The sequence below is a fragment of the Hesperophylax consimilis genome, chromosome 7 (genome assembly GCF_061612785.1).
Source record: "Hesperophylax consimilis isolate HC1 chromosome 7, BYU_Hcon_1.0, whole genome shotgun sequence".
Lineage (NCBI taxonomy): Eukaryota > Metazoa > Arthropoda > Insecta > Trichoptera > Limnephilidae > Hesperophylax > Hesperophylax consimilis.
Genome location: NC_142842.1, coordinates 9,146,011 through 9,264,598, shown reverse-complemented (window position 1 = coordinate 9,264,598; position 118,588 = coordinate 9,146,011). Strand labels below are relative to the sequence as shown.

Below are 118,588 nucleotides of genomic sequence, written 5' to 3'. Positions count from 1 at the left end.
GTTTTAAGTCAGTAATTATAAGCCTTAGACGTAAGTCACTAGATGAAAGTCCCATATGTAAGTCACTAGTTTTAAATAGTTCATTGGAGAAAAAGATAATACTAATAAAAACTAACTAACTAAAACGAAACATGAAACAGATGTTAATTCTGAATTTTAAATGTGTTATCTACTAATATGATGTTTTATAATTAGGTCTTCTTAACTATGGTCGATTGGTTTAAGACACCTGTCCCGGGAAGACAAGAGATCCTGGGGTCAATTCCTAGTTGTGACCGTTTTCTTTTTATTTTTCTGTTTAATGTTTCGTTTAGATTTATTACTATCATCTTCTTCTTCAATGATATATTACATTGATTATTAAATAAGTCAAAAATAAAAAGTTGTTCCCGAACATAAACAGTTGTTTCTTGTAGAAATCAAATGTAATTTAATTTTTTTAAGCTGAGCGTGCAGCGACAATAAACCGTTTTTACCGTTACAATAAAATCGTTTTGTCTTAATGCCGCAGCCATGCCGCAGCTGAATAAATTTATTTATAATATATAGTCTATGGTAAATAGTATGTTTATAGATTTTCATCTGTCAAGTAGCGACAAGCATAAGCACGATCAGTGTTGCCAGGTGCATGGTTTTTACCTTACGTGCATGTTTTTTTGGTAATTTATACCTCCATAGTTCCAAGACATGGTTTTTCATCGCCCACCAAAATGCAAACGTATAAAAATACAAAGAAGGTACGATTTTTAACATGGATCACAGGGGAAATCCAGAATTCATGAATGTAGTTCTTAAAACTTCAGTACAGTACACAATGTCTCTATAACCGGCTCAGAACAGGATTTGTTTAGTGAGTCGGGTAAAAAAAACTATGTAATAAAAAAAAATCACAATAAAATTTACGCCCCGGTTACCACCACTGAAAATTAAACTAAAAAGAAATCAATCTAAAATTATCTTTTTCCCTATATTATGTGTACAAAATTAAATTAACAGTGGCGGTTCTTTTCGAAAGTTAGAGGTAAAAATACGGCATTATCGATGTTGTTGTAGATGAATTTTTTTTGAAGATTTTTCAGTTTTGGGAGAAACCGCCACAGAAATTATTATATCGTGTTACATCAATTACGTACCTTCACTAACTAATGTAAAATGTAGAAAAAAACTAACTAAGTAATAGGAGAATTTTTTGTCCTCATCTTAAGAACCCGAAAAACCTTAAAATTATTTTTTTTTTTTAAATATTTAATAACATTACTATTTAATTTAAATTGGATTTCTTGAAATTTTAATTGACAACAATAAAAACAATTTTAATGTTTTTTAAAATTTTTTTGTTGTTTGTTTTTGGGGTGTTATGCCGTGTTGCGCTAACTCCTTCTTTTTTTGAATGGTTCGTTTTTTCACATTTTTTTCTCATTTTTGAAAGGAAAATTATTCTTTTTAATGTAGTTAAATACAGGTAGGTACCGTTGTTTCCTTTTTCAAATTCTATTCTTAAAGCTTACATAAAACACGATTTTTGCATTGTTTTTTATCCTTCTAAGTGGAGTTTTATTTAAATTAAAAATTATTTTTTTTTACCCCTGAAACATGGTTTTTCATTTTTGTGATATTATGGCATCACTGAGCGAGCACCAAGTGGTGAGCGCCGTGTTTCTCTCTGGCAGGGGCATTTAACTAAGCTTTGGCCTCGAAACTCATTTGAAACCGCCACGCCCACCTCAAAATTCTTATAGAAAACGAATAATATGGCTAAAAGCTCAGATCTCATTGGTGAGAACAGAAGGATTGGTTTGATCTCTCGCTCTCTACCATAATGACTCGTGTAACAGAAAGAGATGACGGAATTTTGACAGTTTCAAATCATTCAAACAAAATGACAGTGGTTTATTTATACACGCGGGTTGTCATTTTCTGCCGAAATACTATCATTTCCGTCGAAAATATTGCGTGTTAATGTTGTTCGTGATAAAAATACAATATAAGCCAGTATAGTGTTAGCGAGTTACAAACATATTATATTCAACCTACCTACGTAAGTTCAAGTTTAAAGTGAATTAACAGTTTTAGGTTATTCGTTCGGTTTTTTGAACAATGCTTCATACTTGACATTATGTCTTCCTCCACAACGTATAAATGTTATTTATTATATCGATAAACTTATTCATGTTATTGATTAGTGTTATCCTGTATTATCTTATTGTTTTGGTGAAATTAAAGATTTTTTAACATATGTAACCATGAGTTCATGAGGCTGAAAAATGTCGGAATTCTTCGTCATACTGTCGGACAATCATGTTTTGGAAATTTTCTTCAGTGTTTTTGCAAATTTCTTGTCATTTTGGGTTTCTTCTTCTCAGATTTACAAGTTTCATCTCAAGGAAATGCACTGTAAAAGTTTATTTTCTTAGTCAGGCCCTTGTAAAACATTTCGACATTTTTCTGCTTCAAGGACATTTTTATTTTTAAAATATTTTTTTTGGGCTAGTGAATGAATGGAGTAGGCCGAGAGCAATTATATTGTCTATGGTTGCATCTTACTTTTAGATGACCTTGAGTTTTTTCTATCTTGTCTACTGCTCTTTTCCGCACGGTAGGTACTGCTTGTATATCTGTGGTTAAGTACTGTATAATTCTGTTGTATACAAAAAGCCCGAAGATATCGATCTAGAGAGTGGTATATTTATGCTCTCTGGGTTCTGCGTTCTACTGTCCGCTACTGTCAGTTTTGAGTTTGAGTTTTGAGTAGTTGGTGCGGCCGTCAATACGCGCCTCAGTGGTCGTCATGAGTAAAAGTAATGGTATTTTTCACATGAATCCTAATGAAAGTGGTGATACGAAACCTGAAGTTTATTTAGAAGAAACGTTTTATATATTATCTAAAAAAAATACGGTTTTTCGAGTTAGGCTTTCGGAAAAAGGTTTAAGTTTGCGGAAAGAATGCAATGGTTCTACCAAGGAACAAACTATTGCCATAAACGATATTGTGGGTTGCAGATGTATGAGAAGTAAACGGAGACACGCCGGAGCCTCTTCATGTGTGTGCAGTTCCCTTCCAGGCCCTCCGACGTTAAAGGTCGTCGACGAAAACAGCGGGGAACAAGATGAGAACGATGTCAGTGCATATTTGTATATTTACGCTTATATTCTCAAGCGAAATAGACGCGGAGGCAAGCGGGAGAGAACAACGATTACCCTCAGATTTAGATCATTTGATAAATACGACGATAACAATAAAGAAGCTCAAAAATGGAGAATCGCAATAAAATGTCTGATAAGTAATCTCCCAATAAATGCCTTAGCACCGCCTGCCAACGAGCGGAAGCTGTTAGTCTTGTTGAATCCCAAGTCTGGTGCAGGAAAGGCCCGGGAGTGCTTCCAGCAAAGAGTGGCTCCTATCTTGGTGGAAGCGGAGTTGCCGTATGATCTCCAGGTCACAAAGCATGCCAACTACGCCAAGGATTTTATCAGGCAGCGCAATGTTTACAACTGGCGAGGAATCATCGCCGTGGGAGGGGATGGGATATTCTTCGAGGTGATCAATGGGATCTTCGAGCGCCCCGACTGGCAGCAGGTGCTGGACGAAGTGCCCCTGGGCATCATGCCGTGCGGCTCAGGGAATGGTTTAGCTCGGACCGTCTGCCACCTTTACGAGTAAGTTGCTCCTGTAAATCTTTCTTAGGTTCCAACACCAACATTGAGCTTTACTTATTTATAATTACATGGCCGATCCAGTAGCTCTTAACTAATCAGTCATTTTCCTCGGTACTAATTAATATACAGGGTGTCCGGGGTAAAGTGTACTAACTTCGGGAGGTGATTCTACATGATGGTAGAAGTAAAAAAAATAACTAGCTTATTTCGAAATTCCAACGTTTTTTCCCATACTAAAATATTTAATTTCCCATACATACAAACAATTCATCTTTTTTTTTTAAAAACGTTGGAATTTCGATAAAAGTTATTTTATCTTTTCTACTTCTAAAATCATTAGAATCACCCCCCGAAGTTAGTGCACTTTATCATTTCTTGTATAGGTTAGTAAGGTGTAACATTATAATTGTTTATGAATATAGAATATAGATTAATGCTTAATAAAATATATTATCTTAAAATTACAGAACAAACAATTTTTTGTAAAAAATACAAAATAATAATAATACCATCTATCGCTAAATGAAATTGTCAACGTTATTCCTATAATGGCTACTATTTATTTTCTTGTATACTGCATAACATGTCCTATTAACAAAAGTATGAATACAGCAGCATAAAGAAAGTAACATGTATAAATGTAAATGTAAAAATAACTAAAAAACGTATAAAAAGTACATACAAAAAGTATTAAATATAATATGTAAGTAATGCTCTATGGACGGGTTGTTTCACGGAATTTGAACAATTCATTAAGTTAATATTTAAGATCAGTTATTTACTATCCATTACTGTGAAACAACTGGCCCATGATGAAATAATATCAGAATGGAGAATAATAGTGTGGATTATGACACTGCGATATCCGGTATCCGGTTAGGTATCCGGTTAGGTATCCGCACTAATACATAGAACAGATTTCTGTGCGTACACGTCCCGATACCGTTCAAAGTACCCTAATTAGGTAGCACTCCGCCTACGGTCCGGCGGCCAACATAGCATATCTCGTTCTTCTAATATCTTTGGTTATATGGCTAAGGGGGCCGACAGACGTAGCTATAAAAGATCAAAAGTTATTTGGCTTGGCGTATTTCGGCATATCGCTCGCCATACATTTCAATTGGAAATGTACGGCGAGCGATATGCCGAAATACGCCAAGCCAAATATCTTTTGATCTTTTATAGCTACGTCTGTCGGCACCATAACTGAAGAAAAGTATATTATAGTATATACGTACTAGTGGATCCCCCGCAATGCTTCGCTATTGCTAATGTTTTTCTCGGGCGCCTCCGACTTCTTCCACCATTCACTACTGTATACTGTTACATTACACTACTGTCAAAAAACTACATTATATCGACTTTATTCGACTCCGTATCTCATTACAATGCAGAGATATTGCGTTAAGTATTCCTCGGACGTCCCCGACTTCTTCTCAAATTTAAAAGTCTCTAAACACTCCTGGCACTAATAACAACAAACTTTGAATTTTTTGCGATATCGCTCGACTACTTTTCGAGTTGTGCTAGCACAAACATACGCAGGCTGAATTTTATATATTTAGATTAGAAACCAGTTAGTTTAATGCATTTTATAATAATTCGTTGTCCTGCCACAGACCGCCTTTTATGTAAACTTTGTGGTTGTATGTATTTTTGCATGGGAAAATATTAAAAAAGTTATTTTTTTTTAGATCTCTACAATATCGCCAACTTTCGGGTCCAAAACTATCCTATATTTCAAGCTGAAACCAACCATACACATTTACAAAATTTCGTTGAAATCGGTTTGGCGGTTTCGGAGATTAGCGTGTACGAACACAGTGACACGTGATTTTTATATATTAAGATTATATTATAAATTTCTCGTCTCGTATACCTTCATATTATTTAAGTATGTTTATTTTCAGAGGTTTCACAGATTTTTTATCAAAGAATTTGAAATGTATTTTATTTTCATATTAAAAAGTGTAAATGATTATATAATATATTCAGTGGTGGTCCGTGGCTTTTCAGTAAGCTAAAGTGATAAGATTGCAAAAATACGACATTACTCGTACGCGTAAGTTGAAAAAAAAATAGTTTCAAAAATTGAAATATTGAAAAAAAATGTTTTCAGCTACAACATTAATAATGTAGTATTTTTCACATTTATTTTTTATTGTTATCACGTTAATTTTTGTTATTCATTCATTAGTATCATCATTGAATTTATTTAAAAAAAAGATTATTATTTTTTTACAAACAAGTTCTGCTGTGTAATTATCATTACGCGAGGCATTATCAAACTGCAATCGTATTTTTAATCCCACCACTAATATATCGACTGTGTTTTGCTAAAACCCTTCAATACACAAAATGAAAACATTACAGGAGGCGATAAAAACGAATATTTACGTATTCTTAAATATTGCAATTCTATTTATGATAATGAAAAAATTGATGGTTGAGTAATTTCATATACGGTTGCTTGAAATAACCTAAAAAAATAATTTACGCAAACCTATTTAGTTTTTAGATTTAAAAATGCCCATCAAAAATTACTGCCATATTATACTTTGAAGACTATTTTGTATAAAACCGATGGAAAGTAACTTTAAAAAAAGTCGATATATATATATCGACTGTGAAGACCGATAAAGGTTAATGTCAATGTTAATCTGACAAAATCTTTACCTTTTACACGTGTTTAATATTGAAATAATGTTGAGTTGATATAATGATTAGTCGATATTTAGCGAGTTCGAAAATGTCACCAACTGAAACGCTCACTCAAGTAAGCGATTTAGTGAACAATATAATCTAAAGTGTCAGCTACACTACTCGCTTCGACGCTTCGACGAAGTCCTCGACGAAGTTAGCCGAAGTTCGAAGTGCGTGCCCACACACTCGTGCAACTTCGCGAGTAACTCAGTCCAACTCAGTCTCTCGGACTCGAGTCCTTTGACTCGGGCGCATTTACCGACAACAATCGGAAGTCGGGCGAAGCGAAGCGAAGTTGCCCGAAGCGAAGTGAAGTTCGTGCCCACACTAACGTATTCGGTCAACTTCGATCAACTTCGCGAGTAGTGTAGCTGGGCTTTAATATATAAAGTTGACTAGCTGTTCCCCGTTTCGCGTTGCCGTGGCTCAGTCTGTTTGTGCAGATAGATAAACAATAAAACAAGTCCAACAAATGGCGCTGGTTTGTTGTTTACGAAGTATTTTTCTAACAAACATGCTCAGAAAATTACTAAACACACGTTTTTTTCTTTTATTATAGGTATGAAAAAATTCACAGTGTATCTATAAATGCAACAAGCATTTTTCGAGAGATTTTTACTCTATTTCAAACGAGTCGTGTTTTATTAAATATTTTCACCATTTTCGCTGAATTATTATCGTTTTTTAATATTAGCGTGCTCCCTCTAACATTCCTATTTACATATCTCCCTTTCAAACCATGTTTGAAAGACAAAGATAAACGAGGGCCAACAGTGTCCACGGAACGAAAAAATCCAGTCGTATGATGATTCTAAAAGCATTAAATAGGAATTTAATATGATCTTAGTATCCCAGAAGATACTAAATCCTCAATCTAAACTTAAATTTTTCTTCAAATTTCCATTTCATTGTCTGGCATTTTATTTATTTTTATTCGTTCATACACTTCTACGTACGACCGCTTCTTAGGCAGACTGAGTAAAGTTGATTCAATGCATCGGTTCAACCGCGCTACAGACGATTCAACTTGGGGTTGGATAGTTGTTGGATTCTCTGGTGGTACAACCATTCAACTTGATAGTCACGCCCAACATCATTTCCATGCAATTCAACTTTATATTCAAACTCAACCAGACTCAACGCTCTAACTAATTGAGTCGTCTGTAGGGCCCATTATACTTACATATTCCTTAATTTACTTTATACATAGGTATAACTTACTGTAATCATCACTTAAGTCATAATCGTTCACAAACGTTGCTTAAATAGAAATAAATTTTGAAAAATGTAAGCAATATGGAGAAAAATATATATTATGTAAGCAAGATTTTTATTTTCTGATATAATTTTTACATCGACCAATAACTTATGTAATTAATAACTTAAGTCATAATCGTGTACAAACATTGCTTAAATAAAAAAAATAATTTTATAAAATGTAAGCATAATGGAGTAAAATATATTTGTAAGCAAGATTTTTATTATCTGATATAATTTGTACATTGACCAATAACTTATGTAATTATCACCTTAAGTAATAATCGTGTACAAACATTGCTTAAATTGAAATTAATTAAAACAAAATGTAAGCAATATGGAGTAAAATATATGTGTAAGCAAGATTTTTATTTTCTAATATAATTTGTACATCGATCAACCGATTCCAATTGAGAAATTATATTAAAGGTATCGTTTACGATTGCACAGCGCGTATACCGACTCGCCTTGAATAATTTGTAACATGGCAATTAGAAACTTAAATTGAAGTACATAATTACATGCCTCTAATTTACCAATCAACGTCGATCAAGTACTCAAAAAGATGTTGGTAATTACTAATTATCTAAAAATGATGTCGATTTATCAACAATACGAACTCCGTTGTTGAAAAACATCAGAAAACCTTTTTTTTTTTAAAACGTTATGAAGGCATTTATTTTATTTTTCCAAAACGAACTCCTTGGTCCAATAATATTACGATATTCGTTTTGACCGCTTGCGCGCTCTATCACAAGCACATCGGTAAAGGTTTTTTGACGGTTAGTTCGCAATAGTTCCCGAGCATGACTGCAGATCACCAACGCACAAACAATATTTCACATCGCCTAAATTAAGGAAATTAGTATATAGGTTCTTTTGTGTGCAATTTTTGATATTCTTATTAATTTCTATTATCGGCTCAATATTCCTGAGAGAAATCATTTTCTAACATGATTCCTGCCTTCTGAGCAGTTTGATAATGGCTTCAAATGCCGAAACATCAATCACACAAAAATCGATGGTATAAGCAATGCAGCTGCATAGATTGTGCATGCTGACGTTTTCCAAAGAAATATCATCCTTTCATAGACATCTCAATTGACTTGCCCTAACATGAAATCATTTCGTTGAGCTGTAGGCAAACTACATGACCATATTTTTGACACTAGGAGGTTTTGAGAAAGCTTTGAATAAACTACGACATCAGTCGTACACTGACCGCTGAACAGCGCACATGGATATAACCAGACCCCGCGAAGAAAATTAAAATTTGCTAAAGTAATTGTAGGACTTTTCTATGCAGGATCTGAATGTTCGTTTTTAAACGAACCGCCTGGCATAGCGACGCTAAAATGACTGCGGTGGGCAAATTATAACACAGATGTAAAAGTGTGTAATTAAATAGTGTAACAAAATATTTAATTTTAGAAACAATCTTGAACTTTTCTTTTTACCCGATTGGGTCGACCCGACGCAGCCAGCAATTTGCGCGCCATTGTAAAAATGACCAGTAGTTCGTGAGCAAATTTTATTTTCGAGGACTGATTAATGGTATTATAATGCGAGTTGCCTGTATACTGTCAGATTCATTTATTGGCATATCACAGAAAGGAAGACGGTCACGCCGCCTCCCGAGCTAAAAGCACTTGGTTTGTTCCTCTTTCCCTGATTGGCTGATCTATCAATTTGAATGTCTATGCATCCTTATGTTGTACTTATTAAATTGTTTAGTTAAATGTGATATTATTTACATTTTAGTTGTTATTCTTTCATCTCTCCACCATCTATGTTAGCAGATTTGAATCCCGTTATGTTTTATACAGATACTATAAAATACATAATTTATATATATTTTTAAAGTACTTATGTAGGTACTTACTTTCTTTTAATTTATGAAAATCTTTTTCAATAATAGGAAGCCATTCTTTAAACTCGATTAAATTTTCATATCGATTCCATAAAAATTAACTTAGCCAATGCTACTGAAAACCTTTCAAGCCATTGTATTTCTACCTACAGTTTTGAATCTTTTGTCTTAAAGTTTTGCGACGTCTAGACTAGAGTACATAATTACAAGGTCCATATTTTATTCTATTATTTCAATTTGATTCCCAATATGCTTTTATCTAGCAACCGTATGATCTTAACTAATTGGAAAATATTAAAACAAAGCAGGAACACCTGTTCGTGTCGCGACCGGTAAACTCTGGCTTCATGAACTTTACACATCTCTTTTCTAGCTCTAAAATTTCATAAACATGATGATTTGTCTTATTATGTTCATTGCATTTAGAAATCTGTGTCCCCTTTCACTATTTGGTGAGCAGTGAGAGCAGTGATGGGATACCCATTTTTTTCCCTACATTTCAGATTGACAGACAAGCATAATTCCTGTAATGAACGTATGTCTAAATATAGAAAGAGACATTCGTGTATGAAAGAGATAGCCATGATTATGCCGACTGGTATAAATGGGTTTGTCTATAGTATTTTTACCAGTAGCTTACTTCTAAGTAACATGTATGATGTTCGACAGTAAAATTGGAAGGGGGGGGGAGAATTTCGGACCAAAAATTCCCCAGAATATTTCAAAATTTTCCCTATTATTACCCAGAATTTGACCTCATTTTCTTAAAATTTCAGAATTTACTTGATTGTTGTGTTCTTTTACTTTACCCTAAAAAGTATTTTTCTCTTCCCTAGATCTAGGGAAATTTCCCTAGACATCTAATCACTGAGTGAGAGTGAGCGTGTCTTGTCTTGAGTTATCTCCACACAGAGTAACGATAATTAGGATTATTCTTTATGTAGGTGCTCATTGATCATTTAGATTGATGTGATTATTTTACTATTGAATTATATCCGCATGCAATCCGCAACGTCCATTAATTAAAATTACTGTTATACATTATATTACTCCAGTTTCTTGTTTGTTTTTGTTTTTGTTCTTGGCAAAAGTACCAAATTAATGATTAGTGAATGATGCCCTTTCGGCGATACGTGAAGTTCCCAAAATAAAAGCTTTTTATTTTTATAAGCAATAATTATTAGCCTGAAACACATCCACATTGAAAAATCTCCTGATAAAAGATACATGACGCCAACGGGACTTGAACCCGTGTCCTTTCGATTTCCGGTCGACAGCTCTGACCACTGAGCTATGGCGGCTTATCTCTTATCCGCGAAATAATTCAATATATACTAGTGTTTCATTCAACAATTACTGCTTGTTACATTTTTTCACCTGAAACAACCAACTTTATTTTGTATGAGAAAGGCATTGTAAGTGCTAACTCTCTCACTAGATGGCGTCGAGACAAATTGTCCACATTTTTTGGTGAAGATACTAGAACTTGTCAAATATTAATTATTATTTTTTTGGTAAACTAAACCAAAAAAATAATAATTAAAAGCTTTTTTTTCGATTGTGAATAGTTCATATTTATCCCTAGAGAAAATATAAAAATAATTTATCTTAGTCATAGTCGAATAAATTACCACCCTAAACCCTGTGACGGACCACGCCATATTCTCGTGGCTTGGCCTATTTCAGCATATCTCTCGCCATACATTCCCATCGGTAGTGTATGGCGAGCGATATGCTAAAACAGGCCAAGGCATGATTTGTACAGCGTAATGTGTCTCCACCCTTATCTTAAACACCATTTAGATCATATTTATCACCACGTCAGTAAGGGAGACACAACGAGACCACATGAGATGTTCCCAAAAGTGAACAAATTAGTCTGAGTGGTTAACCCTTTGAATGCCATTCTCCCGCGACCTAGTACTCTTTAGTGTGCCTGGTTTAGTTGCCTTAAAATGGCAATCTTCCACCGTACACCGGCTGACAGTCTTTTTGCAAAATAATATTTTTATAAATTGTACCGTCTCGCGAGATAATGTGTTTATATTTATGAAAAATGGAATTATGACATTTGACATGGGATTTTGCGACGCACATTTTCACAGATAAAATAATCATATTTGCAAGTGGCGAAAAGGCAAACTATAATAATATTAACATTACATTATTTCCTTACCAAGCGAATACAATATATTTTGGTATCCTAGGAGCACAAGATTCAAACAACCTTATAATCGAGGCAAGTGCGGTGCGGTGAATTATAGCAAATCCACGGTGGATTCGCCGGCACACGAGTACAAGCGTCAGGAAAACACGGTGGATTTCTTGGCACACTAGAGGTTAAGTGAAAATTACATTAAGTTGTATGAATATAGCATATTAAAAAATATGTAAGTATAAAACATAAACAGAATCCAAATCTAAATTCGAGGATTGTGGACATTTGCCCAACATAAAATATTATGCCGTCTTAACCGGCTCTGTGTGCCTTGTTGGAACGTCGCCTTTTCCTTGACCAAATATGGTATTTTTACCTTGGGTTCGTCGCTCCAACTTTGCAAAAAACCTGCACAATAACTTGATGTCATTTTTCAAGGTAGTCCACAAAAAGGATTATCCGGGAGTTGCAGAAAATGATTGCAATAATATATAATAAAAAATGAAGGTACAAATAAATAAGACGCATTTACTCCATCTGATCTTAATTTCAAAATTACCTTATAAATAATTTATACTCAGATCCAACTTCCGTCGAAATTTACAAAAAAGATTATTAAGACACGGAAGATCCAAATCTGAAAAGCAGTGTAAACATCTAATTATGGATATGGCTTTCTGAAGATAACTTACGAGTTCCTCTCTTTTGTCAGTGTTCCAAGCTTGAAAGACAGTGATATTTACTGTAAGACAGTAAAAACATTTTTTGTCGAGAACCATATTTTTTTAATATCCAGGGACTGGTCAACAACGCTAACAACTAAGCCAAATTCTAATATGATAATACCGACATTTATTTGGTACATTAACAGCTGTAAATTTTTGTTTACTAAACATAATAACATAACCTTCCGATTACCCAACGGATCGATTATTCGAAGAATTTCAAGTGCCTTCATTTAAAGATCTTTATATTAAAAATGCACTAATTCAAATCATAAAAGAAAAAGACAAGTATCAATTTCTAACTGAAAACCGTACTAGACTTACCTAAATATATTTTTCCATGCCCAAAATTAAACACTTCCTTTGCACAAAATTATTACACTTACCGGGCAAGAATTTTTTTCAATCGACTACCTGAAGAAATTAGAAACATTAATGATAACATCAAAATAATAAACACTGTAAAAAAATATTTTAAAGACAAACTCACAAAAAATAAAAATGTTTCCAATTGAATTAATCTTTAGAATAACTCACTTCATGAAAAATAACTCACTTCATTTAAATAAGTTTAAAATCATTTAATTTTTAATTACTTACTTATTGCAATAAAACAATGTACACTCCTCTTCCAGCCACAAGCTAATGCTTCTATGGAAGAGGGGTCCTGAAATATTTTATCTTATATTGTAACAAACAAACAAAAATGTACTTATATAATAAATGTAATAAAAAATAATAAAAAAAAATAATAAAAAAAAAAAAAAAAAAAAAAAAATATAAATAAAAAAAAAATAATATCATCCAAATTTTAAAACATGCGATTCTTTGCGCGCGCGCGTGTGTGTATGAGTGCCACCAATAGTTGATTAATTGACATCGACAACGAGTGTGGGTACATTTTTACATCATTCAACCAAGAAAAAAAAATCTAAATTTAAATTGATGTATTTAATTTTATTTTCTGTAACCGAAACAATGTACGTGGGTTCAAGTATAATAATATGTAGGTAAATAAGTGATGTTAGTTTTAAGCAGTAAATACATGGTTTGCTAAGCTGATTGCTGAGGATGAAGTTAATTCTACATAATTTGTCTATAATGGTGTGCGCATGCGTCATAACTCATAACAAAACGGTAGTTGTTAATAATACACTCAATGATGCTCGTAACGCTGATGATGACCTACCACTGGAAATAAATATACATCTACAGGGTTTTCCTCAAAGATATTAGAAGAACGAGATATGCTATGTTGGCCGCCGGACCGTAGGCGGAGTACTACCTAATTAGGGTACTTTGAATACTATTGGGACGTGTACGCACAGAAATCTGTTCTATGTATTAGTGCGGATACCTTAGCGTAAGCGAAAGTGTGCAGTAGTATTGGTGAACAAAACCGGCGACACTGGGCAAACCAATTCCACACAGTATGAACTGCTCATAGCACATCTCGTTCTTCTAATATCTTTGGTTTTCCTATAAGAGGTGTTATTTTGAATAGCCCGCTATTTCGGTAGATGTTACTTTTGAAGCTGTCATTTTTTTAAATTTGACAAGTAGAAACTACGCCATTAATAAAAATGGAACGATACACGCTTCAACAACGCATTGAAATTATTATAATTCACTTGAGTGAATCAAATGCAAATCATCTTGAGTGATGAGGCCCATTTCCACCTCGGTGGCTTCGTCAACAAGCAAAATTGTCGCATCTGGGGCTAGGAAAACCCAAGAGTTATGGTTGAAAAGCCTCTCTATCTTCAACGTGTGACTGTTTGGTGCGGTTTATTGTCCGGCGGAGTCATTGGACCTTACTTTTTCGAAAATGAGGCTATAGCAACAGTTACGGTGAATGGATTGCGCTATCGAGAGATGATTAATGATTTTTTATGGCCGGAATTGGATGGTATTGATCTGGACAACGTGTACTTTCAACAAGACGGCGCTACGTGCCACACAAGCAACGAAACCATTGATCTTTTACGATTGAATATCAAAATAACACCTCTTATTGGAAAACCCTTTATAATAAATTGCTGGTGTAAAATCGATAATTTTGTAATATTGCTAACGAGGAGTATATCTACAATAAAGCACTTTGGTAATAGAGGATGGGTTTTATGTTCCAGGTCGATGTTTTTTTTAATGAATTTTATATTTTATTGATTGATTATAATGGTCTTTAACATTATGTATGGAATATGGTGACGGTCAAGTGGCCGCCTCTGGTCGTGGCGCAAAGGCGAGCTCTTTTAAGGCGATGCACTACGCCGTGTAATATTTTAAATTGAGCCGCTATCAATAACAGCCCTTACGTAGATGGCGATAAGGTTTAAATTCCCGCTTAACACCATCCGCCTGTTTTGATTTATGCAAGAAAAAAACATGGCCAAAAAGTGCCTTTTATTTTATTTTGTGTATGTTCAGGCATAAATATTTAATTTTTTTCCGATCATTTTTTAAATAACTTAATTTGCCACATTATACAATAAAATCATAACCGAAAATGGGTTCGTAAGTAGGAGATTTTGAACTTTAAAGCAGTTTTCATAGGCCTATACATTATTTTTTTCTGGGCTTATAAAAAGACTTATATAAAAAATACTCGATTATTTCAAAGGTCAAGATGTATTCTACTCTTAGTATTTAATTAAAGCATCTGAAACATTTCTAGGCGACCAAATTTTCAAACCAAAAACACATGATTTTGCATTACTACGTATGGCATCGCCTTAAGCACATTTTTCATAACATTTTCGCAGACTTCTGGCGTTATTTTAGCAACTTCTATTTTTAATTTATTGGTGTACACCTTTTCCTTCAAATACCCCATAGAAAGAAATCGGGAGGGATCAAATCAGGGGTCGTGGGGGCTAGTTGATATCACCACTTTTAGACATTATTCGATTGGTCACGTAATTTTCTCCGCATTCGCAATTGATCAATTATTTAATTAAAATGTTTGATAATGCTCAATAATAAATTTTTATCGACTACTCTCTACAACTTTCAAATTTCAACTGACAATTGTCATCTAAACCAAAATGGCGGCTAAACAAAATCGTTATGGAGCATAAAACGCACCCTGTATTATCTTAGTTACCCCTATGTTAGTTGATATAATGATTAAAATATCCGATCTATAAAAAATGTACCGTAATAATAATTATGGTCTATTTTGTTCCTTTAAAAATAAAAATCCAAAACTATAGATTGAAAATTTATGTAAAAATGTTTTAGATCGGCACACTGTGCAACACACGGGCAACACAGTGCTTGGACTTGCAAAGCCCTGGACAGAGCATTACTGCGATTTTGTATGAGCGGCATTGAAGCCAAATCTAGGGTGAGGGAAAATTGCCTGGCAGCCATCTTGTATGACAAACTTTTGTTAAAAAATTCATTAGTGTTGTTTTTTAAACAAACATGCAAATTTTTGTAGGTGCTTTAAAAATATTTTTTCTTTTCTATTAATTATTTATTTATAAATTAACGTCCTTTTTCAGAGCTTTTACATATGAATATTAAGAAATATACATTATTTATTGTACATAACTGAATAGCTTCATTAACAACATTTTATATTTGTTTTAAAGATAAATTCAGGATGTCCACTGACTTGGTATAATTGTTTCCCTCCATTAGTATTCTGGGAAAAGAGGAATACATGTGGTAGTTAGTGCCAGAATTTCTGCACTGAAATAAATCCTGATTTCTAGTATTACGTTGTGAAATCCGGAAGCTTATGAAATAATTAAGTTACAATGTTTTACTTAACGACGTAAGAGGTGACAAAACTTATTCCAGACGTAGATTATAAAACATAAACATCAAAATCATCGCTCAAACAACCAAAAAATGTAGTTACCAACTTCTGGCAGTAACAGTTGGAGGAAAATATATTGTATTCCTACATCAATAGTTTTTTCACTTATTATTCAACTACAAATTAATTTAGGTAGGTACAACCCCAAGAGTCAACAAATAAAATAATGTAGCAATATAGGAATAATCGACGTTTCGTTTTTCGTTGATGCTTATTATTCTAATGATTACCACAGCGCTTTAATTATTCTCTGTCGAAACCACTGAATATATGCACTAGAATTGCACACATAAAAATGTTCAATACACACTAGAAATGCCTTCCATGTAGATTTGGATGGAAACCAATATCGCCATTGACGTTTGGTTCTTTCCCATTTATCAAGCGATCTGTCTCTCCTACACTTACCGGACATCGTATATCGCTATCCTATTTGATCGAAATAAAAATTTCACAATGATGATGACACACAGAATATTAAAAATAATTTTTAATTTAAGCAAATAATGTCAGGCTTTTGGATTACGAAACACGCCCACATCTCATTTCTTGTTTTCTTCTTTATTCTATGGTCGAAACAATCTATCATCGCGGTAGCAATATTATTATCAGATCCATTTACTAAGGCCATGGGTCAATGAATGAACTTTTGAAGAGAAAATTGTGGGGGAAGTTTAGTATGTATTTAATTACACCTATAAATAGTTTTATGTTAAGAGTAATAAATAACCGTTCATTTGTACTTGTTTTTTATACATATAATTCTGATATTTAACTGTTAACTTATCGTCGTCATTATTAAACATACGAGTATATACCGTTTTCAAATGTACCATGTTATTACTTAAAATGTTGTCAATATGTACCTGCTAACAAACTACAAAATTAGTTCAGCAAGTTTAAATGCTAATAAAGAAAAAAAATTCAACACACTATCTATCGGCGTTTTCTTATGGTACTTTTTTTTTTTTTTTTTATATAAACTCCACACAGGAGGCCCTGAAGAATCTAATTTCCCTCAGGGCCTATGTCATCGGTACTGGCAGATTTTTACGTATTTTCAATTAACTGAACACTATTTTATAAATAAGACTGTATCCAAGACAATAAAACAAGTACAAAAGAAAATAGGTACACTAAAATATGCAATTATTAATGACAAAAAAATCACATTTATCACAACAAGACGAGATATGATCTGATTGATTGGAATTATTTTAGAGCCAAATGATTTATTGTAATATACATACTTATTTTTCTTATATTTATCTAATTAAACTACGCAAAAGTATTACATTCTTATCCAACCTTTGGCGTTGTGCCAGATTATCTTATTAAAAGATTACCTAGGGGTCAACAACACACCAACATAATATTTACTAAGGACGGGTTGCTTTGGAGAATTTGAACAATTCATCAAATTTCAACGTTCATTTTCAAGTTCTGTGAAAGATTTTTTCAAATTCTGTTATTATTTCAGTTCTGTCAAGCAACTAGCCTATAATAATATAACAAAAAAAACTTGAATAGGACTTTCACAGAACCCGAAAAATAACGTTGAAATTTGATGAATTGTTCAAATTCTCCGAAACAACCCATCCTAAGTATCATTAGTTATCTCTTCAACGTCGGGTACTAATTTGCATACTTTTTACAACATCTGAATAAATTAATTATTTTCTTTCAAACAAAAAACATAATTGTATGAAACCCGTTATTAATCTTTATTTTATCAGGGTCAACCAACAGCTTTGAACGTCATATTATCACTTTTTAATAATCGCAAATTCATTTTGTGGCGTCATTTTAATGTAATGAAAATAAATAGTGGTGTACACGTTATTTATTTTCATTAAATATAGTGCAAAGTAAAAAGTTGCAGAACGCGGGAAAGAATTTCGATATTATCTCAAAACAAAATCGACAAAAATATTCAATTGAGAGGCATCCATTGCTTGAAGAACAAGATTGTAATATGTTATACTGTAAAATTAAAATAATTTTACGGAATTGTATGAACAAAATAAAATCGTTGTGTATTTTATATCCAAAAGGCCTCGCGTAATGAAATCCTGGATAACTCCTGATATCTTAGAAAACATAAAAAATATTAACTATACAGAAGGTGGAAGAATTCACCAACCAATCAATCATTTGAATTAGAATATAAAACGTTCAAAAAAAATGTTACAAAAAATATTCAATAGAAGTCCATCTTTTTTAACAATAAATTCAAAAATTATTTCATGGATGCAAATAACCTGGGATGAAATAAATAAATTATTGAGACGCAAGTCAGTTGTGACGAAAAAAAAATTAAACACGCATACTAAAGAAATCGTGGCAAATAACTTTGTCGACTATTTCACAAACAGTGTCAGTTCTATGGTACATAAATGCAATTTAGCATCGACCAATAGAAGTGCAACATAGAATGTACCTACTTAGAGCTACCTGCGAAGAAATCAATATTATTGTTAGCAAACTAAACACTTAAAAGTTATCAGAGATCGACAACGTTGGAATGTTTGAATTAAAAAAATAATTGATAATTAAGGTTAAACGCAACGCTCGTTGTATTCTACGTGTTCACAGATGGCGTTAATTAATTAATTTTGTTTAAATACGCTTTTGCAAGGTATTGCTTTACAATATTAAGACAAATCATTTGTTTGCGCCCGTATATACGCAATATGAATATGAATCAATAGTTTTGTTCGTTTAAAGACTTAATTCTTTCGAGAAAGGCACACAAATACAATATTTTACCGATGATTCAATCCAATATTGTATTTGTATGCCTTTCTCGATAGAATTGAGTTTATATATGGACAAAACTATTTATTCATATTCATATTGCGTATATGAGGGCGCAAACAAATAATTTGTCTTAATACTGTAAAGCAATACCTTGCAAAAGCGTATTTAAACAAAATTAATTAATTAACGCCATCTGTGAACACGTAGAATACAACGAGCGTTGCGTTTAACCTTAAGGACCTCTTGTAACTCATCTGATCAATTTAATTTTAGCACAAGCAGTTACATACCAGATGAACTTAAAGTTAGCATCATTAGACGAATTTACAAAGGTGGCAAACATATAGATGTGCATAATTATAGACCAATAAGAATATTGCCAGCCCTGCAAAAAATACATTTCCATTAAACTTAAAAAAATATTTACAATATTTCTCTCTATTAGATCCCAACTAACATGGATTTCGATAGAAAAAAGTACGGAAATAAATTACGAATTATTTTTTTTAAAACGTGTTGGTTTTTTTAAGTGAAATAATGGAGGCAATAGAAATCGGAAGAAAGCCGATAATTTTATTTAAAAATTTACCAATTGATCGACAAATATTTAGCAAAAAAAAACTCAACATGTGTCGCACAGGGGTCATTTTTAGGAACAACCTTTTACTAGTATATTATATAAGTTTCAATTATAAGTTAATGGTTTTCATTCATTGGACGCACTGTGTATGCAGACGATACGGCACTCGTAATATCACAAGAAGACCTGATGCTTGCCTGACCTGCCATGCTGAAACGATGTCATGACGCAGGCCTCGCAATAAACTAAAACTATGCATATAAGATCTCCACACGCCAGATATAATGTAATGCCTTCGCCAAAACTATATTCAGACTATAACTACTACATTATTTTTACAAGATTATTTTTTTATTTTTGCAGATTGGATCATTTTTTTGTAAATTTATGAAGCCGACAATGGTATTAATCAGTAGTCCATTCATCGTAAAAAATAATGTTGATATTATAACAAAAAAATAATTCTGTTAGTTGAAAAGTTAATAAAAAATATAAAATCAACAATTATAATAATAGAATTTTTATATTTATTTTTATTGCAATTGAAGATACAGTCTTTTAAGGCAACCATTTTGCTTTGAATTACTTTTACATTGTTTTTCACTAAAAAGATGTACGAGCGTACGTGGCGTGTAGGTACTTTCAAATCAATTCCGTTTAATAAATCCGGACAGTCAGTAATGTTGCTTACGATTTTTTATAGCAACATCGCGTTTGAATATTGTCCACGTACACTCAATGCATCAATTTCGAAAAATAAAGTTGCATCCACATAATTATTAAATCGATTGTGCGATTTATAAGAAATGTATTTTATGATTTTTTCTGATTCGATTCAATTTTGTCTATTTGTAATTCATAAAATATCATTAGATAATAAAACATTTAGTAATATTATATTAACTACAAATAATATAAATTTACTTCACCTGGATCTATGATAAGCTTGGTCGATACCAGAAAGAGAAACCTAATTTAGTATGTATCTGTTTAAGTAACCTACTGGTTTGAAGCAGGAAGTACAGTATGCACATAGCTCACCAACAAAGCAGCATTCTCTATATCGTTGTAGGTTTATTTACAATAATACTGTTAAGGCGACAAAAGACTCTAATAACGGGGGTTTGCTCGAAGCTCACATTTTAATTATTTCTGATGAACGTATTATTAACATCTCAAATGTTTCTAGAGCCCTACAGATGTAAGTGATTTTTTGTTTAGTGTTTTTGGTTTGAAAATTTGGTCGCCTAGAAATGTTTCAGATGCTTTAATTAAATACTGCCAGTAAAATACATCTTGGCCTTTGAAATAATCGAGTCTTTTTATAAGCCCAGAAAAAAAAATATAAAGGTCTATGAAAACTGCTTTAAAGTTCAAAATATCCTACTTACGAACCCATTTTCGGTTACTATTTTATTGTATAATGTGGCAAATTAAGTTATTTATAAAATGATCGAAAAAAATAATCTATTAAAAAAAAGGCATTTTTTGGCCATGTATTTTTCTTGCATAAATCAAAACAGGCGGATGGTGTTTAATCGGGAATTTAAACCTTATCGCCATCTACGTAAGGGTTGTTATTGATAGCGGCTCAATTTAAAATATTACACGAAGTAGTGCATCGCTTTAAGAATAATAAACTAATAAAACGATTTTTTAAATTTTATAAAACGTTTTTCAATTATAAAATTAGCGGTAAGCACCAGATTTTATTTTTCTAGGTGATGAATTAGTAACTTCTCAAGGGATGCCTCTAGAAACATTTAAGAATTTAGTAATACGTTCATCGGAAATAATTAAAAGAAACCCTACGGAAATACGATTTTCTAGGCCTTCTAGGGAAAAGTCGACTGTAAGTCCGTCCATTGCGCCGGGCCGCTCGCCGAATATTGTGTTTACACGACTTCATCACTTATGTCGTTAAGATTCCCACTTTATTTTAGAGATTTGATAGGGCGAATTCAACCACAGGTCTATCCAATACACTAAAGCCGCTCGTTGAGATGCTGGCTTTATTTTAGGGTATTGTCTCGTCTTAATATTAAAAGCGAGCGCGGAAAACGTAATGCAGTCTGATTTTATAGCAATAGTACCTAAGCAAATGCATTCTAGACTCACCACTTAAATAATTATACTATATGTATGTAAATATTGTTTACGTTTATATAGACGAATCCAAAATGCATAGCGTACCACGATTTGAACACTCAAATGACATTATATTCTTACTAGCTGAAGTCCCCGGCATTACCCGGGCTTTACGTTTTTAAAAATCAGATGTAGACAGTAATTTTCCTCTTAATTTGAACTTCAAGTTTGCAAAATTTCATCAAGAAGTATCGAAATACTGCTTTAAGGGGGAATAGGCGATGGGATTGGTTTTTCGAAATCTCACGACAGGGAACTTACTATTGTTTTGAAGATCTAGTGTGCAAATTTCATCAATCTCGGTATAAAACTGTAGATTTGTATAAAATTCAAACAAACTCCTACCTACACTCGCCTGCCACAGACAATTTTCTTTATATAAATAGATTGTTATTACGTTTTACATGAAACCAACATCCTAAATTAATATTTGAATATGAATAGGTTTCCACGGTCCTAGATACTTCCTGCACGGAGAAAAATTACTTATATAAATTTTGCTAATTTATTAAGAATCTTTTCAAATTATTCTTATACTTCAAATACTGAATTGCAGGCCCTTAAAGAATGATTTGATAGATTTTCTGATAATTTTTTTAGTAAAATACCAATGTGTTTTCACGATTTCGGAACACGTGTTCATAAAAAATCCTTACTATGTCGCTTTTCGTCATCATATATTATCAAAACAAACGCAGGTACATGAACACGTGTTCCGATAGTATTACGAATTTACTAAAAAAATATCAGTAAATGGCCTTCAATCCCGTTTTTACCAATTTTTTTATAAATTTGAAGAGATTTTTAATAAATTAGCAATACAAATTTTTTCCGTGTGGTGAAATACCACCATTTAAGAATCGAAGTGTTGTTTGAAAGGATTTTAGCTGTGGTTAATTATAAGATCTAAATAACCAGGTACTGGGTCTTTTAGTTGGGACTCTTGACGTTGATAACATAAAAAAATAAATGCTTCATAATCGCATATCTTCATATTGAGTTTGCAAAATATCGAAGGCGTGAGTGAGTACTGAGCACCGCCATCAATAACATCGTTGGGATTTGAGTAGGTACGTCATACTCTTATCGTCTTTTATCGCTTTATATTACATTGTTATTATTCAAAGTAGAAATAACGTGATTGTGATTAAATTATTATCATGTTCCACACCATAATAGTAATGATAAAAATAACGAATAAATTTACCTAGAAATTTAGGAGGTAGAGGTATAGTCAAAATAACTTCTTTGAAACATAATCAGGTAGAATTTTATTTTTTATTAATAATTTTCTTTTGTTACATGCATAAAAAATATAATTAAAAAATCAAGTATTACAAAAACAAGTATTACATTATTAAAATTATTATAGTATTACAAAAATGCTAAGAACTTTTTTCCATAGGAAAGCTCATAGCTCAGAAATGCACAAAATAATTTGCAAGGCAGATAGAGATATTACACCTTTAAATTTATACGATGAGAATGCCAACATGTTTATAAATCCCAACCAGGAATTATTAGATTCCTGGTCAAATAAAATTTTACACGCAAAACACTTCAATTATCTCAACCAAACGTATGTTGAAAAATTTTCGTCAAACAAATGGTTGAGTATTGGAGAGTTGAGCGCAGAAATAGAAGGATTTATGCTTGCCATTCAGGATAGAGTCATTAATACTAAAAATTATAGGAAGCATATAATCAAAGATACAAATCAAATTAACGATTTGTGTAGAAAATGTTTGGCTTTTCCGGAAACTATAGAACATATTATATCGGGATGTTCTATATTAGCACCGTCCGAGTATACATTTAGGCACAATCAAGTTTTAAAAATAATTCATTAATTAGTTTGGTAATTAAACATAACTTGATTGACTGCCGTAATATAATACCATATTATGAATACGAACCAAATTCATTTTTAGAAAACGATTTTTTTTAAATATATTATGATAAAACTATACTAACAGATCGAACGATTAGTCATAATAGACCCGATATAGTTTTACATGACAAAATTAAAAAAAAAAACTTATATCATTGATGTCGCTATTCCAAATTCCTGTAATATTCAAAAATCTGTTAATGAAAAAATAAGAAAATACACAGATTTAGGAAAATAAATAAAAAGAATTTGGCATTCTCAGACTATAAAAATATTACCATTCGTTATTTCGGCTACTGGCATTATACCTAGCTCACTCATTAAAATTTAGGCGTATTAGATCTATCAAAAAATTTATATATAAAAATGCGAAAATCAATCATTTTAAATACAGTAGGATTTATAGGCCCTGTTAGGAGTTCTACCGAGCCGAACCCTCTGACATGAAAATATCTGGAGTCGGTGAATTATTTTCCCATTTGATCTCTGGTGAGTTGACGTGTTGTTCTTGTATTGTTTTGTATTTATTTTGCTTATATAATGCACTTGCATAATGTGAATTGACTAGATGATCATTTGTGGAAAAGTGTGTGGAAGGGTTTAGTTTTTTCTATGGGAAGATTTAACCCGGTTATAAAGTAGGAAAATATTAATAATTTATTCCTTAACAATAAAGTATCAGGCCTATAAAACAACTTTAAGTTCAAAATCCTCTACTTACGAACACCTTTTCGGTTAAGGTTTCATCGTGTAATGCGGCAAATTAAGTTCTTTAGAAATCATTTGATCGTAAAACATTTAAATATGTATCCCTGAACTTAAAACTTACACAATAAAATACAATTAAATACACTAAAACACACTCATTGGCGAGGTTTTCTTCTTGCATAAATCAAGACAGGCAATTATACAATTTCAGAGGCGGGTATGCGTACCGCCACCCCGGGAACCATTTATTGGATAACCAACACCTCTGTCATAGGTTACCCGGAATGTTCGCTACGTTTGGTGACTTAGCAGGGGTGCCCGGGTTCATAGGGTGAGGTTTGTCTAGGTCTGGGCGGCGGATGCGTCTGCCCACCTGCTGCATGGCGGGCCGGACTGGTTGAGGGAGGCCTTTTGACCTCATCGGTCGGACTCTCGTCCCATCGCCTTGCACCGCAATTGAAGGGATAGATTCATACGTCCGTCATTCCTGGACACACTGACCCCAAGTTTCCTACCCACCCATCGGTTCCATGCTAACTCAACACAGTGACTATTCAACACACCTTTAAAAAGTGATATAAAGTCATTAAAAACGATGAAAAAAAAATGAACCTAACCTTACCTAGTCTACTTAACCCAGTTAATAAAGTTTTTTCTTCATCACTTTCCATCACTTTATATAACTTTTTAAAGATGTGATGAATTATCATTTTGATGATTTATCCGGTCACCCCACCCATCATAACTTTTTCCTTCTCAGAACTTTCTCTCCTTCTTTTCCCTAAAAAACCCTCCACACAGCATCCTTTAAGATGATATAGGCCCTGAGGGAAATTATTTTCCTGCTAATATAAAAAAAGCGATTAGTGTTAAGCGGGAATTTAAACCTTATCCCCATTTACATAAGGAGTGTTATTGTTAGCGGCCCGATTCCAAATGTTACAAAACAGACATTCACAGCATTCCTGCTCTACCGGGTATATATGCTCGTCTTTGTCTTGCGGCATCCTCGATGTCTTTCAGGTCTTCTGTGCTAATATGTCACAAGTATTTTACGCTGCGACTAATATTAATTTTCCTTCCGTCTTGCCATAGGTACTGTGGGTGTTTACATGAATTCATTTTTACATTTAAAAACCAACCCTTTGCAACCGGCAAAAGAAATCTGAATTGTGATGGGCCACACTAGTAAAACTCTTAGTTATGGTTTCCTAGGGCTGGGCGTACTGGTTGAAGGTAACGGTTGCGCGTTAAGGTACCGCACGTTCGTTCGACACCCGTCCACTAAAAGCCGGTGTCCCTCAAGACGGATCACTGTCTCCTAACCTGTTTAACCAATATTCTAGCGATATTCCCACACCAATGAATGACAACGTAAAAATTTCTCATTTCGCAGACGATACAAATGTAATTTCAAATTCAACTGTCGCAACCACTGCTACATGCCGCGTACAGCTCCAAGCTACTCTAATCGAAGATTATTGAAAAAAGAATTACAATAAATCCCACTAAAAGTGCTGCTGTGCTTTTTCACGAAGACTTCCCAAACAGCCCCCGAACATAATACTGTTTAAGGAAAAGGTTCCATGGGAAAAATCAATTGAATACCTCGGAGTAACATTAGATTCTAAATTAACTTAGGCCAAGCACATGAATGAAAAAGTAAAATCAGCAAATAAGTCAATATCAGCACTCTACCCCATGCTAGGTAGAAATAGTCGACTATCAGCAGACAATACATTACTCGTATACAAGACGACTATACGGTCGGTCTTTAAATACGCTGCACCCATTTGGGGACGCGCAGCTCACACACAATCAAATAAATTACAAACCCTACAAAACAAAGTCATTCGATTAGGTTGATAGCGCCGAAGTGGATCAATATTAACCTCTCCATAAAGACACAAACATTCCTCTGATAAAGGAGTTGATTGTTTCACACTCGGAAAAATTCTACGCCGACCTAGCAGGACATTAAAATCTAACCATTAGCGTTCTCGCTCAATACAGCGAGAATAAAATGACCAAATATAAAATACCTAAAGTAATCCTCCGCAAGGAGTAGGCAATTAAGTACATAAAAATAAATAAATCCTGTTCCATGCCGCAGTATAGTTTTAAGTTTCATTTCACATCACAATAAAAACATTTTAAGTTCCATGTAAAGTTTCAATAGAAAATCCAAATTTGCAAATATGCTAGTCAGTAAACTCATTGTTTAGGAATTCTGTCAATAAATAATATCCGTGTCCAAGTCGTTCGTCACCGGTTCCCATAGACATATGAATATTAGTAGACCTGCCCTAAGTGATTAAAAGCGTATTATCCCCACTCCCCATACCGGTTCCATTGAGCCGGCTGGGCTCGCATATGGCCTCAAGTGAAATTTGAAAACGTGACGTCATCATTCTTGTGCGAACTATGGTCGAGGCATCATCGGTTCATTTTACGAAATAACACGGCAAAATGTTGACTTGTACTATGAAAACTTGTAAAAATAGATTTGAAAAAGAGAATAAACCCAATTGTCGTATTACATTCCATATATAAGCATTATTTTACTTTATTTTAAGCATATTCACATCGTATAATATAGATCAGTTTTAGAAACATATACTATCACATCGAGAAACGTCTGGACGCGAAACACAAAGCTGGTTGGTTGCTGGGAAGTAAATTATGAACATTTATAAAAGTGTCTTAACTAAATACTTAAACGAAATATTCGACTCTGAAAATGCAACCGAATTTTTTTGCCGAATTTGGACTTCGCAAATTTGTTCATAACGTGGCGAGTAATTTGCGCTCCCATGTAAAAATGTCTATTCATTCTAAAGCAGATTTTACTTTTAAGAAGTAAATGGTGATATTATAATGCGAGATGCCTATTTACTGTCAGATTGATTTATTGACGAATCACAGTCAGCCTTACTCCCTTCGTTCTTCAACAGTTGATTTTACCCCTCGCCATTATATTCTCGTCTATTAATTCCTATGTCTGTGCCGGTTCCCCAAAAACAGATTTATTTTCTGTCAGGATTTTTTTCAAAGACTAATTCACGCTCGTATGAAGCCGGTTGCAAAGGGTTAGCGATTGATTCCGACGTATTATAATAAGGTTACGACTTTTTTCAAAATACCTACCATGGGCCGGTGTATCACTTTATTCTCACATGCTAGTTATGACGAGCCTAACGATACCGCTAAGGGTTAGCACTTACATCACCTTAATCCGTACACTGGGTCGTAAGCATAGTACCTATTATCACCAATAATACACGTTTCGTCTATGTTTTTAATAGAGGAACCTGTATCCTTGCTAAACCATATACTGTTTTAGATTTCATATCAACCTTTATAAATAAATTAATATCATCGACATTCTTCAATGCTCGATGAATCATCGAAGTTCATACTGATAAATATGGTCAATTTACGTAAATTTCGGCGAGACAAAGTTTGAAATTATTTGCGTAAATGTCAAATTTGATAGGATGTGTTTCTGGAATTCCTCGTGTGCGGCTAGCAAAATTAGCATGCTTACATATCAGCATTAGCATTCACGTACTTAGCGAGCATAATATGTACCGGTCCTATCAAGGTCCTATGATCATCCGTTGTATAAATTTTGTTACTGTATTTATACCTACATATATTATATTTTACTTGAGGTAGGTACTTGCCAGATTTAAAACTTTTTCACCTTCGCAAGTTCATCTTTCATTTATATTTATTTATTTTCATACTCTCCTTAAAACAGTTGTACACCAATATATTACTACAAATATTACAAAAGATTAAGAACCCATCGTAGATTAAATGTAATTTGCTTAAAATATATAAACAAGTAGTAGTAATAACAAATAGTAGAAGTAAGTACCTTGAATTTTGTACATTGAAGATTTGACACAACACTATAGACAACAAAACCAAATAAACATACAAGAGGTGACATTATTGTTTTATGCTACGTTGGTACTACTAGAAAATGTTGATAGAAAATAGAGCAAAGCAGAAGTATAAAAAATATAATTTGATATTTAGATGTACATACTTTTCTATTCGCAGTAGTTTTCTTCGTGTAAACGGGTCCTTATTTTTCTGGAAAATTTCAACTGGAATCTCTGCCAAGTCAACATTTCCATTGCTTTTTTCCACCCTTCCCTTTGTTTCTTCTTCTTACTCGAAGAAAACTCGCCTTATTACTTGTGTTTTCCAATGAACATTTACAACAGCTGCTCTGCCCTGTATTCCAGTTTTTTTAGTCTCTGTTTTCTTTTCTTCAACCTCACACATATACTTATATATATGGGATCTATCACCATTCCTTCCATAGCTTATTCATATGATAACATGTATTAATTAATTCGGAAAATCTCCGAAAATTCTTCACCGATTTCTTTGAAATTTTGACACAACGTTACATTCAAATGTGTGTGTGTTTTTATATACCTATATTATATAGATATATCCTGTAACAGCGAAAAACATGATTTAAAAAAAACAGCGCCATCTGTGGGACACACATGTTTTTTCATGTTTGTCAAACATTATTAATTTATTGTTTTTGTGTTTAATTCGTAGAACTCCATTTAATTTTTTTTTTTAATTTAATTAAAATCAAATTTAATAATATAATTATTAAGTTCTGCAAGTATTATTATTATTTTTTATGGTTTTTGTTATTGTTACAGCTGTTTCGGCTTTCAAGGTCATTTTCAAACTAATAATAATAATAAAGTATTATTCTGCAAGTATTATATAAATAATACTTGCAGAACTTAATAATTATATATTAAATTTGATTTTAATTAAATTAAAAAATTTTTTTTCAAACATGTTCAAACAGCTCCATTTGGTGGACGTAAAGGCAACACGCACTATTGTTTCTCTATCACAGACAGACTGAACCGCAGCAACGCGTGGAGGGGTACAGCCATTGATGTGTTGTATTTAGTCTATGGGTACAGCTAGTTCCACAGACATAGGAATTAATAGACGAGAAGATAATGGCGAGGGGTAAAATCAACTGTTGAAGAACGAAGGGAGTGAAGCTGACTGTGATTCGTCAATAAATCAATCTGACAGTAAATAGGCATCTCGCATTATAATATCACCATTTACTTCTTAAAAGTAAAATCTGCTTTTGAATGAATAGACATTTTTATATGGGAGCGCAAATTACTCGCCACGTTATGAACAAATTTGCGAAGTCCAAATTCGGCAAAAAAATTCGGTTCTATTTTCAGAGTCGAATATTTTGTTTAAGTATTTAGTTAAGACACTTTTATAAATGTTCATAATTTACTTCCCAGCAACCAACCAGCTTTGTGTTTCGCGTCCAGACGTTTCTCGATGTGATAGTAACAACTGATTCATATTATACGATGTGAATATGCTTAAAATAAAGTAAAATAATGCTTATATATGGAATGTAATACGACAATTGGGTTTATTCTCTTTTTCACATCTATTTTTACAAGTTTTCATAGTACAAGTCAACATTTTGCCGTGTTATTTCGTAAAATGAACCGATGATGCCTCGACCATAGTTCTCACAAGAATGATGACGTCACGTTTTCAAATTTCACTTGAGGCCATACGCGAGCACAGCCGGCTCCAATGGAACCGGTATGGGGAGTGGGGATAATACGCTTTTAATCACTTAGGGCAGGTCTACTAATATTCATATGTCTATGGCTAGTTCATAATAAATGTAGGTACATAGCAGTGGTAGTCCGTGAATTTTCAGGGAGCTAGAGTGAAAATGCGACATTAATGATGTTGTTGTAGTTGAAAATATATATATTTTTTTGTTTGCCCAACAGCTTTTTTTCTAAAAAGTCATGTTTTTACCTGTCGCAGGTGACATCTATATAATAATAATAATAATAATATAATATCTTTATTGTGACAAATTTTCAAACTATAACTATAAAAATACATGAAAGACTGTTTTGTGTACATTTTTTTAATTTTTTTTTTTTTATTTAAAAATATATTTTTTTTTATAAAAAACATAAATATGTTAAACTAAAAATAAAACTAATTACAATAAAAATGTTTTCTTTTTAATGTAACTACCCAATTCAATAGAGAAAAACGTTTCTCGTGTTTGATTTGGCGAGTAGTGCCATTACAATATATTATATTGGGTAAAGAATAGAAAGAAAGTTTTTATTTACAAAGTAAGAAATAAACAAAATGTATAAAGCATGATAACAAAAGTATAGATAATGAAAATAGACTACAATAGCTGTTACTAAATTAGATACATTGATTTATAAATTAGATGAGTATATACATTACATTGGTTTATAAATTAGATGACTATACATATAATTTTATCAACGGAAATAATAATAATAACATAGTATTTATATAGCGCAGTTTTGTGTTGTTTCACTTACTTCACTTGGAAAGTAATATATAAACAGTAGGTAAAATAAATGTAAATAATAGAAATGTTAATGTAGTTATGTGTTAAGGTTTATCATAGCCCGCCTCACTAGGCTTAGCCTGTGTTGAGACAGCTATATAATATAGGTATATAAAAACCAACGCGTATTCGAATGAAACGCTGTCAAAATTTCAAAGTAATCGGTGAAGAACGTTTGGAGATTTAAGTTTTTGAACTAACGAACATTTACACTTTTATTTATGTAGATTTAAGATAGCTCAGTATTTTATTTATTGTTTTAGCTTTGTACAGCGTTCTTAAGCTGACTTTTTAAAAAAGTTTGCTAACTATTTGTACTGTTTTAGCCGTTTTTGTTAATATTATGGAATTCTGAATTGACCTGCACTTATTCAATGAATCAACTGAAAACATGTTTATTATTCATACGGTTGGGAGTCTCGTGCTCTCGTGATGGTAACCTTGGGACGCTGAGGTAATTGAAATATAACAATACGTTCTGCGGCTTGTACTTGTCCAAAGTCACCCAAAGTTATAAATCCTCGTGGCTTCGTTTTTGCACCATTTACGCATAGAAGTGTCCTTACCTTTTTTTACATTTAATAATTTAAAAACTTGGTTTGGCTCTGTATAATCCTTTGCACCTTGATGAATAATACAATCTTGTAAAGTCTTTTTATGTATAAATAATATTATGTAAAGACATTTTTTTACAGATAACTTATTACTATACTCAAAGAAAATGACATTTTCTTTAGTTAATATTATTCGGTTTTAAAATAAAAAAGTTATATTCTTTATGTCAAGAATTTTCCTTCACAGATTGTTATATAAACGCAGTTCTTTTTTAACAAAGAAAATAAGGCTATAAAATTATTCCATTACTATACGACATAGAGCTTAGTAACCGGAAAACCTAGATACCTAATGCGTTCCTTATAATTGATAAAAATTATTTTTGTAATTTAAATGAAAATTTAACGTTATCAACAGTCTATGCTTTTCAATCGTAGGTAAGGCAATGCGCAAACACATTTGTTCCCCATCACGAGTTTAATAAACTTTTCAAATACAACACAATAATAATGTCTTCTATATTTAAATATATATTCTGGGTACGTTTTGAGATGTTCATAACCAAAAGTACTATCACGAATTATTTTTGGGGTATTATGCCGTGTTGCTTTTCCTCTTTCTTTAACAACGTTTCGGACAGCGTTACAATGTGTATGTATGTATATTATGACCTTCTCTACCTAAACACAAGTTATTCTCAATTAGGGAGGTGTTAATTAAATTAATAGCTTAGAATTTGTTATTTTTTGCATTGCTTTAATGTCTTGCATTTTCATTAAATATTATTTTCTTTCTTTTTACATAACCTAATCGTTGAGTTTTTGTCTAAAAACGTACCGCTTTTCATCTTCTTTTAGACACTACATATTTTATTAATTCTTCTTCATCAATATTTATCTAAATTTAGCATTTCCTAATTTTCTCTCAACATGGCAATGAAATGTGTTTACTTTACATTTATGTCACCTACCTTAGAACAGGTCACACCAAATGAGGTAGGCAATGTAAAATATACAATTAAATTATATAGATAATTACTTATGGTAACTTCTAATAAACTTAATCTCTTTTTTGTATGAAAATGTGAGAATTGTATTTCATAAAAAAAAACTAAAAAAATAATAATATGACATCAGAGCAGACGTGCAGATTGTGGTGAAGTGTGTGCTTATGTTATGTAAAAGCAAAGCCGTATTGCGCGGTCCAATCCGGAGCGCGTATTTCAGTATAATTAGTGAAAATTAATATGGTTTTCGGCGTTTCGTTTTGGTGTAGCCATCAAGTACCGGATACCAATAACTACTAAGCGTATTAGCCCCGTCGTCTATATTAATCTGGATTTAAATTGCCTCCGTAATTATGCGTGCTTTATGCGTTTTGAGTTTTTCCGGGACTTCAGGAATAAATGTAAAGTAATGGCCAATTTTGGATTTCTCGGGATGGCCGAGTTTGCACGTTCGAAAGTGTTCTGAGATCTTTTGGCGATGATCCGATCTGTCTGGATTACATACACCTTGTCAGTGTCATATCGGAGTAGTTGATTTTATAAACTCCACCTTTCTCAAGACAAATCTTTGTTTTTGCAGGTTTCAGAAGTTCTTGGTTTTTAATCTTTTTTTCCGAAGACAGTCTTGAAGTTTTCTTTCCTCAGTATCCTGGCAATCCTTTCAATAACCTTATGAAAATGAGGTAAGAAAGCGCAGCCTTTGGACTCTTGTCCAATTGTGTCTTCGTTTGGGGTAGATTTGGTGTCTTATGATCTGTCTTGCAGAGTAACCGTATCGCTCTAATGAATCTGTTAGCTCTTAGCGGTTAGCTATCGGAAAAGAAAAAGGAATTATAATTTCACCTCGCACCCAGCTATGTATATATTTTTGTCTTTTGGTACATTTTCTTGTGGGTAATGGTTGTAATTGAATGTTGCAGTGAACCGTATGCTGCAAATCCTGTGCTGGCAAGCACCCTGGCCGTAGCGAGGGGTCAAACCAACCCGATGGACATCATCAGAGTTGAAACCAAAACTCAGGTAAATACTGATATAATAATTTTTTTAAAGAAAGACACTTGAATTTTAGGTATACAAACGCAAAACACAATCTATGTATTCATATAATTACCATATACTATTTATAAAGAAGAGTCTGTGGCGGTCAGATGGCCGCGTGGCGGACGGCGGGCGGGCGTCGCGAATTTCATTTTTATACAAATCTACAGTTTTATTTTGATTTTTTTATTTCTTATTCCCAATTTTGGCCGATCCCACACAGTCATCTGCTGGCCAGTGTTGGGTTAGATTAGATTATTAGCGATATGCAAAATGCGGTCGTGACATACATGTACCAGGGTACCGATGCTCCAATCCAGGCCGATCTCAATCGCCGTCGAAAGTACATACATTTCTCATTCTTGAGTCTCTTTGAAGGTACATACTTACATACGCCAAACATCAAAAGTCGTTCCACTCGATGTTCGAGTGGAATGACTTCGTCGAGAATCGAGGCCCATGTGACATTTTATTTTATTTTACCTACTCCCACCATAAGAAGCCCTGTTCGTTTGAATGATAAGATACTGATTAAACAAAAGTCGTGCATATTACTAGGAACGACCTCAAAAAATAGAGCACAATCTTACATGCTTACTCTTGTGGGTACTAACGTATCGATCGATTAAGTTATTTAACTGTTGGTTTCATTTGGAAATAGTTTTAATATTATCTTCTGTAATTAGATAAACACAAAGTGTGCCCGGAACTGCAACTGATCATTTACAAATTCTGAATTGATGCGGTCAGCGCAGAAGAGACGGCTGCGTGGCCTAAATACTGAAAATCTCAATAAAATTTAATTTATCTTTTGACTCACCAAATTTTGTTCCGCGAAACATATAATTGCTAAATCAATTAATTTAAATGGGTTTCTATGTTTTTTTATGGTTCACTTTAGTTAATAAATAATCGAGGACATAATTACAACTTGTTATAATATTTTTGGTCATCTCGGCCTACGACCTTGTCTCATGTAAGCCGAGCACTTGGTAGATCCAGCGTTTAATTATTAAAATGAGCATTAAATTAGCTGACGGGCTATTTTTCGGACGTCCGTTTTCCGTAATAATACGTTTCAAATTTGATCGATGCGTTTATTTTGTAAATAAAGCTGGGAGGTAAATTAATATCGGGCGTCTATTCTTATGGCGCATGGCGCGGCGGGGGAGTTGGCACTGCGCAATTCCCTTTAGGCCTATGCGCTTTTTGTTGTTTTGGCGTTGGGATTTCGAGTGTCACTTTATTAAAAATAAAAAACAAATTATTTTAATTTCGTTTTTTATTTTCTTGCTGTTCAAATATGAAATCTAACTAGTTTTTACATTTATTCGACCTTTAGAGCAGGGGTGGAGATCCTGCGGCCCGCGAGACCATAAAAATACTTTCAGAACGCTAGAGCACTTTTCTTGTGTTTCGGATACGTTTTAAAAACTTTTTTACAAAAGTCAGATAAAGGTATAACATAGGTACTTGCGTATGCACCTACGTTACTTAAATAGCAGTTTAGACACAAATAAATAAGCGATCCAACATCAATTTTTTTTTTTTGTATTTTACTAAGAATTATGCATAATTAATCTTAAGTCTTGTGTTTTGAACGCAACTTCCGATTCCGAGTGCTGTTATAAATTTCTAGTAGTGGACTCATATGTGAATATGACATTTGGTCACGCATTTTCCGTGTTTTTATTCGAAGACTTTTTGTCAGGTGTGATATAAAAATAAAAGAAAATCGGTTCTCGTTAAAATGCGGTTATAATTATATATCGAGAATTCCGACACTCCTCCCTTCTTCCTACTCTCTCTAAGTGTGGCCTGCGGGTGATAGTACAAGCATCCAAATGGCCCCGACGGCTAAAAGGTTCCCCACCCCTGCCCTAGAGCATTGTCTCAACCTTTTTAGTGTCGCGACCCCCTTAAAAGTAAAAAAAAAAAATAAAACAAAAAAAATCGTATGACTCCCTCACTGCATACTTTAACGTTTATCAATGTTTTACCTTACTAACCTGAAAAGAATGGGTTGAATGTGAAATCTCATTACCAGCTAGCGAGGTGGTTTGTGCAAAAAAAAATATATCTACATATTTGGTTATAAATAATTATTTTAATAAAATATATTTAAATAATATCGGCTGACAAAACTCCACGATTAGAATATTTATCTCAAGATTTAGATAAGTTTTGGCTTCTACGAAGATTTGAATACATTTGTAACGGATGTATTGAAACTATTTATCCCGTTTGTTACTTGTGCGAAAAGGCTTCTCGTCTATTGTGGCTTAAAGACTAAAAACAGAAATCGTCTATTTTCGCTTGAAAACAATTTACTCTTGTGTGTTTTAAATGTCACGCATTAATTAATCATCACATCTTTATTTATTAGTTAATTGGGAAATAGGAATATATAAAACCTGACATAAAATGATTTGGGTGTGTATGTAACTTATTATTTTGACATATTGCGATCCCCATACTAGCTGACTAACTCTCGAGAGGTCGCAACCCCCAGGTTTAGCCCTCGCATTCCCAATTTCTACCGATTTATAACAAGTTTCTCGTTAACTCTTTAAGTTTTTAAGTTCCAAAAAAAGTTATTTTTGAAGAAAATATATCTACATTTTTTATGCCGAAACGTTAATTATATGAAATTCCCTCGATAGAAAAAAGTGGTATCAGAATACAAGGGGTTGGCCTCCAGGACAGAGCATTTTTATAAAGATGTTAAAATTATTAAAAATACGTTTTGTTCTGTTATTTAATATGTTATATACATGAAAAATTTCACAGTGTATCTATTTCAAACGTGTCGTGTTTTATTAAATATTTTCACCATTTTCACTTAAATGTTATAGTTTTTTTAATATTAGAGTGCTTCCTCTAACATTCGTATTTACATATCTCCCTTTCAACCCATCTTTGAACGCTTACTACTGGGCCTTAGGAAACGATGCTCTCAAAATTCACTGAGCTACTATTTAGCAAGTAAACCGCTCGGTAAAATCAGATTGGTGAAAATTACATAGAGCTGAATAAGAAAATTAATATCGGAATTATATTACTTAATATAATTCTTACTCTTTTTACTTTACTCCGCTCTCCTACTCGTAAACACGCTCTGCCGCACGTACACTTCGGAGCGGTGATCCCACGCGTCGCTCCAGGCCGCCGCGCAGAAAAGTCTCACAATGGACTGCGCTGTAAATCGTTACCTGACTTTCGGACCTTACTTTTCTGCGCGGCGGCCTGGAGTGGCGCGTGGTACCGCCGCACAGTGGCTTAAATTTGAGCGCTGGCGCGACATTGACCCCAGATCGGCATGTTCCCGAAATGAATTTTTTTTTACCAATGTGTTCTCAGTTAATCACTGACATTAAAAAAAAACATTGAAAATAACATTCGAAGCTTACTTACTCGGTAATTACGCACAGAACTGAGATGTTGGGGCGCGCAACTATGCTGCTGTATCTAGGCGAGTTTGAAGGCGTGCGGAATCAGGTTGTTTGTGTACTTGTTTCACAAAAAAAGTATTTTTAAAAATTACTCGACATATTTTTTAAGATACGTGCTTTATTTAAATAACTGAAAAAATTTTTTTTTTCATAAATTATAACTGTTGCCTTGGTTCAAAGTTTACCTTTTTTTACAATTTTTTTTACCAAAGTTTTGCCTTTAATGGAGTAGGAATAAAAATCTTCACAAGTCTTCACGCTAATTTTAATAGTATATTATTACTGTGTCTTTTTTGTACACGGACTAAAAAAATCACCACCAACTTTAGCCAGCCACTCCAGTAATTGCATTTTTAAGAAATGATTGTACTTAATTTTCGTCAATTTTTTTTCAGAATCCTATATTTGACTCCGATATGTCAAAGAAAGATTAACTGTATGTAATATTTAGTTCTTCGTACCGTTAGAATAAAATTTAAGTTATTCCCAACTATTCACTGTCAATTTAAATTAACATCTGAAACTCAATTATTATGTAATTAGTCGCAGAACAGGGGTACACTGATATTCGGGCGCGCAACTATGCTGCTGTATCTAGGCGAGTTTAAAGGCGTTCGAAATCGGGTTGTTTGTGAACTTATTATACAAAAAAGTACTTTTAAAAATCACTTGAGATATTCTTTAAGATACTTGCTTTATTTAATTACCAGAAAAAAAGTTTTTTTTTCATAAATTATAACTGTTGCCTTGGTTCAAAGTTTAGCTTTTTTCCAATTTTTTTCCTTTAATGGAGTAGGAATAAAAATCTTCACTAGTCTTCACGCTAATTTTAATAGGATATTATTGCTGTGTTTTTATTGTTCACGAAAAAAAAATCACCACCAACTTAAGCCAGCCACTCCAGTAATTGCATTTTTAAGAAATTATTGTACTTAATTTTCATAAAATACAAACTTAGCGCCCAAGTTACACGCTACTTTTTATAAAAGCATTAAAATTATTATCAACATTTCAACTAATAAGAATTAACAAAAAATAAGTGGTATTTCTTATTAATACTTAAGAAAACATCAATGGTGCCAAATAGTCGAACGCCGAGAGCGATGTCGCGCCAAATCATCAAAATTGGCCACTGTGCGCCGCTCCGAAGTGTACGTGTGGCAGAGCCTAATTTGTTATCCCATGGCAGTAGTCATATTCTGCTGGATGGGGACGACTCGGCAGAGTACACCATCTGTAATCTGTAAGGATGCTGTGAGAAGGGTCGTTGTGAAGAAAGATAAGAAAGATATAATTTATAATACAGTTTTATTGGTTCATATTGTTATTATTATTCATATAATAAGCAATTGCTTATTATGGGAGAACTTATCCAATTATTATTATTGAAAAATAATAAACATTAAAAGAAAGAAAAAAAACATTAAAACAGCGCAGAAATAGAATGATTTATGCTTGCCATTCAGGATAGAGTCATTAATACTAAAAATTATAGAAAGCATAATATAATCAAAGATACAAATCAAATTGATGATTTGTGTAGAAAATGTTTGGCTTTTCCGGAAACTATAGAACATATTATATCGGGATGTTCTATATTAGCACCGTCCGAGTATACATTTAGGCACAATCAAGTTTTAAAAATAATTCACCAAAATTTGGTAATTAAACATAACTTGATTGACTGCCGTAATGTAGTACCATATTATGAATACGAACCAAATTCATTTTTAGAAAACGAATTTTATAAAATATATTATGATAAAACTATACTAACAGACCGAGCGATTAGTCATAATAGACCCGATATAGTTTTACATGACAAAATTAAAAAAATAACTTATATCATTGATGTCGCTATTCCAAATTCCTGTAATATTCAAAAATCTGTTAGTGAAAAAATAAGAAAATACACAGATTTAGGAAAAGAAATAAAAAGAATTTGGCATTCTCAGACTATAAAAATATATTTTTTTTTTAGATTCTCACCGCCAAAAGCATTTTTGTTGTTTGTTTTTGGGGTGTTATGCCGTGTTGCGCTAACTCCTTCTTTAGCCGACGTTTCGGACAGCGTTGCAGTGTCCATCATCAGGGCAGATCCGGTAGATCCGAAGATGGTAGAGCACATCTTCGGATCTACCGGATCTGCCCTGATGATGGACACTGCAACGCTGTCCGAAACGTCGGCTAAAGAAGGAGTTAGCGCAACACGGCATAACACCCCAAAAACAAACAACAAAAATATAAAAATATTACCATTCGTTATTTCGGCTACTGGCATTATACCTAGCTCTCTAATTAAAAATTTAGGCGTATTAGATCTATCAAAAAAATTATATATAAAGATGCAAAAGTCGGTCATTTTGAATACATGTAGGATAACAAAAGATTTTTTAAATATTTATGTTGAGGGATCAGTAGGATTTATAGGCCCTGTTAGAAGTTCTACCGAGCCGAACCCTCTGATATGAAAATATCTGGAGTCGGTGAATTATTTTCCCATTTGATCTCTGGTGAGTTGACGTGCTGTTCTTGTATTGTTTTGTATTTATTTTGCTTATATAATGCACTTACATAATGTTGATTGACTAGATGATCATTTGTGGAAAAGTGAGTGGAAGGGTTAAGTTTTTCCTTTGGGGAAGATTTAACCCGGACAACTAAATCGGAAGTTTAAAAAATCATAATATCTTTCATCTTATTACTAGTGAAATATATATATATATATGTATATCACACATTGTAAATTTTTTTATTGAATAAATATAATTTAAAAAAATATATATATATATTTGCATCATCGTATTTAGGTGTGTGGATGCACGGAGAAAAGTGAGTATTGCTGACTTATTAAAATCCTGTTAATAACGGGATGACAGGCCGACTCCTAATGAAATGTTAGTACTTTAAAAATATATCGGAACACGTGTTCATACACCTGCGCTTGCTCTGTTAAGATGTAATGACGAAATGCGAAAATATAATGATTTTTATGAACACGTGTTCCGTCGTCTCGTTAATACATTCTTTTTTTTTTTACTAAAAGCTTAAAATGAAACCTATCAATCAATTCATTCGTTTAGGGCCAGCAGTAGAGGTGATTTTTCACAAAAACGGCGCTCTACAAATTATCCAATTATTATTATTATTATTATAACGAATAATTTGAAGAGATTTTGAATAAATTAGTAATATTTATTAGTAAGTTTTCTCCGTGTGCTTATTTATTGTTTATGCGTGAATATTTCGTAATGATACTAATGATTCAAGTACCTCTCTGTGTTATAGAACTGTGAAAACATTTACGTAAGTATAATTTGTTATTTCCAACATCAAACGCGTGGCTCCCTCACACCAAACGCAATATGACCTAACTAATAGTATCTTTAATGCTAGTTTTAAACTTTACACAAGTTATTTTAGTATAATAGACAATTCGTCACGTTCAGTAATCGTTTTTGTAAGCACTTTATTCATGGTTCTAAAAATTAACACCATCGTACTAATAATTCTAAAGAAAAACAACTTATTTCAAGATTAGACGTTCTCCGTCGCTTGATTATCAGAAATATAATATAATATTTCACCTTGAATTTTTTAAGTTTTGTCTTCCACGTATTTATTGGAATGTACATTTTCACAGTTAATCAAACTACGAGTCATAGATAAAAAAAGATTTGTACCTTTTACAGCACCAAACCCGTTATTTTGAATTATTTATTAATTAATTATGATTAAGACATTTACAATATCAACATTTTCCTTTGAGGACACATTCCAATACTCTCTAGAACGCGTGTTTTGTGATGCTTTTCACTACAAAATCTAAATTAAAATTGTGTCAATGTAATAATTATTTTTTTTATTTTAATTTTAATTAAAATCAAATTTAATAATATAATTATCAAGTTCTGAAAGTATTTTTTGGTTTTTGTTAAACATTTTAGGCATTTTTGAAAAACCAAAACATACTTGCAGAACTTAATAATTATATATAATAAAATTTGATTTTAATTAAAATTTAAAAATAAATAAATTGATTTCTACAAATTGAAACAATAAATAAAAAAGTAATAATTGTTTAGAAGTACTAATTTGATGCAATAGATCAAAGGTTCTCAAACTTATTTCGACCACTGCCCACTTTAGGTATTTAAAAAAATCTTTTGCCCCCATATTTATTAACTTATCTTTTTAGATTACCATCGGTTGCGTATCTTAAAAAAAACAGTTATTGCAAATATAATTTTTAAACATACATTATTATGAGACCCATATCCTATTTCTGAGATCAAAGAATGGGTCAATTAGAGGAAATAAGACTTACACTTAATCATATTTAAAAGTAACCCATAAGTCGCCCCGTTCAGTAACCTACGATTTGGTAAAATAAACTATTATTATTTAATACAGATTCCGTCGGACCTTTATAAATATAATTTGTCAGCCGTCGTCCCTCTAGATTTCCTTAACGCCCCCTAGTTTTCTTTAACCCTTCTACTGCCTCCCTGTAAGCCTCCAGCGCTCACAAGGGGGCGTTATCGCCCACTTTGAGAAATACCGCTATAGATGAAAGGTTATAAAGAAAAATACTGTATTATTATTTAATGATAAACTAATGTTTATAAGACAAGTTTTTATGCATAGCATAAAGGATAACAACCCGCCAAATGTGAAATAAGCCGAATAGCTCAGTGGTTTCAGAGCACCTGACCGGACATCAGAAGGCACGGGTTCAGTTCCCGTTGGCGGCATTTATTTTTACTCGGGAGATATTTTCAATTTGTATTGATATTTCAGGCGACCAATTATTGCTTATAATTATTTGTTAAAAATACTGTAGTTAAAGTTACCTCTCAAATTCATAAAAAAATCATTCCCAACCATTTAACTTATGCAGATCTACCGAGACTTATGAAATAAGAGATGAGCAATGTATTGGAATTTACTGATGTCGCGGGTTGTGATGAAGTTAGAATTTTTAGGAAGAATTGTCAAAATTATAAAAAACAGAAAGGCAATGGGTAGTGACGATGCACGATCACGTTGATATTGGATTCATAACATTATGATTAGATCAATTTATTATAAGGAAGTAGGTACTTGCCTGTCTGTTGCGTATTCGTTTGATGTAGTTAGGCACTGTTCACATTGGATCTCTAAAAATACTCCTCCAAGCTCCTTCCTATTCATTTTCCGCCTTATCAGATGTTTACGCGCCGTTTTTGCGTTGGTATAGTTAAGCTGGCCTTAGGTCCAGTTTAATCATATGTAGGCTATAGTAGTAATAATGAACTCAAATTTGCTTTGAATTTAATTGTCATTTAAAAAAATTTTGAACTTACTGTGTGAAGAATTCAGACAAGTACCTACCTACCTGTAATATAGTATTTTTACAAGAAAATTATTTTAATTTTCTATTCTCTATTTGAAATGTGTTTTTTTTTGTTTAAATTTCTTAGGGTTAATCTTGACCAATAAAGTCAGGTTTTGTAAGGGTTGAAGCGAAAATAATTTACATCGGGTCCTATGTCATCTTTGGGGATGCTGTGTGGAATTCAATTCTGAATGGTGGTCTCACACAATGGCGATACTTAGAGTATCTTCCACTCTGGAACCTGTCGCGGCCTATACTACAAATTATTTAAAATGAATAAATTGTGAAATAACATAAATTCATCTAATAAAGTTTACTTGGACACGCAGGAATTTGAACCCGCGACCTTCGGATTGCTAGTCGAGAGCCTTAACCCTCAACCACGGAGGCCGTCGAGTATACCTAAATGAGAACAAATCTGTTGTTGACGTATCAATTGAAATTCCAAATATCCATGAATATTGATGAAACTCAAACCAAAAGGTATCTTATTAAAAATGATAAAAACGATTTTCGTAATTCGCGTTGCCCTTGTAGTTTTGTAAATTATTGTTTCGATCAAAGCCATCTGATTAACAAATATAGACTGCTCAGAGTTCTAATATCTTTGGCTCAGAGATAACTTTCACTTTTCTTAGTCAATAAACTTTTGTTGTTGACAACATGCTCGACTAAGCTAAAACCGACAAGCGATCTAAACATAAGTTTTTAATACATATGGTTTGTTTGTGTTAAAAAAAGTTATTTTACCCTAGAGTACGGCATAGCTTTGCCGTGTCCTAATGATCAACAACTTCGTTCTGCCACAAATTGACGAATTTATGTTACATATAGAAAAAAACATAAATTAACAGAAAAACATAATAACACCTTAATGAAAATAACTCAAATCTTACTCACAGCAGGGGAGAGCGTACGTTAGTAACAATTTGATTTAATTTTCTCCAATATGCATTTAGTAAACTGAACTAAGGACAAATGGAAAATATCGGCGTCTGAAAATATATTATTGTATTTTGTGCATGTCCTTCTGAAAAATTAATGTTGTGTGTAGTTAGTTTTTGAGTGTGGAATAGTTTGTTTGACCGTGTGTTTCGAACTGGACAGTGGAAATGAACATTTTCCAGAACTTTTGGTTCGGGGAACATGTGGTTCCAGCAGGACGATGTAACCGCACATACAACACGTGCTACGCGACAGTGAAGTGAACCTTCTGAAGCAATCGTTTTCCGCCTTCAGCGATTTGTACTTTAAGTTACGGGTCTATACGAACAAGCCGCAGACCTTGGCGGCCCTGAAGGAGGCATCAGACAAGAAGTGGAGAATTTATCGCCAGAAGTGTTGAGAATAATCTCGTAAAATGCTATGAAATGAGCCTGAACGTGCACCAACTCTGGCGGCGGCCACGTTGGTCAATATTCTAGTCACAGCAAGAGGTCATACGTGACGTCATCTTGTGATATATTCTCTCTCTTTCGATTTGGTACAAGACGCGTGAGAAGGAAGAGGACTATCGACGATGACTTACGCACGAGATCTCGCTGGGACTAGTATATTATCTTCGCCACTCGATGGACAAAAATGAAAATTTCTAAGTAAGCATAATCAACAAACAACCAATTATTTTTATTTAGTAACAAAGTTCCTGTCAAGAGATCGAGTGAGCACTTTCGCACCAACCTGTACATAAAATACAGTATATTTATATTCTATTATTTTTTTCTTCGAAAAACCTTTTATGAAGGTCGTTCCCCGTTTTCAAGTATCAATTTCTTCAATATTTTCTCAAGAGGTCATAAGGAGAGAACGAAAAATTAATATTTGCCTCGTAATATTATTTAAAACACTTCTCAATAGGCATTCTTTTGACATTCGTTTTTCTTATTAAAATATACAGGGTTAATCTTCTTCTTATCGTATTGCGATGGGAGCGGGATCAGTTTGATGCTATTTACAGGAACCCCTGTAAATAGCATCAATCTCGCAGGAGAATGAATAGAGCATGCATTCGTTGACCACATTTCATGGTCTTTGGTGGTCTGCATCGTACCACATACACACATCGCCGATTCTTTTAAGGCCCCACCTATCATAAAATCACAACGGCTTTTGGAGTACCTTATCCTATCAATAGGATAAGCACCTTATCATATTAATGAAGGACCAGAGTTTGCTAGACAGTGAGAACCCAGGCTATATTTCAGTGGGGTCATGTACGAGATGGGCGTTTTTCACGTCAGCCAATTGCCACTCAAGTTTCCACCTATCTTCTAGAGTGAGAGCTATCAGAAGGAGATACGACATCTTCGGACAAAGTTATTTGGCTATTTTGCAACGGCTTCTTAGGTTTCCTCAGTGTTGCAACTTCTTGCCTGATATTTGCAAGTACGGAGGACCAAGAGAGAGGAATAGATATTAGAGTCCCAATGATGGTCTGCATTGTGGAATTAAACTGAAAGTCGACATGTTGAAGTGTCAGCGATGTCTACATCATCAGGTGTAACGGCGACCACAGTGTTAATTATGATGGAATACAAAATAGTCTTGCTGTGAATACATTTTAAGCATTTAAAATGTATTCATCAGGTGTGTATTATGCTTTGTCATCGTGCTGGTAATATGTCAATTAAAAGTATCTCATTGGCTATCAATACAAAGACTACTACTATAATTAAAAAAACGACAATTTTATTAGCATTTTGGATTCGCTTTCAATACCTCTTCCGTGTTATCTTTCTCTACGGATACGAACTAGGCGTATTAATATTAACCCTTTGTTACACGTAACTACATTCGGTTTATACTAGTAATCTTATCATTTGTTCCAGTCGTTACAAAAGTTAACTCCAGATAATTTTAAATATGAGATAAACAAAGATTAATATAATTCTTCAACTGTTGCGATAAAACAAGATTTTTTGATGAAATGCCTAAAACAATGAGTTTGCGCTTGGGATTTTGCGATTCTTTTAAATAAATTATTTAAGGCCCCATAGTAAGCATTCAAAGATGGTTTGAAAGGGAGACATGTAAATACAAATGCTAGAGGGAGCTCTCTAATATAAAAAAACGTTAATAATTTTCAGAGCTTACTTTGCGATTTTTTTATATCGAGAAATTTTTTATAAATCGGTACTAATCGGGTATGCGGGGGCTTAACAGTGGGGTATATTGACAATCGCACCCTTTATCATATGTAAGAAAAGGTATCTTGATTAAAAAAGGTTTGTGAATAAATTTTTAAAAAAATGCGATTGGTAAGTTGATAATGGTTTATCAAATGAATCTTTGTTCAATTCTCACAATCATTCAGACTTAACATACCCGTAAGTGAGCTCTTCTAAAAAGAATATGTCGGTCGATTTTTATGATTCGAAACTGTTGTTTTTGTTTGGTGAACGTCTCTTTTATGTTTTTTTTTCGTTTCAATTCAACGTGTATAATACTTTTGGAATTGTCGTGTTATTGAAAACACTGATAAAACTATGATGAGTTGTGATTAATTGTTTACTAATAGATTTTTTATTTAATCTTTTCTGTACCCATTTTATTATTCCTGATATGGTGGAATTTGTACCCACTGACGCCTGTTTTGTATAATATGTACGTCAGAAAAATTGTTTAAAAAATGTCGAACGCCGGACGAGTGTGGTGGTGCTTTTCCGATTTGCGTGTTTTTTTTTAATAACAAGTAGATTTTTACTTGAACTTGACAAAAATTATCAGAAAAAATGCTTCGCCATTTTTTTCCGCCAAAAATGATGCATAACTTAATATTAATCTCGGCCTAATTAAAATTCCGAACAATAACACTTTAGGAAAATTGGAAAATTAAGAAGAGGATCACTAAGGAATAAAGGTTCTTCTTATTTCCATTATTGGTGTTCATGTTCCATTATTCCAAGATAAAGCGGATGTAAAGATGTTTAATAAAGGTACCTACACAGTATAATAATTGATGACTGGTAGATTAAACTCAATTAGTGGTTCATTACGGAGGTTAATTCTTGAACAATCGGTTATACGAGTATTAACTCAAACTTATCACGTCTGGTAATAATAACACGTTCAATGATAGCTTCGCTTTGAGCTGCCTCGCCAGCATTGCAACAAGAATAGAAACGAAGTTCATTTTGATCACGTAAAGTAAAGGGCTACGTGTACTCAACTGCTTAATTGAGAAGCCAGGAAGTTGCAACGTGCTGAGGTGAGGACAATTCCTCGATACCATGCTGAATCAGCTGAACATTGAACTTCAATTCTTTGGCACTTGCCTTGCAATTATCATTCACTTGGAACTTAAGCTGGGTCCAGACATGTTCTTTTGTCCGTACCGTACCTCCGTTTCGTACCAGCGTCGCGATCCAAAAACTCTGGACGCATCATCTTTTGTCTGTACCGTACCTCCGTTTCGTATCCGCGTCGCGATCAAGAGCCCGTATCTCCGTAACGTCGCTGCGATCATCGCGTGTTCATTTCCTCCCACCATGTCGTCGACTGCGGAAGTGTTTGAGAATTTGACGATTGCTTGCGCGTCCTTCATTGTTATTCACAATAATATAACGAAAAAAAAACAAAAAAGGCGACGTTGGTGGGAGTTAGAATTGTTCAAAAACAGAGAAAGATGTAAGACGCCGCGAACACGTCCAGACTGGCGCCGACCCGTACCGTATCGCCTTTGAACGGGTCGAAAAACCGACTCGCGATGGATCGGAGCGTACCTCTATCCGTATCGAGACACCGTACCACCGTACCGTACCGAACGGGCGTCCAAACTAGCGTTCTTGATCGCGACGCTGATACGAAACGGAGGTACGGTACGGACAAAAGAACATGTCTGGACCCAGCTTTACACACGTACTTTTAGTCAAGCGACTACTCAGCAAAATACACTTGCTAGATAAGTGAAAGACCACTATTTAGAATCGAAACGTTCCTTGAAATGACTTTAGAAGTGTTTGGTCGTCCTTTCTCAGTCTCCTTCCGACTCCCTTTAGCCTCATAAACCCAATTGGGTATTCCATAGTTCGACTGGCAGTTAGGACTCTTACGCGGTATTCACATGGAGAATTCAAAAAAGTATTTATCGAACTTTTTTATAAAGCTCTAGAAACATTTTAATGATACGTATCTTGGACCGATTTGTCACCCAGTGGAGGTTTTCCAAAATCAACGTCTTGTATGGTATAGAACCAGTTTAAATGTAATAATTTAAATACCCTGTATTCATAGTGTAAAAATTAAGTTGTATAATATATTGTAAATATAGTATGAAGATTAAGTTCTATCATCATTTTTAAATGCGAAGATTAAATTATATTGATCCTTAAAATGTCATCTACATGCAACCTAGATTTATTTATTTTTATTACTTAAAGGTGCATGGCAGTGTTATCATTTCTAAGTGTCCATAACAGTTTAAAGCTATACATACTCGTACATATTATTTGCGATATAAATCAAGCGCCGGCGTGCGCATCACTTTACACTATTTTATTATTGTTTATTGAAGCTAACATAAAAAATTAAAATCTAAACTTTCATACTCATACCTCGATAAAGCCTTCGAACTATTTATAATTATTTTACCCACAAAGTAATTTGAACTATTTTAGCATACGGATTAGTTTTTACACATATATTTTTTTAATCTTACAATTTTTACGACCGCTTGAATTTCCAAGTATTTTCTTTGCTTCTGAAAACGAAAACATCGTTAAAGAAAAATAAATCCGGTTTTAATCAAATACTCACTATTTGCTAGTATATATTATGTTATGATAAATTCATGTTTGATTAAAAAATCAAACACAGTTTCTACTTAGGCTTATTTATAGATAAACGAATAATTTTCGCATAATTTTACCTGTTTGTAGTAATCTCGTATGTACTTACGTTTGTATGCCTACTTATATTTTAGGAGAGTTTTTCAATTATTGTTTCAGTTTTAGCGATGACGTACGTCGCCATTTAATAATAAATTATAGTTGTTATTTATGCTTACGCAGTGTAAGGTCACAGCAAGACCCTGCGAAAAGATAGCAATTGAGATATTGTGAAGGTTGCCTGGAAATGTTGTAGGTACCAATGTGACCAGATAAGAAATATTGTGCAGGTTGCCTGGAAATGTTGTAGGTATCAATGTGACCATATAAGAAATATTGTGCAGGTTGCCTGGAATTGTTGTAGGTATCAATGTGACCAGATAAGAAATATTGTGCAGGTTGCCTGGAATTGTTGTAGGTATCAATGTGACCAGATAAGAAATATTGTGCAGGTTGCCTGGAATTGTTGTAGGTATCAATGTGACCAGATAAGAAATATGGTGCAGGTTGCCTGGAAATGTTGTAGGTATCAATGTGACCAGATAAGAAATATTGCGCAGGTTGCCTGGAAATGTTGTAGGTATCAATGTGGCCAGAGAAGAAAATCGTGAAACTGCAAACATTTAGCTCTACCTGCTCGTTTTCCATATCCTGATCCACTCCCAAAAAAGGTATTTCCCTTTTTTTGTAAAATATCACCAGTCTTAACCCCTAGATTGCCAAGAAATCCACCGTGGTTTTGCTGGTAGCTCACCGCACTTGACTCTATTATATGGTATTTTGAACCTTAAAAAATATGCTCCTAGCTTACTAATTTCGCTTGGCAAGGAAAATATGTATCTTAATTTTATTCTATCTTGTCGTTTCGTCACTTGCAAGTATATTTATTTTTTTGTGTTTAATTCGTAGAACTCCATTTTTTTTTAAATTTAATTTTCCAAAATACCCCCACAGTGTATGAAATCTATTGTCACAATCATTTTATCAGTAAATCGGTTTAACCGGTAAAAATCATTTTAAATTGGGAGGGGGTAAAATAGAATCATATAAATAAGTCGTCTAAACGTGGCTAAAACCACAGTTTGAAATGGCTTTGAAAGCCGAAACAGCTTTAACAATAACTAAAACCGAAAACACTTGCAGAACTTAATAATTATATTAAGTTTGATTTTAATTAAATTAAAAAAAAAATAAAAACTTGCAAGTATGTTTATTTTATCTTTGAAAAAGTGTAGCACTGTATTTATTTACGGGAAATAACTCTTATTTAGCTGGAAAATATAATTAAATTCAGAAATATTTTTGTACCTATGTCTTAATTATATAAATAGCTATCCTGCAAGAGCTACATAGGATAGATATTTTAAAAAAAATACTAACATATTATCTGGCAAGACTCTACAATTTACAAAATATAATGTTGTGAAAAACAAGTAAGTTAATACGAAAATAATTTCAGCCGGCGTACGGCGAGCGATTGGTATTTTACTCCTGGCATTCCAAGGGTTAAAGGGTTAACAAAGCCAGAAAACAAAACAAAAAACATTCCTTGTAAATTCCTTTTATTTTTACTTGAAAATTCATATTTTCCTATTTTCACTTTTCCTTTTTTATGATAAACGTTCAGGAATGAACAAATTATCGGCACATATTTCAAATTTGCGCATCTCTAAATAGTATAAAATAAAGTCGCTATCATCGTCTTGTTTAAAATCGTTTGTGCGCTTAGTTCTTATAAACTACGCAACGGATTTTGATAGGGTTTTGACTATAATTTAGAAAAAATTTTTCGGAAGGTTTATATATATAATACGTGCGTATTATATTTATAGAAACTCCAGAAAAACCTATGTTTTGTAATCAAATCGTAAAAATATTTTCGGGAGTTTACATTGCTAACGCTGGCTAAACCTTCTAAGATACATCAAAATAATATGCTATTGAATTGTACATCTTAAAAAGGCATACAGAAAAGTCCGACATAGTATAAGTCTATCTCCTAAGGATAAACCCCCACCAACGCTGGGTACACGTCAGCTAGTTGGTAAATATCATTGTACTGCTAGTTACCGCGGGCTCCTCGGAAAAGAATGATTATTTTGTCTCATACAAGGTCAGTTAATAGCGTGGATACTTCATATTATTCCTTGCCCATCTCAATTATTATTTACCTTACCTCTCTTATAATACTTAACAAAATCTTAAAGAGTCTACCTGAACCAACACCACTTTGTCAGTGGGGCATTACGGATATAAATAATGACATATTATGTACTTTGTGAGAATCTCGATGAGAAGTGGCTGTCGTGAAGTAACGTCTTGTCATATGTATAATTGACAGGTATATAAAGTATCACACGGCGTAATAATGTCATCCAAATATGCCTACATAAAGCACTTTGTATTATTCTTTGTTATATTGTATACTAACTTGTCGATAGTGTTATTATCGATTCCCGTCCGTTATATACATATTCTATATACGAGTATATTTTGTCATCTATCATTGTCATCACCAAGTGGTTTGAAAAATTTCCCCACTTTTTAATATTAGTTATATCAATAAACAACGATTGAACTAAGGACAAATAACGCAATCATATGTAGGTGAATGATAATTATATGTTAGTTTTTATTTTTAAATTTTTGTTTTTAATATTTATTTATTTATTCATTTTCGGGAAATCGACAGTTTACAATAATAAAATCTGGTGATTCCCTCTAAAAACAAATAACAAAAAACAAAAGGATTCATTAAAAAGGCAATTGCACTACATTCCATATTTTGAAATAAAAAATAAAAAAAACAGAAAAATATATATATAATAAAAACACATAAATTTGTTTTTGACCACGATAGTTTTATTTTCACTCTACCGGTTTCGGAAGATCCCTTCCCTCGTCAGGAGAATATTTAAAACTGATCTACTACACAAAATATTGACACATAAATACAAAAATGTTAAGTGTTTGAGGGAGATGTGGACAAAGTGGAAGGGGTAATTACGGGAATTCCAGGAAGAACAGAGCGGTTAACTGGAAATATGTCAAGAATAGGACTATAAGACAGATTAATTTGGTTATTTTTTTTTTTTTTTAAACTTCCGATTTAGTTGTCCGGGTTAAGTCTTCCCCAAAGGAAAAACTTAACCCTTCCACTCACTTTTCCACAAATGATCAGCTAGTCAATCAACACTATGTAAGTGCATTATATAAGTAAAATAAATACAAAACAATACAAGAACAACAACACGTCAAATCACCAGATATCAAATGGGAAAAAAAATTCACCGTCTCCAGATATTTTCATATCAGAGGGTTCGGCTCGGTAGAACTTCTAACAGGGCCTATAAATCCTACTGATCCCTCAACATAAATATTTAAAAAATCTTTTGTTATCCTACATGTATTCAAAATGACCGACTTTTGCATCTTTATATATAAATTTTTTGATAGATCTAATACGCCTAAATTTTTAATTAGAGAGCTAGGTATAATGCCAGTAGCCGAAATAACGAATGGTAATATTTTTATAGTCTGAGAATGCCAAATTCTTTTTATTTCATTTCCTAAATCTGTGTATTTTCTTATTTTTTCACTAACAGATTTTTGAATATTACAGGAATTTGGAATAGCAACATCAATGATATAAGTTGTTTTTTTAATTTTGTCATGTAAAACTATATCGGGTCTATTATGACTAATCGCTCGGTCTGTTAGTATAGTTTTATCATAATATATTTTATAAAATTCGTTTTCTAAAAATGAATTTGGTTCGTATTCATAATATGGTACTACATTACGGCAGTCAATCAAGTTATGTTTAATTACCAAATTTTGGTGAATTATTTTTAAAACTTGATTGTGCCTAAATGTATACTCGGACGGTGCTAATATAGAACATCCCGATATAATATGTTCTATAGTTTCCGGAAAAGCCAAACATTTTCTACACAAATCATCAATTTGATTTGTATCTTTGATTATATGCTTTCTATAATTTTTAGTATTAATGACTCTATCCTGAATTGCAAGCATAAATCCTTCTATTTCTGCGCTCAACTCTCCAATACTCAACCATTTGTTTGACTTAATTTTGTCAACATACGTTTGGTTGAGATAATTGAAGTGTTTTGCGTGTAAAATTTTATTTGACCAGGAATCTAATAATTCCTGGTTGGGATTTATAAAAATGTTGGCATTCTCATCGTATAAATTTAAAGGTGTAATATTTCTATCTGCCTTGCAAATTATTTTGTGCATTTCTGAGCTATGAGCTTTCCTATGGAAAAAAGTTCTTAGCATTTCTACCTGATTATGTTTCAAAGAAGTTATTTTGACTATACCTCTACCTCCTAAATTTCTAGGTAAATTAACTCGTTCTATAGCTGAATTTGGATGATGGCAATTAAACTTTGTTAGCGTAGTTCTAATTAATCTTTCTAAGTTATCTAAATCTGTATTAAACCATTTAATTATGCCAAATGAGTACGTTAATAGAGGTATTGCCCAAGTATTTATTGCTTTTACTAAATTTTTAGCAGATAGATTGCATTTTAAAATTTTCCTTATCCTAGTTTGAAATTTAATCCTAATATCATTTTTAATACTACTATGGTCTAATCTATTTGATTGTGGGTATCCTAAATACTTATAAACCTCATCCCTTTTCATACTAGTAATTTGGAAATTTCTAAATATACTCTCGTCCCCATCTACAATTTTGCCTTTCTCTATATGGATCGTTCTACATTTATCTAAACCAAATGTCATTTTGATATCATCTGAAAAGTTTTTAACTACCTCGATCATTTTCTCTAAATTTTGTTCAGAATTCGAAAATAATTTTATATCATCCATAAATAATAAATGCGAAATTGTACTACTCTCCCTTGTATTACCCTTAACTTTTATTCCAAACTTGCTTTTAATTAACATTTTAGATAGAGGATTCAATGCTAAGCAAAACCAAAGAGGACTCAATGAGTCTCCTTGAAAAATCCCTCTTTTAATTGAAATGCCCGGTATTACTATTTTCTTACCTTTTAAATTGATAAGTAAATTGATATTCCAAAAGGACATAATATTTTCCAAAAAGCTAATAATAATGGAGTTAATTTTATATATTTTTAATACTTTGATCAGCCACGAGTGCGGGACACTATCGAAAGCCTTTTGGTAGTCTATATAGCAAGTATGTAAATTACGTTTTCGAGTTTGAATCTGTTTTAGAATTACAGAATCGATAACTAATTGTTCTTTACATCCCATATGTTTTCTGCGACAGCCTTTTTGTTGTTCAGATAAAATATTTTTTTCATCTAAATGAGTATATATTAAATCTGTTAAACAAGAGGTTAAAATTTTGTATATTGTCGGTAAACATGTAATGGGTCTGTACTGAGAAGGATTATTAATATTTTCGCTTTTGGGTAACATATAAGTAATACCCTTAGTTAGAAAATTTGGAAAATTTTGAGGTTGACTGACAAATTTTGAAAGATTTTTTGCCAAAAGAGGATGTAAAGTAGTCAGACGTTTGTACCAAAAATTATGTATCCAATCGCAACCCGTGGCTTTCCAATTATGAGTATTTTTAATAATTTTGGTTAACAATTCAACCGATATATTAGAAAAACTCATTAGTTCAATTCCTGAAAAATTGAGTTCTTCATTTTCTATCCATGGAGTTGACTCGTTATGTTTTATATCTTTACTCCAAATTTTAGTCCAAAAATCGCGCATATCTGATTCAGATGGTAACGGAATATTATTATTCGAAATAATATTTTGTTTATCGTCAAGTTTGGAATAATATATTTTTTCATTTTTCTGAAATAATCTATTATTATTTTTTTTATTATACGTATAATTATATCTTTTTAATCTACTAGCTTTTACGCCTAATTTTTGTTTTAATAAATCCAATAAATCATTGATTATATTTTCATTATTATGACTATCAATGTTATAACCAAATTTTCTACAAATTTCATCTACATGTCTCAAAATTTTCCTACTTCTATTTCCATTTTTATATTCTATTACTCTAGCTATGTTACTTCTTAAAAATACTACATCATTTTCTAATCTGATCTGCCATTCTGGTTTACTATAACTATATGATCTATCGTCAGAGGATGATAATTTAATTCCTAACTTATTACAAACAGTAATCGCACTAGCGTATACTATTGTATGAAGATCTAAAAAACTAATTTCGTCAAATATGATTTTTGGTAAAATTATGTTATTTAATTAATTAATTACTGGAGTTATTATTGAGGGCTTTTCTGATTTCAAGTGCTTCTAAATTATCTAATTTTTTGCCTTTATTACTACGGTGAAGAATTTTAACCCCTGTATCTTTACTAAAAGTATGATCGGTGGAAATGAGATGATTGGCAAACTCCGAAAAATTATTGTTATTTAAACATCTTAAATGTTCCGTGATTCTAATATTTATATTTCTAGTTGTCTTACCTCCCTCAAACACACATCTCACTCCCTCAAACACTTAACATTTTTGTATTTATGTGTCAATATTTTGTGTAGTAGATCAGTTTTAAATATTCTCCTGACGAAGGAAGGGATCTTCCGAAACCGGTAGAGTGAAAATAAAACTATCGTGGTCAAAAACAAATTTATGTGTTTTTATTATAAATTATGATGAGCCACAAAGTGAATGCTTTTTACAATTATAAAATATATATAGTTTGAGATCAAAAGGTCTCTCAGAAATAGTTGGGGAAAGCAACTCCAAAGGCTGTGTGGGGAGATAATGAACACGTGTTCTGACATCCCTTTGTGCTATGCATAAAAACATTAGTTTATCATTTTAAAAAATAATCTTCACCATTTGACATCACTTGTCAATGTTTAACCTTGTTTCTTGAAACATATCATTAACTTCTCAATACAACTTCCATAAAACGAGCAATATAATATGCGATGCCGAGGTCGAGGTCTCTCGACTTGCAATCCGGAGGTCGGGGATTAAAATCCCGACGCGGGCATATAAAAGTGAGTATAAGTACGTAACATGTAAGAAGGAGTAATTGAGCCTGTATTTGACAAATCAGTCCTAAAATCTATGAAATATATTATTAGAAATACATTTGTTCACTAAATATCACACTAACAAAAAATCTAAATATGAAAATGAACCTACGAGAACTTACGTGATGAAATACACAAACACAATTCAAAATTATCTAGATTTCGTTATTGAATCCATGAATTATTGAAGCAAGAATTCAAAGTGACCTTCCAAAATATTTATTTAACTTTATTAAATAAATATTATGTCTAGGATGATGTCTAAGGAACTGAAAATAAAAATAAATTACAATAACGAGATACACGGACACGGGACGAGAAATTCTAAGCAAATTAGATTGCCAACAAGAAAAAAAACAAGCACCCAAAAATCTCTGATGTACCAGGCCGTTCAACTCTACAACAAAATCCCAAAGGAAATTGCTGTGATAGAAAATATTAATAAGTTCAAAAATGAATTAAGAAAATATGTCTATCTCAATTATTAATGTTTCTTTTTTTTGTGACTTTATTGAAATATTTAAAGAAAGATTATGTTTGCCAAACAATGTACATGTTTATATGTTTATAAAACTATTAGCACACACGAAGATGTGAGCTAACTTAAGATTAATAAATAAAATAAAATAAATAAATAAATATAATAAATTTAATTCCCACAAAGAAAAAAGGTATGTAGGTTGGGTAGGAATTTGGGATGAGGGATCTCTCTGAATTTGTTAGTTACTTATATTCAGGGTAATAAATAAGTGATGTTGGATTCCTTCTTCTACATTTAATCAGTTTGTACATAAGTATTATATCGTTGCTTCCACCGCAAAATTACCTAACTGACAATTTTCACTTCTTGGACTAATGATGCAAATTTGTCTGCAATTATGACCCTTACGTCCATACAAAATTATATAATAAACAAAAATATGGTTTTTAAAACATAATTCAAATACTAAATTACCTATCTGACAGCTTCTCATTTGTGCCTGCAAAATTATCTAACTGCCATTTTAACTTGAGAGATTTCACGCATTGTGTTGCGCTGCATTCAAACTCCAAAATTGTAATTTTAAATAGAATTTACCATGCAAAGTGAACTGTGACAAATATATAAGATATTTATAAATCCATTTTATACATGAAATACACTTATAACTAGTCAGTTATGTTTAAATATAACAATTTATTGAACTTGTCTGTTATAGATTTTTGCAAGTTAGAATATTTTTGTTACCGCCATTTTTTTAGCAGTTATCTAATTTTGCATCATACATAATGAATGAGAATAACTTGTATGCCGTTGATATTGAGCAACTTCTGCTGATGGATGATATTATTACATTTCCTTACGATGATCTTGGGAATGAATTAAATACTAATGAAATGATTATCACTGAGGAAAAAGTCTCTGAAAATCTAGATCCGGATAACGAAGCTGTACCAGAATGCAATATTTCATATAATTCTGAAAATAATAGAGAAAGATGTATCTGTTAACCTGGATTCTGATAACAAGGCTGCATTAGAATGCAGTAGCTCAGATGATTCAAATTCTGATGGCGATGTCCCAAGGAAAACAATTTCCTCCGAGTACGAGTGTTGACAATATTGAAAATGTTAGTTTGGAAAATGATACTAACATAGTAACAATATCTACAAGAGAAACTAACAAAAGAATGAGAATGCAGGGAAAGGATTATATGGGTTTAAAAAACAAAATGATGGAAAATACTTGTTGAGTGAATCCCAGGCACCTATTTGTTCTTCCTGACTTCTTCCTGACTTCTAAAAACAAACATTGTCACGAATTTAATGATATTCAGAGGCAACAAATGTTTACTTATTTTTGATAAAATATGAACCGGGATATGAAAAAAATATATATCAGCTCTTTAACAGATAGTATTCCTACAAAGCGGCCTTCTGCCTGTGAGAGTCAAGAAGGCAATATTCTCACGTTTACTACTTGAAAAATGGTGAAGAAAAAAAGCATGTTTGTAAGAAAATATTTGACAGTATTTTTGATTTAGATCCATCTACTGTCACAAATTGGATTACAGCCTTCAAAAGTGGTATGCACACACTCAAATCCAATTCGAAAGTCCCACTACGCAGACGCAATAATAATACAATTATGGAAGAAGGGCGAAATGTAATGATAATTTTTTTAAAAGAATCTACCGAAGCTTCCGTCACATTATTGCAGGGCATACATTCACTATTGATATGCAAGCTGTAAAACTTGCCCCCTGTTTTGAAAGCAAGTGCATTTTATTATAAAACAAAACTTTGTGTCCACAATTATACGATTTATAACATGGTAACAAAGGATTGCTACCTATGGGATGAGTGTGAAGGGGGTTTGATTGCCAATATATTTTCTACAATACTTATGAAAGTTTTAGAATCATACATAGCAGCAAACACCCAAACAAAAATTTAGTTTTGTACACAGATGGTTGTGGTTATCAAAACAAAAACACAACTCTTTCAAACGCACTACTTAGATTAAGTTTAACTCACATTAATATAGAAATAGAGCATAACTATTTAGAAAAGGGTCATACCCAAATGGAAGAACATAGCTGCCATAGTTTAATTGAACGAAAACTTAAAAATAACTAAATCTACTTCCCAACCGATTATCTGGGAGTATGCAGAGAAGCTAGAATTTCTCAACCCACTTCAGTATTTAAGTTACGAATATTTTTTGAATTATGACAATGTTAATGTCTATAGTTCAATTCGTCCAGGACATAGACGAGTTGACCCAACAGTAGCAGATTTAAGATGCTTGCAATATTTGGCTGGTAGACTTAACTTTAAACTTAATTATAATGATTCGTGGAAGCTATTATTAAAGCCACCAGTTTCAACCTTAAACGACTACGCTCAACCAGCACAGCTGAATAAGAGACAGATAAAAATTAAACAAAATTGAAAAATTCAACCACCTCCAGGATTTGAAAAGTGTCCTTCCGAAATTCTGTTGGGAGTTTTATGATAAACTTTTTCATTAAATATTATTTTAAGTGTCATAGAACAGTGTTAATTTTTATATTATTTTATCAAAAATCATTATTATTTGATAGACCGAAGACGTCTAATTTCTTAATTTTTGTTCATCTTGTTGTTGATTTATTTTATTTTCGTCACTTTAGTGTTATAAAACGAAAATTATGTAAATATTCTGGAAGTACTACTAGGTAGTAAATTTTACGTGCAAAATTCCATAAGTGACAAAATTTTTCAATGCAAAAATACTTATCTAACACTGCCACTACACTGTTTAAAAAAAAATATTTTGTCCAAATAAAATATAATGAGAAAAATATTCATTAGATACGTCTTTTATTAAAATAAAAAAATCAGTCTAATTATAAAATGGGAAGGTTTTTTCGCTTTCCTGAAAAAGTACATTTTTGCAGTTAGGTAATTTTGCGGTGGAAGCAACGATATAGTAAAATAAAACCAATTATGGATTTCCTTATGTCATGTCATTCAATCGTTTTTTTACTCTGAATAAGAAATAAGAAATAATATTTCTTCAACAATTTTAAAATGACTTTGTGGCACAATTTTAATTAATGATGGTACATCTATTTACATAAATTCCAAAGTAATTTTAATTTAAATAAGTAATTTTTCAACAAAATGCCACTAACTGGGCTTTTTTATATTATATTTAAATGATAAGAAACAGTTAAAATTTTGTAAAACAACACATATTTTTTAAAAGGAAGTGGAAAAGGGCCAATTTTGACGAAAGCGAAATATATACTACACATTTGAAAAAAAAAACGTTTTCACACAGCGAAATATCTCACATTTTAGTTCCAAAATAAAATAATTGTTTTTAATATAAATAAACGTTTGCTTATCTTTCGAATTACCTACCTTACAAAAATATATATTAAAAAAATTACACTAACCCCACACAGGAAGCCCTGAGGAAAATCATTTCCCTCAGGGCCTATATCATATTTTGGGATGCCGAGTGAAGAGTTTTTTTAAGGAAAGGAAGGATAGGACGTTCTGGAAAGGTAAGGGTTATGAGGGTTGGGTAGGAATCTAGGGATCAAGCCTGTTCAGGATTGACGGACATATGAATATATCCTTCCCACGGCGGCACAAGGCGATGGGTCGAGAGACCTGTTGGAGAGGTCAAAGGGTCTCCTCAAACCAGCCTCTCCCGATCTGGCATAAACAGGGCAATAACATAAAGCAGGTGGACAAATATATTGACTTTTGAAAATCTGAATTAGCCGTTTCGTAGGCACCTTCATAGAGAATTAAAAAAAACCCGTTTGTGATAGATATTTCTCTTTGTGAAAACGCTTCTCTTGATAAAGAAATGGAAGAACCTACTACAGCTGTGCGGGCTTTGGAATAGGCAAAAATGAGTCGCATAGTAGATTACAGTAGTTCTAGTGATGATGACTTTTCCGCATGTGACTCGGTTATGGATGGGACATTTTATGTACCGTATAGATCACCATCACCGCTGAATATTTCAAACACTTGACCAATGACCGATGCTGAACCTTTGGTAACCACTGCGAAAACACGACGCAGAAAAGGTACTCCATCCACGCGGAAACAAAACTTGATTAAAGGCCGATGTTAAAAATGTCTGCCATATCGCAATAAAAAAGGAATGCGGAGCTAAAATTCCTAAGGAATTGTACCTGATGTAGATTTAAAACACTCATTTGTCGAACTTATTACGACATTATCCTAACTAATATTATAATTTCGAAATTGTTTTTTTCTTTCAAGTAGCTACGGAGCCACCAATCGACATTTTTTTTTTCGTAGGGCTAGTGCTAGTGGGATAGTGATACTGGGAAGTGACATTTGCACAAGCTGCTTTTCATTTCGGAGAAACATTAAATTCCCGTGGGAAAAGCCGCGGGTAAAAGCTAGTCAAACATATAAGTAAGATACGAGTATTATATTAAGGGGTTAGAGGTAGTCAGCGTCGTGAAATTGTTTAAATATAGTTATTACGTTATGTTTAGACTTTATTTTACCGAAATTTGAAAATATACATTTATTGTGAAGTATCGCCATATTTGTCAGACACCGTCACACAAGTTGGCTTTGCGGTGAACATCATAACATTTTACTGGTTTATCTAAAATCGTTAGTTTAGTGGTTAATCTAGTGCCTGATCGAAGCTTTTTTTGGAAATTAACAAAATGGCGGCCTCTGCTAATTTACTCGTGATTTTCAAGGAAAAAAGCGCTGGTTTAAAAAATCCTTGTATCAGGCACTAGTGTTTTATGCTTTCAATAAACTCACCGTCCAGTGGTTTTTTGATTACTTGATAACTCCGTCAACAATAAGTATATATATATTTTTATTTTTTTTCCAAATAAAGTTAAAATATAATATAATAACTTTGCATTATTTGTTTTAAAAAATAAATTACACCCCCAACCTCATAATACATTACCTAAACATATTCGATTAAATCAAGTACGATTTGAAAGTTCTGCCAGCCACTCACCACAACTTTCAGCATTGGACAATGCTGATTTGCTTTCAGAGGGATAATATTATTTATATGTATATCAATAATTATTAAAAATATTAGCAAAAACGTAGGACATGACGTATGGCATATTATGTACCAGATTGCAATAAAAAAATGTTAAGCCTTGCTCACCGCAACTTGGACCTTAATCCACATGAGCTAGTTTTTTCTACCACGTCGTTAAAATCCTATAATAAAGCTTCTTTATAATATACTCGGTTCTGCAATAAAACGTGAGTTGGTTACTTATTATTGTAAAATATATGCACTATGAACCTGTGCGATACGTGCAAACATGTAATCTAATAACACCAGCAAAATTAAATAGGTAAGTACCTAGAACCTTGAATAACATTACACTTACATGTTTGCTAAAACATGTAGGTTTTTCCGTAAACTAGTGATTTTTTAAGCATCCTCGAATATTGATGGTAGTGTAGGTTTACATGCGTATTGTGTCCCCGTTTTATTTTTAGTTTAAAAGAGTGTTTTAACGTGTTATTTCTTTATTATTATTTTTATTTTTTAATAAATTAACGACATTAAAAATTCAACCCGTTAATTATTAGGAGACCAAATTTGGTTCCAAACATCATATGAATAGGTATGGTTTCCTAATATTTAAAGGGTCTAATAATTTTATGTTAATTTTATTTATAATTTCTTAATATTTAAAGGGCAATATTCAAATACTAAAATTAAAAAGATAATATATGATAATATAATATGAACAGTTCTGATAAGGTCCATATACTAAAGTCGGGTCTCCAGCGACCAAATGTCAAGACATCGGACAAAAATATTGGGTCGGGGACAAGTTTTGGTTTTCCACGGAATACAAAATTATGGCCCTGCACCAGCGTTTCTTGTTTCAATGTTTCATTAGGACCGACATTTATTTCGTATATTAACTGTTGTAAAGTCATCAATTATGCGCGTGTGTGCGTGATTGCCACCAAAAAACGAAAACTAGTCAATCTGCCGAGTTTCAGCTCTATCGGATGTCGGGAAGTGGGTTAATTTCCGCTACCAAGATTTGCATTCATTCATTACCGATACCTAACAAAAGAGAATTTCAAAAAGATGTAGGTAATCTTATTTAAAAAGGAAATCTGATGAAAAAACATCAATGAAATAATAAAATAAATTTAGTGAGGTACACATCAATGTCTGTGCATAATCTATTAAACGTGCTACAAATTCTTATAAATACATTTTCAACATAATTAGTATTGATCTTATAAATAAACTTTCAACATAATTAGTATTGCTCTTATAAATACACTTTCAACATAATTAGTATTGCTCTTATAAATACACTTTCAACATAATTAGTATTGCTCTTATAAATACACTTTCAACGTAATTAGTATTGCTCTTATAAATAAATACACTTTCAACATAATTAGTATTGCTCGAGTAATTGAGTGGACATCTAAAATTAATATTTTGTAATATTGTTACTGAACACGAAATTTTCGTTAATTCTTGATAAACACGCACAGTAGCAAATGTAAGCTCTCGGGGAAATTTTTGAATTAACTATCATCGCCGATGTCACCAGAATGATAATGTTAAATTCTAATGGTGGACTTATTTGGTCAGGTTATAGAAATGGGAGCATCACTGGGAGAAGTATATGCATACTTACAAGAAGAGTATACGAGTATTTCTTTATAAAGTTTATTTCTTTGTTAGGTCAGAAACTTTTCAGAATACCCTCGTATATTAATATTAAGGCGAATGGTTTGAAAATTTGGTCGCCGAAATGTTTCAGATGCTTTAATTAAATACTGCGAGTAGAATACATCTTGACCTTTGAAATAATCGAGTGTTTTTTACATAAGTCTTTTTATAAGCCCAGAAAAAAATAATGAAAACTGCTTTAAAGTTCAAAATCTCCTACTTACGAACCCATTTTCGGTTATGATTTTATTGTATAATGTGGCAAATTAAGTTATTTATAAAATGATCGGAAAAAATTAAATATTTATGCCTGAACATCCACAAAATAAAATAAAAGGCACTTTTTGGCCATGTTTTTTTCTTGCATAAATCAAAACAGGCGGATGGTGTTAAGCGGGAATTTAAACCTTATCGCCATCTACGTAAGGGTTGTTATTGATAGCGGCTTAATTTAAAATATTACACGACGTAGTGCATCGCCTTAATAACAACAAATAGGTAGGCGAATGTTCTTCGTCACCAATGCCGTCATAATTATTATATTTAATGTAATTCAAGCAAAACTAGTTTATTTATGATAAATGATAATTTATTATCCCTATCCCAAATCATGGATGTTTTCTCACCTCGGAAATGCATTTCAATGTTAATTTCCTGAAAGAATTTTTATAGAACTGATTCTGTGTTGGAATTGTTTATTCCGGATCAAGGCAATACGGTGCACTAAGGCCACTGAGTGCTTAACTATCCCGCAGCCAAGTGGGGGAGTAGGTAGTACCCAAAATTATTATCCTCCTTGTATTAGCTTAAATACTTGACATATTATTTTAGTATTTTACGTATTCCTGCGCAAATACATAACTTACAATTAATAATTGACTGAATTATTGGGATTTCTATAATTTAAAGCCCATAAGTCAGAAAAATGCATGGGGTCGTCGGAAGACCCACTTGGTTACAGACGTTTTGCTTGACATCTTGGCCTGTCAAGAGTTAAGCGTTGACTGACTTATGTCCTCACAAAGCTTTCATAAAATAATAATAATTGGTATATTGTACTTAAAATAACAATATTTGTACGTTGGTTTCAGTTAAGTTAACAATCGCTGCATCTATGGGGCAAGATGAATTAAAATGCCACACATTTTGAAATTGACATACATTTAGAAATTCATGCATAACTAATTGACACAACTTCGATTATTATCGTTTAAATATCTCAGTCTCCGACTAAAAGGATTTGTCAGGCAACAATATGACTGCCTCTGTGGTCGATTGGTAAGGCTCTCAACTAGCAAATCCCGGCATGCGCAAGAAAATTTTATTTGATGAATTTGTGTTATTTCGCAATTTATTAATTAAAAAATGATATAAAGTATACTTGGTGCACGATCCAGAGTCGAATATACTCTCATTATCGCCCTGGTGTAAAACCACCATTTAGAATTGAAAAGTTTCTTGAAATGGATTTAGCCGTATTTGGTGACCAGATCTGAATAGCCAGGTAATCCCCCACCTTCCTCTTTCCCATCCCTTCCCCTCCCCACTACCATCAGTCTCACAACATACCCCAATAAGGAAGTTGAGTCCATTTTTTTTATTTTTTTTTATCAATGTTCGCATTCAAACTTAAATACTGGTATTTTTTTTTTTTTTTTTTAAGTTTGTTTTCATAGTTAAATTAATTCTCAAAGTTTAAATTTTATTAAGCCCGCCAAAACGAGCGGAATCCGAGCGGTAACAGGCGGGGTGTAGTGTGACGTCATTAGAACTGTGAAAACCACGTCGCTTAAGCATTATGTATGGAAAAAAATTTAATTCTTCAACAAGGAATTCCAGTAATTTTTTTACCAATGTTAACCGTCTATTATAATTGATGTTATTAAAAAAAAAAAGAAAATTGATTAAGATTTCATAGTTAAATTAATATTTTAAGTTAGAATATTTGCTTTTCACGCCCGATACGGTACTTGTACGGTATCGCCGTCGCTACTTGTTGACGTTCCCCGCGCGAATTCAGGACCACCGCGCAGAAAAGTAAAGACCAAAAGTAAAATAACGGTTTACAGCCCAGTTCACTGTGAGACTTTTCTGAGCGGCCGGCGGCCTGAAGTGTATCACATGCTTTGTGACATGTATAATAATAAAAACATCTAAGTTATGCAATAAACAACATATTATTATAAAGCACTATACGAATATGTATCTTTAGAAATCCATTTCATATAATAATAATAACAAATACGTACATATATTTGACAAACCCAAATAAACCTTTGGCCTATACACCTCTCTCGTCTAAATCGACCATCTCTCATGTAATAGAAAGAGATGCACCATAGGTGTTCCGTTGTACGTACAAGTCACGACACATGTGACGACAGAATTCTTTCGACCAATCGTGGAGCGTATACAGTATATTGCTATTGAATGCTTTTTCAAGAACGTTTAACTAATTGTAAGAATAATAATATAGAAATATATTTATATATTTAGAATCGATATTTTTTGATCTACATGAACATATTTTTTATAAGTCAAAATATTTTTCACTCAACTTCCTTATTGTGGCTGGCTCCAGACGGAGGGTACAATGGGCTAGAACCAAGTGAGTGGCGACATTGGCTTCCAATCAAATCTAATTGGAAGGTATATCTAGTGTTCTTATTTATTCTATGTGGGACACATGTACCTACATATTTATTTTCTGCGCACTTATAAATAATTAGAAAATCTGTGATAAGTGATAACTGAGAACATCTGTGGAAAATTTTTGTCTCAAATGTCTGAATTCAACTTTGATATTGTGAAATTTAACTCGTAAATACGGTGATCTCAGAATCCAAAGTTCAGAAAGCTTTTTTTAATCCGGTGGTAGGTGTCACTTGACTGGAAACTGAGGAGCATTTTTCTCTTCACAAGTGTCTACTCGGAATTGTACTTACGTTCGTGCAGTCTTAGAGTGGCTGCTCTGTGCCAATAATATTTCTGGAAAGGAGAATAATTACGAGGGAATGAGACAACAAGACTTTTTCAGAACAAAGCCATACTGTCAGATCTAGGCGAGTTCTGATTATTTTTTCAAGGATTTTTACCAGAATCGGTAAAAGAGACCTTTTTTGGTCTGTGGTCTCCTCCTATTACAAATGACCCAGGTAACAATACAATTACCAAGAGACTCACTCTATCGCAAATGGTACTTTCCGAGTCAGCAACGAATCATAATTATTCCTAGTTGTCGCGTTACTTGCAACTGCGTGATGCCTTTGTAATGGAGTCGGTTAGTGATACTGATTAGTGATCACTCGTGACTAGTATGAAAGTGTCGTAATTCATATACTATTCTCATCTTCTTTGTTTACGTGGTTAAACGTTCACACCTTTGTGAAAATATTTTATTGCGTTGCTGCTCAAAGTAGGTACCTAAGCCAATTAAAATCTATTTTAGTATTCTAGATCTACCTATATCATGTCTTATAATGCTACCTTTTAAAACTGAAATTAATTTAAATGTAATATGATTTGATTAGGGGGTAAATATTTATAAAGATTATATTTCATTCCAACTTGACCCTTTCAATACCAGAGTTCCTCCTGAGGACCATGAAAATTTTTTTAATATATCTCGATTTTGTGAAAACAATCTCCCCGTATTTTGCATGTCGCTTGTGAAGGATATTCCTCATGGCGTCAACTTTTTATGCTAGGTTCCAACCCTTAGTCTAGCAAGAAATACTGTAAATATAATGACAGATCCCGTTTTGGCTGTTTTGCTTCGACTGGGATCCATTATTATTTTTTATTTTATATTTATGCATTACATTATGCGTTACACTGTAAATTAATATTTTTTTCAAATTTAACTATTGTTTGTGCGGTATGTTGTTTTCCTAACTAATATAAAATAACCCTTATAGACCTAAAAATAATAAATATCAAATTAGAAAAAAAATCTTAATTAGTAAGCAAAAAAAAATTATGCACTCAATATTTTCAAATAATTGTTAAAGGAGTTGTCAAGCTTTAAATATGGTCTAAATATATGTGAAAATAAAAATGCGTTAGTGAAAGGGTTGATAACTAGAAGAAACAGCAAAAAACCCATTAATAATCTATTTTTATTCAATCAAAGTTTCCCTTATTTAACCTTAATTTTATGCTTTCTGATGCAATTGTACGATCTAATGCCGTATTTGATTGTTATTTTTTTTTGTGCTGCTAATTATTGTTTTTTGTATATTTATACCGTTGATAATAAATAAATAAATAGATCTTGTGCCGCCATTTTGTTTTTTTTTAGTATGGAGGAACATTTGCCAAAGGTTTCGTTTCAATCTAAATACGCACAAATTATTTAAATAAGCCAAACTATGTAACCTATTTTGTGCGTATCCCCCGACGTAAATATTTGTCTCTTCGAGTAATAAAAATGCGGCGGTTCGGTAAAAATTTACGTGCACCTCTTTCCAGTGAAAATGCTTCCAGTATATCGCCTTCGTGAGAGATCACCTTCCCTTAAAATGGCTTTGAATTGTTTAGTGACCAGATATGAATAGCCATGTATCGCGCAACCTTCCTCCATCATTTCCTTCTCACTTCGTTTAGTCTCACAACATTACCCTAATTGGGGTTGATATTATAGTCCCTCAGAATCTGAACAGTTGCAACTCTTTTTACATAATGCTCTATGCAATTGTTTCCCAAACTACGGGTCGCTCTTCGCTACAAGGCACCGGGCCATGAAAGAAAAATGCCGGGTCTCGTACATTCCGTCACGAACGACGGTCTAAATCTATCGATCTACGGATATCCAATAAACACTTAATCTGAACATAGGAATAATTTGTTTTAGAACATTGATATAACTACAATTTTCACAAAGACAAAAAAGTAGTCACGCTGTGCTGCCACAAGGCAGCTTGTCTGCAGGTTCTACATTTTTTCTTAAATTTAATAAACAACACAATATAATCATTTTGTTGAAAAATTGAATAGTTGGTAATTTCACACAATGTCTAGTCTCTTCTTCTGATTGTAGCTGCTTCCTTTATCATGTTTCCAGTTATCCTCCCCTGGATAATCATTTGGGTAAATTTTGTAGATAGTTATCTCAAATTCAAACACACTTGGGCGATTATTTATTTGATTGGTTTATAATAAACAGTCGCATACGGACCATGAATGGTATCTCTGAGATTGTATTTTCGGTATTTTTGAGAGAGTCAATAGTTGCATTCTTAACATGAACAGTTTCCCTCCCGACCGCCTTCGTGCATTTTAATAGTTTATTTTGACATCAGAGGGAAATGGCTTCTTCCTAGAGTGTTCACGAACGTAATTATTTATGAACAAATTTGTTAGAACATTAATAAATACGTTCGAAACATAGGGATGGTTTCTTTCCAGCGAACTATTCTGTTGGTTGTTAGTTCCAACATGAACCTAAAGGTATGCATAAATAAATAAAAGCTACAGGAATCAAAATATTATGAACTCGTTCGATAATTTTTGTGTAAACACCCCCCCCCCCCCAACCATTCATTAGTGGATTACGAAAGTTACGTACAGAAATACTCGGGCCGCGGAAAATAAAGTTTGGGAAACATTGCACTATGGTGACAACTCATTAGAGTTACACCTCGCTGTATACTTTTTATTTTATTTTAGTTTATTGGGGAAACAAATAGTTTTACAATTTTATATAAATAATTACATTTTACATGTTTGCATTAACCGGTGAAGTTTCCACATAAAATTCATGTTACGTACAGAAAAAAAACATAAATAAACAGAAAAACAAAAAAACACCTTAATGAAAATAACTGAGATTTCTCACATATCTTACACACAGCAGGGGAGAGGGTACGTAATTAACAATTTGATTTCCCGGCTTCATAGAATTTTCTTATTTTATTCCTTGGATATCCTACTTATGCCTCTTGTACCAAAGTTTTATTTTTCCACGATTTTCCAAGCTAGACAAATGACACGGTTGACGTTGACCGTGGGAGTTTAGTTCTTTGATCGACTAATTGCCTGGAAAACTACTCATGTGCAATTGTGCAATAGGGTGTATCGATTTTTAACTTTTTTTTTGTTTTCTAATTCCAAGTTGAAATAAAGTTGCTACTAGGTACCACAACTTACCACAATTTTTTTTGGATTTTTAAAAAAATGTTTAGGTCTCCCGCACAAGGCCTAAAGTTTTAATTTTTTTCAAAAAATATCAATTTTTTTTTTAATTTAAAAAAATAAATTCATAACTTTTTTGTTTATTCCAAGTTAAAAAACAGTAATATTAGGGCATAAAAATAAGTACGAAACGGTTTTTTTTAATAAAATATGGTATTTTGGTCTCCCGCACAAGCCCTAAAGTTTGTTAATTTTGATGAAATTTTGTAATTTTGTGTACATATATGAACCATGTTTTTTTTAAGTTTAAGCCACCGGAATTAATTGTACTTTTCTTACAGAAGGCATAAAATGAGACAATATATATATACATAATTCTTATATACATACAGTAAAAATATATACCACATATATACTATATATATAATATGTTTTATACCTGAAAAAAGATAGTTGGACGGTGTAAATTGTATGAGAAAGGTGTTGAAAGAAACTAATGTTATTTGCTATTACTGTTGTTTATTACAAAAGTATAAAAGGTTATAACATGTCATAAAATGTAGTATAAAAACTAAGTACAAAATGTTGCTGATTACTTTCCATACGACATGAGTGGCAGTTTTCTTGTTCTACTGCAAATTTACTGACTTGTTTAAGTATTCGTCCTTTCATCTTGGCTTCAAAACCTTAAATCAAAGTTATGTATAGTATTTACATAGGCCTAGTGAAAATTTTATAAATGTTATTACAGTTCCCAAATGAAATTTCAATTTAATATGGAAGACAATTATATTGCTGAAGAGTTGGCCAAACGAAACCCCGGCAACATCTCGCACGCCAGGTGGCTTACTCTGGCAAATCGAGTCCTTCGTTTGTATGTAGCCACCGATGATCCGACCCCTCAGCTAAGAAAGCTTGCAGAGTTCATAATGAAGGTCTACATACCATCATGGTTCTCAATTAAGTGCAATCCCCAAATCCCGCAAGCTTCCATTCATTTTTTAAAAAGGATTCTTTTCCGCAATTACTTGGAAGATGAGCTAAGAAAAGTCGCCCATGCAACGTTACAGAGAAATGCTTTCATGGCTCACCCAGAGCATGTTTTGATAGCTATGCTGTTCGATGAACGAAAACATATCAGAGCCTTGGCTTATAAGGGAATCCAGAAAGCTCGCGCAACCGAAAGGAAAGGGGTAAGGGTATTTAAACCCCCTCAGATCAATTTTGATGCCGAAGATTATATAGATATGATTGACTGGCGATCCACTTCAGTAACCGAACCCCTTCTTGTTACTGATATGAGCCTAGAAGAGTTGGAGTCAATTGCGGAAACTGGCAAAAGTGGAAGGGTTGAATTTAGAATTCCTTCTCACACTCAAGCGGTGGAACGAATTGTCAAGAAAGTCACAGAAGCTTTAAAGCGAGTATGTGGGCTGATCGAAAGAGATGGTTTTATCCGTGCCAGACTGGAAGACCGTAAAGAGCTACCAACGTTCGAGACCAAGAGCCAGTACAAAACCTCTGCAAAGGATTAGAATTTAAGTAAGTTTTTTCGACTATTTTGTAGTTATAATGTTTCTAAATAACGTCTTTATCATACTGTCTTCTATATTAAATTGAAATTTCATTTGGGAACTGTAATAACATTTATAAAATTTTCACTAGGCCTATGTAAATACTATACATAACTTTGATTTAAGGTTTTGAAGCCAAGATGAAAGGACGAATACTTAAACAAGTCAGTAAATTTGCAGTAGAACAAGAAAACTGCCACTCATGTCGTATGGAAAGTAATCAGCAACATTTTGTACTTAGTTTTTATACTACATTTTATGACATGTTATAACCTTTTATACTTTTGTAATAAACAACAGTAATAGCAAATAACATTAGTTTCTTTCAACACCTTTCTCATACAATTTACACCGTCCAACTATCTTTTTTCAGGTATAAAACATATTATATATATATAGTATATATGTGGTATATATTTTTACTGTATGTATATAAGAATTATGTATATATATATATATTGTCTCATTTTATGCCTTCTGTAAGAAAAGTACAATTAATTCCGGTGGCTTAAACTTAAAAAAAACATGGTTCATATATGTACACAAAATTACAAAATTTCATCAAAATTAACAAACTTTAGGGCTTGTGCGGGAGACCAAAATACCATATTTTATTAAAAAAAACCGTTTCGTACTTATTTTTATGCCCTAATATTACTGTTTTTTAACTTGGAATAAACAAAAAAGTTATGAATTTATTTTTTTAAATTAAAAAAAAAATTGATATTTTTTGAAAAAAATTAAAACTTTAGGCCTTGTGCGGGAGACCTAAACATTTTTTTAAAAATCCAAAAAAAATTGTGGTAAGTTGTGGTACCTAGTAGCAACTTTATTTCAACTTGGAATTTGAAAACAAACAAAAAAGTTAAAAATCGATACACCCTATTGTGCAATGACACACACTCGGTTACGGTACAAAGGCTCAGTCTTTGTAATAATGTAAACAACATTCCTACTGGTAAAATGTATTGATAACGTAGATATTAATTACTAGCTCTGGGCAGTGATCGACTAGGCGCGCCATGGGAGCAAGTTATTACCAACATTACTTAGGTCGGTAGAGCTACCAAAGCGTCGGGTTCCCACAGGCGTCGCGGATTCAATCCAATGCCAGTAGGTTTTCAAGCAAGTTTTTATTTATTATTTATTTATGTTGTGGTAAATTTTATTTTGGTTTGACAGTGTGGTAGCATAGGGGTAGAGAACTATGCCATTATAGACACCAACCATAACACCAACATCAATATTGAAATTGTAATTCAGTGGATATCTGTGATGTTTGTGATCATATATTTATTTTACAGTTACATTCATTCAATTACAATGTAAATCCAATTAATCATATATAATTTAGTAAGAAGTAGAATATATATACGTACTGTATTATATTGTTTCGTGATCACCTCATTAGGAGAACCTAAGCTGAGGTGTTCTCTGTGTTTTTTTAGGTAATATTGTCCTGCATTGATTATATTTTTAAGTTAAAGAAAATTATAATAAAGACAAAAAAAAACAGATTCTGATGTGTGGGTACTGTAAATAAAGCCTGTGACAGACCACCCTATAAGCGCGCTATATTTTCATGCTTGGTCTATTTCAGCATATCGCTCACCTTACATTACAATACCATTGGTAGTGTATGGCGAGCGATATGCTGAAATAGACCAAGCCATGATGGATATAGCGTAATGTGTCGCCTACCTGATTTAAAATATAGTTTCGCGAGCACATCACCAGGAGAACTTGTGTTGAGGTGTTCACATATTTTTTAAAGACATTTACAAAGCTATTATTAAAATATAGTGTTTTGGGAAAACCTTGAAAAAGAAGATACATGTTAATAGAAAATATGGCCCCTGGGCCAGCTGCAGGGGGCGCGCCTTGCCCCCAGTGGCGGATCCAGGGGGGGGGTCACGGTGGTCATGACCCCCCCCTGGGCCCCAGCCCAGGGGGGGTCATGACTACCTAGGTCCTGGGCCCATCCAGGACCTAGGTGGACCACTAATTAAAATTGTTAAACATAATGTTTTTATATATTTTTTGTCACAATATAAATTTTATTTGCTGCACACGATTGGTCCTAAAGGAGTTCAAATTTTTAATTCATTCGGCCTCACTATTGAGAAGAGCACGCTGGAAGGCATTATTCTACTCTTCGATAGACTGGATAGACACTTCATACCTACAGTGAATATTACAGTGGAACGATTCAAATTCTTTACCAGGAAGCAAAGAAATAACGGCCAACAAGCTGTTATTATTTGTCTATTTTGTCGTGACAAGCAAAGTGTTACAATAATAATGTCGAGTCAAATTCTGCAAATGCAGAATGCTACGGATATGGTTGGCGAGTGGAAACGTTTTAAGCAATCATTTCTTTTATATATGATGGCGAATAACTACAACGAGGAAAAGGAAATTCAAAAAGTTGCAAGATTCCTACACACAATACTATGTTGAAGACACACCTGACACCATGTTATATTGTGGTGAAATAAGAACACGATTAATAATTGTAATCTGTACTGTATTGGTTGACAATTGACATTACACGAGCCTACGCTGCCCGGGCTTGCGGAGCAAAAGACAATCTTAATGATAACCATATCCAACAATACCTACTTTTTACTTGTATATATTATTATCAAAATTAAATTATAACTTCTTGTAACTGTAACTGACCGGACCTAAGTCCTCCATCACAACACAAGCAAGCATTTTCGGCTTTCTGTGGTGGTGGTAGGAGTTATTGTTGGGTTATTCGTAACCCGGGAAAATTTGTCTTTCTTTAAAAAAAAAAAAAAACTTGACCCCGACTACGTGACCCCCCCCTGGCGCCAAAGCTGGATCCGCCCTTGCTTGCCCCCCAGCATGTACCGGGTGGTCTCACCGACCTCCACCTCTATAGGACCGGAGTCTCAAAACCTGTAAAGAATATTATCAATAATTCAATAACCACTCGCATTCGCATGTCCATTGTGAAAAAGAAGAAAACATTCCCGTACCATTTCACTAAATATTGCAATCTTGTTCATTTAGCTGTAGAATAGTAACGAATAATCTGATTATTACCATTTTTGTATCTAGAAGATCGTTTCAACAGCAAGCCCTCACTTAATTTGTATACAGATGGTATCGTATATCAGGGAAATTACAATCTAAAGGTTCATCAGGAAACAGCCTGCAATCCCGTTTTTAACCGGATCACCAATAATTTGAAGAGATTCATAATAAATTAGCAATGTTTATGTTTCTCCTTGTAGAGACTCTTGATCAATCATCTAAAAATAATATTGTATTGAGTCAAATAAATCCTTTACTTCAAGGTTTCCCAACCGGTCGATCGCGGATCAAATTTTGGTCGGTCCCAATTATTATAAAAGAAAAAACATTACATATATCCTGGTCGTAGGACACATTAGTTTTGATCTAAATGAAGCGGGTTTGGTCAAAGTTTTGAAGAACTAATAGTTCTAGCAATAATGTAAGATTCGTAAGAGCTCTTGTAAGATTCTTGTGAGAAGTGGATCCCATGAACCTAGGGTAAACAATTGTTTGGGAACCATTGCTTTAGTTCATAAAGTGAATAGTGTTACAGGCATCTACAAAAATTCAACTGAAGCCAGTGAAGTGCCGACGAAGTCGTTTCTGACACTCGTATAGCTTCGTTTTGCACTGCTTAAAAGGCAAATTTATGTTAATAGGCTAAATTATTTCTACTTCTCGGCTCGTAATCCTAACGTTTCCTCGTAGTTGTTTATTAACTTTAATATTGAATTTATATAAAGTGTGAGTGCCTGTGGCGGGCGGACGGGATTAGATTTTATACAATTCTACGGTTGTATTCCGATATTGCCAAAATTTTGCCCACTTGAACTTCAAAACAACAGGTCACTGACTACATGATATTTCAGAAAACTTTGCGTATAGCCCTGGCAGTTATTCAAATAAGTGCATTGTCTACTTGTCTTTTCTTAGACTTGCTTCGCGGAATTATGTAGATAAAAGAAATCATTATTATTTAAAACGTTCGTTCAAAAATAGATCATTTATAAATCTCTAAATTTCGGTATTGCGATCTAACGTTTTTGTAACCTATGTAATGTAGGTATGGTACGGACATAGAAAATCAATGAAAGGCCAAGGTAAGTTGTGCAATACAAAAATCAATGTTAGAAACATGCTAACTACCCAGCACGTTTTTTTGTAAATGTCAACTCGCCGTTAAAAATAATTATTAAATAGTTAATCAACTTGTATAATTTATCTGCTTGGTACTTGTTGAATTATATTTCTTATCCATATCTTATGGTATTTTGAAGTCGTCTTGCTTAGGCCCGCTATATCATTTGATTTTAAGCTCGGCTTGGTTGGAATGTCGAGCTTAGCACGGCTTGGCACATAATCCGTATATAGGCCGGAAGCCTAGACATTAGCAATATTACTCTATTGTCTATGATTTCAACAGAGAGACATGTTTAGCAATGGGCACAATCGATGAATCATCGCTTATTTACTCGATCTCTTTGACCATCGAAATATTATATCGAGATACGTCAGAAATATCTCGGATTGCTTGACAAACGAGATATTATTCTCGTGGGTACATTGTGTTACGTACTACCTAATATGATTTGATATTGTCAAGTGTTGGTAATTTTAGGTGTTTAAATAGTATATTATTACTAGAGATGTTCCGACTAGTCGGCGACTAGTCGGTAAAGCCGACTATCCGGCCACTATTGTAGTCGGCGATTAGTCGGCGACTAATCGGCAAAGAGCGCCGACTATCCGGCTTCTTACGTTGTATGTATTTCTCAATAATATGAATGCGGGGGAACTACATGAAATAAAAACCTTGATTATATATATTTTATTTTTATAATCAGTCTTATACATTAAAAAATGTAAAGCAATCTTTCCTTTGGTAATCACTTTTTAAAATTACTTGCTTATAAGAAAATATAATTATGACATTTATTGAACAAAATTAGTATCTATCCTAATTAACATAAAAAACAACATAATATCTTCTTATCTTCAATGAACATTTATAAGTATTTCTTATTATTAAAATAAAAAGTAGATTTTTTAAATTAACAAACTCAGTTATATGTATTAAATCAAGATTGTATGTACAAATTGCACAGTAATATATGTATATATTATATATATATATATATATCCAAAAATTCTAAACATGAACTGTTTGATAAAAACAAAAAAAAATGAAAAAAACATATTTCTTATAACCATACCTACATAATCTAATCAAATCAAAGTCACAATTGTGACAACCAAAAATATCATAATCTCCTTATATTTTTTATAACTTACTTATATTTTTTAATTAAGGGTAAATTATGATGTAAGAAGACTAAAGCTTCTGCCCTTTCTGGTGGCAATCGATTTCTTTTTGTTTCATATAATATGTTTCCGGCCTCTGAGAACAGCTTCTCACTGTAAACAGAACTTGCGGGACAGCAGAGGTACACTTTGGCCATGCGCGACATTTCAGGGTACCTAGAACTATCCCCGAAACCGTAATCGGCTTAGCCGACTAGTCGGCCGACTAGTCGGTCTTATTACAACCGACTAATCGGCTAGTCGGCTAGTCGGCGAAAGTCATAATCGGCACATCTCTAATTATTACCAAACGAAGAAGCTACTAGTGTGAGAACAATGCATTCATATTTTAGGTTGGAATTTACGACGCCCGTACATTTAGTGTGTAAATAATGGCATACTGACTTGGTTTTGCCCATTTATTGCAACTGCACTACTTACCTATCAAAATGTTGCCATACCAAAGTACCATATGTGCCCCCCCCCATCCCCTCCCGAGAAAAAAAACTCTGCCTCTGTCCGCAGCTACTGCTCCCACGCTGAACTCCGAGCGATTAAGTCGATTATTTTGATGTTTCGATTAAAATATTTATTCGTGTAAATGTTACGATCCTGCCCATCATTAGACGTGTTTGCTTTTCCTTTGTAAAATCAAACAACTATCTACGTTGGTGGTGTATCTATACTTTCTAATGTCACCGCGAGATTGCGAACTTTCAAAAAACTTTGGTGGGTGTAATTTACGAGTTGATTTTTGATAAAGTTCCCCACTTCAATCAGCATGGTGCTATATGCGAGGATGCTAATTTGTTTTGCTGGAGTCAATGCACTATTCATGAAATTATGACAAACAAATCGCTGAAAACACTGTCGTGGCGTTGAAAATTTTATTTTATAATATCGGATCATTTGTCTATTTTAGATTGATTATCAATTAATAACGTCAACATACCTCATCGCTCGAGGTATTGATTTAGCCTGCTTAAATTTGTTCGAGGAATGTCGCACATAGCGAGGATACTGACTGACTGATATACCGGGCCTTAGAGGCGTAATAAAAAATAGCGGTAACGTCCCAGAGGTATACATTATATTATTTTGTTGTATTAACTTGTGTTTATCCTCACAATTTATTTAACATTTGGGGATGCTGTTTGGAGGGTCTATTGGAGGAGAAGGAATGAAGATGGGTCTTGTAGAGGTTATGGTGGGATCAACTGAATAAAATAGTTGAATGGGCCCTAAGGTTACTTACGTAATTTGACATAAATACGTACGTACGTACTTTGACGCAAATACGCACATTTTCAATTTGGGAGGCGAGTTTGGGTACCGCCGCCCCGGGAACCATTTATTGGAGAACCAACACCTCTGCCACAGGTCACCCCATGTGGTTCGCTACGTTTGGTGACTTAGCAGGGGTGCCCGGGTTCATCGGGGGAGGTGTGTTCATGCCCCTGCACACCAGGTGCGTGGCGTGCCAGATCGGGAGTGGCTGGTTTGGGGAGACCCTTTAACCTCTCCACCTGGTCTCTCTTGACCCATCGCCTTGCGCCGCAGCAGGAGAGATAGATTCATACGTCCGTCACTCCTGAACATACTGATCCCTAGATTCCTACCCACCCCTCATACCTTTTTCCTTACCAGAAATTCCTCTCCTTCCTTTCCTTATAAATACTCCCCAAAGATGACAGACCTTGAGGGAAATTATTTTCTTCAGGGCCTCAGGTTAATGTAAAAAAAGTACATAAATGTCAAGTACATTTATTATTGTAAAAACACGAACCCTTTTTATTGTGATGTGCGACAGTTGCTTTTGTTAAGGCGCGTCTCCCACCAGAAAATGTTTTCAAAACATCCGACAAAAAAATACATCTACAAAAATATGACATCTTTGTTACTAAAAATGATGTTTCCATATAATAAAATAACAAATTTTAAAACTTGTGTACACGAAACAATCATAACTTTTAATATACTAACTTTTAATATACTAACTTTTATAACACCAACTACTAATACCAAAAACCAACACATCCTTTGGACAAAAACACTACAGATTCCAGGCTATAAAACTATACAATTCACTTCCAACACAATATAAAACATCTAATCTTACAGAATACAAAAAACACATATGGAACTGGCTACAATCTTTTTAATGTTTAATTATTTTATTTCACATATTTTTATTTATTTTTTGTTATAACTATGGAAAAATCGATTTTGTATTTTAATTTTTATTGTTACTCTGTGTAACTAACTCCACTGTATTGTTTTAGTATTATATAACTTTACAATTGAAAAAGTCCTCCACAACACAGTTGAACTCCTAGCGTGGAGGACAATATACTATACCTTTGTAATACAAATATATTTAAGAATAAATTTTAAAAAAAATACATATATATATACAAATAATGACAATACATATAAGTATTTTTGCACGATCTGGGATTGAATATTCAATTTATACTTCGTTTTACAGTTCCTCAAATAATAGCCAACGCTCGATAGTGCCTGTAAATAAATATAGTATTTAAAGTACTTGGTTGGGGTTTTGACTCGCCATCTTGACAATTAAACTGAAAAAAATAAACGTGAGTGACGTCGTGGATCCCGGGGATCGTAAATAGACTTTGTACTTATGTGAGGGAGGGTCTATCCTCCTGCGCTATCTCGGTCATAATGTACGAAGGTACTGAGACGCGCGGGGCTCAGTAGTGAATAGGATGAGAGAGGCAGAGAGGGGGAGTTCGCTTTTGAGAATAACTCATATGGTCTCACAGAAATCACTGTGTCTTCCTTGCTGTCATGGTGAGAAATATGATCCAAACGGTGTTAGAAAGGAAAAACACCACGCTTTATATTCAAATCCATAAGTTAACAACAGAATATACACCATAATTTGTGACAAATTTATGAAACTTTGTGATTTTTTTTTTAATTATTGAAAGGAAACGATAAAAAAGTGAAGTGAAGATTAGCGCTTATAATACTTATTAGCAGCAGACACATACCTGGACGGATGACGAACCTCATGCTGGCACTGTTGGTGGACGAGGTTGCGTCTCTTGCTGCAGCAGCTGGTCCAGTTTCTTCATCACCTAGGATTCTTGCTGCAGTCTCCATCTTCTATCTTCATGTCACCTATTCCTGTTCTTCATTTTACTTGAGGTGATATCTCACAAAAGCGGCGCTATACAAATTGTCCAATATTATTATTTGTCTAATAAAATAAAGGTGTTTTTTTGGTTATCAATAATTTTAGTTTTAAATTTGTTTTTGTTCATCATACAAAAATTTGCTCATATTCGCTCAGTTCGTTTTTGCTGTAGTGTTAACATTTTTTAGGACAGATCTGAACTTATAGGTGTACAAAGTGTATTTATAATGTTATCAATAATTTATTATAATATCATTTGCCATTTTATATATATTTCTCTTATCTTATCTGATATGTATTATAAATGTGTTTTTGAAATATACATCTGATAAAAAACGAATACTTTACGATAAAAGTTCACCAAATGTTTATGATTTATAGCATTTAGGTCTATTATATTCCTAATTATTAATCTATCTGTCTATTATATTTAGAAGTATTGCATTTATAAAGAAGAGTGTCTATAAGCGCACATTGAATTAACTAGACCCTGCGCAGAAAACTAAAGTTCTTCAAAGTAAGGCGGAAGTTTGTAGCGCAGTCCATTTTGGGACTTTTCTGCGCAGGATCTGAATGTTCTGAATCTGTTCGTAGGATCCGAACCGCCTGGCGTAGCGGCGCTAAAGTTAAGTGAGGTGGGTAAATTATAACACATTTGTAAAAGTGTCTAACTAAATAGTTTAACATAATATTCAATTTTGAAAACAACTCTGAACTTTTGTTTACACGTTTTGGGATATGTCGTTAATTTTTTTAAGCAACCGGCGAATTGAAAAAACGACTTGTAAGTTGTAAGCAGTTTTAATTTTCGAGGGCTGAATAGTGATAATACAATACGAGTTGCATTATGCTGACAGTATACATCAGATTCATTTATTGACAAATCATAGAAAGGGAGACGGTCACACCACCTTCCGCTCTGTACGCAATTTGATTTGTTGCCCTCCCTGATTGGCTGGTCTATCATTTTGAACGTCTGTGCTCCTTATACTATTTAAAATAAATGTTTCTTTTTCTTCTATTACAGATAATGTTCTCCTTCCTGTCAGTTGGCTGGGGTCTGCTGTCGGACATAGACATAGAGAGCGAGCGTCTTCGGGCCATTGGTGGCCAGCGCTTCACCGTGTGGTCCCTCGCGCGCCTCATAGGGCTGCGCACCTACCGCGGCAAGGTGCACTATCAACCCCTGGACACCTCACCCCGCCCTGTCACTCCCCACTTCCAGCCCGCCCTGCAGCACAGCCTCAGCACCGGCTCCATGCTAGACTGCGAGGAATGCTTCCGCCTCGGGGACGAGTGCAAAGTCTGCCGGAACAACAGCGCCATCAATCTGGACACCAACAACATGGAGTCCCCAACCAGAGAGTCTCGGCAGAGGCTGGACTCCTGGTACTCGGCCACTTCAAGAAAGAGCGCTTATTTTAGCAGCGCCGGCTCGGATTACATGAGCGTGACCGACAGTAAGGGCGAGAACAGTGATCCCGTACGCGTGTACGGACCTGCATCGCGTCTACCGGCACTCACAGCCCCGGTTCCACCCGACTGGAAGTGTATCGAGGGAGAGTTCATCATGGTGCACGCGGGCTATCAATCCCACCTCGGTGAAGATTTCTTCTTTACTCCCGAATCGCGCCTCGATGACGGAGTCATTTGGCTCTTGGTCATTCGGGGAAACACAACTCGAGCGCAGCTCCTCGCTTTCCTGTTGGGATTGGGCACGGGGGCACATGCTATAGATCCAGCTGTGGGAGACAGGTCCATCCAACTTCTGGCAGTGAGCGCCTTCCGGATTGAACCAGAACCCTCCCCTTCCCACCCGGCGCATCTCACAGTAGACGGAGAGCTGGTGGCATATGGCCCCGTGCAGGCTGAAGTTTGTCCGTCTAAAGTTCGTCTTCTGGTACCAGCTCGCTGATCCTATCTCCAAAACGTATCTCATCATATCTTGCCGACTTCCGTTGCCAAAAAATTCAATATATTATCTTCTCATTGTAGAAATATTTAGGTGTTTTAAATTGATATTATAGTGGGTTTCGCAAATAACATTTATAATCTCTGATGGGATATGTTGGTTTAATGCATCGCTGATCAAGGCTAATTATAAAGGAATCAAAACATCTGTTAGCTGAATCAAGGCAAACTAATTTTTCCAAGCTTACTAATGTAAGAGTGCTGTTGGTAAATTCAATAATATTTACAGTTTGACTTGAGCAATCATACTTATTCATAATATTTAAAACTCAAGCTAACAACAATAAATTTATTACATCTGCATTATAAAGATGTTTGAAGTTTCTTTTAGGTTTCGTGAAATTTTATGGATTACGTTTATTATTTATTTTTTAAATTTATATTTTATGCCGCTACTAAAAAATGAATGCCATTATTCCTGATCTTTAAGCCTCCTTCAGAGCTTGTATCTGCTTAGGAAATAATAGTTTTCAAGATGTATATAATATTATAATACCATAATGCATGTTATTACGCCAAAACAAACTTTAATTAGAGTTATTTAGAAATTTTTGCAAGTTAAATAATATGGAAATTTATTATTTTTGTTGAAAATACTTAGATAACCTATTAAAATTATATATTATTATACAACAGAGATGACCAGCAGGTCGTAGTGAACCAATTATTGATTGATTCTGGCCATATTCGTAATTTGGCAACAGCCCGATGCCATACATTTTGAAAGTATTATAGCTTGGTTCCCAAATTGATTCCAAAACAAACAAACTATCATTCCTGTTATATTATATATATGTATTGATATTTCCTGGAATGTACCGTAGAATGATGTGCTTCGGACCTTTTTCATGTGTTTTCTGGAAAATTAGCTCTGAGAAAAATCTTTAAATATTCTTACAATATGTTTGAACCTTGGCATCCGAATGATATTTATTTAAATGTAGTAAATTTTTCAATAAATAAGATTAAATATTGTCACCATGTCTAGAGTGGTGACTCGGACAACTCTATAAACTGTAAACATCAGATGTGATGGATTCGGAAAACTGACATTCCATATTCAAGCTTTTATTTTTTATTAAAAAAATTACTTATTTATGGGAGGTGGTTCAAATTTGATATTTAAAACACGTTTATAACAAAATAAAAATATGAAGAAAAAAAATGTCCAATTGGAACTTCAATCTCTTTTCCTCGAGGTTTATTTTCCATTGTACTAGCTTAGTTGAAGAGATATGAAGGCTTCTGTCCAAGATTGGTCTATGCCACTCACTCCAACTGATGACAGTGATGACAACAACACATGTCCCTTCCAACCCTTTCTTCTGAAGGGTGCGTGATACATGAAGATAGGCGCATGTCCGTAGTCAGTCGGCCTGTCCGAAGTTGCATTATTCTATGGTACTAATCGAACAATTGAAATAATGCTAGCCTGCATTAGAGACTTCATTGATAGATTGATATAATTTGATACTTATCTTTAGAGACATGCACCGTAAGACTCTCCAAAAGACATGCACTATGCAAAGCACATTGATCTTCCAATTTGGAGCATTTAGTTTAGTTTTTGTTAGAAAATATTTTAGCGAGGGTAGGTAGTTTAACTAACCAAATAAGTACCTCTTGGTACTACATATTTTATTCAATTTTCAATATCTTTGAAGAAGAAGATAATACTAATAAAATTAAACAAAACATGAAACAGAACAAGATAGAAAAATAAAAAGGTTACAGTCTCAACTGGGAATCAAACCCAGTATGTATCTCTATCTTACCAGGACATTGCCTCAATGCGGGGTTCGTTTCATGTTTAGTTTGAATTTATTAGTATTATTTTCTTCAATGATAAGCTTGAAAATAAAACCCACGCTTGTTCATGCTCGATGGTTTTACTCTCCTTCGAACATGTCTCAAAGTGCATACCTTCTCGTATGCCTTGTTGATATCGAGCGAACGGCTAGATACGATAAAGATTCAACATAATCCTTGCTCCATGTTCGGCAGAAATTTACGATTCGACTGAGCGTCTTGGTGGTACATCTATGGCGTCTTGTGTCGACGTGTGGACGCAACGGCGAGAATGATTCGTTGAGCATGTTGAATAAACGGTTGGGCATGAATTTACGTGTGTACATACTATACATTACATATTATAATGTTTGTGTTTTGTCAATTGTTTATACGGTTGTAATGCAACTTGTTACGTTCATGTGTGTAACATTATATGTTTTATTGCAGTGTTCTGTTGGTTGTCAGTTTTTTTGGCAACAAAAAAAGAATGATAAATGCATTTCTATCCAGTTTTTATGCAGCTTTTTGCATTGCAATGGAGTGGGTACATCATTAGTAATGCTATGAATAGCGGAGTTTCTAACGCAGTTATTATCTTGGGCGTTTTGGCAACACAGAGTTGAATCTTGACTCCTCGGAAGAGAGCCTTACAGTGCTGATCTATCGGCGCATACATTGATGTACCATATTATGTTATAAAAGACCGTGTCATCATGTTATATCGTGAAACAAAAAGTTCTATCCTTTTGTCATTCAAATAAATTCATTTGTCAAAATTGTTTCTAAGCATTTGGTTATTTTTTAAACGTAAAGATGGCTAAGGTCAAAGGAGTTGATGACAGCCACTAAAAAGTGGGCATTATTGTCATGTGCAGCTTTTGGTCAGTAGCATATTGGTGTTTTATGCCATATATGTTGTGAATGCTGAGAATTATAATTGTTCTTGGTTTTAAAGACAATAGGAATAATAATGTTTTATTTTAGTGGTAAGTGAGAGGTCTGCAAGAACAGGGTTATAAAACATTATATTATTCTAATTTCTAAGGAGATGGTATTTTCTTTGTATTTATTTTCATAAAACTGTTTATGAAAAAAGAATTTCAGGAACTATCAAAAATTTGTATTATTTATTTTCACACATTATTATATTTTTGTTAAGTACCAACAAATTATTTTTCACCAATAAATTCCACCCTAGCAGACCTCTTTTGTAGGTTATGTATATAATAATATGTAGATATTTTAAGTTTGAAATATTTTTAATGTTACTTGTTACCTTCTGATATTCCATTCACTAATCAATATTAATAATGACCACGAAATGCATGGGTGATTGGCTCAAATAATGTAATAATTATAATTGTTATTGTTATGATGGGCGAAGGAATATAATTTTTAGCTGGTGGGTGGTAGCAAATACCCTAGAATATTAATAATACGCTCAACTCCAGTAAAATATTGACAGTATTAACTTGCACTGTCTGGCAACTCTGGCCGCTAGAGGCTCTAGTGTGGCATGGCATAATCATGCATAAAATCCGTTAAAGTGTATGAAAGTAAACCAAGCCCCACAACGCGTGCCTTTAGGTTGCGCTAGTGTAGCATACTGCCATCAGAATGTATGGGAGATGACAGAAGTTGGAGGTATTATAACTATTCTTCAGTATTGGGTGGTAGTTATATTTTTATTAAAATTCTAATTTATTCCAACGTTTGCAGTTGACTTGTTCCCTTCTTTGCAAAATGTGTTTGGTTATTATTATGTAGAAAAAATGAAAAACATTGCTCACTGATTTAGGAGGCTGTGATAACAGAACATTCCATTCAATAATAGAATAGATACCGTACTAAATTATCCATTTTATCAAATAGTGTACAAAAAATAAATGTCGGCTAAATGCAATATGGCCTAAAGGTTACCACAACTAATCTTAATTAAGTTGTTTTAATTATATGAGTTGTGAGAGTCCATTAGGGTTAAATACTGTTGTGCAATAATGTATGTAATTATTTATTTTAATCGAGGAATTAAATTTTATGTTTAATTTGTGTTGTTCGTTTAAACGTGATTTATTTATCAGTTTTCTTTTCAATAAATGTACAATTCTATATAATGCATGGTTCTGTATCTTTTGCGTTAACCTAACACGTGTTGAATCGGCTGTATATGACACGTTTTGACAGTTTTCTTAAAGGCAGTATTCTATATCGTGCTAACGAGCTAAATACTTTGTTTGCGTTATATAATATCTTACAAGAAGTTATGCTAATGCTAGATGACGGTGCATTTGCCGTATAATCCGTGTTAAGAGTTGTTAGTCGCAGGAAAATTTTCTTTTCGAACGTCATTACGTTCAAAAATCAAAATAATACTTTTTTTAAATTTTTTATAGTGAATGCCTCACAAGAGTCCCACTACAAAAGGATAGTAATTTTTGAACGCCTATTAGGCTTATATTATGAAATATGTAAGTAGTTATAATTTAATATTGTTGCTATACGGCAATCCTTTATGTATTTCGCCCGGTAAGCTATTAGGAAAGTTGTCAAATTCCACTTATGCATATTTCCTAACCTTCAAATTTAATTGATTGAGAAAAATTTGAACTTTAATGCGTCTTTTACCAATCTCCCGACATAAATAGTTGTTTCTTGAGTAATTAAGTTGAAACCAAGATATTTTACACAGCAAAATATCTTGTAAATTCTCAATTGAACATCTGAATTATGTTTTAACGATGGTGTACAACATAAAATATACATTAAATGAATTAATAATCATGTATACTTCAGTAATTCGTATTTTCAAGTAATGAATCCAGCAACAATCATCAATCAACACGCGACAGGCATAGAAAATCACAGAAATTTGACAGCCGTTAACACTCGGCGGACGCCTACCGAATCTCGACGGCTAACCAGACGTAACGCATTGATTTTGCCTTTTTATCCTTTAGTCCACCTAATGGCGACTTAACACAAAACTTAACGCAAAAGATTCAGAATCACCCTTCTGATTGACAGTACCAATAATGTGCACAGAATATATTTGTGTCATTATATTTTTGTGCTAAAATTGAAATGAAACCTGTAGCCTCCCTTTATCATAGGTTACAGAGATCTTCATATATTTAAATGTTCCATTTTATGAAAGCAGTATTGTATACATTTGAATGAGTAATTGTATTTTATTGAATAAAGTTTGTTTGAAAAAAAAAATGTCTTCAATATATTTAGGAGATGCGTATAATTGACATGTATCTTTAATTTGGGCAAAGCCTACAAGAAGAATATTCAAGATTGAATATTTTATAATATACAGGGTGTATCGGCACGTACCGACAAACTTTTACCAGCTATTCCTTAGCACATTTGGAGTAAAAAATGTTATGGGCACTGCTGTCCGGTAACATTTTTTTTTAATAAAAAATTTATTATTCATATTTTCACCACATGTCACCAATGTTTTATCCATTGTCAAAGTTTGAAAACCCATCTGGCAATATTTTGTTCGAGTTTCGTTGAATAATGTACGTACGTACCTACGTTGGCGCGCTTTTACAATCACAACGAAATGGCACGGCACCATTCGTCTCATTTTTAGCTATTATTATTTAGTGTGTACGAAAGAGCGAGGACACACTTGCTAATAACAGCTGTTGAACACGAGAAACAATGCAAATGACAGTGACGGAGTGTGGATTTTTTTATTTATTTTTTGTTTTTAATGGAAAAAAAATCAGATAAAAAAAATGTTACCGGACAGCAAAGCGCCCATAACATTTTTTACTCCAAATGTGCTGAGGAATAGCTGGTTAAAGTTTGTCGGGTACTTGCCGATACACCCTGTATATATATATTTTAGTATGCTCATAAAATAAATGAATATGTAAAATAATTTAGTAATACCAAATCTTAGTATAAAATTGACCGAACAAAGTAACATCACTTGTGCACCGTAATAAAGTAATCCTGGCCAAGCGGAGGATAATTTGCTTGTTGAATGTGGGCAAAAACAAATGAATGATAAATTCTGGTTCGTTATTGAGGCGGTCAGCTGGGAAGCGGCGTAACCCGCGGAAAAACCTAACACGAGTTAGCAATAATTGCAAGGGGTTTTCAATGATATACTTCGTCAAAGAGAAACGGTTTGATCGACTATTAAAAAAAAATTTACTGCGATCAATGCCGGATTTTGGCCTATCATCTATCTACTCTACCATTTTAGACAAAATATTCAACAACATGTGTCCAGATTTCACTTTATGAATGTATTTTCATTATTTTATTGTTCGCTTTCATTAAATGAATAATTTTCTAATAATTAAAACACCTAATATAATAAATGTGTACCTAATGAACTAATTTTTAATTTGTTTTATTTATTTCCAAGAAGAATTGTCAAAGCCAATCATTCAACCATTGAACTACAATTAGAGGTTGAACTGACCAATGATCATGCAGGCTATTGGGACTTTTTCCATGAGACCGGTCCATTGGGGTATATATCCATTGATATTGGATAAAAAATAATATTATTTTTTTTATTGATATTGAAACTCCTAAAGATTTTAGTAACTATTTGTACAGAAAATAGGGATTCAATCAACGAAATTACAATACAATTTGTAGAGCTCCTAAAGTGACGAGCAAAAGAAACGCTAATTGTCGTAATTTCGATTTCCTAGTTTTAGTACTAAACTTTCATGTGCCGCGTAAGGACTTGTGCTCTCTCTCAGGAAAATAAATAAAAAGTGCCAAAATGCCCTGATGTGTGATAATAACTTTTCTTTCATAAATACATGCATAATTTATCTTTATAAATAAAAATGTAAATGTTAGTTTTTTTCAAAATCTTAAATCTCCGAAAGTTCTTCAACGATTGTTTTGAAATTTTGACACAACGTTGCATTCAAATACGCATGGATTTTTATATACCTATATTAATATAGATGTCACCTGTGACCGGTAAAAACATGCTTTTTGAAAAACAGCGTAATCTGTTGGACAAACATGCTTTTTTGAAAAAACAGCTCAATATGTTGGACGTAAAAGCAACATGCGCTATTGTTTTTCTATCTACACGGACAAACTGAGCCACAACAATGCATGGTGGGGTACAGCTAGTTACTAATACAAACAATACAATTGTTTCCTGAAGATTTTAAGCGCCATTAGAGAAAGCAAGATAGCATCACATAGTATAAGTACAATCTACTGGCAGTAGGTTGTCTCATACAGCGATCCGTATTCGTCATAGTGTTAGCAAATACTGTAGAATCATTATAATACCTCCAATTTCGACATTTCCCATACATTCTGAAAGCAATATTCCACATATTAAAAAAAAAATGTTACCGGACAGCAAAGTGCCCATAACATTTTTTACTCCAAATGTGCCAAGGAATAGCTGGTTAAAGTTTGTCAGGTACGTGCCGATACACCCTGTATATTCTTTGAATTAAGAATTTACTGGAAACAAGAGTGTTTCTTACATAATTTTGTGGGTCAAGTCTTAAAATATATTGTAATGTCATTGGATTCAATATTATTTAAACTCATTTGTTATTGGACTTTTAGGAGTCTAACCTGCTATGTAAATAAAAATATAATTTTCTTTAAACAGTTTTTATTTACATTAAGCACATACTACAATATAATAATATACAAAACATCACAAATCAGATAAAAAAATTAAGAAACATTAAAAATACATAACCGAAAAAATATTATGTATATTGTTATTACATCACTTAATCAACAAAAGTTGTTTTATAAGAGATTAGTAATTTATTACGAATTTAAACCTTCTTTTTAATAATAATTATCAAAAGAAATATAAATTAATATGATATAATTTTGGGTGTTTGTAACATTGTGTTATATAAAATTCATTTAAAATTATAGTCACTTTAAAAAGTTGAAAGAGAGCAACTAAAAACTTATTCACACCTACAATATGGTATTACTAAACACATAGAATTTGATTCAGCAACGTCTTACGGAAGAAATTTTGTACATTTTTAGTCTTACATTTTTTATTTTTAAATAATGGGAGGTGTAAAACTATAATTTGCCATAAATATACAAAGAAGTTAAATTAAATTTCTGGAAAAAAATTTCTCAAAACAAGAATGAATTACTTAAATAAAAATATAGGTTAAGTTGCCGAATTCCGCCTCACGCTTAGCAAGCAATTTTTTTTTAAATAACACTTGATTTCAACTTCATTACTACAAGAAACAATTATTTACAACGGGGGAGAAGAAAAACATACACAAAATAAGTCATTAGGATCATAGTTTGGGTTATTTTAATAATTTATTCATATTTCCCAAACCTCAAACTAAACTTACCACAAATGTCAGATATGATACAAATAAGAAAAAACATGGTGGTCGCACATGAAATTTTGAACTTTTAGGAATAAATAGAAATTTAATGCATCTTTTACCAACTCCTCTGACATAAATAGTTGTTTCTTTTTCTCGTATGAAGCTTGATGCGGAATTCGACAACTTTACCAAAATGAAACGTTATTATAAAACCATAATACAGTTAACATTGTTTTTTATGCACAAAAAAATACTAAAAATAAGATTGTTGACAAAATCAATGATTTACCTACTTAAAATGGTAAGTAGGATCTATTTTAAAAGATGAATGTTTCTACTTAAAGAAATGATAGGTTTAAGATTTATAAACGCTCTAGTTTACCATTAATTATACGAAGTAAACTTGAAGCCTTCTATAATAATGGTGCTCTGAACAAACCGGATACAAGAGAAAGAAGTTTTGTTTGAATCTTCAACTGCAGGAATAAAAGTTCCTTCACAGCGGTATGATGTTCACAAATTGCTGTTAAACGAAAAAGGCCAACATTTTAACTGCCATTTTAGATGCCTGATGTAAATGCGTTAATGGAAACTGGCATTTGTATGATTTACTTTATGAACTTATTTACCTATTGAATGCACAAGAATATCACAACATACAAACCTCACCGAGAATAATTGGTTTAAGAGCGTTATAAAAGAAAGTGAGCTGGTGCATCAATGCGACAAGTTGAGACTGTTCAGACTATTGAGTAAGCACTGCACTTCACTGTCGACCTGTTCCCTCGTACTAACACTCTCCAGTCTTTCACGGACTGCTTCAATGTCACTGATATCTGCTCTCTGCACGTGTAGGAACTTGAGCATCATCTGAACCACCATCTGGATCTCAAACTTCAGTTTCCCAGTCTCGGCGGGGGCACCTACTCCCGGAGGACGAAGCTGAATGAGCTTTAATTTGCTTTGGGCAAGCTGGATAGGGTTCCTACCGTGTTTATCATGCGAAGAGACATCAGTCCCGGCATCCAAAAGTTCAATCACAACAGGAATATGACTGGTACAAGCAGCCAAGTGTAGTGGAGTGTTGCCTAGAGAGTCCCTTATATTAGGGTCTGCTCCATGTGTCACTAAACAGTGGATGATTTCCTTGTATCCACGGCAAGCTGCTATATGTAAAGGACTCCTTCTATGTTCGTCAGAAGTGTTGGGATCGGCACCGTCTTCTAACAACTTCTGCACCAATTCTAGGTTATTGGTCGCAGCGGCGAATCTTAATTTCTTGTTTTTCGAGCTGTTCAGCACGCTACCGTACGGAGATAATCTAGCCTCTTTCATCTGACACGAATGCTTCAATTTCAGTTTATGGCGCGACACTTTAGGGTCTTGCCAGTCAAACAGGAAAACTTCGCCAGTTTGACTCAAAGGTGTTGGTGGAGGAACGAATCTCATTTCGCCCTTGTGCGAGTCGAAGGTGATAGAATTATCACTATCATTTCCAGTTTCTACGCCAGAATCAGCCATATTAGAAGTATTTCAGTTCAAGCAATAATAAACAACGCTTTTACAACATCTGCAAAAGTACAAACCATTTCAATCTAAACACAAAAAAAGTATTTTTCCCGTACAACGAAAACAAACCCAAGCATCAGCTGTCACTTCACTTGGCAAAGTTTTGGGCATAAATAAATCCATAGACACCTCTCATGGGCTTCTTGTTCTTCTTCAACTGTTAGGCATAGACAAATAATTATTACAAAGAGCTATATAAAAAAGAGTGTTGCTGTTTTTTACAAATTTTATAACTGACTACACGAGAGCGAAAAAGTGAAGAAAGGAGTGTAAGGATAATATATGACGCGAATGTGAATTGTAGTAGAAGTCGGGACGCCCGAGGAAGACATGGCACGATCAAATTAATCAGATACTTGAGTCGGGCATTATCAAGATTCAGAATAATAGGAGTGTGCATGAGACGATGTATGAATGTGAATGAGGCAAGGAGTGTGTACCAAGACCGAGTTGTTTGGCGGTCCGTTCTCTGTGCCTACCCCTGCGGGGAAACGGCATGATGGTTAGTTAGTTTAACCATAAGCGACGGTGGTAAATGTTGAAGGCAAACGCGAATGAAAAAAAAAAAATGAGTAGGAGTGAAATTTGAAGAGTATACATTTGTGGGATTGAATGCAAATGCTTGGTGATTTGTGTCGGTATCACTATTTCCAAAACAGATTTTTACGTAGATTCGAATCCTATAGGTATATGCTGTGTCTGGATAGGAACGCAAATTTTAAAAAAAATTGTTGTATCGGTGGCATTTCACGGAACTCATAGGCTTTAAAAAATATCACTATATCGTTGCTATAAAAACCGAAATTCGTCATTTTTATTTCATAGCACCACGTATGGCACCCACATTAATTTCGATTTTAATTGAAAGACCATTTTAAATGCTTTATTGTTTTTGTTCAATATTATTTACCTAACCGCCGCATTTTTAGCCACAGATTATGGAAATCACTCATATTTTCGAAACAACAATTTACAAGCACAAAACAGGTTATTAGTTTTGGTTATTTAAATGATTTTGTGCATATTTAGATTGAAATTAAACTTTCGTAAACATTAATCCACAATAAAAAATCCAAAACGGCATCACAAGATCGTTTTATAAGTGAAATTTTGAACATTGATCGAATAAAATGGATTTTTAATGAATCTTTTACCATCTCTCCCGACGTAAATAGTTGTTTCTTGTAGTAATTACGTTGAAAAAAAGTGCAATTTCCATAATCGTTGCCTGTTAAAATTGCGACGGTTAGATAAATACTTACCTTGTTTTTTTTGTTTTAATTCTAAGTACGTATTATTATAAACAAAAAAAAAATTGAATCACAAACAACATCAAGCCCCATTTTTATGTATACATTTTATGAATTAGCTCATTGGTTTATTCTAAGCTTCAAATGAAACGCGCAAAATCGCACGGTGCCAACTGCGTCACATTTCATGCTCCTGCCAAATTGTGGAAAATATCCTGAATCTTCGAAACTTTCGTGACAGCCCTTCCGCGTATTACGCAAAATTAAGGATACATTTGTAATTAGATCAAATATCCCATGATATCCCTAATGCAACCTATTGCAAGTTTCATGGTAAGTTATTTGTGCGAAATGTTGTGAATACATAGCTTATTTTTTGTAATATATGGTGATAACCTTAAATACTTGTTAACCGGCAGGATATTGAGAATTCCCGCTCTTACGTCGATGAAATTTACTCGTCTGATTTGGAAACATGTTCTCAAGCATTAGTGTCCCTGAAGAATTCTGTGATTGGAAGCAATCGACAAAAGGGTTCGGTAATTCAACAAGGAATAGTTCCCCGCCTGCTCCAGCTTCTGTCAGACCAATCTGTTGATATTTCCATCCGATTGGAATGTGCTGTCACAATAGGTAAATACATATTTTGCTGTATCCCATCAAGTTTTTTAAATTGTCTAGTACCATTATTGTTATATTATATTAGTAACCATAAAATACTCAAATCAAATTATATCAAAATTTTGTGTTTCGCAATGTGAAAATTGCGTTAAATGTTAACATTTTCCTCCTAGAAAAGTCGTTTTTTTAATTGGTACCTACCTTTCACCATAACATTATTCGTTACAGCATACACATTTTGACAGTGCACATTATTTAGTGTTTTCCGACACAATAATGTTGAGCAACTCTCTGTTTAATTGAATTGCTTCGCACTTTCAAAATTAACGGAGCAAATCGTCAATTAATTACAGCACATTATATCCTAAGAAATACAATTTTTCCTTTGTTTTTCAAATATGAAGTGATAACAATGTTCCATTCTAGCTAAATCATTATCAAGCTTGATCATTAACCCCTCAGGCTAACTTGTTAGGTTTTGCGAACAAATAGCTATTACCCGAAGAGATAATTTGTTTGCTTTTAGGAACAGCTCATATGGTCTAATAGCAATGGTTGTATCTCCCTTACTGTCATGGTGAGAAATATGAACTAAACAATGTTGAAATATGAAAAAACTACGCTTTATATTAAAATCCAGAAGTTAACCATAGAAGAATTAACACGTGTACCCCTATGAAACCAAAGGTTCCGACCGCAGTTTGATAAAAAAAATGATGATGTTTTGTGATTTTTTTATTAATTATTTTTTATATGAATTGCCAAAATTTGAGGTGGCCATAGTAATATTAATAATATTTCGATGATTAGTATAGCGCCATTTTTGTGCAAAATCACCTCAAGGGCTATGGAAAATATGATACATTTCTACAATGGTATATGTTATTATTATTACTATAGACTAGTCGAACTATTATCAATTAATGGCTAATATTTATAATATATTTGTCTAGTTTATGTAATTTGTTTCTTTCGTTATCAGTAATTTAAGTTTAGATGAAAAAACTTAAAATCAGCCATTTTTAAAAGTTTTTATGGTTGATTTCAAAATTTTAATATTTAAAAAATTATGCGTTTATTTCTAATAACAAAAATTAAGAGTCATCTCAAAAACAGTTTTTAGTTTTCGGATATGTTCAGAAATATTCCATTCATTTGGATTTTATTGCAAGGCTAAAATTCACACAAATTCTTTGACTTTCTCAGTAATTTTCCAATGTCCTTAATAAATATAACAGTCAACATGCCAGAGTCCTGAGGGGTTAACTATCTTCATTTCACTTGAGATCTGGCAACAGAGCAAATGGCTTTAACTGAATTATGGAGCTAAACCATAAAGCCCAGCTACACTACTCGCGAAGTTGATCGAAGTTGACCTAATACGATAGTGTGGGCACGAACTTCGCTTCGCTTCGGGCATCTTCGCTTCGCTTGGCCCGACTTCCGATTGTTGTCGGTAAATGCGCCCGAGTCAAAGGACTCGAAGTTCGAACACGAAGTGTCTGCCCACACTACTCGGTTCACTTCAGTTCGCTTCGAGACGTCGTGTTTGGTGGTTGTGCGTGCGCAGAGTCATAGTGACTATACGTAATAAAATATGGCTTCTACACTGTGGTCACAGGACCTAATTTTTTTGTTTCTAGAAACACTCCAATCCGAGGCGGTTATTTGGGACCATAAAGAAAAGAAAGGGACATAAAAAAGGGATAGGGAAAGGGACTATAAAGATAACTAACTAACCATCACGCCGTTTCCCCGCAGGGGTAGGCAGAGAGGACGGACCGCCAAACAACTCGGTCTTGGCACACACTCCTTGCCTCATTCACATTCATACATCGTCTCATACATACTCTTCTATTATTCTGACTCTTGACATGGCCCGACTCGAGTATCTGATTCACTTGATCGTGCCATGTCTTCCTCGGGCGTCCCCGACTTCTGCTACCATTCACATTTGCATCATATATCCTCCTTTTTTTTATATTTTTTTTATAGTGAATACCTCACAAGAGTCCCAACTGCTCCCGTCTGGAGCCAGTGAGACTATGGCATCCCCAATTGGGGGATGTTGTGAGGCTGAAGGTAAGTGGGGAAGGGAAAGAGGAAGGTGGGGAAGTACCTGGCTATTCAGATCTAGTCACTAAACACGGCTAAAGCCATTTGGAGCAACGTTTCAATTCTGAATGGTGGTCTTACACCAGGGCGATACTGATAGTATCTTCCACTCTGGAACGTGCCGTAAATATACTCTATATTATTTTAATTAATTAATTGTGAAATAACACAAATTAATCAAATAAAATTTATTTGCGCACGCCGGGTTCGAACCCGCGACCTTCGGAATGGCAGTCCAATGCGTTACCACTGGACTATGCCGGCCGTCACACTCCTATCTTCGCTCATTCGCTCTACATGCCCAAACCATCTAAGCGTCCCTTACTTAATCTTACTCATTACGCTTACATCAGCCTTGCACTCTTTGCGGATCTCCACATTCCTCACACGATCAAACATGGTTTTACCACACATACGCCCTTGAGGTGATTTTTCACAAAAACGGCGCTTTACAAATTATCCAATTATTATTATTATTATTATTATACGCCTCAGGGATCTCATTTCAACAGCATTTAATCTACTTTCATCCTTTATTTGCCACTTGAACGTCCATGTTGCCTAGTGCACGGACTCCGAGAGACTGAGCTACTCGCGAAGTTGCACGAGTGTGTGGGCACGCACTTCGGACTTCGGCTAACTTCGTCGAGGACTTCGTCGAAGCGCCGAAGCGAGTAGTGTAGCGGCCGCTTTATCATTTATATTTTATAAAATGAATGCATTTAATTTGTCATTAGAGAAATGATAACTTTTATCTAAAGTAAATTTTTATTTATTAATCAATTTGATTATTGTGCTTTTGGTGTTTAGTGACCTTTAGCCTAATTAGTAAATCAAGCAAACAATAAAAACCGATTTTATTATGTTTTTAATATTCTAATTGACAAAACTTATACTTTTCATGAGATTTCACTTATCTATTGATAACAAATATAAGTATTTCGTAAAACATAGTGAATCATAATTTTTTTATGAGATTGCTGTCTTTTGGTATCATTTAATGTATGTTACTGGGAAATATCAGAAATTTTTAGCTAGTTATTTATTAGAGAATAATTTGTTACTTGTACCGTTAACTTAATAAATATCCATTGTTTATTTTTCTTTAGAAAAATGCCGACTTATTATAGAGCTGTAATGTGAAACAACGATAATATTAACCTGTTAACCGGGGAGTTCAGTTTTGAATTACGCAGTATATAACGGGCGCGAACTCCTTCACTAGGACGTATCAATACGTCACGCCCGGTGAACGTAATTTCATATTTTAATTTTTTTTATTTATGCATCAAAAAAAGTGAAAACATCGAATTAAAAAAATTGAATATTTACAAACAATTATAAAGATTACAAAAAATATAAAAAAGGTTATAAATACAGAACAATAAATTAAAAACTCAATTTCCGTGTGATATGTCCCATTCGTTGCAGGGCGCAACATATATTTCAAGGACGTATATATACGTCCTACCCGTACCAGATACTGTTTACGTTTGACGTATTTATACGTCCCGCCCGGTTAACAGGTTAATAATATTTGGATGATTTGTACAGCGCCATTTTTGTGAAAATCACCTTAAGGTCGCTGCGATCTGTACTTAATTAATTGTGTTAAGTAAAAAAAACAGCTTTTTTTATATGTATCTGATTTTTATATTATATTTTATATTATCTGTTTAGCTCGTTATTATTTTTCTTTTGTTTCTTCATTTTCTTTGAATTTTATGTTGTCGCAGTTATGCATCGCCGGCGTAGAGGGTATTTAGTCTAATGAAGCATCTTGATTGTTTCCTCAATTTTCTTATCATATTCAAAATATCTATATTCTCCTGTCTCAGAAAAAACATTGTCTATTGAGGCGTGCAACCACATAAAATTTTTTAAAAGTATTCTAATAAAAGAATCGAATTGAGAATTTCAAGGATGAAAATGATTTTGTACCAAAGATGTGAAAACAGATAAGTGATGATAAGTTCGACAGCGACATATGCACTATACAATGGAATCTATCTCCCATTTTCCTGTACATAACATACTGTCTTTTATTACACGGTATTCTGTGTAAAACTTATACTTATCCACCGTGTAAAGATAAAATTAAGTGTGTAATAATATATATATATTTTTTTTTTCAGAATACTGGAATGTTAGATCTCACAAATCACCATAGAGTATATATTTACATTCACATACATGTATATAGGGTTTATCAACACGCACATACATGATTTTAGCCATCGATTCCTGAGCATAAATATTTGGAGTTAAAAATGTAGATGTAATTTTACTGTCCAAGGCTTTTTTCAATTAAAAACAAATACTTTTCATCTAGCATTGTTCATCAGTTAATTTTATTTAAAAAATATATCATCAGACAGCAATATGCTCGGGAATCGGTGGTAAAAATCCTTTGGGTGTGTGCTGATATACCTGTATATGTATGTGTGTCAAAAGTAAGTGTAATTTAATTTGCAGGTTCCCTGGCCAAAGGCACCGCGGAACATGTGGGCTCCCTGGTGTCCCTGAACGTAGTGGGCGTGCTGGTGGAGGTGCTGCGGCCTTGCGCCCCCGCACCACCCCCGCCTGCGCGCCTGTCCGAGGCCTGCCTGTGCGCCCTGCGCTCAGTCTTCCTGCACCCACCAGCCCCCTCCAGCCTCATACACAGGGACCCCCAGCTGTTGGCGCATCTGCTCAGTGAGGATTTCTTTCTTTTATATGTACACTAACAGATAATCCTATACATAATAGAAACAATGGAGTTATGAAAAATTTCCTCGGGAATATTCCCCGACCTAATTTCGCCAAAGTTGGAAATTTTTTCTAAATCTAGTTGTTTCCTTATTGCTTACATTTTACATGAAAATGCATCTTATTTAATGAGTTTTTAGATATCTCCAAAAATGACGAAGTTATGAACTTTCAAATTGAACTTGGGTAAAACGTATACAATAAGGAATTACAGTCAAATTAAAAAAATATATGTATGAAAGCTCACCTTCTAACATAAATTACCAGTATTTTATTTATAGTTAAAATATTTTTCAAGGTTTGCAATGGTTTTGTCGGTTAACAGTAAGGTCAATCCCACTCGGGTCGGTATGAAATAAGTAAATCCCAATTTAAATATTAACAAGATTTCCAAAAAACATGAATTCTTTTGAAATAATTTGTCCACCACAGTTGTGGCTCACCCGTGTGCGAATCTACGCAGCGCAAATTTGCACGAAATTGTCTGCATTCTAATGCACGCAGCCGACCGACCTGTGAGGTAGCGATGTAAGATCTGTCAGAACCCGCCGACCAATCACAGGGCGTTTATGTCTCTTACGGTTTTAATCATTTTTTAATGACGATTTATTAATTTTATGTATGTTTATAAATAATAAAACTTATAAATTCAGAATCAGCGTTTGATGATCTATAGATATAAATATATGTTTTTTAAGACATAATATTTTTCACTTTTGTTTTTTAATGTGTTACTTTTATTGGCACCACCGCTTTGATAGTTCTTGCAGGTTGGTCGTAGCTCGGCGACTGTTGGTATGCTTTCATGCCATATCTCCATTTGTCTATATTATCTATGGATATTCTCAATAGTACAAAATTGAACATTTTATGGATCGCTTTTGGGTGCACACATTAACTTTTGGCAATTTTAAATCTGTTATTGCTGGCCTCTATGTTTCCTCCCTCCTACAAAATGGGTCATACAACTTTGTATCGACCTAGTAGGGCTCTCTCAAATTACTAATTATTATTAAATTAGTTACGTAATTTATAAATTTATTTGAAAACCTGACCCGTACAAACAGCTGATACTGGATAACAGCTATAAATTTGACAAACCAACTATCATTCCTTTTGATAACCAGATAAAACAAAACAATGACGAAACAAAAAATGATATGTACATCCCTGGGCGAGAGGTAAGGCTCCTGATCAACAAGCTAGAGGTCGCGGTTTTAAAATCGAGGGTGCACAAGTTAATTTTATATGATTAATTTGTGTTGTTCACAAATCACTCATTTAAAATAATATATAGTATGTTGCGGCACATTCCAGAGTGGAAGATTCTCTAGGTATCGCCTTGGTGTAAGACCACCATTCAGAATTGAAACATTGCATGAAATGGATTTGGCCGTGTTTGGTGACCAGATCTAAATAGCCAGGTACTTCCCCCCTTCCTCCTCTCCATCTCCTTTCCCTCCCCACTACCTTCAGCCTCACAACATTCCCCCATTGGGGATGCTGTAGTCGCACTGGCTCCAAATGGTTGGGAGCAGTTGGGACTCTTATATGGTTTCACTTTAAAAAATAAATAAGTTAGTTGTTTTAGTTATTTTCTTCCATTCTTTGTATATCATCTAATTTTCATATAAATTCCAGGTGTGGCCAAGGGCGGTACCCTAGTGGGCAAGTCGTGCGTGGCCCGCCTGCTGTCGGTATGGTGTGCGGGCCCCGGAGAGCAGGGGGCGCTGGCGGCGGGGGGCGCCTGCGATGCCATCGCCGCGTTGCTCGCTCGCCCGCCCCCCGCCGACCCTTCCTCTCTCACCCTCCCCACACTCGACTGGCTGGCGGCCATGTGCTTTGAGAATGCGCACGTATCGCAGATGGCCGTAGAAACTTGGTAATTTGTTTTTCTTACCCTTAATTGGCGTTAATTGTTTAATTTTAAATTAGCAGTAATTTGTGGATGTTGTGATGATGTCAAATAAAGTGACAGAAGTTCAAACAACCAGGTCTAAATTTTTATTATTATTAATTTATTGTTAGCCTTTTTGTTATTATTTATTAAATTCCGTTGAAATTTTTTTCCTTGTTTTTCTGCTATTGTGTAGTGTTGATTACGTCTGGCCGGCAGACCAGTAAATCTTCGACCTGTTTGATAGTGAAATTTATTTATTAGCAATTTGGGGATCAACTTTTTGAATACAATTTTTATTGCTCACTACCCAACCTACCTACGCATGTGGTAACAATAATTATTTTATTTCAATATTACGAGTTGCCAGCAAATGTATTAATCTTGCTATCTTGAATTTACGTTTTCGATCTTGGATGAATTAAAAGGGAAAATGGGTTACTGAGACAACGCACATGGTTTCACTGAACTGCGTCCAGTGGAAAAACTTGTTATTTTTAGTTTCGCATAAAATTCCATCCGTTAGACAAGCTATCAATGGCTGCCACAAACATGTCGCTCTAGGCTCTTTTTTGTGAAAAAAATGCCTTCCTGTACTTTTAAGATGTGCACAAATCATTCTCGAGTAAAAACTAAATCTGATGGAGTTTCTTTCCATTCGCGTGTACTCACTTATTATTTCAATAAAATGTTAAACATCAAATAAAATAAATTTTATTAATTTAGCTTGAGATAGCGAACGCAGAATCACAACCTAGTGACAGTACGTACTTTGTATTCTACTTCGAGAAGTAGATAGAAGCTGCCCACTGACGGGCAAGCTTGTCCGCGGCGAACAGTCTAAGGCTGATTTTAGTGTCACGCTCACCGTCAGCGCTCATAGCTCAGCGCGTAGTTCGTCAGCGCTGAGGCTCAGCGTGGCTCGTTTCAGTGTCGTACTGACCGCCTTACTGTACAGTCGAAGACCAAAATGCGGAGTGTATTAGTTATTGCTGCTTTGTACTACCTATCCCAAAAAAATAAAAACCGGCGACGACGAAGACTCCATGTTCATCCATTGATTGAGCAGAGAGCCGTTGCTGGAGACTTTGTCTTGTTATATGGCACTTTAAGGGCTGACGAAAGCAAATTCTTTAATTACTTTCGAATGTCAACGAGAACTTTTGACGAATTACTGGCAAAGATACAGGATAAACTGGTCCATTGCAGCTTACGACGCGTGCCTATACCACCGATTGAACGACTAATGGTGACTTTAAGGTAGGAAAAAAACTTATTTATTATCATAATGTTTAATCATAGTAAAGTATAGGCAGAGATATAATATTATTAATTAACTAACCATCACGCCGTTTCCCCGCAGGGGTAGGCAGAGAGGACGGACCGCCAAACAACTCGGTCTTGGCACACACTCTTTGCTTCACTCACATTCATACATCGTCTCATACATTCTCTTCTATTATTCCGACTTCTGACATGGCCCGATTCAAGTATCTGATTCACTTGATCGTACCATGTCTTCCTCGGGCGTCCCCGACTTCTTCTGCCATTCACATTTGCGTCGTATATTCTTCTTACACTACTTTCTTCGCTCATTCGCTCTACATGCCCAAACCATCTGAGGGTCCCTTTCTTGATCTTACTCATTATGCTTACATCAGCCTTACATTCTTTGCGGATATACACATTTCTCACATGATTATACATTGTTTTACCACACATACATTATAGTATTAAACTATATATTATCTCTGGTATAGGTAAGAAAAAACATATTTATTGTTAAACTACTGTTTATTATTATAATGTTTCATATTAAAGGTAAGGAGAAAGAAAAAAAACAAACAAATTATTATTAGTAATTTAACATAGGTAATATTATTATTCATCAGTGTCTCTAGCTGTTTGATAACCCGAGTAACCTGGATTCGCATCGTTGATTTCGTACCCTGGGCCACCATAATTTGATTAATAATCCATAATCTGATAATTGTATGATGATGCATACGAGTCGCGTGTAAACCCTTCGTCATTGGAGTAAGAGCTATTTGATCTGTTGCAATTTCGAATATCCATGGCTTCGCGCAACACTCTCGATCTAAACTCTAGCTTTTGTCCTACATCAAACATTTTTAAAATTGGACCTAAAGAAGCAAAAAAAGCCAGGTCATCAGCGGCAAGATCTGGTGTTTGATTACTTAGTAAAGTTAATAACTCTCTTTCAAATGGAGAATTTTCTGGATTAGTTTTCGGGGCCCTTCTTTTTCTCTTTTCCAGCCAAGGTCTTTGTGTTGATGCTGAATCAACATCACGGTCATTCTGCTCACCCTGTTGCGTGTTTGAAAAAACTTGCTGCATTAACATATCAGAATCTTGAGTATTTTCTGAAGATACCATACCATCCAATGATTCCGTATTATCTATATTTACTGAGGGTGAGGGAAGGGGACGAGAGGGCATGGTTTCATTTAGTGATTCATCAACTTCATTGTCAATTGTTGGAGCTAGGAAGCTTAGTTCGTCATAATATATGTACTTTTTGAATTTTCGTGCAGCACTTCCAGAAGGCGTTTTTTTCATTGCGTTTTTGGTTCGAAAATACGCATCCCGGGCTGTTTTCCACCTTTGTTGGACCAGTTTTCCTGAAATAATAAAAACTTTTTATTTTCAGATTTCTTGCTACGGGTCGAACATATACAGATTTGCAGTACTCATTTAGGATGGGAATCGCAACAATCAGTAAGATCGTGAAGGAAGTGTGTAAAGTAATATGGGAAACACTACACGATGAATGCATACCAACAATTATACCTGATATGTGGCAAAATATTGCTAACGGTTTTCTGCAAAAGACCAACTTTCCAAATTGCATCGGAGCTATTGATGGCAAGCACATCCGAATCGTAAATCCAACTGGTGGTGGATCAATATTCTACAACTATAAAAATTTTTACTCCATAGTTCTCCTAGCTATGTGCGATGCAGATTATTGTTTTACATATGTTAACATTGGAACATATGGGAAAAACTCGGACTCGACTATATTCCAAAATAGTACACTATACAGGAGCCTCGAACAAAATACTTTAAATATTCCAGGACCGAAGCCACTGCCTGGAACAAATACTCCAGTTGCACATATAATTGTGGGTGATGGTGCATTTGGAATATCAAATAGAAACCATATGCACGATCCAATATAACCCACAAGAAAAAAGTATTTAACTATAGACTGAGTCGCAGTAGACGATACATAGAATCGACATTTGGTATAATGTCAAACAAGTTCAGAGTATTTCATACGCCTATTAATGTGAGTTTTGATGTTACAAAGAATATAGTTAAAGCATGCTGCGTTTTGCACAACTTTATAAGAATTCGCGATGGTTATCGTATTGAAGACACACTTACAATTGAGGGTATGGTAGACTTGTCAACTGTACCTACAAACAGGTCTGGACACGCTCTGCGAGAACATTTTGCTGAGTACTTTGTGAGCCCTATTGGAAGCGTGCCCTGGCAAGATTCGTGTATATTTTAACTTAAAAAGGCTTTGTTACGTCCTGTAGTGTAGGCATTCAGATAATAAAATAAGAAAGTAAACAAACCTAGTTGTTGTTTTTCTTCTCCTGAAATATTTTCGAACAATGTGTCGGCAATATCCTCCCAGGCTTTGTTTCTTGCATCTTTATGTTTGTAGAGTGGATCGGATGCATCCCACAATTTCTTCCTCAGGCGAACCTCATCGATAACTCGACCTGTATCCACTTCACGATTCGCCATGACTGTACACGCGATGACATCTGCTCCGCTCGACACTAGAACGTTCACTGAAAACAGAGGCGCTCGTGCGATGGTCAGCGCTGACAGCTACGCGGCGCTGACGCGCGACGCGTATGGCCGCGTAGCCATCAGCGCTGACCACCTTGCGCGCTGATAGCTACGCGTCATTCAAAAACGCTTCCTAGAAGTTCATATATCTCGACCATCAGCGCCGACGGTGCGCGTGCGGTCGGCGTGACACTAAAATCAGCCTAACATCACGTGATTTATCCGGCAGACATCCATATAAAAATCGCTCGCCTGTGATGTCACGCTTGCCGCGGACATGCTCGCCCGTCAGTGGGCTCGCAACTGGTGTCGTGAGGAACGCAATAGAAACAAGGGGCGTTCATAATAACATAGCTGTCTCACCCGTACACAGATTTGAATTGCTATCTCTTTCTAATGCGTTCCGTTCCATTTCGCCACGAATGATGTTATTTGGGGCCATTTCATTCATTCACACATATTCATTGTGGCTATTCTTTTCTTATTCGTTTTGTTATTTCAATCTGGAAACAGGAACAGGCTATATTTTTTGTTCGATTATTATGAATATACCGCGTCTTTGTATTGATGTAAATGATTTCGATGGATGAAATTATATATTTTTTGAACATTGAAAAAAACTCCCTGTTCTGATGGGGTAATCTCCAGCCAGCTTGACTATATAATAAAAATAGCCTACAGTCATAATGTAAAACCATATTTACCCTGTCATAACTAAAAATCTGTCCATAAAAATGCTTTAAAAGAACGCAATATTTTTATGAGTAATCAGTAAATTATGAACATCAATTTGTAAACAATTGTATGTATATTCTACAGAATGCCTTCTGATGTAATTTGCATTTAGTAGATATGATTATCATTTCATTGATATTTGTTTTCAATAATGTTAATAGGTACGGTGATAAGACAATTCCAGAGCTATTGGCCGTCCTACTATCGAGAGATAAACCCCTGGCTGTTGCCATGGGTGCCTCTAGATGTATTACATTTATACACAGAGCGGGGGCATTGCCACCTGATGATACCAGGTAAATTATTTATTTATTTATTACCAATTTTATTTGGTCTGTCATCCCTGATAGTCTTCTTCTTTCCCCCCTGGTCAGAGGGGAACATCTTGGTTAGTGGGTCAGTCTAGGGCCTCAGGTGTCACGCTGTGGAAATGAATGCAGCGGGCTTTCACTGACCGCATGTTCGGTGGTCGCACCGCACCGCATTCACACATCGCTGACTCTTTAAGGCCCCACCTGTGCATCTGGATCTGTGCATATGGGAACAGCGGCTGTGGTAGTACTTTTTCCTATTGATGGCGGGCCAGAGTTTACGAGGCAGTGAGAATCCAGGCTTAGTGGGGTCGTGCACGAGATGGGCATTTCTCACCCCGGCCGATCGCCACTAAGTTTCCATCTATCTTCTGGAGTGAGAGGAATTCGGAGGAGCCTCTCTCCTTCCACCCAGAATGGTTTTCAGGACTTCAAGTGGCATGCAGGAGAGACGACATTGGTGTGAAAATTTATTTTATATATGTGTTGCAATCTCTCTCCTGATATTTGGTGGGGTTATATTTGCAAATATGGGGAGCCAAGGGAGAGGTGTAGTCCCGCTGATGGTTCGCATTGTGGCATTTAGTTGAGCATGGAAGTGTGGGCTCCTCTAGCCCATACTGGAGCACAGCATTCATCTGTTGAGAAAACCAGGGCAAAGGATGCTGTTCTTAGGGTGTTGGCGTTGCATCCCCAGCTAGTTCCAGCTATCTTATTGACTAAGTTGAGCTTTGTCCTGGTTTTTTTGATAACTGTTTGCGTGTGTTGCCGGTAGTTCAAAGTAACTCCCAGGTAGCGAGGGTGGGGGTCATGATAATTTTTTTTCCATTAAACTAAATACAGATTTTGGTTATCTCCTGTGAGGTTTCTAAGATGGAAAGCTGTCGCAACTGTTTTCGACTCATTTGGCTTTAGTCGCCAATTAAGGAAATATTCTTCCATAGCCTTAAGGTCAGAATTAAGAGTCTCTTCTGCTACTTTAAGGGTTTTGGATTGGGCTGTGATGGCAATGTCATCTGTGTAGACAAATTTTCTGCCCTCAGTGTGAGGCGAGGTATTTTTTTTTGCTTTTTTTCCCTTATACCCTGAATGTGCGACCAGTTAGCAGTTTCTTAATAAGTTGCAATGTGTTGCCATCCTCTATTGTGTTGTAGAATTTAACAAGGAGGCCTTTATGCCACAACGTGTCAATGAACACTGCCGCAGTCTTAAGCCTTTTCTGGAAACCAGATTCAATATGTCTTGTCAGTGCCGACACCTAGTCGCAGCAGTTGCGGACTGAAACTTGTTTTTGTGGAACCACATTCTCCAGAATTGTTCTCTAGGAGTACATGTACGTGGTACTTAAAAGCGAGATGGGCCGGTAGCTTTTCAGATTCTCTGATACTGATTCCGTTGTTAACTACCCGTGGCCCTATCCTACCGAATTTCTTTTGGGTATGCTCGGAATGAACCATCTACGGGTCAGATGGGATGTACACATTGCCAAGCATTTCTTCAGACCTATTCATGGATGATTAGAAAATTCGACTATCATGGAGAACATTCATTTCTATGTTCCCGGTGGTTATCTCCATCACCGACAGCAAAGACTGTTCTGTCTCCCAGACTGCAGGACTAACTTGCCAATAGTCATGCCTGTGGGGAGAGCAATCTTGCTATTGAACATAAACATATCGACATATATGTAGTATCAATGAAGCTGCCTTTAAAAGGCAAGCTCTGTTACTACTAGTGCAGTTGATATGTAGACCCACTTTTTATATTTATATAATAATTCTTTCCAAATGTATCTAAAAATGCACGAAATTGAACAATTTTGTAATGAATATATATTTTTATTTGCAGAGTTGTGTTTGGGGCGTTACCCTGCTTAGCTCGACTGTGTACTAAAGATATGCCGGATGAAATTAGAGCAACGGCCGCAGAAACATTAGCTTATTTAGCCGAGGTATGGTTTTACTTTGTTTTACTCCATTCATGCAGAAATTGTATATTTATTTCTAAACTCCTCAGACCTCGGGCCTGTTTTGTCAGAAGGTCGGAGTATTTCCGATTTGCAATAAAATCCAAATAAATGGAATATTTATGGACGCATCCGTAAACTGTTTTAAATATGTGATGAAATACGCTTTCAAATTTTATTGTTAGAAATAAACATATTTTTTTAAATGTTAATATTTTGAATGCTAACTAACCAACCATCACGCCGTTTCCTGCAGGGGTAGGCACAGAAGACAGACCGCCAAACAACTCAGTCTTGGCACACACTCCTTGCCTCATTCTCATTCATACATCGTCAGATTCACTTGATTGTGCCATGTCTTCCTCGGGCGTCCCCGACTTCTGCTACCTATGCGTCATATATTCTCTTTACACTCCTTTCTTCGCTCATTCGCTCTACATGCCCAAACCATATAAGCGTCCCTTTCTTAATCTTACTCATTTCTCAAGCGATCATTCATGGTTTTAACACACGCCTCAGGGATATCATTTCTACAGCATTCAGTTTACTTTAATCCTTTCTCTGCCAGCTCCATGCCTCACATACATTAGGGTAGGTACCAGCACTCCATTGTGGACTGCTAGCTTCACTTCATTGGACAATTTTTTGTTTGAGCCAATTGCGTTCAGCCCTTCATTAATGGAGTTACCTGCATTTACCCTTCTTTCAATATCTCTGTCAGCCTTCCCATCTCTCGTAAATATATTTCCCAAATATACAAACTCATCCACCTGCTCCAAGTATTCATCATTCACAACTAATTTGCACACTGTTTTGAAAACTCTCTCTTTTGAGACTTTACACTTACTTACAATAGGGAATTCTCGTGCATTTTGTAAATAATTTATTTCAATGAAGATAATTATTTTATTATGTGCCTCTTTTTTTTCTTTTTTTTTAAATGCATTTTCAATTTTTTGTAGTTGTTTTAAAAATTGCGTGCTATTTCGGCTCTGAAAACGGTCATGCGCCATTTTGACCGCTACGTCACAAGTGCTACGTCACACCTTTGCCGCCGCCGACGCCATCGGTAGGCAGGATCTACTCAGGCCGGTCAACAGTGACGTCATCGTTCGCCCTTGAACGCTTGATCAATCACCGGGCGTTTTTAGCTGCATTGAAATATTTCGTTCGCGCCTGTTTTTAAAGTCATTATAACTTTAATAAATGATTTTTGAAAATTATAAAAACTATGTATTCTTGTGTCTGAAGTGTTTCTACATGTGAATAATTAATAATAAGTGATTTTTTGGTGTGAAGAGAATTCCCTATCATCATTAATTCATTCTTCATACATACTTCGTTCATCCTAGACACGAGAGACGTAGATTTTCTTGAATGTACAAAATAAAAAAAATGAAAATGGTTCACTTCACATTTTTGCTACTAAAATTACTAAGAAAAAATATATACAAAAAAAACACTTATTTTATTAGACAATATGTATTATAAACGTTAATATCACGTCACTATTTTGTTGTTTCATATAAAAAATTCACTAAGTCCTATAAGTTTTTTTCAAATTGCGGTCAGAACCTTTGGTTTCATAAAGGTGCATATTTAATTTCTACTGTAGTTAACTCCTAGATTTGAATATAAAGCGTGGTATTTTCTCTTTCTAACACCGTTTAAATCATAAAATGGAAGATTGTTTGAAGACTTGAAGAGCTTTTACTTAAGAGAAGCAATCTCCGAAGTCAAACAACATAATCCTATTGACTACGAAAATCTTAAACCAAATCTCCTTCGATTGAAGAGTTTAACCTTTTCTATACGGCTGTCACATATATGATCCGTCGGTGGCCATCCCCGTAAGCAAATGTCGCATAAATTTCAACACATAACATACATTTGGACAAAACGTGCCGCATGATAAGGTAGATTGCATTGATAAGGCCAGCATTGTAAAGATTAAGAGGATTCTAATGTTTATAACACTCTGCATATAACATTGTACAATTACCATAATAATATAATTTTCCAGGTTGACACATCATTACAAAGGCTAGCAGCGATATCAAACCATCTAATAACAGCCTTAGCAGAATTAGTGTCCTGTGAATCGGCAGCCTCAAAGCAGGGGGCCTTCAAGTGCTTTGCCTCGTTGGGTGCCAACGACGAGGATATTAGGAAAAGGATTATTGAAATTGACGGTTTGATGGTGCAAGTTGTGGCTGGGATGGCCAACCCCGAGCCAGAGGCAAGTAATGTAATGATGATCCATATTATTATTTTATTTTTTTATCCCTATTTAAATTTCAACATTCAATCAAATCCTCACATATATTTCATATTTTAACCATAGATAATAGAAACCAATGGAGATATGGCACGGAAGCATGCCGACTGTCACCGAGCTATGGCCAAACTGCAAGCACTATCAAAGCAGCGGGGCCAATGAAATTTATTCAATAGGTAGAAACAGAGGCAGGAAGCTGTGCATCGCTGTGCGCAGATACAATCTGCAGTAATATGAGTGAACGATGTTGGCGACACATTTGTGTCTGATTTCATACTAATAATGGTTCACGACCCATCTCCCTTGTTTCTGTTATCTATGAAATCAACCAATTCGATTAACAAACTTATATAATACTAATAAATTTATTTTTCCGTCTTGCTTGTTAGGAACATACAATGCTAATGTTTTACTGAGATTTCAATCAGTATTGTACTTGTTAGTGAATTGTCTTTATGTTAAGTGTGAGAAGATCGGCTATGGCCTTTTTTTTTACTTTCTCCGTATTTGCCTGGTGATGAAGGGATCCATAAAACTAAAACAAGAGTTCCCAATTCGTTTATGATTTGGATTCAACAAAAAGAGCCGAAGGGTTACAAGTCCTTGTGATTTTTCATCATTAAGCCAGTAGCACACAAGAGATATAACCTCATAATTATGTGAGCTTGGCCTTTACCACATAAATTATGAGTTTATATCTCTCGTCTGTGACTAGCTTTACATTTATGACCATTGTGTTTTTTTCATAATTGAATTCATCGTTTGTCGTTGAATTTTATTAAAGTTGATTGATGATTGTGAGTTTCTTCTTTTAGGTTAGATTGGCCGCAGTTAGGTGTTTGCATTCCTTGTCTAGATCTGTACAACAATTAAGAACAACATTTCAGGTAGGTAACATTACTTAACTATTCTCGTAAACCTATAAAACTTCTGTCATTATTTTTTCTCGCAATAAAGTTTTTTAAAGTCACCACATGAAATCGTTCAAATGAAACTACTTCTTGTCAGGCATAAAAATAAAAACTTGACCTGGCCTGATGTAAATAAATGGGGTTCTTCTAGACTAGGCCTAAAAGATTTCCATGTTCAGTCAATCCATAGGACAGTGATGAATCTTAAGCGCCTCGGAGATGGTCAACATAAATTGTCAATAAAATTTTAAATCTCTTCGTTGCCTCAGTAAACGATCAGATGGTTGCATCAATGTGTATCATTGACAGCGTCCGGGACACTTTAAATGTATATTTTCTATGTAAAGAAAATTAATTCATTGATAAGATGTTAGTAAATGAATATAACCACATTGTTTTCAGGATCATTCTGTTTGGAGACCGTTGATGTCTTTATTGAACGGATCCCCGGGAGCGGAATTATTAACTGTTGGTTCATCCACATTGTGTAATCTCTTATTAGAATTTTCTCCTGCTAAAGAACCAATGCTTGATCAAGGTATGTTGATTTTATTATTAATCCTTTCGTACTGTCCGTGGTTCCATGATAACTCAACATAGTGACAATTCAACACACCTTTAAAAAGTGGTATAAAGTCATTAGATCGATGAAAAAAAAAAAAATTAAACCTAACCTACTTAACCCAGTTAACCTCTCAGACATAGAATTTTATTTATTATGTGTCCCTTTGAGAACTGTCAGAACGTGATAATTTTTGTGTTATTTACGAGTTTTACTAAAATCTTCATAACTCACATTTTGGGAAACATAGCCTCATTCTAAAAAATGTTTTGGAAAGATTATGAAATCCACTATCGCATTGTGTTGTTATACATAAATATTTGCGTTTCTAAATATACATTTTATGAAAACATCAAAAATATGTAAAAATCGCTTACCATTATTTCAAAGCCTTGAAAAATGTACTTTTTTCTGAGTAGCATAAAGGAATAACACTTTATATATTGAAGAAATATATTTAAAAACTATTAGTCACCTCAAAATATTAACCGTCCAAACTAAAATATTTTTAATAAATTATTTAGAAACGCAATAAATTATTAACGAACATCTTGACAGTTTCAATCGGCTTAGATAATGCACCTCTACGTTCCATAGATATTGTTGAATACAGACGCGTAGCGTTATTCATAATCGATACTCTGTTTTATCATGGCAATCCGTATACTAGTGATGGAAATAAATCAATTTTTGTAAAATCTCGCACGTTTACGTGAAAAGATGTTCTAATGTCTTGACCGCTATTATTATATTTACGTCTTTTGACGTTCTAATGTTCTGAGTGGTTAATAAAGTTTTTGTTTCATCACTTTCCATGACTTCATATAACTTTTTAAAAATGTGATGAATTATCATTTTGATGATTTATCCGGTCACCACTGTACATATATTTGAAAATATGTACATAGATTTCAATTTTTTTCCTCCCTGAATAAATAAAAAAATGATGGTTTTCATTTTACAATTGCTGGCATTACCGGCTTTGCGTGTTTTTTTCATTGGATTTTAGCTGCTCATTCAGGCGGTAGCCATTTTTACATTTTGAAAGGGGATTTTTGTGTTTAATTTCGACGTAATTTGTATCTAATTTGTATATAATTATTTTTTAATTAACAAAGTGTTGTATGTTAACCCCTTAGGCTAATTTATTTACTTTTGGGAACAGTTCATATGGTCTCAGTTTCAAATCGTCTCCTCTACTATCTTGGTTAGAGTGTAATCTATACGGTGTTCGAAGGAGAAAGTCCCTGATTTATATTAAAATCTAGAAGTTAATTACAGAAGAATTAAAATGTAGACCTACCTCCATGAGGTTCCGACTGCATTTTGAGAAAAATTTATGAAACCTTGTGGATTTTTTACTAATTATTTTTATATGAAATTATTTAACAATAATGTTTATAATACATTTGTCTAATAAAATGTGTGTTTTTTCGTTACCAATAATTTTAGTTCAAAGTTTAGATGAAAAAATGTACGTGTAGCATTTTTTAAACTTTTTTATCTTTGCATTCATAATTAGGATATTTAAAAAAATTTATGTTTATTTCTAATAATAATAAATAAGCGTATTTCATCACCTTTCGAAAATAGTTTTGGTTCGGATACGTTTTGAATTATTCCATATATTTTGATTTTATTGCAAAGTTTAAATACTCTGACCTTCTGACAGAATATGCCAGAGGCCTGAGGGGTTAACTAAATTACGCCTCCTAATGTATTGAAAAAAAATTCTAGGGACATCAAAAGTTTTTCAAATAAATAAAATGATTCAAGCATCAACTATGTGTCATTACTATGTATCAGTTTTAATTACTGGCTTCCTTGTTATTATCATAAAATTATGTTACACACTTGCAACATTTAGCACAGCAGTTGCTTTGCTAAAAAAAATGCAAATGCATTGATGCAACATTAATTTATTAGAAAGTAAAAGTTATGTAGTTATTTATCTTAATTATGGGTTTACTTTTAACCATTGCAAATGCGTATATTAAAATGTTGTGTTAGTAATTCACACTTCAATAATATTATACCTTTATTCTACATTTGCATACTAACGGTGCCATTACTTTGTTTTTAATTTATTTTATCTCATTTTGGTTAGGTGCTGTTGAAATGTTGTGCGGTTTGACAAGAAGGTCGGAACCAGCTCTTAGGTTAAATGGTATTTGGGCCCTAATGAACATGGCTTTTCAAGTAAGTGCCTCATAATTTTTAATTATGTAGGAGTTTTGTGGCTCCATCTATGGAGCAGAAATTAATCAACGTATTTTCACATTGTCTTTCTTGCAACACTATTCCTTTGTTTTCTATAAATTATATTTAATATTGTAGGCGGAGCAAAGGGTGAAAAGTCGGATACTATCATGCCTCGGAACAGAACAAATGTTTAGACTACTCGGAGACTCTGACACCCGTATCATAATGAAAACTCTAGGCCTCTTGCGGAATCTTCTGAGCTCCCGTGCACACATCGACACCATCATGAATGATTATTCTTCGCAAGTTATGCAGGTAAGTTGTGTCACAACATGTTACACACACTTATTATAGGCTGACTCACTTGGATTTTGTAAAAACAATTTGTAATGTAAAGGTATATCACTAATAACTCTTTTCTAAACTCTCACCCTTTCTCGTAAACGATGCTTGTAACAGACAGATAGGTTACAATGGGTAAATGGGCATTTTCGCCAAAGTTTGTACACGTTTTTGTCATTTTTTATGCTTTCCGTTTCTTTACTTTAACATTTTATTTTTCCACCAATACCAGATGAGAAGTTCGGTTTTTGTTTTAAGTTCAAAATCCTGGGACTGACTACCATGTACTCCTGGAGGGTAATCAAGTGAATTCTTCAGTGAACATCTTCAATTCATCTATTCAAAATTACATAAGATTGCAGCTGGGGCAGTTCAGTTATCTACAAAAGATAATAAATAAAAACTTGTACAATAGTAAAATACTTTTTTTATAATTTTACATTTATTTTTATGTAAAAAGGCCATTAAAAAAACAAATTGAAACGGATTCTATCCAACCAAACTGAATCATTATTTTTTTTATTAAAAGGGTGTAGCAAAAATCTAGTACAGATACTACTTTATTTATTTGTGTTTCAAATTATAAAATATAGGCCATTAAAGAAATCGATTTTTCACAATTTTAGAGGTAAGTTTGACTACGCAAATATAATGAAATGTAAAATAAAACAAATTACAAAAAACATTATTTTAATTTTAAAACAACCTATTTACGTTCAAACACCAATTTGTCATAAAGAATTTTAAATTCGAACTAAAAAAAACACCTTTTTTACCATGTTTTATTTTTTAATTTATATTTTATTGTATTTGCATAGTAAGGTGGGAAAGATTATCTATATAAATAAAAATGTAAATGTTTGTTTGTTCAAAATGTTAAATCTCCAAAAGTTCTTTACCGATTGTTTTGACACAGCATTCGAATACTCGTGTGTTTTGTATATACCTATATTATATAGATGTCACCTGGGACAGGTAAAAAAATGACTTTTTTTGAAAAACAGTGCCATCTGAAGATGTAAAAGCAACACGCGCTATTGTTTCTCTATCTGCACAGATAGACTGAGACACAGCAACAAAACGCGTAGCATGGTACATCTAGTTTTTTTTTTTAATAATTATCATTAACTCACAAAAAAATGTCAAGGTTGCTTCTAAAATGGTGAAAAATTGAATTAATTTATGGCCTATACTTTATAATTTAAAACACAATTGCATAAAGCAGCACATATCCATACTAGATATTTGCTCTACCTTTTGATTAAAAATATAATTTATTGAGTTTGGTCATGTATTTTGGCCTCGAATCCAAATTAAAGTTTTGCATGAAGAAGGCCGCACAGCCGTTCCTCTAAAGGCACCACAAAATGAATCTTGAACACCTAAAATGAATTACGAAAGCAGAATTTGTTTCATTAAATGTAGAAATGGGACATGGTAAAACGGTTCCATCATAACTCAACACAATGAAAATTCAACACACCTTTAAAAAGTGATATAAAATTATTAAAAGCAATGAAAAAAATCTAACCTATGTAAACTATATTTTTTTTTTTTGTATTAGGCAATTCACCCTAGTTTTGGTTTCATCACTTTTCACAAGTTTCAGATTTACGAAATTTTATGATTTATTTTCGCAAAATATCGAAGTTTTTCGAATTACACGAACCAATTTTCGTGTGCGGACAAAAATAAATTTCGAATTACGAATTAACGAATTTCGAATTAAAAAACCATTTTGCATGAAAAAAAATTTTTTGTCGAGTATTTCGAATTACGCGTCTTTTCGAATTATCGGGGTTTGAATTAAAGGAGTTCTACTGTATAACTTTTAAAGGTGTTTTGAATTGGCATTGTGTTGATTTGTCAGGTTACCGGTAAAAATACAATATCTTTTAATCTAAATAATTAATTAAAAATATATACAAGTTCAACAGTTGTACTTAACCGACTAAATTAATTAATTTGCATGTTAAAAATTATAACTTTCCATGAAAAAACCAATCAAAATCGTGGGACATGACAAAAACGCAATGTACAAACATTGGCCAAAATGCCCAAATGACATAGGCCTTTTTCCCTACGTAATCTTAGGGGATGCTGTGTGGAGGGTTTTTTTAAGTAAAGGATAACTGGGAAGGAAAAAGGTTTGAGGAGTGAGTAGGAACCTGGGGATCAGTATGTCCAGGAGTGATGGACATTTGAGTTCATCCCCCCTACTGCGGGGCGAGGCGTGTATGTTTTGACTATGAATGAAAGGCGGTGAGTGCAATGGAGATCAATTTCAAGATGCAGAAGTTATACATATTGAATTTTCCGTAATTTGATCTGTGTAAAGTGTAGTAAATAAATAAATGTGCAAGTTTTTATTTTGATACACATAATCTTGGTTTTCAGGCTGTTATAGTTGTTTTGGAAGGAAACTATCCTGCAGAAGTGAAGGAACAAGCCCTCTGTATACTAGGCAATATCGGAGATGGAGAAAGAGCGAAAGATCACATCATGGCGAATGAAGACGTATTAAGAAAACTAGTAGATTATTTGGTGAGTAAATAAAAAATAACTTTTATACCTATGATTTATTTTAGATTAGGTACCTACAAAGTTGGTATAGGAACTTTCAATCCCGGCAATTCGAGAACCGGGATCCCAGGAATCCCAGACCTTTGTCGGCATCGTAATCCCGGTGCTTCACTTGTCCTAATCCGGGAATAGGGGATTTTTGTTGGTTTCAAGACCTTGGGTCATGGGAATATCTTATTTTTATTGGCAGCTTTTTGTTGACTGCACATTATTTTTCAGTTCTTGGGATACAGGATACGGGTCATCATTTTGGGGTACGTTATATTTATTGCGCTGTATAGAAGTATGGAAAGTTTTTGAATCTTGGATAACATTCAGTATTTAGTCTTATGACATCACTCTTGATTGGCCATGATAATTTTTCTTATGCATTCTCAAATCTTGTGGTGGATACCACTTGTGGAGTTGTTTTCGAGAAGAGAGTTTCACTTTTAAAATTCTTAAAAACTTATTGTTTCCAGGTGCACCCTGAGTCCAAACTCCAGGAAGCGGCACTGTTTGCCCTAGGCAACCTTGTGTGGAGAGGGGAGGCGGGGGCCGCGGAGCGCCAGGCCCGTCTCGCTGACCTTGGAGCCTTATCCCTGCTGCGCCAGCTTGTCTCCACAGCGGACAGCGCGCTTCTAGACAAGTAGGTACCACATTACTATAAATAAAAACCAATTGCAGTGTTATCTATCTATGTTCCGTAATTGTCTATGCATTTGATTTTGAATGAGTTTTAAGGTAAGGACACATTGAGCCCACGTACCCAATGTTATAACCGAACCGAGTTTCGTACTGTGATTAGCCATGTCAGAAGTTTTGTTGGTTTTTCGGCGCTCGGCATCAATTATTAACTGGCCGCTACTGATGAGTAATGTAGGATTGCATTGCGTGTGACAAATGTGTTTCTAAAGCATCTATTTTCATAGAAAATGTATAGATTGCAAGTTGTCCAGATGTCTTAATGCATTGCCTACATGAGCCAAGTGTCTCCTTACTTTTATGGCTTATGATAGTCGCTATAATATTAAGCACCTATATCTAAATAACTGTATTTTGTTTTTTTGCAGAGTAAAAACGGCGCTGTCACAATTCACCGATCACGAGTGAAGGATCTTGGAATTATTATCACAAAGGGTTTTTCTGTCACGTCACATGTATATAAATAATCGTTAAAGGCATCCTCTTGATGTTGGACTGACTTAGTACATTATGAATTTCACATATTATACATACCTACTCTTATTATTTGTATATGTATTAGCCAAAATATTTCTGTAGATAAATATACAAATGCTATTTGTAAATTACTGTAAGAAAGAATACAATCCTGCTGTAAATCATTATACATATAAAAAGATGCTCTATAATAAGCTTAATATTTCTAGCATTTTAAAGTACCTACTAATTATTTTTCAAAAATCACATCACAGTAAAGTCTAGTTATAACTATCAATGACAAAATAATTCTTGTGTTAAAAGTAATACACACTATTATAATACTCACACCATTAAGAATTTGAGGCTATATTAATAACAGAATCAAATCTTTATGAATGTACCACGATCACCCAGTGACACTTAATATTATTATTTAATTAAGTTGGCAACAAAGTTCTTTATTTTGTTAAGTTGAACTCATTTGCTCTCTTATAATCATGTATATTTTGTGAAATAATATCTATTGTTACTCTGTAAATAGTCGTAATATAAAATCGCATATTATCTTCTATCCAAGCTTCCATTTCTTGGGTTGGATTGCCAGCATTCTTCAGAATCAGTCCCACTGCTGATGTTAAAATTACATTAAATGTAATATTATGTATTTATTTTTTCACAAAATGTGTTTTTATTTTACTTAAATAATATCAAAGCTGTGATTGGTTAACATGAACTTGTTTGATGAATTTTATATACATGTTATTTAATAGTCACTTACTAATAAGTTAAATATGTCACACCAAAAAAATCTAAAATAAAATAGATAATCATGCTTCCCTTCCTGTATAGACAAATAAACAATATAATGCATATTTAAATCACATTTACTTAATAGAGTAGAGAAAGAGAATTTACATAAAGTGTATGTATAAAGTATGGATCTAAAAAACAATAATTTGAAATGGCCTAACACTCTCTCATCACCCACTTCAGCCAATCGTTAGTATGAAATAATCTGATAAATCTAACTTAGATTACTTCACCGAATTGTTTGTATGAAATAATCTGATAAATCTAACTTAAATTCAGTAATAATTGCTTTATTTTACAATTTACCATTAGTTCTTCTTTTTATTGATGCACTTGATAACTTAAATAATAAATTAATCAAAGACATGCTTCAAAGCTTATTTAATACATAAGAGTATATCATTTAACAGGTTCACTGCCGGCTTTGAACAGTGAAGGCTTGAAAAACTTCAATGTTTTTTATTATTATTTTGGTTGTTTTTAATTATAAAATAAGTCCAAAATATTATTTCAATTTTCTTGTGTTTGTTTCATTCAAGCACAAGGCTAGCGTAAAACAACACGTCACTAATGTTGCCGGAACACTGAGCAATGAAAAGTTAAATTGACATACAACACCATTTGAAGGGTGAGGAGTTTCTCAAAACATTCAAACTGATAAGAGTTGGCAGTGAACTTTTTAATAAAGAATTGTTGCATATTCAATTTTAACCCCTCAAGCTTCTGGCATATTCTGTTAAAAGATCGGATTATTTCCGCTTTGCAATAAAATCCAAATAAATGGAAAATTTCTGAATGAATCCTCAAACTAAAAACTGATTTTAAAAGGTGATGAAACACACTTTCAAATTTTATTGTTAGAAATATATATAATTAAAAATATAAAAATTTTCTACGCAAGTTTTAAAAATGGCTCATCTTACGTTTGAACACTGAACTAAAATTACTGATGGCGAAAACACATATTTGTTAGGCAAATTGTATTATATACATTATTGTTACCTCACTTTTTCATCATTTCAGATAAAAACTTTACGATGCCAAAACCTCTGGTTTCATAGAGCTGTACATTTTAATTATTCTGTGGTAAACATCTAGATTTTACTATAAAACATGGTGTTTTCTCTTTCTAACACTGTTTAGATCATCTTTCTCACCATGAGAGTAAGCAAGAAACAACAATTTCTATGAGACTGTAATATGAACTGTTCTCAAAAGTGAAAAAATTAGCTTGAGGGGTTAAAAATATATGCATGCATTCAGAATAGATTTTTTATTATAATACTAACACTAAAAAAGAAGCACCCATTGAATCACATACAATCAATTTGAAATTCAATTCATACTGAATAATACTAATAAAAATGATGGTTACCTTCAGTGAAGAAAATAATTATAACCCATTAGTAATAGTTTTATAAGTTTTCCGTATTAATGACATTCATACCAGATTTCTTCTGGGCCTCCTCCTTGAACATGTTACATTGATGACTATATTGAAAAGCAGAGATATAAAGTTTAAAAAAAATACAATTCAATGTACAAAATTTAAAATAAATCTATTTCAAAACCAATTTTTGCTTTGTCCGGTTCTATTTTGTAAACTCTTCACCTTTTTTCTGTTAAAAATAGAAACAAAATGAATGTATATCAGTGATTTATTTATTAAACATTTTTTGACAAATATTTTATTTTATTACAGCACAATTTTATCTATACACACTTCACCAGTGGTTTCCAAAATATGACTACTATGTCTTATTATAATATATTATATGTGGTTACACAACGAAATAACACAGGCGTGAATTTCACGTACCAATGCCAGAATTACATATGAGAGGAAATACACAAGGACAAAACTACATATAGAGAGAATTACACCTACTGTAATTACACGGGTCAAAAAAACCTAACTTAATTTTGTTTTCAAAAGTGAAATTTATTTTACACACACTTTTAGTCGATCATAAAGTTCTGTTAATTATTTCAGCTCTGTGAAGTAACTGGCCCATAACGATGACTTCCACAGAATTTAAAATTTGATGAATTGTTCAAATTCTGTGAAACAAACCGTCCCAAGCTAACGAATCCTTAAGGATACATTTTAAAAATCATTTCTCTGAATATAACTAGCTAT

General features: G+C 33.8%; 4 protein-coding genes across 5 annotated transcripts; 2 read left to right on the top strand and 2 right to left on the bottom strand.

Annotated features, from left to right (window-relative positions):
- Nucleotides 1-2,747: 2,747 nt before the first annotated feature.
- LOC149422268 (sphingosine kinase 1-like) lies at nt 2,748-86,093 on the top strand. Its single transcript, XM_089633189.1, has 3 exons — nt 2,748-3,657; nt 33,210-33,309; nt 79,505-86,093. Exons 1-3 carry the CDS (start codon nt 2,789-2,791, stop codon nt 80,390-80,392), a joined length of 1,857 nt encoding a protein of 618 aa, XP_089489315.1. The 5' UTR covers nt 2,748-2,788; the 3' UTR covers nt 80,393-86,093.
- A 2,000-nt stretch (nt 86,094-88,093) lies between these two features.
- On the bottom strand, nt 88,094-90,244 carry LOC149422267 (ankyrin repeat domain-containing protein 54-like). Its single transcript, XM_089633689.1, has one exon. The coding sequence runs from the start codon at nt 90,093-90,095 to the stop codon at nt 89,292-89,294; it is 804 nt and encodes a 267-aa protein (XP_089489815.1). The 5' UTR covers nt 90,096-90,244; the 3' UTR covers nt 88,094-89,291.
- Nucleotides 90,245-91,552: 1,308 nt separating this feature from the next.
- Nucleotides 91,553-117,828, top strand: LOC149422265 (armadillo repeat-containing protein 8-like). 2 transcript variants are annotated; one of them, XM_089633188.1, is made up of 14 exons: nt 91,553-91,726; nt 91,813-92,026; nt 96,605-96,823; nt 98,519-98,759; nt 103,502-103,636; nt 105,500-105,602; nt 107,641-107,856; nt 108,711-108,782; nt 109,209-109,344; nt 111,476-111,567; nt 111,706-111,885; nt 114,310-114,456; nt 114,957-115,123; nt 115,548-117,828. In XM_089633188.1, exons 1-14 carry the CDS (start codon nt 91,691-91,693, stop codon nt 115,585-115,587), a joined length of 1,998 nt encoding a protein of 665 aa, XP_089489314.1. In that variant the 5' UTR covers nt 91,553-91,690; the 3' UTR covers nt 115,588-117,828. The 2 variants fall into 2 exon arrangements, with proteins under 2 accessions (XP_089489314.1, XP_089489313.1); XM_089633187.1 differs by having other exon boundaries at nt 107,641-107,865.
- Nucleotides 100,743-101,892, bottom strand: LOC149422266 (uncharacterized). Its single transcript, XM_089633515.1, has one exon. It carries the CDS (start codon nt 101,352-101,354, stop codon nt 100,743-100,745), a length of 612 nt encoding a protein of 203 aa, XP_089489641.1. The 5' UTR covers nt 101,355-101,892.
- Nucleotides 117,829-118,588: the final 760 nt, after the last annotated feature.

Excerpts from the sequence above, each read along its gene's own strand:
- LOC149422266 (XM_089633515.1), bottom strand. The coding sequence starts at position 101,354 with ATGAAAAAAACGCCTTCTGGAAGTGCTGCACGAAAATTCAAAAAGTAC.
- LOC149422267 (XM_089633689.1), bottom strand. The coding sequence starts at position 90,095 with ATGGCTGATTCTGGCGTAGAAACTGGAAATGATAGTGATAATTCTATC.
- LOC149422268 (XM_089633189.1), top strand. The coding sequence starts at position 2,789 with ATGAGTAAAAGTAATGGTATTTTTCACATGAATCCTAATGAAAGTGGT. Across the intron at positions 3,658-33,209 it reads ACCGTCTGCCACCTTTACGA|TGAACCGTATGCTGCAAATC; the intron begins GTAAGTTGCTCC and ends TGAATGTTGCAG. Across the intron at positions 33,310-79,504 it reads GAGTTGAAACCAAAACTCAG|ATAATGTTCTCCTTCCTGTC; the intron begins GTAAATACTGAT and ends CTTCTATTACAG.
- LOC149422265 (XM_089633187.1), top strand. The coding sequence starts at position 91,691 with ATGATATCCCTAATGCAACCTATTGCAAGTTTCATG. Across the intron at positions 103,637-105,499 it reads TTGCCACCTGATGATACCAG|AGTTGTGTTTGGGGCGTTAC; the intron begins GTAAATTATTTA and ends TTTTATTTGCAG. Across the intron at positions 108,783-109,208 it reads AATTAAGAACAACATTTCAG|GATCATTCTGTTTGGAGACC; the intron begins GTAGGTAACATT and ends CATTGTTTTCAG.